Source organism: Haliotis asinina, chromosome 1 (assembly GCF_037392515.1).
Source record: "Haliotis asinina isolate JCU_RB_2024 chromosome 1, JCU_Hal_asi_v2, whole genome shotgun sequence".
Classification (NCBI taxonomy): domain Eukaryota; kingdom Metazoa; phylum Mollusca; class Gastropoda; order Lepetellida; family Haliotidae; genus Haliotis; species Haliotis asinina.
This window is the reverse complement of record NC_090280.1, coordinates 52,036,392-52,161,549: the sequence shown is the minus strand read 5'-3', so window position 1 is coordinate 52,161,549 and position 125,158 is coordinate 52,036,392. Positions and strand designations below refer to the sequence as shown.

General features: G+C 40.5%; 5 protein-coding genes across 9 annotated transcripts; 3 read left to right on the top strand and 2 right to left on the bottom strand.

The window, feature by feature from the left end:
• Positions 1-7,179: 7,179 nt before the first annotated feature.
• Positions 7,180-17,191, bottom strand: LOC137293624 (developmentally-regulated GTP-binding protein 1). Of its 2 annotated transcripts, XM_067824286.1 has the most exons (10): positions 16,901-17,191; positions 15,891-16,056; positions 15,537-15,667; positions 14,793-14,862; positions 13,427-13,596; positions 12,307-12,492; positions 11,309-11,421; positions 10,561-10,683; positions 8,810-8,905; positions 7,180-8,194 (listed from the first exon to the last, which is right to left on the bottom strand). In XM_067824286.1, the coding sequence occupies exons 1-10, from the start codon at positions 16,940-16,942 to the stop codon at positions 8,188-8,190; spliced, it is 1,104 nt and encodes a 367-aa protein (XP_067680387.1). In that variant the 5' UTR covers positions 16,943-17,191; the 3' UTR covers positions 7,180-8,187. The 2 variants fall into 2 exon arrangements, with proteins under 2 accessions (XP_067680387.1, XP_067680395.1); XM_067824294.1 differs by lacking the exon at positions 7,180-8,194 and having other exon boundaries at positions 8,806-8,905; positions 16,901-17,041.
• Positions 17,192-17,247: 56 nt separating this feature from the next.
• LOC137293595 (eukaryotic translation initiation factor 4E transporter-like) lies at positions 17,248-58,473 on the top strand. 2 transcript variants are annotated; one of them, XM_067824242.1, is made up of 23 exons: positions 17,248-17,456; positions 22,013-22,124; positions 35,646-35,719; positions 35,988-36,142; positions 41,508-41,661; positions 42,661-42,847; positions 43,138-43,165; positions 43,904-44,104; positions 44,490-44,635; positions 44,806-44,965; positions 45,784-46,005; positions 46,324-46,955; positions 48,449-48,568; positions 49,394-49,769; positions 50,151-50,257; positions 50,803-50,954; positions 51,119-51,194; positions 51,535-51,634; positions 52,150-52,313; positions 52,817-52,991; positions 53,651-54,049; positions 54,367-54,618; positions 54,996-58,473. In XM_067824242.1, exons 2-23 carry the CDS (start codon positions 22,014-22,016, stop codon positions 55,226-55,228), a joined length of 4,224 nt encoding a protein of 1,407 aa, XP_067680343.1. In that variant the 5' UTR covers positions 17,248-17,456; position 22,013; the 3' UTR covers positions 55,229-58,473. The 2 variants fall into 2 exon arrangements, with proteins under 2 accessions (XP_067680343.1, XP_067680336.1); XM_067824235.1 differs by having other exon boundaries at positions 53,645-54,049.
• A 172-nt stretch (positions 58,474-58,645) lies between these two features.
• LOC137293608 (mucin-3A-like) lies at positions 58,646-86,364 on the bottom strand. Of its 3 annotated transcripts, none has more exons than XM_067824254.1 (21): positions 86,179-86,364; positions 83,928-84,079; positions 83,381-83,490; positions 81,884-82,021; positions 79,444-79,545; positions 78,810-78,862; positions 75,391-75,449; positions 74,902-75,001; positions 74,675-74,760; positions 71,295-71,490; positions 68,590-68,717; positions 67,945-68,131; positions 66,948-67,063; positions 66,285-66,535; positions 65,199-66,016; positions 64,860-64,970; positions 64,162-64,279; positions 63,228-63,332; positions 62,419-62,619; positions 59,776-59,922; positions 58,646-59,147 (listed from the first exon to the last, which is right to left on the bottom strand). In XM_067824254.1, exons 1-21 carry the CDS (start codon positions 86,246-86,248, stop codon positions 58,925-58,927), a joined length of 3,471 nt encoding a protein of 1,156 aa, XP_067680355.1. In that variant the 5' UTR covers positions 86,249-86,364; the 3' UTR covers positions 58,646-58,924. The 3 variants fall into 3 exon arrangements, with proteins under 3 accessions (XP_067680355.1, XP_067680373.1, XP_067680364.1); XM_067824272.1 differs by having other exon boundaries at positions 68,590-68,639; XM_067824263.1 differs by having other exon boundaries at positions 74,675-74,745; positions 86,179-86,333.
• Positions 86,365-89,830: 3,466 nt separating this feature from the next.
• Positions 89,831-115,872, top strand: LOC137280367 (pre-piRNA 3'-exonuclease trimmer-like). Its single transcript, XM_067811879.1, has 22 exons — positions 89,831-90,075; positions 92,609-92,660; positions 94,097-94,170; positions 95,498-95,534; positions 96,429-96,504; positions 96,924-96,971; positions 98,423-98,517; positions 100,147-100,247; positions 102,554-102,642; positions 105,140-105,216; positions 105,959-106,019; positions 106,383-106,452; positions 106,965-107,050; positions 107,904-107,968; positions 108,754-108,821; positions 109,383-109,436; positions 111,304-111,346; positions 112,457-112,556; positions 112,964-113,053; positions 113,322-113,410; positions 114,045-114,143; positions 115,059-115,872. Exons 1-22 carry the CDS (start codon positions 89,997-89,999, stop codon positions 115,123-115,125), a joined length of 1,620 nt encoding a protein of 539 aa, XP_067667980.1. The 5' UTR covers positions 89,831-89,996; the 3' UTR covers positions 115,126-115,872.
• Positions 115,873-118,921: 3,049 nt separating this feature from the next.
• LOC137280350 (uncharacterized) lies at positions 118,922-124,547 on the top strand. The gene is made up of 6 exons (XM_067811878.1): positions 118,922-119,048; positions 119,952-120,105; positions 120,410-120,526; positions 121,076-121,225; positions 122,983-123,099; positions 124,385-124,547. The coding sequence occupies exons 1-6, from the start codon at positions 119,025-119,027 to the stop codon at positions 124,396-124,398; spliced, it is 576 nt and encodes a 191-aa protein (XP_067667979.1). The 5' UTR covers positions 118,922-119,024; the 3' UTR covers positions 124,399-124,547.
• The last annotated feature ends 611 nt before the right edge of the window (positions 124,548-125,158 follow it).

Below are 125,158 nucleotides of genomic sequence, written 5' to 3'. Positions count from 1 at the left end.
AGTCTAAGCTAGTACACATGTCTCATTCTTCATTAGTTCATATGAATTAGTTCATAAACTCGTATTCCAGCCAAGGCCTACATCGAGCACACCATAGTATAGTGCGAAGTCGTCTAATTATATGCTGGACTAATTCTTCATGTTCTCAACTTTTAGAATACCAAACAAAGTCAATCACAAATTATTACAAACTCAAACTTTTGGATGATGAACATCAGTTGAAAGGTACTGGAGAAGTTTTCAGCCTTTGTAGGCTTTCAGCGTGAACACGAGAGACCAGGTATATCACTGTCCACAGCTAGTACAAGAATATATATACGACTAAAGGGATGAGGTGGTGAGACTCGCTGACTTGGTTGACACGTGTTGACACCAATTGCTGAAGCTGTTGATCACTGGATTATCTGGTTTAGACTCGATTATTCACATACCGCATAGCTGGAATATTGCCGAGACCATGTCGCGTTAAACAACCAACCAGCCAAGCAACCATTAACAATTTATGGCTTAGCGTCCACATGCTCTCGGTATACTGGTTTTCACCCATTTTAGCTGGATTTGTCTTTCTAATTTGTGAGTAATTGGGTGGCTATGGTATTTCTTTGTCTATGTATACATGTATTTCATTACTATCTATGTAATAAGGGCTGTTATACAACGAACAGGTCAAAGCGCACCGGAAGTTCTCGTCGAAATCTAACCACTGCTTCCGACAAAGTGACAAAATGCTATCAGTGTAACAACTTATAACAGGGAAACATTATTTAAAGACTTATGAAACTCGCATCGGGTCTTTGATTGGCTTTTAATGCATTCAACAACGTCACTGAATCAGTATGACACACTAAAGAGAATTCAGGTTAAAATGGGAATCTGATAGAAGGCTTTGCGTATAGAATTTAAGTTAGTTCCCATCACAAGTCACCCTGACGCTGAATATCTGACACGCACCATGCTCTAATAGGTATGTGTGAGGCTGCGCCTATGGAGTGATGTAACGTTCTGCATCCATATGCTACAGTCCTGATCGCTTGACATTTCGCCACCATCTTCTACCGTGTTTCTGTTGGTGGGGAACGCGATAACATTACGCATTCCTTGCGCTGTCTTGAAGTCGTTACCACTTCTTGAGTTACACACCCTACACATGCTACACGCTACACATTGAGTCTGGGTATCATGGAAACTCGGGGTGCCTACACGGCGTATTCTGGGTGCTATGGAAACTCGGGGTTCCAATACGGCGCTGCCTGGTGCAATGGAAACACGAGGTACCTAAACAGAGCAGTCTTGTGCCATGGAAACAAAGGGTGCCTACACATCGCAGTCTGGTGCCATGGAAACACAGGGTGAGTACACAGCACAGCCCGGAGCCTTGGAAACACGGAGAACCTACACAGCGCAGTCTGGTGCCATGGAAACTCCGGGTACCTGCACAGTGCAGTCTGGTGCCATGGAAACACGGGGTGCTTACACAGTGCAATCTGGGGTCATGGAAACAAGGTGTGCCTACATCGTGCTGCCCTGTGCCATGGAAACACGAGGTACCTAAATGGCGGTGTATTGAATCCATGGAAACACGTGTTACCTACATAGTGAAGTTCCTACATCCAGGAAACCACGAAGTGTCTACACAGTTCAGTCAGGTGTCATGGAAACATGGGGTTCCTACATGGTGCTGACTGGTGCCATGGAAACACGGGGTACCTACATAGTGCTGTCTGGTGCCATGGAACCATGGAGCACCTACACAGAGGAATGTTGGTCCCATGTGAGCACTTGAGACCCTGTCGCTTAATATACCTCTGTTTCTCGTGCTTAAATTTCCAACCTCCTTGAACGCTTCTTTCGTCACATTAGAACGCGCCATCTTAATGATGTAGGGATGCCATGTTGATATATCTGTTGTTTAACTAATAAAGACAACGATCTGTAATCTCGTCTGGACCAGACACTCCCGTGACTAACATCATGAACATCGATCTACGTAACAGGATGCCAGAAACGTCACAGTTTTACACGCTAGGTTCAAAACAACCATGACACCCGCATCATCAGCTTTAATGGTTTGTTTCATATTTGCTCTGCATCGAAACACGGCTGCATCCTTTCTTGTACCAGATATATCAGTTCTACAACATTTGCTTATCTCTGACAAATACATAAATAAAATCAACAAAACCGTAGTATTACTTCATGAGAAAACTTCTCCTTTTCTTCTATATGGAGAGAGGAGGCATGGGCCTAGATTTTCGAAGTTCCTTTAGAACTAGGAGTTGTAGTTCATTGTGAATGTATGGCACTTACAACCATCTGAACACAAGGGGAGCTTCGAAAATCTAGCTCCTGGTGACTGCAAGTGTGGAGACGCTACTGCTACGCCAGCGGTAGTGACACGACGGCATGGACGGTGATCTGAATATGAAACGGATGAGGATGTCTCTGGTGTTCTTCATTTCTGAATCAGGTGGTTAAACAAGTGGAAATGGCTGATGCTTACTGCAGCCGATGCAAGACCATCGACAAACCTGAAGCTTACACTTCATGACCAAGTTCCCTTGGCTCGACTTCCCAAGCCGTTTCATATTCACATCTGGTGCCCATGGCAACATCTAATTCTTGCCTTAATAACCTACCGCCAAGTTTCACAAACAGATTATCAAAGAGGAAATCTATCATTTCATGTACGTTCTCTCACTACACTTCATACGCCATTTGCTTTTAGTTTTGACAAACTGTCCTGAACTGAGATACGCAACTATACATGACTAATAATCAAACAACATCAGCCTTTATGAAAATGCTCCATATTCTTGTTATATGCTTGGAACACCGCGTTTCGCTATTAAAATGGTAACAGCAACGTATTTTCTATGATTTAAACAAAAACAAAACTCGAAACTTGGTAATAAAATACTTGCAGCAGAAAGGAATGGGCAAAAACGTGTTACCAACAATGCCTGGAAGTATGGTCACCAAGACTACACAACCAATCTGATTGTCACACAGTTGTTATACTGTGATGGTACGAACCACACCATCAGTACCTGGAGTGGCAAGGCTCACACTGGAGGTCAAGCGTGAGAGTCTCAGTATCGGTATCCTCTGCCATTGCTCATAGAAGGCAGGTGTCCTTCAGTCAATACGACACTGTCAGTCATTGGTTGCCAGACTCGAATATTTACAGACACGGCTTGTGGAGCTGAAATATTATTGTGAACCATAGATTGTGTTATAGTTTGAAAATCGTGCTTAAGGTCACCGGTCTATCTGGTCCAGACTCGATTATTCATAGTCAGGAATGAATATTGCATTCTACGTGTCATCCTGACCTAGCAGAGAAGACAATGTGTGCTCATGCCTTCACTCACTGCCTTTTCGGATCCAGAATCGACTATTTATAAACTGTCGTCACAAACTATGGGATTAAGCAGCATTCACTCACACATGTACTTCATGTAACTATGGTGGACTTCAGTGCATGCAGCCACCACTCACTGTGAGGGTCAGGTCACAGCTGCACTTTGAAGATAACAGTACCCAAGTTTAGGAATATCTCGTTAATTTCATTAGGCAATCAACAAATGGAAAATGGCACCGTGGTATCTCTTCCGCTCATCATGAATGTCTTGGCGTTGCTAAGGTAGATGGGCTGTATGAACTGGAATGGTGGCCCCGCTCTGTAGTTTTTAACAGAGAGCTGTTGTTGGCATGTATTTTAATCGCCGGTTATATTTGAACCTGTGAACCTAATGAATTGAACTTGAAATACTGCTCCTGCACGTTTTTACTCTTTCGATTCGTGCTGCTTTAGAATCCCATTTCTAGTGTCACCACCACCTTAATATTGCTCGAATATTTCTAAAAGCGGCATAAAACTAAACTCACTCACTCAGTGCAACACATGCCTGCTTGTAGTTACTTTCCCGTCCCACACCCATTGTAACCACTTAATCGAAACTCGACCAGCACTTTCCCGCCAAAAAGTCCGTATTCCTGTGATTCGATATATACTAGAAAGTCGCCCTGAGCGCCATACATTGTATCCATGTGGGGAATCGAATCTGGGTCTTCGGTGTGACGAACCAACGTTTTAACCACTAACCGCCCCTTGAGGATCAGAGGATATTAATACAGCTGACTGAGTTGAAGTCAACACTTTTGCCATTGTCATGTAGAGCAGTTTGTTACTCACTGTCTGTATGGACAGGTCTAAACATGTAACTGGTGCATGGATCTCCCCTCTACTTTCAAGTTAGGTGTATAAATTAGTGGAACTGGTTGTTTTGTATTGTATTGCAATGCCATAACAGATCACCCACACACCATGTCTTTCATTACACTTTTGGCTTTGATTTTGCCAGTTTGTGCAAATCTTCCAAATCATATTATATTGGCGCCCATCAGGATGCCTACCTGTTGCCTGGTTGAACCCACACGTTATCAAAGAGGAGGTCTAAAGCATTTCTCATATATTTCTCAGTAAACTTCCGATGACACGTGCTTTCATGTTTGGCAAACTGCCAAACAGTTGAAAACAGGTATGTAACTGTATCCCTAAAAACCATGTGACACGTGTTCCAGGAATAAAGGAATGTAGTTTTTACCTGACGTTTGTTCATGTAAAAATATTCCCATAGATTTTGTTACAATCAAAATGTGTAAAGAACATGTTTTCCAAATTTTATGGCCCCAGGGTAGAATAGGCCTTCAGCAACCCATGCTTGCCATGAAAGGCGACGAACGGGATCAGGTGGTCAGACTCGCTGTCCATGTTGACACATGTCATCGATTCCCAATTGCGCAGATCGATGCTCATGTCGTTGATCACTGGACTGTCTGGTCCAGACTCGATTATTTACAGAGCGACGTCACTTTGCTGGAATATTGCTGAGTGCAGCGTTAAACAACCCCCACCCCACCCCCCACCCACCCGAAAAAAAACCCCAAAACAATTCACGTGAAACAGGTGTTTTTTAGAATTCTTTTGACAGGTATATGTATGTATGTATGTATGTATGTATGTATGTATGTATGTATGTATGTATGTATGTATGTATGTATGTATGTATGTATGTATGTATGTATGTATCTAAATCTGTCGACGGTGTAGGTTTGGCACCACTACAAAGATCTAATGAAGATAAATTCCTTCAGTTAACTCTTTGACAGGATGCACTTTCTGAAGGTGTTCTCTTCTCTCAGCAAACAAGGGATTTTCCTCGGTATCACTTGATAAACACGATTAACATTTCACGGAATATTTACATTTGAAAATTCCAAACATGACAGCTGAAGAATGTCAGGAATTACAAACTTGTCTTGTTACCGACAGTGGCAACATTGTTTGATATCAAAGCTAACGTTTTCATCAAGTTCATTAAGTATGTTGTGGTTGTGAATGAGGGTGAGACTGTGGGTTGTTGAGGGTGGTTGTGGTTGTGGTTGTGAATGTGATACCCGCTGATTGATGAGGGTGGTTGTGAATGAGGTACCCACTGTGGGTTGTTGTGGGTGTGAATATGATACCCATTGTGGATTGTTGTGGGTGTGAATGTGAGTTGTGGTGGTTTAACGTTAGGTTGTTTTCGTGTGACTGTCCGTAGTTGTCATGTGATGTGGTGGTTGTTAGTGTGAATGTGTGTTGTGGATGAGAATGTAGTGCTGTTATCTCCGGTGTCCGAGATTGTTCCCCTTCTACACGGATGGTATCCCCTTGTACACGTGTCCGCATCGACAACCTCTATGTGCAGCAGATTTACAGGGCATTGGTGATACTATCCAACAAGAAACAACCAATCCATACTGCCTTATATGTTTCTTCCCCGGAAAGCTTTCAAACAGCCCTTAGGCACTGTACCTCAATGAAACATAAAGTTATTAACATAAGTTATTTTACACTCATGACAAAGCGAAGGTTCCCTCAATGTTACAGATGTTCACAAAGCCAAAGATTTATGAAAAATCATTACCTCTGTCAGGTAATTCCAACACTGGTAACATGCCCGAAAAGTTTCAACTCCCTGGTTGTGTGGTTTCTGCGGTGTCTCCAGATGGCGCATCTAGCATCAATGGTGAGCAGACAATCCGTCAGGGGCTTGTTTCACGAAGCAACCTTTCCAAGGGTAACGTTAACTCCCATTCTTTAACACTGCACTCAGGTTCCCTTAGTAGCTTACGATCACTTTAATGCTTTGTAAAGGTTGGCCTAGGCCATTAATAATGGGTATGAGTTAGAGTGCCATGAAGATATCTTCAGCTCCGCAGGTCCTGCTCAAGCAACATTGCTGATAGACAGAGTTAATCAGTCCCAAATACTTCCGTCTGTCTGAAGACTTCTGGTTTTCCAGTAACTTGAAATATATCTGACAGTATCTGTTGGATTGTTTTCGGTTGCTTTACAATACACATTTTAATTATGACATTATATTCTTTCCAGCAAGTTAAACAAGTAACTTGAAATACTTTGGTCAAAAAGGTGTAAAATTTGAAGTGAGTTTAGTTTTACGCCGCACTCAGCAATATTCCAGCTATATGGAGGTGGTTTGTAAATAATCGAGTTCGGACCAGACAGTCCAGTGATCAACAACATGAGCATCGATCTGCGCAATTGGGAATCGATGACACGTGTCAACAGAGATCGCGAGTCTGACCACCTGATCCATTAGTCGCCTTTTATGGCATGCATGGGTTGCTGAAGGTCTATTCTACCCTGGGACCATAAAATGTGGAAAACATGTTCTTTGTTTAATTTACACATTTTGATTGTAACAAAATCTGTGGGAATATTTGCTCAACCAATCATTTCAACACATTTGAATGGACTTTCAAATTTGGGGTTCATCTTTCATATCTATATGAGGGAGAGGTGAAAAGCAAGGTTACGTTCTTAAACTTAATAAAATGTCCGTCAAATTTTTCCATTAAAAACTTTTCAATCATTTCATGGATGTCTTTTTTCAGATTTTGAGAAATGGTTTTCTTTACAGAAAAGAGGCAACACAAGTTTGCTACAAGTCTTGTATTTTTGTCAAGAGTAATAAATATTAATTGTTGTTTGGATGTCATGGTCATGAATACACCACTCAGAGGCATTATACTAACTCTGTGCTGATGCCTCTGCCACCATGGGGGCGGTCTGAATCTCAAAAAGAGACACAAAATAAAACAAAATATTACTTGACAAATATGGACAACTTGAATCACTGCCCAGTTTATTTACACAAGATTTCCACCTATCACCTGAAAGAATCATCAACACTTTTAAGTACAGTACAGAAATGTTGTCTTGCAAACACAAAGTTATTATTGTTGGCTTGTTTACCATGGACACCAGAGAGACCATTCCACCTGATAATCCCCAGTTGGGACATGTCTCTGGTTGCCCATGTCAACATCTGTGACAAGCTTTCAGTGGAACTCTTCACCAAACTTCAGAAAGAAACAGAAAACAGTTCAACAGTCTTCTTATGATCTTGAAACACTTGTAGACCAATAGTTTATATAAATATATCACCTTCTCACAGAAGATTTGTTATTCTGATAGGATACCACCCTGTGTGTAGATCTGAACACCTCTTGATTGAAGGTCACATCAGGTGAACGTTCTAGTAAGACACTTAGAATCAGGTTTTCTAGTTTTCAGACCATGTCTGTTTGTTTCTAGTTTTAGCCACAATATATTAATATGAAAAATATGCCCAATTCTAATACAGCAGAGTAAATATTTCACACATTATGACATTTCCATTTTGTGGCATCTGTTCCTGAAAGGATGCGGCACTGAAGGCATAGTTCAGTTTTTGTTTCGAGTTCTTTTTGGGGGTTAACATAGATATTTTCAGATATGAAGTGAAAGAGGAAAGAAGCTGAACTACTTTAGAAAGCTACATCGGATTGGTTGAAAACACATACACACACTTTTGTCTGCCAGGCCAAAGTTCACTTGGGATTCCAATTTAAAGGCCTCAGATCTCCACACAGGTGGGTTACGAACAGAGGAAAACATCTCATCCTTTCCTAAGGCAAAAGTCATCCTTGTAAGATGATGTCCTGTGGCTGCTTGTTATCATCCTCTTCAACAGTCCATGAAGTTATACAAATGTGTGGACATATTTTCAACACTAGAGGATGAATATTTTCGTGACCAAGGGATGCAGTCCAACAAGTGCAGTCGACAGATTCTTTTCATACCCTGAAAAAAAAGACAATAAATTACCATTAGCTCAACATGTGATCATACCTATACTGAGTGTGCATGTGAGTGAGTGAGTGAGTGAGTGAGTGAGTGAGTGAGTGTGGTTTTATGCCACTATTGGCAATACTCCAGGAATATCATGGTGGAAACACCAGAAATTAGCTTCACACATTGCATGATGGGTGGACCCTTAACAAACATTTCCCTAATCTGGGCTATGAAAGTCATGTCCAAGTTAAAATAGCTATGATTAACATTATTATAATATTACATCAACATGCAACAAGCCCAGTATCAGGTCAGATGCTTAGTCTTATGTAAGTATACTGAACGTGTTGAAAATAATGAATATGATGTTAAGTCACTTTGGTGCAAAAATGACGTTGCCCCATTTTACCTGCCATCAAGTCTGGGATCATTGTCTCTTGTTTTTCCCCATCAGACAAATGATCTTTAAATATACTTAGTTCTGCATAATTACTCGCAGTCCCATTTCCCGTAACCAACTCTCATTTTGTGCAACTTTTTCCCCTGATGTGGAAGACAGCTGTGACGAGCCTGGGATGTCTCTATTAACACCATAAGCACATTACGACATCCTCAGCTACTTACTTCTTCACCACCTGGACAACGTCCTCGTCATTTAGCACATGCTCCTTACCAACCTTCTGGGGCTGATGCCGAGCTGAGGATCCCCACACGAGGGCGCTGAGGAGAGACGAGGAAAGTGCTGCCTAGAATGCATGAAACTATGTACATGTGGCACACTCTTGGAGCCCCAACCCCATCTGTTAGCAAAGGTGCAACAGTCAAACTCTTGTGTACAAATCTAATTAACATGTGAGCTGTAATCCACCAAAAAGCCATTTCCTCTGGATGATGTTTTCAGACATTGGTGTAGTCTATTGGTATTTTATGACTACTTCATTTGTTATACTGAAATGAATAGACAGATTACAAGTGACTGTCTAATTTGATTAGCTCACCAAGTCATTGTTTCCTAACTGAAAACTATTACGCCAAAACCACTACGAGACTACTAGTTCCTGAATGGCTAAGAAGACAGTGTGAGGGGCTTATGCTGGCTCAAGGCGCAGGTCAATGTCACTTGTCTTGCACTGCTGTCTCCATGTTTAGGGGCAGTGAGTGTGAGCAATGTAGTTGTACACCGGCGTGACAAGCGACTGCAGTTTCAAGTTATTATCATTAACGTACTCATTGTCAACCGATTTCAACACAATGTCCCGTTATTCAAACAACACTGAGACTATTTCTTATATATCAGATTCTTTTAGTTATGAACGCAAGACTTAAGTTATATTTTGTCTTCTGTTCCTATGGTCATGAATAATAATTCAACAATTCTACCCACCATACCCATGATGTGTCATGAAGCCTCTTGTTCTGCTATTGATATAGCCCTCTTATTAACTACAGCCCTTTAGTGTACATGCACTAACATGAGTTACAAGTCAGTCCCCTTCCTAAGCTCATCTGCAGTCTGCTGACAGGCAATGACTTGCTTTGCTGGTCACATTTCATATTGAACACCTCTTTTGTTGTATTTGAAACTTGTTCCTTCTCAAGTTGTGACAAGAAAACAACAACAGGGATTACGTCTGCAATGTCACATTGTCACAAAGATTGTGGAGCAGACAATATTTGTAATCTGTTCTTTCTCATCCTGTGCCTGATGGAGCCGTGTTGAACAATGAACTATTTATCCAAACACGTGTATCATTAAACTGGGAAGAATTGCCTCCCTTTTACCCGGAATATGTAAGTACGAACAGATTTCAAAGGTAACACATCCTGATGTTTGTTTGCTGAAGTATTATTTTATCTGGGGACTACCAAAACTTAAAGGAAGTTAATCAACATTCATTTTCTACCAGTCTAAGGGTCATATTAAGGATTCTTGATTAAAACAATTTGTGAGCTCATACATGTCGATATCATACATTGTGTACTGATGCTCTTATGGAAAAAATGCTTCAGCTTCAGATGCCATGAGAGTGAGCGCGTTACGTTTTATGCCACACTCAGCAATATTCCAGCTATATGGTGGTGTCCGTAGATAATCGAGTCTAGACCTGACAATCCAGTGATGAACAGCCTGAGCATCAATCTGTGAACCTGGGAACTAATGATATGAGTCAACCAAGTCAGTGAACCTGACCACCTGATCTTGATAGTTGCCTCTTACGACAAACATGGATTACTAAAGGCCAACTCTGACAGAAACATGTCATCTTATTCCAGTGACAATGCTCATATCAATCACTGGATTGTCTGGTCAAGATTTCTGACAGGCTACAAACATTCCTGAAAATGAAAGAATAAGCAAATTCTGGACTACTTACTATTTAAATTCTTTCATGATGCTTCTATGGATCTTGTTGCAAAAGTCTTCCACGGTACTCTTTCCCTGCTTCAAGACAACGGGCGAGCTGTAGTCAGGAAGCTGGCCTTTTGGTTTCGTGTATCTGAAAACATCAAACTTTATTTTACTCTCGCATAAACACTTACATTGGAAGTTCATATATCAATCAAACACAAAACATAGAAATATAAAAATAAGTCACTCACAATCTTTGTCAACAATAAAACACCTCTCTGGAAATATTACAAGAGAACCCCTAAGGATCCAGGGTTAGTTTGTCTATTGATCTTAAGCAACCCATGCTTGTTGTTAGACCTGAGTAACGGCATCCGGAGGTCAGACTAGCTGACTTGGGAGATACATGTCATTATATCCCACGATGCTCATAGATTGACGCTAATGCTCAACTATTTACAGACCACAATGCCAAACAGCTGGAATATTGTTGAGCGCAGCATCAAACAACAAAAAACAAACATAAATGTTTCAAATATACAGTGAAAATAGAAACAGAATAGCACTTAAAAGTAAAAAAAGTGGTGGAACATAATTGAATGTGGCGGCCATTTTGAAATCTAAGATGATTGTCAGGGGTGATGGGAAATATTGGAAACTCGGAGTGGTTTAAAAATAGGTGTACTGTTGCTAATCTCCAATATCATTGAATGAAAATACATTATATGATGGACTAATTAGTCCTTTGACTATGTACTTGACTGTGTACTCACATTCTGACCAGCTGTAGGTAGTTCCACATTTTCTCCAGGAGGTCATCGAAGTTCCATTTATGATGTGCTGAGATAGGTACACAATGGGGGACCTTGTAGATGATGTCAAGCTCCTGGAGAGGAGAATAACAAAATGACCATGACAAGTGGATGTGCACTGTTTCTGGGGTCACAAACCTTTCAATCATAATCTTGACTTGAAAGAAACAAATATATTTATTTTTAGGAAAAAAATTCTGAAAAAAACTTTCAGAGTTGACATGATGTTTTGATTATGATTAGTGTTTCACTGAGTATTTTATGTTGATTAGTTTTCGAGGTAGACTGCAATTCATCAGTCCACTTTTCAGCCAGACTATAGCAGTACAATTCTATACAATATCCAGCAGTAGATGCATCCTTTTCACTGATAAGTAATTGGGGGTGAAACAGTATGATCTTACCATGGAGTGAAATGTATTTTGGTACAAGGCCTTCAGTTTGGTCCGTTTCAGTTTTTGGAGTTTGGCCATTCTTTTAACGCAGCACTCAAACATATTGCAGCTATGGCAGTCTGTAAATAATCGAGTCTGGACTAGGCAATCCAGTGCTTATGAGCATGAGCACCATCTATGCAATTGAGATATGATGACACGTGACCAACCAATCTCGTTAGACACCAACTCGTGAAGGTCCGGGTTAGAATTGATCTTCAGTAAGCATGCTTGTCGTAAGAGGTGACTAATGGGATCGCATGGTCAGGCTCTCTGACACAGCTGATATATGTCATTGGTTCACAATTGCCCAGATCGATGCTCATGCTGTTCACTGATCACTGGATTGTCTGGTCCAGACTTGACTATTTACAGACAGCCACCATATAGCTGGAATACTACTGAATACAGCCTAAAATTAAACTCGCTCACTCACATTAGACGCCTCTTACGAATAGCATGGGTTACTGAAGACTAATTCTAATGTCGTAAAGACATAGTTATAGCGACATCCAGTGAACTTACCTCTATAGATATTTGGTCAATCTTGTTCAACAGGTAGATGCAGGGTATATACACCCTGTTTCCCTCTATGACATCGATCAGGTCCTCTGCCGTGGCGTCGTAGCGGAGCGTAATATCAGCATTATGGATCTTGTATTCACTCAGGATAGTTTTCACCAGATCTACATCTAGTTCCGACTGCCCAACCTGGTGGCAGAATAAGGGGAGATAATATAGTCAATAGTGACACAAGCACGCCTCAAAAATATGGCGAAAATGTGGTTCATCAGTCATATTACAGGAAAATTTGTGAGAACTTACACATATACTCATGGGAACAAATAAAGGAGTGAATGTCTTCCTTCATGCTTTTTGTGATTTTCACCCATAGTGCATTACAAAGTATGAGAAGAAACCCGGCAAAGAACTTAGGAACACTTCTGCTTTCATGAGTTTGCTTATTCGTTTCCACTTCTGCCTTGAACGGTTAAAGTTAAAGCACAATGATGCTGTTCTGAAATCACATTTCTACTACCAATGAAAGATTATATCAGCACATTCAGCTGACTGATCAAGTGACATTCCAAGATTGCATTGTGGGAATGTAAACATTGCAAACATTACCATGTCGCTTGAACATTTTGAGTCGAACTATGAGACATGTCATCCGTTCGAAAACATAAACGTAATGTTTCCACACTGATGTCAGCTGAGTGACACAACTGCAAACCAAGAAACGGGATGCAACAGAGTAGTTTACTGTGGGAGGCAGCACGAGGTGATGGCAACATGCATCATGACATTGGCTACATTGTGACGCAATGCAAACATGTTCACTTACAAGGGGCAGACTATAATTGCACAATGACGTCAACACATTGTGATATAATGCAAAAAGTGCACATTATCATCTGATAAAGTACTGTCAGCGCCTTTGATCTTTCACTGACGAATTCAGATTAACATGTTAGTCCCTCCATGCCTGAAAAAATTCCTGTAGCTTTCGCTTAGTTGTGTTGTTCCAGTCCTACTCTACAACATATGCCTTCTCTGTGCCTACTCCACATTATTCTACGTCTGCTTCATGATCACTCATGCCTTCTCTATGGACAATGACAATTAATGGTCTCTGCCTACACACCGTGCTGGTAAGATTAAGTCCTCCTTTTTCCTTCTTCCTGAACACTATATTTGGTGGCGATTTATTTAACCGAATTCCGAAGCCTTCCAGTTCTCTCTCAATTATCTTCTTGTGTTGCAGAGGTTTTAGAACATCGAGGACAATAAATATGAGCCCACATGTTCTTGCAACTGAAAATAAAAAATAAATAAAATTATTATGCCGCATTCACTCCATAACAATTTATGTTATGTTTATAATGCAATGTATTTTTTGTTGTTGTTTTGTTTGCTTTTGTTTGTTTAAAGCAACTCTCAGCAATACTCAAGCAATATGGCTGACTTCTTTTAAAATGTCTGGACCAGGCACTCCAGTGGTCATCAGCATGAGCATCGATATAAAAACTTGGGATACAAAGAGTCAGCGAGCCTTAACATAGATTAACTATAGTTATAGCACTAAGTTTGCTGAGTACAGTAACACCTTGGGCTTCAAGCAAGAAAAGTCAAGAGGACAACCACTAGTCTACCCTCCACTAGCCTACCCATCACTAGGCACCCTCTACTAGCCTACCCATCACTTGCCTACCTCCACTGGCCTACCTACCACTAGCTACCTTCCACTAACATACCCACCACTAGCCAGCTTCCACTATCTTACCCAACACAGGTCAGTATCCACTAGCCCACCCTCCACCAGCATCCCAGGGCAAACCAGCCTTCCCTAGCCTACCCACCACTAGCCAGCTTCCACTAGCCTATCCATCACTAACCAGCTTCTACTAGCCTACCTCAAATATCCTCCGATAAAATATCCACCACTAGCCAACCTCCTCTAGCCAGCTACCACTAGTCTACTCACCAGTAGTAAGCATCTACTACTATACCCAGCACTAGCCTGCTTCCACTAGCCTACCCATCACAAGCCCACCTAAACTAGCCTACCCAGAACTAGCCTACCTAAATTAGTCTACCCACCACTAGCCAACCTCTGCTAGCCTCCCCATCAGTAGCCCACCTAAACTAGCCTACCCACCACTAGCCAGCCTCTCATGGCCTACCCACCACTAGCCAACGTCGACTAACCTACCCACCACTGGCCAGCCTCCACTAGCTTACCTACCACTATCTTCCCATCAACAGCCAGCATCCACTTGTTGACCCACCAATAGTCAGCTTCCATTAGCCTACCCACCACTGGCCAGCCTCCACTAGCCTACCTACCACTATCTTCCCCATCAACAGCCAGCATCCACTTGTTGACCCACCAATAGTCAGCTTCCATTAGCCTACTCACCACCAGCCAGCATCCACCAACTGAACCACCACTAGCCAGCATCCAATATGTCATGTACACAATGAGAACCACAGAGCCACAGAAGTCTCACCTGCAATGACTTGCTTGCCTCTACCTTTGCCATCCTTGGCACCTTCAATAATACCGGGCAGATCCAGCAGCTGTGGAGGTGGAGACCAGTGTCAAACATTACAAGAGTGACATAGAATGTGTGACACATGAGAGGTGTGATATAGTGTGTGACACATGATGGATGTGATATAGTGTGTAACACATAAAGGGTGTTATATACAGTGTGTGACACATGAGGAGTGTGATAAATAGTGTGAGTGAGTGAGTGAGTGAGTGAGAGAGTTTAGTTTTACGATGCACTCAGCAATATTCCAGCTGGCGGAGGTCTGTCAATAATCGAGTCTGGACCAGACAATCCAGTGATCAATGGCATGAGCATCGATTTGTGTAATTGGGAACTGATGACATGTGTTGACCAAGTCAGCGAGTCTGACCACCTGATCCTGTTAGTTGCCTCTTACGACAAGCACAGTCACCTTTTATGGCAAGCATGGGTTGCTGAAGGCCTATTCTACCCCGGGACCTTTACAGGCCCTAAATAGTGTGTGACACGTGAAGGGTGATATACAGTCTGTGACACATGAGGTGTGTGGTATACAGTATGTGAGACACGTGAATTCTGTGAAACACAGTGTGTGACACAAGTGGGGTGTGATAAATAGTGTGTGACACATGAAGGGAGTTGTTATACGGTATGTGACAAGTAAGTTATGTGAAACACGTAATGAGTGTGATATACAGAGTGTGACACATGAAGACTCACCTGTACTTTAGCTCCCTTGTAACGGATGACCCCTGGTACTGTTGTGAGGGTTGTGAACTCATAAGCTGCCACCTCAGAGTATACGCCTGCCAGGTTGCTAAGCAATGTTGACTTGCCCACGGATGGAAATCCTGAAAAAAAAAATTAAAATATCATTAAATAATTAAAGTACCATTAATTTAGTGATAATGTGGGTATAAAATAAGCTGTTTCAATCAATGAACCCATCAGTATGAATGTTTCACACATAAAATTCAACAAAACAGTGAGTGTGGTTTCATGCTGATCAATTCCATGCCATGGCTCACAATACAATAGATCAAGCTAAGACAGACGAACTCTCAGCAAACATACCAACAAACCCAATTCTAGCATCTCCTGTTTTGGCAACATCGAATCCTTCCCCTGCTGCACCCCCTCCTCCCTTCGGTTCAATAAGTTCTCGTCGTAATTTAGCCAAGCGGGCCTTGAGAAGACCAAGATGACCAGAAGTGGCCTTATTTTTCTGGGTACGGGCCATCTGGGAAAGAGAAAACAGAGTTAAAATGAAGTTAAACACTGTGTCATGATGAAGGGACCTAAGTCAGTACTTCTGAGTTATTGTTGGGTTGATGTAACTGAAGCAAATATATATAGCGAAACAATATGATGAGGCTACATTTTTGCACCAAGTCAAGCATATGGTTTCCAGTCAAGCATATGGTTTCTAAAATGATTGTTCACCACAGTTTTCTAAACATATGTTGATGTTTATATGATTATCAATGATTTTGATATTTTATAGACCACTCGAAACTTGGTCACCAATTCGTTCCAGCCTCATATCAGTATTTACAGAACTCTTAAAATACATGAGTGAGATGACTTCTCATCACATAAACATTATCCAGCTACTGGGACTGCTGAAGCAGTATGAATGACAGTTGGATAGACACAACACAGCCGGCAGCTATCTGAATAAGTAATGTAACACATCTGTTACATTCTTGCTTAGATTTGATGTGTACTGACAAACTACAGGCATCATAGTATATTGTAAACTCATGTAAAACGTTTAATAACGTTTTGAATAACATGTCTGCATGAAACCGACTATCCCTTGGGAAAGAAACAGTCCTATTTGAGGATAGTTATGATATGCCACTAATCATTGATGTTTTGAGATCGTCAAAAATCTATAGTTGGAACGCCACTTTAGGTAAGAAAATAGAGTGGCTGAAATAATCGGTTTGTGAAGCAGATGCGTGTGTGTTTTTTTATTTGTTTTCAAGCTGTCAATTCAGCTTTAGAAGAAACAACCAGAATGTCAGTTGGGTTTGAACATTTGTAGATGTAGTCGCATGAAACACAAATAAACAATTTACCTCAGCTTCGATTTCGGCGATTCTTTGTAAAATACCGCTCATTTTATTCTTTTAAAGTGGTCAACACTATCTATTTCAGTTATATTTCGCTAAAATATCACTCCACGTGATGAATATGGCGAACCGTGACCCGGAAGTTGTAATACTTGTTCCGGAAGTTGAGATAGGTTAGAAGTCATTTGAAATTTTATCGAATAATGAATTACAGGGTTCATGAGCTGCTTGGTATGGTTGTGCACACTGATCAAAGTATATTTACACTGCACAGGTGGACTAAACGTGACATTAAGGGTCTACACTTATGCAAATACATTTTTTTCCTAATCTTAACGGTTTGCGCATGCGCTAAATCCGGGCTTGTTGAAACATCTGAATGTTGTTCAAAACTGGGAGCTTTCGTTCTATCGTCTTTAAAATGTCTATTTAATCATTCTTTAGCTTTCCAAGTGTTTGTTTGTATAGTATTTCGACTTTTCATGCAATCATTTCTTCATTTGATCTAGTCAAAGTAACTTGTGGCCGGCAGTAATCCCGAACATCAGTAGCAAGACGTGAGGTAGGAAACTCGGTCTAAAATATTTTTGTTTTTGTGCAGTTGATGTCATGAATTAACAAATGTAGCAGCGAATTATCAAATATTGCACCACCAATCGTGGTTTTTTTGGCCCGATAATTTCATGTTATTTATTAAGGTATAGGTTTCAATGCATGTTACTGAATTTGAATATCTTAGCCTGAAAATAGACAGCGTTTTGATGGTGATTGAGTCAGCAGCATAATTGGTCACTTTTGACATGTTGTTTTGGTCTGTATAGCTGCATGTTTAGTTTGCCATAGTTGCGTGTTTGTTGACCGCGATTGATATTTTGGGAAACAAGTAGCCTAATTTTGAGGAATATTGTCGTGAAGTCTTTTCTTCACTTGGACATTTTGTACATGTTTGCACTTTTGCTTCAAGGCCAGAGTATTGTGTGTGTTTGTCACAAAGAAGGCTGTGGCAGAATCGTATAAAAGATTATTTTGAAAGATTTTAATAAAATATTAGTTTTAACTCTATCATTGTTAAGCTGTGAAAGAAATTTATATCCAACATGTATAAATCATAAATTAAATACCCAGATCATAGTATATTTCCAGACTCTCAATAATCATTTTTTTTTCATTTTACTTCTGCTGTTTGGCTCTAGTAATTAATAGTAACTTGTCAGTATTTTTGTGTACTCTTCGCCAAGTTATCATTTCTTTCTGGCAAGATGCGGAACATAACCTGCTTCTTTCGCCTCTTGTGCGTTCCACAAGTTATTTATTCATATGTGTATGACATTGTTTTGGCTTGACACTCAGGGAAGTATGCATAACAGAATGTTTATGTTGTGTTACCCAGATATGTTTTAAATATTATTACCAGACACTTGCCAAAATTCGATTAAGAGACCATTCATTTGTTGGATTCAAACTCTGAAAATCTGATTTGTTGCTGAATATTTGAAAGAAGCGGCTCTATAGGGTTTTCTGGCTGTTGTTGCACCATTTTAGATGATACTGAAGGGAGCCAACAGAGATATACTTTTGAATGATGTATAGTATAGAGTCTTGCCTGTGGTTGAGCTCTGTTAAACATAGCACAGTTAAAAAAAACCTCATTGGTTGCAGGATCTTATCAACATTTTTGAAGTGATTAAAATTTAGCTCAAAGTCAAGGGGTCATTGTCCTAACCAGTATGTTACAAGATACAGATTTAGGGGTCTTAAGGTCAAATGTTTAAAGACAAGACCTTACTCAAGGACTTCTGATTTCTTGACACCTTTGATGAATATTGGATTGTTTATGGAAATCAAGCTATTCAAGTTAATTAACATACCAGTAATGCTAATACATGTGAGTGTCGGCTGTCATCATGCCACTGAATATAGTGAAAGAAGTAATTTTGCCATGTCTGTTGCTGTCAAGTCCATCCCTTCTGAATAAATATACTGCCAGTCTGCACCATGATAATGTGGATTATTTCAATTAGTTTGGCTTATTGTACATGGTTATTTAACGAAATATGTTTACTCCAGAATATTCAGAACCTTGGTGATATTTAAACAGAAAGTATGCAGTATTCCCAATAGAGAATAAAAATAGGAAAACAAAAAAAGATGTTTGAATTTTTGTGCTGTGACTATTGAAAGAAGAATGTTTTTAATGCTGATAATGATGTGTCATATTATTAAATGTTTATTTTATCATTATCTGGCTCTCTGGAATCAATTGTAGAATCTAGGACAGAGTTGGTATATAGTGGCTGAAATAAATGAGGTCTAATGGTTTACCTTTCATTGCATGTCATGGATTAGGTTATCAAGTCATTTCCATAATAAAATGCCTGAGTTCGGAATTGGTTAGAATCTCTCTAACTGGTTCATTCCAACCAAACAATCATTGAAAGTAATTGGTTTGCATAGTTTATTAATTTTATTTATGTTTGTTAATGCTCAAAATATAAAGAAAATATGCAGTTCTTTTCTTTTTTTTTTTTTAGCAAACTACACAAAATGCATTTATAAGTTTCACATCTTGACAGAATGACAATTATGTTAGAAACATAGATCTACTGGAGTCTTCAAGATAAATCAATCATGACCAGGATCGACCCTGAAGTGCTTATGGAAAGTAACAGACAAAACCAACCTTGTGAAAAATATTATTAATGTAATTTGTGTTCCAAAATTTTTGTGTTTGATTATGAGAAAACATGATTGATTGCTTGGCCATTTAGTTAATGCGACCAATCTTTCGATTATTTCCGTTAGTCAGACCACCTCTATAAAATACTTTACTGATACTATAATGACAGTGAAACTGTTAAGTGTTATGCAGTTGTTAAGTCCTGTTAATAGGAGCTGGCATGTAACTTTGCTTCCTCATTGCTTTGTCTGATTATTTTCCTTGGCTGCATGCAGATCGTAATGTTCAATAATCAAATCAAAAAGAAAACATATGTTGTGTTACTTTGTAAACATTAGACAATATGCCTTGGAGAAAATTAAGGTGACATTTCAAGGCTTATTTGTACTGGTTCATATTCATCAGTTGTTGGATCAATTGTTTCGGCTTCCTATAGTGCATTTGACTCAAAAGCGGACAGATGAATTGCAATTTATCTTGAAAACTAATAAACATAAAATACTCAATGAAACACTGATCATAACTGAAATATCATACCAGCTCTGTGAGGTTTTTGCAGATATTTTATGCTAAAAATAAAAAATTTGTTTAACAAACTATCATAAAAATATTGACAAAGTTCACTGTTTGTTACGAGGGAGGAGTGCAGAGAAAGGGACAGCCAGGTGTTCGAGAAGCACAAGTGGTGACAGTTTTTGATTCATTAACCTGTGTTATGCTGTCTCCATGCTTTCTCGCACACCTGGCTGTCCGTTTCTATACACTCTTCCCTTGTAACAAACAGTGAACTGTGTCAATATTTTTATTATAGTTTGTCAAACAACTATTTTTTAGGTTAAAAAATCTGTCAAAACCTCACAGAGTTGGTATGGTGTTTTAATTATGATCAGCTTTTCATTGAATATAGTTTATGTTTATTAGTTTTCGAGTCCGCTTTTGAGCCAAATGGACTATAGCATTGTAGATCAAAGGGATCCATAATCATTACCTAAATATCATTTGGTATCCATGTATGTAGAAGTAACTTTGAGCAAAAAAGCCCCACAGGTTTTTAAAACAATCAACATATTTCACATCACTAGTGAATCGTGAAATATTTATGCATGTACTGTGCATGCATTTATGCACTGTATTATAAAACAGTGCCTGAACACAATTGAGAAGCAGCCCATGAATAAAGGTGTAACTTTGTAATTTGTGTGATTAAATTAAACTGTGTAACATAGCAACAGTCTATTTACCAAGTTTTTGATGCCATAATTTTCATATTTGTTGTTATCAATCTCCTTAGCCAGCTCTGTTTGCTGATTGTATGCAGAAATTTGATTAATATTCACTTAAATCCATTTGTGATTTGTGATATTTTATTTACTAAGCTTTTGCTGATTTGTAGAGTGTAGGATTCATTGTGACTGCAAAAGCTCACCGAAGGCCATGTTGAAATACTATCAAGTCACTTGCTCGGATTATATAAAATTTCATGTAAGTCATAAGACACACTTGCTTGTTTAATAATTTCTATATATAAGCCAAACTATCCTACCTGGTTTTGATGATATAAACGCTTAAGCTCCCAAAATATGGCAATGTAGCTACCAGGTACCTTATCAGGGATTTACCTTGAGTCTAGTGTTTGAGGGTCCATAGGACTCATAATCAGAATTTTTAGGGGTCCTGGACTAGAAAATGGACACTTAAATATTACTATAACTACTGTCATTGTATTGTGTATCATAATGTTCATGTTCATTGTTACTGTAATTAAACAGCAAATGACACCATAATCCAGCTAGTAGCAAACTCAGTGAGAACTTATTGTTACTCGATTGGAATTTTCACAAAAAATATTTGGACTTTTTCTGCATCCTTGTGGACATGCTGCAACCATTATCAATTTTTGTGAGTCTAGGACGCAGGTATTCACGTCATGTACATCCTTGCTGATCCAGAGGGTTGTAGCACAACACTATTCATAAACCCATGACAAAAGTATATTGCTCAGGTAGTTGCTAAGGTTACCAATGATTTATGGACTTGAATCCTTGCTCCCTATTGCAATACAGTTTATTTATTTGTTTGCTTAAAAAAAGCTTGAATTTGTCAATAAGTTTTTCTGGAGGCAGGTGACCTGCAAGATGCTTGGTTCACAAGTTATGACTTGCAGTGACCAGTTAATCTATACTTGCTTACAAATGTAATGCAGTTAGATTTATCGTTTGTTTCAAATTTGACAGTATTAAAATATAGTTACAAGTGTATAGCAGGCACATGATGTGCAAAACTTCATAAATATTACATTTTGAAAATAGATCCTGAATGAAAAATATGAACTGAAACTTTGGTAGAAATATCGATGGTTACAAGTTTGTGGATGATGTCGTCAACACCTGTATGGAATGGTAGTGTTTCAGTTAAAGATGTTTGAAATTGTATATTTTCAGTATGGATAAAGGCAAGCCTCGACCTGGCAGTGGTGATGAGGATGATGGAATTGAGCAGGCACCTGTCAGGGCTGATACCCCAGGACCGCTGCCTCAATTTCAATATTCACGGGTAAGCAGAATTGTCAGCTCATAGTGTAAATATTTCACATTATCATAATTCATTCATGTATTGGTAAGAAAGGGATCTGTCATTATGGGTTTGGTTTTCAGATTCAGCAAATAATGATCCTGGCTTTGTTGGTACCATGCCCATTTTTCTTGGGGTTATACCATCAAGCAGGGAAATTTCTGTTTACTGTCACTTTGGGCAATAAGCAATTTTTCACATGCTTTAGATGATGTGCCATCGTACAGTGTAAATACAGTCAAACCCCGTTGTGTCGAACTCGTCGGGTCCAAGGGGAATGTTCGACTTATCCGAGTGTTCGACACATCCGTCAGCATTGAAAAGACCAAGAACCAATACGACCACAGTGCTTAACACGTCGTTATTTTGCAGTAGGATACACATACCAATAATATATCTTTGCAATAAACGTTTACGGCAGTATTGATCTTTAAATTGCAACATGTACAAATGTAAATCAATTCAATCACTTTATTCGTCATGGCAAATAAATATGCATACAAAAAGATAAGAACAAGAATATTCTTTTTCAGAAGAAGTCCTCCTTGGGGTACATATATAGCATTAAAATGTCCATTTAAAATGCCTACGACAGTTGTAACAATATTGAATAAATATTTTACAAAACAAAAACTCGTTTTTGTCTTGTGAGACCACCCCTACAGGGCCCCCACCCGGGCCCCTTAACAGCCAAGAGCAGGTAACTCTCGCCGTGTACCTCATACCTCACTTTTCATGCTGTCGTCTTTGAGGACAGTCGTCCATCAGCAAGCTCTCATACTTAGAGAACCTACGAATTGAAGAGAAATGAGTGAGAAAGCTACGAAAACCGTATGTATGGTTCCTTTTTAACGCACGGGCGGTATTAGGAATGCATATTTCACTCTTTTTCATTCATGAAATGTTGTAACTTTCCGTGGCTACCGTGGTCTTCAGTCATGTGGCTGACAAGATGGCGGGCGGCACGTACCTGGTGGTTATTTCTTCTGCCTATTCTTTTAGGTGGTTTTAAATACAAACCGGATATTTGTATGGTTTTTTACCTTTCTTTTCCATGGTAAAGAAATCCTTATATGCTATTGTATGTTTTCATAAATAGCTTTCTTATTATTTAACGGTTAAATATCGCCAGTGCGTATTATTGTTTCTGTTAAATACTCATGTGTTTGTTGGATTAACGGGCCTTGCTATTAATCATAGCACGGTTCGGTTTTTTCCAGTTCAAGGTGTGTGCTACTTGTAACGCAAAACTCCCCCCGAGGGATAAGCATATTCTGTGCCTGCGTTGCTTGGCGGAGGAAGCTCACGACGAGCAAGGATGCGCCGTATGTCAGGACTTTTCCCCCAGGGCTCAAAAATCCCGTCATGCAGACTTGATCTTTTATAGATCTTTGATCCAGGCGGGGGGGGATATTTGGGCTCAGGAGCCGCCTTCAAAAAAAGCTAAAAAAGATATTAAGAAGGCGTCTTCGGCGTCAGTCTCGGGGGGGGATACGGCAAAACCAGCGAAGGGTACTTCGGTTCCACCTCCAGCGGTGGCTTCTACCTCCGCAGCACCTCCCACTGAACCCTCGCAACCGTTAACATTTGATTTACTTTCGTCTTTGTTACAGCAGCAAATGGCGTCGGTGCATACCCTGATTTCGGATGCGATGTCCGGTCTCCGTCAGGAGATCGGCGTTCGTCCGGAGTCGGGTGTGTATCCGGCTTCGGCTTCCATGGGACTCCCCAGCCACGCCTCTGGCGCCGGTGTGGGGACTTCCATTAGGGGTGCGCAGGAACCGACTTTAGAGTCGGTTGCCAGCCACTCCGAGGTTGCCAGTGTTGGTCATGGGACCATGCCTATGTTGGGAGCGTTGCCGGCGATCCGCCACCCAGACTCAGTCTCGGGCGTCGGGTCTATGGCGTCGGGCCGCTCGGCTCTGCTCGGGCCTCTCTCTCTTTCGGATGTTCCCTCGACCGATCCCCCGGAGCTATCCTTAGATGACAGATCTGAGGTGTCACTCATGGGGGATCGCGCCGAGGAGATAATGGAGGAGGGGGAGGACCGGGGTGGGCCGAGTGAGTTTTCGTTTTCGCTCGGCGCCTCGCTGAGGCAGGTACGGGAGCGTATTGCTTCTGTCCTGCCGCAGGTCGTGGTTGCTTCGGCGACACCTGACCCCGAGGAATTCCGACTGCCGGGTGAGGCTTTTGCCCCAGCCAAGGTGGTGGATTCTCGGTTGCGCATCCTCCCTTCTATTTTGTCAGAAGTGATTAACCCTCTTTTAACGGGAGCGCGGTCACGCTTCGATTTGCCGGAGCTAGACCGACGTTACCTGATGGGTGATCTTGACTTGTATAACCCTCCAGTGGTCGACGACTGTATCTATGCATCGGTCGCCCTGGGGGGTTCCTCTGGCAGCTCCTTAGCTTCGGCTAAGCAAGGACGCCGCCTGCCTCCGTTCACCTCTAACGTTACTGCCCTCAAATCGGCTTATAGGTCGTTTGAGGAGCAGTACCGAAATGCAGCTCAATGCCTTAAGGTCACAATACACGCCGCATATACTTCGGTATTGCAGCGTCGGCTTGTTGACGGCGGCGGTGTTGAGGAGGAGTGTGTTTCCCCTACGCTCGCTCAACAGCTTACGGAGGTGCAGTCACATCTGGCGCGGGACTCGATCAGGTCCTCGGCGTGTCAGATGATGTCTGCAGTTATGGGCCTCCGTAGACTGTGGCTGTCCGTGGCACGGTATTCGCCGGCCACTCAACAAGCGCTACTTTCACTGCCATTCCGGATGGGATCTACTCTCTTCCCGGGAGCGGCATCAGTAGTCCGGGAGGCCGCGGAGGCTGTGTCTACATTCAAGGAGTCTAAACCCTTGTTAGAACAGCCTCACACTTCTCGTGCGCGTCCCCCGGTGCTTTCCTCCGCTTATCCTTCGGCTCCGGCCAAGGACTCTGCTAAGTGGGCACAGCCCTTGCAGGCGCGGAAGGGTAAGGGTAAGGGTAGGGGCAAGGGCAAGGCTGCGGCGCCCCAGCATCCTTTTCCGAGGAAAGGGAAGTCGGCCCCGGCTTCCCAGTAAGTCATCCTCCGGAGCCCTTGCAAGTGATCCCGAATCAAGCAGTCGGAGCACTGCCGACGTCGGGCATTCATTGCCTTCTGCCAAACCTTCCTGTGGGTGGCCGCCTTTCCCACTTCCTGTCGGATTGGGAAAAGGTAACCTCCAACCCCTGGGTCCTATCCACACTCAGGGACGGCCACTTACCACTATGGAAGAGAGACCCGCCTCCCTTTTCCGGAATTCGGCGCACTCCTGTGCCGGTAGTTCCGGAGAAAGCCGAGGTTCTCCGCGCCGAGGTTCAGTCTTTACTGGACAAGGCGGCCATCGAGGTGGTTCCAGGGGGCCAGGAACAAGAGGGATTTTACTCCACTTATTTCCTGGTCACCAAAAAGGACGGAGGGTTCAGACCGATTCTCAATCTCAAACGGCTGAACACTATGCTGCAGGTACCGTCATTCAAGATGGAGACACTACGGTCAGTGATCTCATCTGTAGAAAGAGGCGACTGGCTTACGTCCATCGACCTCAAGGATGCGTACCTGCATGTTCCGATGCATCCCGAGTTCAGGAAGTACCTGCGGTTCTCCTTCGACGGGGTATGCTATCAGTTTCGGGTGCTTCCCTTCGGCATCGCTACGGCTCCGAGGGTATTCACCAAGCTTATGTTAATCCCAGCGCAAGTGGCCAGGTCACAGGGCAGGTGTTGTCACCCGTACCTGGACGATTGGCTTATACGAGCACTTGCCGCTCACTTGAGTCGAGACGCAACATTCGTCATAATGTGTATTCTCACCAGGTTGGGCTGGATTATCAATCTCAAGAAGTCAGACCTAGTTCCTACACAGGATCTGATCTTCTTAGGCGCACGGTTCGACACAGCGAGAGGCATAGTCTCCCTGTCGCCGGATCGGATCTCCAAAGTTCAGAGAGTTGTTATGCAATTCCTCGAGTCCCCCTCGGCTTCGGCTCGGGTTTGGCTCCAGTTGCTAGGCAACATGGCAGCGACGGTGGACGTTGTTTGGAGGGCGCGGTTGAGGATGCGACCCATTCAGTACGCCTTGGCGCGAATGTGGTCCCACGGCAGGAGTTACGAGATGATTCTCCTCACTCCGGAGTGGCTCCTTCCTCATTTACGGTGGTGGACAGTGGTAGGGAATCTATCCAGGGGGTTACCCCTGGACGCTCCCTCACCAACCCTTTCAATTCAGACGGACGCTTCCCTCACAGGGTGGGGTGGCGTGCTGGGCGCCCATTCAGTTTCGGGCCTATGGTTACGGCACGAAACGCGCCTGCACATCAATGTGCTCGAATTGAGAGCTGTCCGGCTAGTGTTCCAACACTTTCGGGAGACGGTTCGAGGCTGTGTGGTACGTCTAGAGATGGACAACCAGACGGCAATGACCTATATCCTGAAACAGGGCGGTACGGTTTCTCCGTCCCTCCTAGAGGAGGCGTGGCACTTTCTACAGTGGTGCGACCGGTTCAATGTTCGGGTGTGTCCCGTGTATCTCCCCGGGGTGGACAATGTTCGAGCAGACGCGCTCTCTCGACGTGTCCTAGCTCCTCACGAGTGGATGTTGCATCGGGAGATATTCGGGATTATCTCCCGGTTGTTCGGATCGTTCCAGGTGGTTCTGTTTGCCTCTGGGGGGACGAACCAGATTCCGGTGTTTTGTTCTCGGATACCGGATCCGAGAGCCATCGCTCAGGACGCTTTCCAGCTCGATTGGACGGACAGGGTATTGTGGGCGTTCCCACCTCTGCCGCTGATTCCCAGGGTCCTCTCGCAGCTTGCCACCCAACCAGCTCGACTGTTAGTGCTTCTTGCTCCTCTTTGGTCGTCTCAAAGCTGGTTTCCGGTAATGATGAGGTTTCTGGCATTGCCTCCTGTCCTTTTACCCTTTCGACCGGACTTACTATCCCAGAACGGAGCGCCGCACCCGAATCTCAGTATTCAGTGGGTGGCCTGGCCACTGTCAGGAATCGCCTCCAAGCGAGCGGAATTTCTGCACCAGTTGCAGACACAATTCTGGCTTCGCGGAGGGATTCGACAAACGTTCAATATGAGGATAGATGGGCCTGTTATGCGCGCTGGTGTGTCAACAGGGGGATTCTTGATCCCTTTTCTTCAACTCTAGTTGAAGTACTGGAATTTTTGCAGTCCCGGTTAGAGTCAGGCCTAGCCGCCTCTACTATCCGGGGCTATTCCACGGCCATTTCGGCATTCCATATTCCTGTTGACGGTGCTCTCTTGGGGCAGCACCCTCTTGTTCAGCGTTTTTTAGCGGGTGTGGATAGGATCCGTCCGACTGTCCGGCGGATTAGTCCCCCGTGGGACTTGTCAGTCGTTCTTGACTGGTTGTCCGGTCCTCTTTTTCACGAGCTATCGTCTCTTTCTCTCCAGCTGTTAACGTGGAGGGCTGCCTTTCTTGTGGCGGTAACGTCTGGCAGGCGGGTAGGTGACATTCATGCAATGTCAGCGGATCCTGCTTTGACCGTCTTTCACAAAGACGGGTCAGTATTAGACTGCCGGATTCTTACCGTCCTAAGATCGCAGGCGCTTTTCATGTTACAGCGCCTATCGAGCTCCCTAAGCTCATGCAGCCTCCCTCGCCCGGTACCTCTCTTCGACGTGCTCACGTCTTAGATGTCCGTAAGACCCTTAGGGCTTATATCAAACGAACTGCTGATATCCGAAAAGATAACCAGTTGTTTTGTTGTTATGGCGGGGGAAGAGCTGGTCTGCCGGCGAACAAGCAAACCATATCTAGGTGGCTTGTCTCTGCCATTTGTATGGCATATACTCATAAAGGGTTACCTATCCCTAATGGGTTAAAGGCTCATTCTGTTAGGGCAGTGGCTACGTCACAGGCTTATGCCGCGGCTCTGCCCATTGAGGAGATCTGCTCTGCGGCTATTTGGAGCCGACCGAGCACGTTTATCCGTCACTACCAACTGGACAAACATTCACGGGAACGTGCTCGGTTTGGCCATACAGTTCTCACCAGTGGGCAGAGTCGTGATTCCCCTAGCTGAATGAGCGTCTGAGATCTCGACTTTGTTTATCATGAAATGTTCCTGGTGGTGGGTTTTCACGAAACATTTCTTGTTATATTGGTGACGGATATCCCCTGGTGGTGGTGTTTTTATATATATATATATATATATAAACAACAAAAACACAAAGAGAAACTACCTCTAGACGGTTTTTTCACTATTAGCGTCGACATACGCTCATATTTACCCTTGCACTGTTATTCCCGGCACTACTTCGCTGGTTTGGGGGAATATTTACAGTGAATGGCATGAGGTGTGGTCATATGTCCATCACCTTTGCTGGGTTATTGTCGATTGGCTCTTTAGGCCCTATGTTGCCACGCCCCCGCCTGATTGACATCAGCGGCTTGGTGATTGGGTAAGTGTATTCTATCTCTCGCAGCTTCGGCAGTGTATGAGAGTGTGTGTAGGGTACACATCAGCAGACAGAATGCCGCTCCCGACTCGTTGGGAGTCTGTCTTATGCTATATATGTACCCCAAGGAGGACTTCTTCTGAAAAAGAATTATACAAACCTGTAGAGGTTATGAATTCTTTGAAGAATGTCCTCCTTGGGGTACGGCCACCCGCCTCCCCACATTCTGTCTGACAATCTCAGCATGAAAAGTGAGGTATGAGGTACACGGCGAGAGTTACCTGCTCTTGGCTGTTAAGGGGCCCGGGTGGGGGCCCTGTAGGGGTGGTCTCACAAGACAAAAACGAGTTTTTGTTTTGTAAAATATTTATTCAATATTGTTACAACTGTCGTAGGCATTTTTAAATGGACATTTTAATGCTATATATGTACCCCAAGGAGGACATTCTTCAAAGAATTCATAACCTCTACAGGTTTGTATAAATTTAACAAACTCACAAGCGATCCCATTTAGTTGACAGCACTAATTCATTTTCAGTCAGTATAAAAAGTTGTATAGTTCATACAAACGGAATCGGAATGTACATACGCGTACATGTGGGGAATTTATCTCTTTAAAAAAATCCGAAATTACAGTCTGTTTGGTGTTCGGGCATGGCATCACAGCAGAATTGCTCAAAAAAGTTTCTTAATGTATTAAGCATTTTTAATCCATGTATATGCCAAATTCAGTTGCAATTTCTGCTTTGGATTTTCCACCCGACTCCACAGCTATGACAGCCTCATATTTTGTCTCTATTGTCTTCACAGATAATTTTCGCTTTTTAGGTGTAACATGCGATCCAGTTATCCCCCCGGGCTGATCGGGTTCTTCGCTGAATTGCTCTGCCATGTTACTAACCGTACTGGTTAAAAAAATTGATCCTACACCTTAAATACTAAACCAAAAACAAAACATCAATTTAGATAATCCAACTCCGTTTTCCTCACTTCTCATTTTGTATTTTCAAGGAAATCACATGACCGCTAACATAGACTGTCACATGACAACAACATGCGCCATTGTTTGTTTAGAGATATCCTGTCGGTCCGTGATCAATGTGTCACTGGTAACAACTTAATTATGGTTAATTGTTTGAGTAAAGTTCAGTTGGTAAGTGTGCTGACAGTGTGTGTATAGATGCGTAGTTAAACATGTCACTTGATTGTTGAGTCCGTTAATCGTTACTTTTAATCTTTAGGTAGCACGTTTATGAGGATGACTTCCGATTGCGCGACTGAAGTTTTCAGTTGCAACAACCAGCTTTGACAGTTCGAGACAAAAGGGTAAATTTGTACTTGTTAGAGCCTTTGGGGACCCTAAAATGAGTTCGACACAACCGGGAATTCGACACATCTAGTTCGACACATCAGGGTAAAAATAATGATAAATATAAGGAAATCGGCAGGGACCGAGATGTCAGTTCGACACATCCGAGAATTCGTCTCAACCGAGTTCGAGACAATGGGGTTCGACTGTACTGTTTGAATGGGAGTTTCCAGTCCTACTCAGTGACACAGTATCTTCCAGTTTACACTTGTGCATAAATTTACATATGTGCATGTGCATGTAGAAGAGAGAATAGATAGTGCTTCTAAACCTTCACACTGATAAAATGAATCCAGGTAATGATTTCTTCAGTGCCCATTAGAATGAATAGAGAACTTTCAATGCACATGGATTTCAGTCATCTACATGCTTAGGTTGTCTGAGTTAAAATGTCGGATGACAACAGAAATTGTTGATTATGACATGTACAGCAATAACCGCAAAGGGAGACTGTCAGATGAAGCGATATGTAATCAACTCAGTGTTAGTTACCACTATCATATATTTGGTCATTCTCTTCCTGCAGAGGTTATTTAAATCATATCTTTCTATGTAACCCCTGCCCTAATACAGCCATATTTTTTGGTTCTCATACAGTTCCCTGGTGCAAAAAACTGCAACATGAATTATCTCCCTTCTTTCTATCCAAATAGAACATGTGTTACATAGATTTAGATTCAATAGTTATTTGATCAATATGAGAAAGATTCAGTATTTTATATTTAACCGAAAATCAGAAACTAACAATAGTAAGTGTGACCACAAATATCCCTCTTCTGCTGATGACTTGTGTTGATGTGACGCACATGACATTTAAGAACTAGCTTGTTCATTGTCAGTGGGGGAGATGGAGACGCCATTGATCTGCTATTACATGACTGAGTTTTGCCTAGAAGAAACATTTGTGCATCATGCAGGGGAAGAGGTCCTAGTTTTGCCAAAGCTTACAGACATTACCAAGACTTTGCCAATGATACCTTTTGATACACCGTTGGTGATTGCACAACTAAATCTGATTGCAACTAATCACGAATCTTGAAAGCTCGCACCATGAAAGGGCTGTATTAGAACAGTGATTACATGGAAAGATATGACTTAAAGGGGCACAGATGCGGAGCAATTTCCGTGGACTGGTGTAAACTTCTGTTTTTCTCCCGTGAGTACCCGGATGATATTCCACAATTCGTGACTGGTTTGTGACCTCTGCTGCGCACTCCGTATGGGCAGTTGAGAGTTTAATTATTGACAAATCAACTAAGGTGAAGTCATTTTTACTTCATTACAAATGTATAATGAAAACAGATGAAACACTTTGAAGGTTAATCATCTGACAGTGGTACAAAGGGTAAAAAACTATTGGGACGGAGAAATAACGAAGCCAATGCATGTCTCTCTATTTTTTCTCATAACCCTAATTAGTTTATTGTAATATGTGTATGATTTTGAAAATTAATAAAAGAACAAATGGTCTGCTTATACTTACAGTAAATTTGTAACATGACAGCAACATTTATACATTGTATACATTGCCAATGTGGACCCTATTTCACTCACATATGTGATCTAGTGTGTGTTTTCTGTTATATAGATTCTGCTCTGTGTCGTGTGTCTTACAACAGTCTAATTTGCGAAAAAGCAACACATCGTTTTACGTCGTTCACATTGGTGAAAACCTGATAAACCTCTCGTTGGTCACCCATGATAGCACACCTGGCAACTAATTGTGCTAAGTAATTTAGTTAACCAATAATGAGCAGTCAATCAATCAACGCAATGGTGGTTAATTCTGAAGGGAGGATGATGTTTTTACACTTGCACTTTACGACAAGGTGTAGTCAGTATAGATTAGTACATCCACACACACTGCCTTTTGACAAATCCGCTGTAGAAGATAAAAGTAATTAATCAATCAATGTGTTATAGGTTAATCCTTTGATCGATGTTTGTTTTTGTAGCTCAGCTGATAAACCCTCCTGCATCACTTACATGCACATATTACATAACATACAAAACATTTGCCACTGCAGACCTTAATTTATAATGTTGAGTATTTACTCCAGACAGGAGAAATGCCAAATGGGAACCTTTGTTGAGTAACCTAAGTGATGGTACTACTAATTATGCCTGTTATAAATTCATTAACTGACCATCCAGAGAATGATGACAAATAACATGTGTAGGTTTACACCATCAAATGTGAGTTACAGCAAGGAAGATGTAATCTCTGTGTCGCATGCAGCCTGAAAACACTTAAAACTGTTTTGAGGATACCAACAGAACTTCGTTACATAAGGAATACATACAGGCATTTGCTGTGTACTTGGGTAAATAGGTGTACTAAGTTTTTTTTTTACGTAAGAACATTTTCAGGTTTCTCTACCAAAGGCAAAGTCATCGTTTTTAGTTTACGAATTCAAATAAATCAACTGTGTGTTTTTATTATCATAAATAATAAACCAGGGTAGCTACCATAGCTACCAAAATTTACGTATGATATTTGCTATCACAGCTGAACCAACACTCAAAACTGTTTAACTGAACCAACACTCAAAACTATCTAAATATAAAGCTTCGCAATCTTTCAGACTGAAACAAATGGCTTGCTACGTGTCTGTAGACATCATATTTTCACACAACATGATTAAATATCGAGGTTAAAAACACAGAAATAGGATCAAATTGGATCAGTCACTATACCATCCAAGCACCAAAAAAACACTACACAGCTGGGATATTTTGTTACGATCAGGCAAGAAATACCATGGATATTTTTAAATAATGGCATATGATGGGCATCCAGCCTCCTGACTGTTTAGGTGAAGGGAGGGAGGGAGGTGGGAGAACTGACCAACTTGGAGTTTGGTTTCGTAATTAGACTGTTAGCGAGAAACATTATTCGCTCCGCTTCAGTGCCCCTTTAAGTGACTTGTGGGAAGAGAATGACACTTGGTGGGGATTAAAATTAGTGCTGGAACTATTGATCAGTCTCGCATGAGTCAGTGATTATAGTCGAGTTCAAGGGACAGCTGTTATTACTAGATGATGAAACGTTGAATAATCCTTCAGAAAGTATGTTTCTAATTGTTATGTTTGTGAAAAGACTGGTACAACTGCAGTGTAAACAACATACTCTGAACTGGAAGTCTATGCTTGTCGTAAAAGGCAACTAATGGGATCGGGTTGTCATGCTCGCTGACTTGGTTGACACATGTCATCGGTTCCCAGAACTGCAGTATATTGCCTTTGGTTTGGTATACCAGAAATGCAGTCCCAAAATAGATTATTTTCGGATTTCATACCATGATATGTATCTAGTCATAACATGACAATTTTGTTCATTCAGAATAACAGATCGTGATTATTTTTTCCATGTTATTAAACAATGTAAGGTTTGTCTCATGTCATTTTTTTCACGTTTTGATCACATCTCATATGCTGAGCAGAAACCTACCAAACCAAAGGCCTTGAAACCGCAATACATATGATACTGTGGTAAGAGCATACCATTTCACCCCTAGGTTGTGGTGGGGCTTACAAAGGATTACTGAGATCTGATCATTGATCTGCATGTTGTGACCATTAATCAGACCTAGTTAAAATAGCATGATTTAATTGTCCCACAGAGAATATGTAATCATTAGGATATTTATTCTGTACATTTAAATATACTTTTATTATAGATCTAGATATTTGATGTCCTTTGTAGAGTTGTTAGTGGCTTAAATGTATTTGTGATGCATAAGCTTTGAAATCAATGTTTTGTATTTTGCAATTTTTACCCATAACATATGCTGATAATGCAGACTAGCAAGTTTCAGTATTTTCTAAGAATGAAACAATAGCTAGTGTGTGACCTGAAAGAGCCTGATTACATTGTGCCTTCAAGACATCTCCCTCATCACTGATCACAGCATAAAACACTGGTTTGTCGCCGTCACAACACGGTTATTTAGTTTGGCCATCGTATGTTCATTTTAGCATAAAAAACCACTAAGTCTTGCAAGCTTTCACTTAATGTTCCTGTCTGAAGTTCTGGTGTGAATATTTTATGTCTTTATTGTTTTACACATGTATTTTGACCAATTTTATTTGCTTTAATATACCCCTGCTACGAAGTAATTGGGGTATTTAGCGTTCATTCCGTCCATCCTTCTGTCTGTCCTGAAATTTTGTCTGGAGCATATCTCTTAAAGTTTACATTCTAGGTTCACCAACCTTCACACATGTTAATTATTACCCATATAGTCCGTCTGGCTCAAAAGCAGACCGATGAATGGCAATCTAGCTTGAAAACTAATAAACATAACACATTCAATGAAATGCTGATCATCAGAACATCATGCCACTCTGTGTGTTTTTTGCACACAGATGCACAACACTTAAGTTTTACTCTCATTATAGTATCAGTAGAGTATTTTATAGAGGTGGTCTTCCATGGAAACATGATGGTGCAAAATATGTTTGATGGTTACCTGGCCACAGCATATCACTGAAACTACATCATGACCAGAGTTATGCCATGTGCTTTTTGTTTTCAAAATATGATAATTCAAAGAGTGATGTTAAATTTTCACTTTTCATGTTCTTTCTTTGTGTCATATACCAATATGTGGTTTATTCTCTGTATGGAGATTTGTTGTTTACTTGATGTTATGTGATGTAACATATGATTTATTTTCTGTATCCACATGTTTTGTTTATGTCCATAAGTAAAAATATAGTTCTGATTGATTCTAAATAATTTTTTCATTTCATATATGCAAATAAATATGCACATGAGAAAACTATTTTCTAACATCCATATAAAGTTTAGAAGAGTGAAGGAGATCCTTATCACATGATATATCAATATCAGTCATTTCCATGTCCCAAAGTTGGAAGCAGGATGTGTGAGCAGTGTTCACTTCCACTCTTGTTTGAAAATGTTGTAAGGGGCAAGTTCACATATTGACTGAGAATGACAACAGTGATTGTTTCCAGGTAATTTAAAATTTTAACACAATTCAGACAAATTTGTAGTTCCTGGAGATGTTGCTAAATTAAGTAATATTGTCTGTAGACATGAAATTGGGGTCATTGTCCCCATACTGATATTTTTTAAGACATATAGTACTAGATATACTAAATATTAATTTTCACGGATTCACAAAATAATCACAATTACATTTTTATTCTATATTGCCAGATTTCAAACAATGACTTGTTATTCATCAAGTTTGTATGACCCATGAGACCTTTATTAGTATTTGCCTTTGCTATCTGGCTGCATTCAAATTGGTTTGAAGTATAATGATGTTTTAAAAAACTAATCATGGCCTTTCAAGATTATCTCCCTTGGTTTCTAGAGGTGCCCATCTGTAAATTTGCCCAAGATCTTGAACTCTCTAGCAAAAAATTCACTGGGACAGGCTGAAAAGAGTGATAATCAGACATGTATTAATATTAACAATTATTGAAAATTGTCATCAGTCTTTTGATGAATGAAATAAGGTTTCATTTTGCCTGTGTCCCAATACACAAAATTATTTTGTTTTTCGTGTTCAGTCACCATTCATCAGTGAATTTATTTCATAACTTCCAGACTCTTTCAACGTTTTTGCATCAACATTTTTTATCTTATTTACTTCTTGAAAATTCTTTTGATACTCAATCATAATTAACATTTGATTATTTTTCTGCAGGAGAAGTTGATGGAGTTGGCCGAAACTTTCGGAGCCAGATTGAGACCAAAGTGCTTACTGAAGACGTTTGACAAGTAAGTCTGATATGTTTTCAAGGCTTATAATGGTACATTCACTCACTATGTTTGTACAAAGCTGGTGTCGTGTGCAAAATTAATAGAACTATTATTCCATTAAAGGTGCAAATTAATCCAGATTGAGTGTAATATTTTTTAAGCAGATAAAGTGAACTTGTTCCATTGAAAATGTTGCATTTTTTAATATCTCATTAAAAATGATCTGCTTTTCATAATACTTGGTTTGTTATTTGCAAATGTTGGGTAATGTGGCTTATGTTTTCAGTGCTGATGGCTTGTGGGACCCTGAAAAGTGGTCTCGCTCTTTTGGTGGTTACTCAACAGGGTCGAGGGAGAATTCACCCTTGACTATAGACCCCAGGGACAGGAAGAAACAAATTGATTTGGACAGAGAACAGCTTATGAGAAGGAGGCCCTCAGGTTGGTCAATGTTGCTTGAACGTTGAAATGGTTTACATGCATTATATAACAACAATATCGATCTGTGTAACAATATCAATTTGTTTCAGATTAACGTTTGTTACATGCTTCATCATTACAGCCTTGTTGATAATCCCCATTGACTTATATTACATGTATTTTGGTGAAATCAGAAGGTTCTTTGCATGTGCAGCACTTTCTGAAATCATGCTCTTCATAGAAAATAACTGGTGTGTATTTATCCCCTACAACCCATTTTGCCTTTTGGTTGTTTTGGATTTCTGCATTTCCATGACAACAAGTTTGAAGTTGACTGAAATAGTTGTTGATTCTGTCTGCCAGGGCAGAATTTTAAAACCTTTAGCACATACATAGTATTGGTGGTGAACTTTTTTCAAAAATATTTTTTTGGGGCGGTGGGGTAGCCTAGTGGTTAAAGCGTTTGCTTGTCATGCCAAAGACCCGGGTTCGATTCTCCACATGGGTACAATGTGTGAGGCCCATTTTCTGGTGTCCCCCGAGGTGATGTCGCTGGAATATTGCTAAAAGCGGCGTAAAACTCACTCACTCATAAACTACCCACAATGGTCTTCACTAACCCATGCTTGTCATAAGAGACCACTAATGGGATTGGATTGTCAGACTTGCTGATTGGTTCACACATGTCATCGGTTCCCAATTAATCAGATCAGTGCTTATGCTGTTGATCACTGGATTGTGTGGTCAAGACTGGATTAATTACAGACCACTTGTATTGCTGGATTGTTGCTGAGTGTGGCATAAACTTAGCAAAAAGAAACGAGTAATAAACTCAAACTCTTGTGAAAGAAATTTGATTTCGTCTGACAAACATTTAACCTTTAGTCTGCCGGATGCATTTCAGCATAAGGTACTGTAAAGAGGGTTGTTGGTGTGAAAACAGTTGGGGTGTCATTGCATTAAGAACAACTGAATCAATATTTTGACTCTTGACAGTTGATAGAAAAATTACTCATTATTATTCATAAATATGTAGCATTGTGGTTCAGATGTTCATCTGTTACTCTTAAGACCTGGGTTTGATTCGTTGCATAGACACAATGTGCGAATTACATTCAAGTAATATTGCTGGAATATTGCTAAAAGCAGTGTAAAACCTTACTCACTCTCTCACACTTATGAGGTTGGGCGGATTGCCAGTGTCAAGTCAGACCTCGTCTTGAAGTATCCGATGTTTCTTAGTGGTGATGTAAGTTTGAGGATGAGACTCATACAGCAAGCTTGGGCATAGCTAGGGTCCCACTCAAAAAGAGCTTCAAGAAGTTTCTCAAGACACCAAAGTGGTTGATTACTCATCCATGATGAACACACTTCCAGTGTCTCTGCAAAGGGCTCCCAATGGAGACGCCTGTCTCTCAGTCCAAATATATACTTCTTTCTCTGATTGGGTTGGTGCTCTGGGTGACCTGCAGTCTCTGGATAACAAAGTCACTGTGTTTGAGCCTGCACCCAGACATTTGAATTATGTTTACAGCTGGACATTCTCACTCAGAACAGGACATCACACCCGAATCCCTGAGATTTACTGAGTGATTTGACCTGTGTTGGGTCTAACTTCCAGACATGTGGAATTCCTGCTGCACAGGTGGATGGGTGGATATGTGGGGTGTGCAGATAGGAGGATTTCACCATTCCTTTTCTGCAGATTTTGTTTGGGTAATGGAGTTACTTTAACACATTTTGGAAGAGAGCTTTATAGAAAATGAAAGGGTTCCAAATGGGTACCAGTTTGTTCATCTGTTTGGTGGTGGGAAGACATGAAAATTTGCTAGCAAGAACACTTTGTCTCGTTGGCTTGTTTCCGTAATTTATTGAGTGGCAATACTATGGTATTCCTTCCCCTGAGTGGTTGAAAGTACATTTGGTGAGGGCAGCTGCCGCTTCAAAATCACTGCTTTACGAAGAGATCTGTTGTGCTGTTCTTTGGAGCTGGCCGAGCACCTTTATTCGCTGTTTCCTATTTGCCATACATTCTAAGGATCATGTTCAGTTATGCTTTTTGGTTCTCTCCAGTGGAGAGTGACCAAATGAGTAACTGTCCCGATTCACAAAGCTCTCGTAAGCCTAAGATCTAACTTTTCTCATAGCATTCGTAGCTCCCTTTGCTACAGTATAGGGGGTACAATGGTTACGAGAAAACTTATGAGATGTTTTGTGAAACCAGGACCTTGTCGTTGGTCTTGATTCTGTGTTCAATGTCTGTGTGTGTAAATTACTATGCTGTATAACCGTACAGTCCATTTGGGTAAGATTTAGTTTGCGTGTACGTAAGTCCCTTAAGCCCTCTAGTCCTAAAAGCAGGAGAAGGCAGGACAGGTTATGAATGCAATAACAATTGATATGCTATTAACATGGAAATGGGTACGACAGTAGGTTATCAGATATGCTCTTTTTGCATTGCGTCACAATGACATCATTGCGCCTTTCTAGTCTGCCTCTTCAAAATTGAACACTTTTGCATTATGTCACAATGAAACTGATGTCATGGTGTATGTCATTTGTCATTGCCCTGTACAGCCTGTTGCAGTAAACTGCTCCTTTGTAATTTGTATCCCAGTTCTTGGTTTGCTCTTGTGTCACTCAGCTAAGATCACTGGTGGAAACATTATGTTTTCTGACAGATGAAGCGTCTCATAGTTCAACTCACAATTTTCAAGTGAAACGGGAACATAAGCAGTGTTGACATTCCCACAATGCAGTCATGAAATGTCGCTCAACTAGTCAACTTCATCTGTATGTACAAATTTAAATTGTGTTGGTAGTGGAAATGTGATATTCATATTGTCCCATATGGTTTACCACTGTCCTTCTGCTTTAATTATAATAGTTCAGGGCAAAACTATACTTTATTAGAAAACACATTGGGTAGAGTGAACTACATTTCCTAATTAAAATGCACTCAGTCTGTTTGTCCATGCACATTTGTCTTTTCTGGTGTAGTACTCTAAAACCATTCAATATTTCATAACTGGACTTCACACATGGATAGATCTGGTGGTGTACTGGTGCCTTTTGGAAGTTTCGGAATTCTGAATAAAATGTTTTGTCATTTCCATAGCCACAAGTTTGACTTTGACTGAAATTGTGGTATTGCTCTTTTCGGAAGCAGAACTCTAAAACTGTTCACTATTTCATCACTAAACATGGCATATGGATAGGTTTAATGGTGTACTGGTGCCTTGTAGTAGTTTAGGAATTCTGAATAAAAATATTTTTGGCGTTTCTATGGCAACAAGTTTGACTTCGACTAAAATTTGTTGTAGTGCTCCTTTACAGAGCAGAACTTTAAAACCGTTCTCTATTTCTTCCCCAAACTTGGCACATGGATAGATCTGGTGGTGTACTGGTGCCTTTTGGTGGGTTTGGTGTTTTGATGGCAACAACTTATTATCCCCTTCAACAATGAAGTTGCAGGTGATAGGATATAGAAACAAGTTCCATCTCTCTGTATGACAGTGTGTCCATCATACTTTGTCTGAAGCATATCTTCTAAACTATTCATGATAGCCTGACCAAGCCTAACCTTGGTACACATGTCAAACATGATCCATAGATGTGCCCTTTTGGGGGTAGACCCAGGTAGAAATTTTAGTTTTTGTAGTTTCCAGGGAAACATGACTTAGGCTGTGACTATCACTGATGATGAGGATGTCATCTTGGCTGGAGCAGATGTCCTGTACTACACATGCTGGCTTCATCAAACTTGTACACATGTCAAGCATGATCCCTAGATGTGCCTTTTGGGGTTGAGACCCAGAATTTTACTTTTTGAGGTTTCCATGGAAACATGACTTGGGCTGTGGCTTTGAGGATGTCAACTTGTATGAAGCAGATCTCCCAAACTTTAACTTTATCTAACTTGGTACACATGTTCATCCCTAGATGTGTCTTTGGGGATTACACCAGTGTGTGAATTTTGTTTTTTAGCGGTTTCAGTGACAACAGTTTTGACTGAAATTGGAGGTTGTGCTCTTTTGTGGAGCAGACCTTTAAAACTGGTCACTGTTTCTTCACTGAACCTGGCACATAGATAGATCTGGTTCTATACTGGTGTCCTTTGGTACGTTTGGATTTCTGAATAAAGTTGTTGTTTTTTGTTTTTTTTGTTGTGTGCGTGCGTGCGTGCGTGCGTGCGTGCGTGCGTGCGTGCGTGCGTGCGTGCGTGCGTGCGTGCGTTTTTCTCCATGGCAAGTTCGACCTCAATTGAAATTGGTTCTTGTGCTCTTTCCTGTAGCTGAACTTTAAAACCAGTCAGTTTCTTCATCACAGCTGGCACATAGACAGGTCTGGTTGTATACAGTGTCTTTTGGTAGGTTTGGATTTCTGAATAAAATATTTTTTGTGTTTCCATGGCAGCAAATTCGACTGAATTTGGTGGTAGTGCTCTTTTGTGGAGCAAAACTGTAAAACCTTATAATACTCTCCTTCCACTCTGCCATATGTACACCCAAACATTGATGTATTGTAGTCATAATTAGTAGACATATTCAGAAAGAGTATGTTGCTGGTGTAGGAGACATTGATGACATTGTCTTCATGTTACCTTGGCCATTGTTTGACCCCTGATCCTGACTCGTGTCCTCGCCTGATGGGTGTAGTGTGTCATGTGATCGGGTGTGATTTTAATCTGTTTATCGATTGAGGAATTCCACATGAAATGGGTTTCATTTTGGCAGACACAATGTCACTCCCAACCCCATTCTTTGGAGTTGGCCTTATGCTTAAGTGTACTTAAAGGAGGACCTCCTCTGAAGAAGAATTGGTTGAGATATCTTTATTTAGAAAGCTGAGCATATATGCATTCCATATGTATTTCAAATGATACATTGATTCTACATGGTTAATAGTTATATCAAATCACTCATTCATAGATGCCAGCCTCTACGATAAAATCGTAGTTACTGTGGATTTTAGCCTCAAATTTTTACGTTAGAAGTCCTATGAATATTGAAGAAAATTCCTTCAAGTTTGAATATGTAGACAAAAATCTGTATTTGAAATACACTGAAGAGATGTAGTACTGATCATTGGGAAATCTGCTTTACGAGGTATTTCAAATTAAAGCTTTACTCTTGATTAGTGTCATTATCTTTCTCTGCATATATCATGATTATTAGAATTTAATTGACTACTAATTTTACTGTCAAACTACTTTTTTTTTTTACTTATGATCCTTGAAACTACTACTTGCAGCACTTTGAGGTTGGCTTGTCTGATCATTGTTTTGTGGTTTTAGAATTAGGGAGAAGTGACAGGTAAGGCAGCAACAAATATCCTAACATACAAGGTGCCTGAATAATACTGTATAGTTGTATTGTTTGTTTAGATCCCCGAGAGAGACTCAAGGAGGAACGAGATGGAATTGTGTTGAGTCCTCAGCGGAGGAGCTTTGGTACAGGATGTCATGTGAGTCAGACATCCTCCCTAGGGAGACAAGTGAGCTGTCCTGCAGATTTCAAGGATGGAGGAGATCGAGACAGGTGTGTTGGCTATTTCTGTTGGCAGAACTGCAGTAATCACTTTTCATGAACAGTTACTCATGATATACCTCCCATTGGAGTCAGTGGTGTTAAAATAGGTCAAAAGAATCTGTAGTCAGGAATTTGCCCTTTTTTAATTGCATAGTACAATGAGGTATGGAACCTTGCACAGAATACCAATCACCATTCTCTTCCCACAGTGGTTACTTGTCGCATCTTTCTACATAACCTCTGTTCTAATACAACCCTTTTGTGGTGCGAGTATTCAAGACTCGTGATTGGAGGCAATCAGATTTAGTAGTGCAATCAGCGACCTTGTTTCAAAAGTGATTGTTTGCAAGATCTCGGTATTTTCTGGATGCATTGTGAAAACTAGATTCTCTGCCCGAGGGCGATACTCAAATGTTTCTTCTGGACAGAACTCAGTCATGTCATATTTGTTTCTCCACATTGCTTGCATTAGTCAAATTGAATCTAAGTCGATGTAACACATGTTCTGATTGGACAGACAAAATGGAGTGAAATTTGCTGCCATTTTTTGCCGCTAGTGGATTTTATAAGAACCTGGAAATATGGCAGTATCAGAACAGAGGTTTGTAGGAAGATATGACAAGTAACCTCTGTGGGAAGAGAATTACCAATCACTGGTTACTTCTTGTGATTATTGACAGCCCCGGTGATTACAGCTGGAATGTTGAATAACCAAAGCCAAAAGATCTAGGGAAACGTCAATATTTTGTTTAGAACAACTGATTCGTTTAATCATGCTGATTTTTTTACCTATGGGTATATTTTGAAAATTTCCCCTTCGTATACTTCGTATTACTTCCAAAACCTGAATGTATTGGCAATTACTGAAACCTATCTTAGCACACATTTTGAAGTTTGCAGTTTTAATCTTCTTGGACTGTTGTTCTAGTAGTCACATTTTGACTATTTGTGTTTGTTTCACTTCTTGAGCAAAGAAGTTTGCAGATGTAGAATATGATCGTGTTTCAGGGACAGACGAGAAAGGAGAATTGGGAGTGGACGGATCACTATAGACCGTGATCAAGGACGTGAGAGGGAGTACCGTGGTGTCAGGGACCGTTATGATAGAGATGATCGACGAGGGACTGGCAATTCTACAGAAAGAACGTTTGAGAGGAGTGACCGCTATCACAGCAGCTCCTATGACAATAACAGAGTAAATATTACTTATTACCCTAAGTAATTTCCTGGTGGTTTTGAGGGCATATTTCTTATTAAAAGTCAGTTAAAGGACATTTTGTAGCTGGCATTGTAAGTCATTTTTCTGTATAAGGAGTCAACTTATTTCAAATTTTGTTAATTATTCCATTTGTTGGTAATTTGTTCCTTTTCACTGAAAATTGGTCTTGGTTTTTCAAAAACTTACATGTTGTGTCTGGCTCCTTTGTTGAGTTTTAGGTTTTTGAGAGAAGACAAAGTTTACAACAGACTCTGCTTTCTTTTCAGTCCAACTACAACAGATTTTCAAGAGACAGTAAGTAGTTTATTCTCAGTTGAGTTGTTCTTCCTCAATTACTGATCTAGAGTGTAACCTAGAGGTTATTCTCGCATCACATTGATGGCTGGTGACGCTACCAGATGTAACTAGTAATGTCTTCAACATAAAAAATTCAGAATTTGAAATGCCAGGACTAGGTCAGATGTCACAGAAAGCAACAAACTGACTACATATTAAAGGGATGTGATATGCTAACATGCCAACTGATGTAATAGATGTAGCAGTGCTGTAATGTTATTTAACTGTTGTTTGGTTTCTGGTGTATGTCTTCAAATGCTAAAACACACCAGATAGTGTTGGAATATTGCTACATCTTCTGTTGAACAATGCTGAATCACTGACTCTCACAAATGTAGATCATGTTACTTCTGTTCTGGTCCTTGCTCCAGGACAGGATAAACACACAAGCTATTCTTTATGCTCAGGTTTGTAAAAGGATCATGTGACCACTGCAGAAAAAAAACTTTGTCTCTTAGTCTCTTTTGGTTTGACTGCCTTAAAAATATATATACACTTATCTGGATTCTTGTTCAGAATACATCAATCCCCTGTGGTCACAGATTGATGGAACAACATATGGAACTCAGATGTGATCATTTTAAAGTTCTTCTCCTATGTTGCCTTGTGTAGTCAATCCATTGGTGCCATGAACTGGTCATGTATATGCTGCAGACAAGACAATATACTACTGCTAGGGATTACCTTTCTTATCAGACCGAGGAAATAGAAGAGGAAGGTTTGTAGAGGAAGAAGAACCAGAATGGTTCTCTGCTGGCCCCACCAGTCAGTCTGACACCATTGAACTACGAGGCTTTGAGAAGGAACCAGAGGAAGACACGGGGCATGGAGAAGGGTTAATCATTGAGGAGGAAGAGTGTGGGGATGAAGCACCTGCTGAGTCTAATGACAAAACAGGTATGATGTGACCAAGAACAGTGTATCTATTCCATCATTACTCCACCCATGACATGTTAATCCCGAATCATTTTAGTCAAGACTAATAAGTTCACTTATTGCGATTAACAAGGCGTTACTGTATAAGATGGAAAATAATCTGTCACCTATACTGAACAGCAAAAGAAACACAAGTTTCGAAAAATGAAATTTCATAAATGTAATTGTTCATATTTGTTATTTAAAAACTTGACAAAAACTAGAGTTGCATGTCTTCTGCTGTTCAGTATGTGTGTTTTTACATTTTTTGCTGTCTTTATTTGATGGCAACACACCAACCATACATACACATCACACATGATACTTTTGAAGATAATTCTGTAATTCATTCTTGTAATTTTTTCAGGTATCAGTGTTGGTGATAGAAATGGAAGCCTAGAGACAAACGAATCGAGTTCACCTGAAGTGAACCACGAAACTCGGCCCTCACCATCAAACTCTGCACTCTTTGACTTTAATGACTTCTTTAAAGTTAACAGCAGTCTACTGTTGGTAAGTATAATAAACATGCTTCATTACTTTTCTGTCATGACGTTTGCTGTAATATGATGTAATGAAAAGAGGTGTTTTATTTTGCAACATATGAAAAAGAATGAGTGAAGGTAACTAAAGTAATGTAGATGGTCTGTTAATCAAGTTTTATAAAATACATTACTTTTCAGGATGAACAAACAGTCGAGCAGGATGTAAATGCCCAAGGCAGCCGATTTAGCCAGTGGTTCCAACAGCAACAACAGCAACAACAGCAACAACTTGTTCACGGCCACAGCAAGGACAACAGTCGCAGGTCATCAATCAATGAGGAGTTCAATTACTTGAATGGTAAGACTTCATTGTTTGTGTTATAGAGATTCATATGCATGTTCTCATTAGATATAAGTAAAGGTACTATAGGTCCAGTTTCACAATGTTATAGAAAATTTGGCAAACATTTCAGAATTTGTAAAAATTGACAGACTTGTTTTAAAGAATTAGATTTTGTAGTGCAAAAAGACTCCCATTTTTCAACAACATGAAGAAGTATGGCAAAATATCAGCCATGAATTTGCTTATGTTTGTAGATGGACTACAAATCTTTCAAATTGCTAGAATGAAATAGGGATTCTTGACATTTTAAAGATTTTTCTCTATATTTCCAATTTGCCCAAAACTTCCCATATCATGACTTGTCCTTTAACAAAAATAACTGTTTTTTTTGTTTTTTTTCACATTTTTATTTTTAGTCCCTTGAGGGTATGAGGTAGAATGGGCCTTCAGCAACCCATGCTTGCCATATAATGCGACTGCTTGTCGTAAGAGGCAACTAATGGGATTGGGTGGTCAGACTTGTATGACAAGTTTCATCGGTGCCCACTTGAGCAGATCGATGCTCGTGCTGTTGATCACTAGACTGTCAGGTCCAGGCTCAATTATTTACATTAGCTGGAATATTGCTGAGTGCAGCGTAAAACTGAACTCATGCACTCTTTTATTCATATTTATTTTTATTTCAACCTACATTGTCCTTGTTGACATCATTAGCAAGGCTGTGCCATAAATTAGCACCTTTTCTAAAATTTCTTCTAAGTGATTGTGCTTAATCATTTACATGTGAAGACTTTTTACTTTTGTGAGTGAAATTTATGTGTATGTGTTTACAGACATCATTGATGGATCGCGAAGCCCAGTGATACCATCGCCACCACCAGCCCCCACCCACATATATGATGGGAAGCCAGGCAATTTCTACCAGCAGTACCCCATGACCATGGAAGAGAAACAAGCACACTTGGAAGCAATGAATCAGAGGAAGAATAGTCCCAGTAATCCTCTTCTCAATGCCCTCTTCATGAACAGTGGACACCTGGAAAAGTCTAATACTTGTAAGTCCTGCACTGAATAGCTTGATGTTGTGTCTTATCGAAATTGTTTAGTAACTTTACAGTATACCAGTGGATTGTTTCTGGATTTGGCTAATAGGTCATTTGTTTATGGGAGAGAAGCAGTGCATATTTGATGCAGGTGTTGTATTCTTGTCATGAATACGCTTCATAAAATGTTGTACAGCTGAAGTTTGGATTCATGGCCAGGGATATTAGTGGGGCTACTCCAACTTGCTTAACCTTTTTCATTTCTTCCTGTCTGTTTTTAATCTTCTTGTGTTGATTGCTTATCAAATGGTGCCTTACTATCTATTTCAGCTGTAAACAGTGGTAACTTCAGCACCCAGGATGCTGAAGCTCAGCTGAAAGCTATGCTGTTTCGGGGCCGTGATTCCAACTCCTCCAGTGGAACTGCCAGTCCAGCTATTATGAGTGGACCTTCACGTAAAGTGAAGACATTGGCAGAACTTGAGGCAGACTTCCATCAAGGCAGTCCCACGCATCATATGAGCCCTATACAACACCAGAACCACCAACAGCAACAGCAGCAGCAGCAGCCACAAACCCACCAGCATCAACAACATCCACAGCAACATCTACAGCAACAGCACCCGCAACACCCACAGCAACATCTTCAGCAGCATCCACAAGTACAACAGCACCCACATGTACAGCAACACCCACAGCACATACAGCAACATCTCCCTCAACAACATCCTCAGCATGACCATCATCAACATCAGGCACCGCAAGAGACAAAGACTAGTGACGATGGGGATTTGACAGCGTTCAACAAACTCCTGAGTATGATGCAAGCTGGAGCAGCAGCTGCAGTCGGACAGCATCACCTGCAGCAACAGCAGCAGCAGCAACAACAACAGCAGCAACAGCAGCAGCAGCATCAGGTGCCACCACCACCACCACAACAGGAGGCATCTAAGCACGTTCAGGTCTGTCTCAGTTTAGCTTCTGTGACACAGGGCTGTAGGGGTTCCTATCATAGGAGGGCAACAACAATAAATACAGATATTTTCCATGATCAAGTTACGAGGATGGCGGTGGTTGAGTTTGTGAGTCAGCATGGTGTACTTGTGGGCTCTAGCTTGTCTGTTCCAGGCTTAGTGAATCTGTTGAGGAGGCAGTGATGTATCTGAGATGCTGCTGACAGAAGCATGTCCCACTGAGTCAGTCAAATGTCTGTGTCAAGCGAATTGTCCATGTGAATTTTTACTTATCTACTGGAAATGGTGGTGAAATATGGCATACAGCAGTCCTGAAGTTAGCTTGTGTGACGTTTAATATGAATTACACATAGATAGAGCATAGATAGAAATCACATATTTAGATTACAATATCAAATCAAAAAGGTTGAATGAATTAATGCAAAGTTGCATTCAACCGGCTCTCATGCTCTCTCATCGATGAAGGTCTGGGTTAGAATATTGATCTTCAGTAACCCATGTTTGTCATTAGATGCAACTAATAGAATCGGGTGGTCAGGCTCACTAACTTGGTAGACACATGTCATTGGTTTCTAGTTGCGCAGATTAAGACTCATGCTGTTGATCACTAGATTGTTACGTCCAGACTCAATTATTTACAGACTGAGTGTGGTGTAAAACTACACCACTCACTTGTGCCCACTACCGACCCAAACATTATTTCAAGCGAACCCCATAGAGTTCTGTCTCTTGGAATGCCCTTTAAGAATATCCTGTACACAACTTCTAATTGAAATCAGTTGGCCAAAGACTGACAACACTGACTGCAACAGCTTTCGTGTTCTCTGGAGCTATTTTTCTTAAAGTTTCAATTATCAATTTCAGGCAATTCATAAGCGCAAATGACTCTTTAGTTGCATCAATGATAAGCTAAAATGTGTACATGTGCCCCAGTGTATATAATATAGGCCAAAATATTGTCAAAAATAAAAATGCCTTTATACATATTTGATTGAATGAAGAAATGGATTTGATATGAATTATTAGCACTTTGGCGATAGTGTCAAAGTAATTTGGTTTCAAAGGCAATTCTTTTGATTGACGTAATTCAGCCAGCTGCTTTTGTTTCTAGACTTCATTATTGACAAGGCCTAGTTCACCAAATGTGATTTGTGGCCTAAACTTTACCCATGATGATCTGGGGTAGAATTTGTCTTCAGGAACATGCTTGTCGTAAGTGGCCACTAAAGGGATCAGGAGGTCAGGCACATGTCATCGTATGCCAACTGCGTAGATCGATGCTCACACTGTTAATCACTTGATTGTCTGGACCAGACTCATTTATTTACAGACTGCTGCCATGTAGCTGGAATATTGCGTAGTGCAGTACAAAACAAGAGATTAGCTTAAGCACAACTGGATATCCTTTTCATAATTCTTTTCAGCATTACAAGAGAATGGTTACCTTTTTTTCACTATTATATTGTGGCTATGTATGACAGATGGGTGGTCAAATGATGATGACCCCTGATGGACGCTCAATGTCCCCACTTCAACAACAGCTTCACAATCTCCAGCTGCATAATAACAATAATGACTTCCTGCAGGTGAGGAGAGCAGCGGTTAGTAATGGTTTACTCACTTTTCTTACAGCCCACACATTTGTTAGTCCTTTGTTTTATAGATAGTATAATCATAAGAATTTGAAGAATTTCGAATTGGTAAATATTTTTAGTTTACTTGTTTAAGTGTGTGAAAAGAAAATTGTGAAGTGAAAATGTATTCAGAAATAGTTCAAAGAGTAAGGAAGATTCTGAATGAATGTCCTGTAAAGGTTTTTGAATTTTATTTTGCTTGCTAAGTTCCAAAAATCTGTAAACAAAGCACAAGCAAAAGTGTGGTCTTTGGTTGATAATACGGTGTACCCCCCCATTACCACCAGTGGAAGAATGCTGGTCGTGGATGAGTCAGTGATGTTCCCAATGAACACATCCAGAAAAACATCCTGTCAGTACTACAGTGTAATGTATCTATTTGTGTGCAAATAGCCAGCAACAATGGTCTGAAAGGTGGGAATTCCAGGTTAAAGGAATGCAGTGAGGATTGTTTGGCGTATAAGTATGTTTGAAAATGTAAATAAACCAAAGACAATGGGAGTTCACTGTGTTTGAAGTTTACGTTTTGTTATTTGAAACCAAAAATGTTCAAAGCCATTCTGTTCTTGAGCGTCTTTTGCTCTGTACTGTTCGTGTTTCAAGAGTTCAGTTTGTTTTGTTTTTACCCTCTTTGTATGTAAGCAAGTATCATGTTTCACCCATACACTGCTCATCAATAATAAGTCAAATCATCTTCTTCCAAAATATATCCAGATTGGTAAATTACTAAATTATTTTGAAGGTGTTAGTCGTTTTCATATTTATTGATGTTTTGATACCTGTTTCTTTCAGGCTTTGATGAGGAACAAAGAGCAACAGCTCCACATCCAACAACAAACTCTTCAACAGATGCAGCAGCGTCAGCCTGCACCTCAGCCACCCCAAACCCACACACAACCCCAGCAACCTCCTCAACCAATGATCCCACCCCCTCAACCCCAGACACCTCGGGCTATAACTCAAGACCCCATACTTAACTTCATCCAACAGAATCCCACCATCATCACAAAGCCTCCTTCTCCCTCCCCAACTATCCCCACCCTCATGACTAACCCCTCCACACCGCGTGTTGTCTCTCCTGCTCCACAGTCTCTACCCCCCAGCCTGATGCCCAAGCAGGTGCAGACACCACAGCAGATTTCAGGAGCAAAGATTCCATCACCCATCAGTAAGTTATTCTTGGTCTAGTCGCCTTCTACCCATGAAGGTCTGGGTAAGAATATTGGCCTCCAGTAACCCATGCTTGTGAAATGATTCGACTTATGGGAGAGGGTGGTAGGTTCAGTGACTTGGTTCCCAATTGTGCATATCGATGCTAATGCTGTTAATCACAGGCCTGTGTTATATTGTACTGTAATTAGTTACAGTCACATTGAACTTCTGCCAATGTGCATAAAGATAGAATATTCAGATGTATTTCTTGATGGTTAAATATACACCATTTGTTTTGAACTTAAAAAGTCATCAAAGTGACTCTTGTTAGGTTCTAAGTTATTTATTGTTCACATAAGAACTCAGCTGGAAATTTCACTGAATGTTTCTATTGCAGTGTTTAGTCAACAGCCACCAATGCACCTGAGTGCTCCATCACCAATCCACCCCGCACAACTCGCCCGATCTCTTGCTAGTCATCCTCTAACAGCGAATACTCTAACTGTAAGTCTAATTTACTTGCCTGTGTTGACTGTTCAGATACAGTTCTTCTAATCAAGGCATAAAATTCTTTGAAGTTAGGCTGTCAGCAGTAGCTCAACAGGAGCTGATGGCCATTTACAACTTATTTTTCCAGGTAAATACATTTAATTGGTAATTTTAATCTGTGTACAGTGCCTAATAGTGTTAAAGAAAACATGTAAGCCTAGTCATATTTTATATTTTCATTAAAAATATTCGTTATATCCTGTTCATTCAGTGGAGGCAATATGATGTATTTCACTTTTCTCTTGAAAATATGCATCCCCCACAATGTTGTAAAGTGACCTCTGCATGTATTGTATGTTTCATCCAAGATGGTGAACATTTCCAAGTGTACGTGTGTAATTACAAACAGGTGTATAACAAACTTGTTGTTCTGGCCTCTTGTTGTTGATAGTAACCATGTTCTACTAATTATTTATTTGAATTTGGCGCATCAAATACATTGTATGGTTTTTCATGACAGTTTGAAGATTGTCATCACATATCTGATTGTGATGTTGTAGACGGCCTCAGCCAACATTCGTCCCCAGAGTGTTGCTCGTGTACCAAGCCCCCAGGAACTGATAGCTCACACTCAGGCAATCATGCAGTCTGCGCTCATCAAGAAACAGTTGGAAGATCAGAAGGAGCGATTCCTCAAGAAGCAACAGGAGAGGTATGGGCATCATCCCATTACAGACTGAGAAACTGCCTTTACATGATAGTCCTTCTGAGAATGTTTGGAAGATATGAATTAAATAGAGCATGAAATTGAAGACTTCTTAAATATTTTACTTAATGTAGAGACAGATGATGAATGTATCGACTGCACTGTTTCAGAGCCCGTTCTCCCAACCAGAACAGAGCCAATCCTTCTCCCATGCCGACCACACCTACTGCTGTGAATCAGGGCAAAGTAAGTGAAAACAGCTTGAATAATTTCTGAATGAATTGTCTGAAAATGCAGTTTGTTATGCTGTTTTGTTTGACATCATTATTCACAACAGCCTTATGCTACAATCCCTTCTAGCACACATGATGAAAGTGTAAAGTGTCAGCCTCCCAAGAAGTAGGTATATGACTACTAAGAAACGTGTTACAAACAGTTGCTCCTACAGTATTTGTATTCTCTTACCTTAAGTTTTGACATTTATTCAGATTTATCCTCTTTTCTCCTACCATATTTGTAGAAATCTGCCCAAATGCAGACATGATTTGTTTTGTGACAGTATATTTCTTATTCTGTTTATTTCCAGTCCACCATGTCTGCAGCGTTTACCCCGACATCTGTCATCAGGAAGATGCACTCAGATCGAGCCAGTGAGAAGGAGAAGGGCACAAAAGACCTTGACCATGGTGATCCTTTCTTCCCCAGTTTTGTTTTAAGATAACTTCTGTACACATAAGAAAAACTAGTTTTGCTTTGTTTTAATTTTGGAGCTTGTATGTGGTTTACAAATAATATTTGTTACAGTTTTGTACAAAATGTGTTTTCTGACATATTACCTTGCACGCCCAAATATTGATATTTCAGCAAATGGATACAGTTGGGAAATATGTGTGTCTCTTATTCATTGACATTTTTATTGAAATATTGTTGAGGTAATGATTATCTACTAAATATATACATCCTTCATATGAGAGGGTCACAGGCACTGACTTAAATACACAAGGCTTGGCAAACTAGTGATGATACATTTGAATATCAGATTCACACTTACATTTCTCCTTGTCCTATGTCCTTCACCACCAGTGTCGAAGACCATCAGTTTGAGCTTTCCTCCCACATCAAGCCAGCATGCTGTGATGTAACCAGAATACTACTCATTGTGACAGTAGAAGAAATAACTCAGCTTTCCTTCATTTTCCAGATGACCTGGATGGGAGTCCCACAGATGGAGCTAATGACTCCCACTCATCTGACAAGTATCACTCTGATGAACGTGCTAGACAAGATGCAGAAGAGATTGCTTCTCTGCCAGGAATTGACTTTAATGCTGAACCCAACCAGCCCATGACTAGTCTTGAAGAAAAGGTAACCATCACACGATTCTGGACAAGATCTGTGATGTCAGTAGTCATAAGAGTTAAACTTGTTCTATGTTCCTCCCCAAACCAGCATCAATGCTATAGGATGTGGATGTGTGATAGGATTTCCTCATCCTATGTGGAGGTTGTAGCACAGTTAACTATCAGTCGTCACAAGGGACGACTGATGGCATTGTTTGTGCCTTTCATCAAAGTGTTGTCATAATTTTAAAAGAATCAAAGACCTCACAAAAATATGAAAACAAATAGAGTAGTGCTAGAAAGTGTGATTCTTTTACACTTTCGCTGTTACATTCTGATTCACCTCAATCACCTCTATCCTTCTTCGCATTGTCAGTCTCTGGAATTTCTGGTTTAGACTAGAAATTATTCTCAGACTGACGTCATGAAGCAGGAATATTGCTGAATGCTGCATACGACAGTATTCAAAACATACATGCTTGTGTATATATTGACAAATGTATTGTCGAATGTTGCTGTTCTGTGTAGCTGAAATTGGCTGGTATCAGTGGTCAGTCTGGCAACAAGTCAACCCCGATCCTGGGTCAAGGAGACAAGTCATCACGCCCCGTGGTCGGTCAGGGAATGATGCAGGGCAGTGTTCCCATACAAGTCCAGACAGTGGCTAACTCAACACCAGTCCCAGGCAGGCCCATTGTGAAAGGTGAGACTCAACCCTAAATGTCTGAGTTGTCCCCAGACATCTGGCAGTAGGTATCCAAATAAACTATTGACTTAAAAAAATTTTATGTTGTTTTCTCCCCATGACGTCAGTGCATGAAGACCATGCTTGTAGTAGCTCATTCATGGTCTCAATTAGATGCACATATGGCATTAGTCAAGATTTAGATCAAAATGTGTGTAAGTGCCTTAAGTGGTTTTGTCCATTGTAAGAGGAAACAAAGAAAAAACAAAACAGCAAAAAAGATACAGTGGAAGCTGTCTAAACCGGCACTCGTTGGAACTGAAGAAATAGTCCTGTTTAGACAATGTGCTGGACTGTAGAGCTGATGATAAATGTACAAGATATGGATGGGACTGAGATTTTATGCCAGTGTTGACAACTTGCTGGATTGGACAAATGCTGTTTTGACAGCTTCCACTGTGTATCTTTTTTTGTTGTTTTGTTTCTTTATATATAAGCAACAAAGTAAAGTTTTAGACATAATGCAGCCAATTTTGTCTCAGCACTGCTGGTAGATGACAGAATTGTTTCTTATTAACAAATATTTGAAATAATGTAATCTATTATTATGAGAGTCTAGACTATGTCCATTGTTGTGCAATATCACCTTCAACATAATATTGCTTGCCTAGGAACAGTTTTACCCCAGACACCTGCCAGTACACCCAGTCAGTTCCGCCCACTCACAGGAGGCCCAGGGGCTGCATCCACACCTGTCCGACCCGCTGATGGTGGTCAGAGGGCAATTGTGGGGTCGTCAAACCTAGCCGCTTTGGACATGGCCAAGGTGCTGGAGCAGCAACAGCGAATACAGCAACAGCAATCGGCAGCAGCAGCTGCAGCAGCACGCCAGGTTGTGAACACCCCATTAGCTGGACGCCCAGTTGGTGTCGGCTCAAACGCTCCTTTCGGTATCCCCATCACAGGACGCATGCCAGTACAGTCTAACGTGGCCCCACCCAATGTACATGCTGCAGGTGCAGCCAATGCACTGCTCATGCAGCAGATGATGCAGCAGAGTACAGCAGCTGCAAGAGGTATGTCACAGTTAGGCAGCATGTGTTGAGTGTATGGGAGGAGTAGTCTTATTCTCCTTGCCGACACGACATGAGAGGAACTCCCTTTAGAAAAAAGCAAATGTTTCTATTCATCACATCAGTGTACAGCAGAACAGACAATTTGGACTGTCAGGAAAATTGTGATGTGTAAATGATGAGATAAAATGAGATCTAACATTGAGTTTAAGTTTATTGCACTTATGCAGTTTTGGTATGGTACATGTTTAGATGAATTTCATCATATTGGTGTGTTTGTTTTGTGTGAAATTCACTCTGCTCTTGTCTATCTCCCAAAGGCCTGAACTTAAACCCACTGAGCCAGATCAACCAACTGAATCAGCTAGCCGCCATCCAGCAGGCCCAGCAGCGAATGGTGGACCCCCGTCTTCAGGGTGTGCGCTACCCCGGTATTGTCCCCCAGATCGTAAATCCACGCAGCACTGCTGGTACAAACATGGGTCTCGGGGTAACTGGCAACCCTGCCATCAACGCTGTCTTAGGAAGAGCCCTGTCCCCACAGATCCTACCTGGAGGGGGCCAGAAACTAAGTGAGTTCATATCTGCTTAATCAAACATTATGATGAACAGTGATATAGATTACTAGCATGAAACAAATATTACACTTTCAATTTGTGTTTGAGAAGCTTGACAATGGTATTTGAATCTGTTGTTGAATGTTGCACTCGCAAAATGAGTGTTGTTTTCTATTAAGTTTAGGAATATTGTATGTCACAACTTCTGAAATGTCTCTCAAAAAGATTATGTTTTGAAGCATTTATGACAAAGCGTGGATCAGTAAATCCAATCAATTTCAGTATGAGACAGAAACTGAACATTCCTGTTGACAATGATAATTATGTCCAAACAATTTTCTGTCTTAATAAGAGTATGGCTTTGCTAAATCGCATTTCCTTAAATATTTCAGGTGTGAATGGCCCCCTATCTCCCAACCTGTCATGTACAAGTCCAGCCCAGTTCATCACCAGTCAAGCGGCTCTCAATGGCAACAACAACATAACCAAGACATCCACTGCATCAGACCCCAACATTCTCAAGTGGTTCAGCTCGGACGTCCTTAAGAATCACATGCCGACCATGCCCCCTCTCCCAACCCAAGGACAGAAAGTCCTGACCCTGGATGACTTGGAGGGAACCTAGCTCACCTGTTCTGTGTTAAACTTTGCTTTGTTATCTTCCATGTGAGTTTGGCTTGGGCCAGGCCACCTGTGACTATTCAAGGAGGCACCTGTAAATTGTTTTGTCGTTTGATTTGTCATTTGTAAAAAAAAATGTAATATGACTTTTCTGTTACTCTTATTTATTATGTTGAGTGATGAGCATCACCTGTAAATAGATACGATGTACTTTCAGTTGGTTTCTTCAGTTCGTTTTCTGCTGGTGTGATGATGGTGTTTTGTTTCCTGTAAGGACATGAAGAAGGTTTTTTGTGAATGTGAGGTATAGTTATATCTGGATATTGTATGAGGTTTGCCACAAGTTACTTTGGTCACATCAATGTCATCATTAGTGAAATGTTCATCTGGTTACTCTCATCTTTCTCATTGCTCTTTGTTCCATGTTAATTTAAGTTTCAGTGTTAGATTTTTGCTACTCAGTGTATGTGTGCATGTTTGTGCCAGAAGAGGTTTCTCCTGGATTGCGGTTTGAAAGGGTATATGGAATGTTTTTTCCCAGTTTCAATGTTTAACATCTTCATTGTCTATTGTGTATGTGTTTGAATTTCTCTGTGTAAATATATATACATATGTAAATCTGTTCTGTGTAGTGACGACTTTGTCAGCGTTCATGTTGAGAGTGGTGACCTTTTTGTGTCCTTGACCATGTTGTGTTTGATGTAGATGTTTGTGTGATCTGTGCCCTGGTTACGTGGTATATTTTGTTTATGTTGAAACTTGGTGCCCCAGAGTTTTGTGGTAATTTCAGTCTTACAAATGTTTTTGACATATTCACTTCCGATTTTGTTTAGTATTTATCGTCAGATCATTTACATCAGTGTGCTATTGTTATGTGTCATTGTAGCCCGTTAGTTCATTCCAACTCTTTGTTTTACACAAACACTGCTTTTTTTCCTTGTATATTGGTGCAAATTTGAAACTTCTATCTGCTTGACTTTGCCCTAGTGCTGTTGAGTCTGTACATATGTGACACTGCCATGTGAATACACGCTTCTCTTACTTAGGCATAGTGCTGGCTGGTTGTAGTGTGTGGGTGACATTCATTAGCAAGTCTAGACAGGACCATGATGAATGACTGACTGACTGCCCTATACTGAGTGACATGGAGAGAGAACGAGAGAGTGGACATATATTTTTGTATAAATGATGGTAAGGGTGGATTTTCTTGGAAGCTCCTTGAGGGCAGTTGTACCTATTTTCAGAGAAATTTATTTGGCTTGAGTGGAAAGGTCAGTGCTCCCAGTGCTTGGACCTTCTGCAGGTAGATTCTGCATCGGCAAAAATAAACTGACTTGGCCAAAGAAACAGGTGTATATTATGTGCTTAAGTATTGTGAGAACAGTGTTGGACATGACGTAGAAGTTTACTTGTGTATCTTCTTTCTACCTGCACCAGTCTTGTGTTAAGTTATCACACACATTTGTGAATAGAACTTGATCTTATCTATTGTGTCTGTGTATATACTTCCTTCCCGCCAACTGCTAGAAGGTCCAGATGGAGTGTTCCTCTTGAATAGGAGCAACCGTATTCCAAAGATTACTTACCGCATGTCCACCTGACTTGGTAGTGTATTAGGTGTGGGGAAGGATGGATGCTCCTTGTTTGAAGGAGACCACATGACCAGATCAAATTAACAATATTAAAAAGAGTCATTTTGTTCTTGGCATATCAATCATTCTTCTCATAAAATGTTCGTCTTCAAATCATATCGTTCGTCGTGAACAATTCTTGCTCGTACTTTTTTTTGGTAAAAGCAGCATCCAATGTTATTTCTTTGTCATGACATTGTTACAATTAATGTTCCACTACTGCACCGCCTATAGTAGGTTGTTGTGCCAGGTGGGATAGAATAAACTATTACTTCATTTCCTGGCCATACAACAGCATTTTTGCGCCTACAGTTGTCCAGTTGTAGTTACTGGTAGCATCTGCTCCATCATTTACTGTTACTTTCTTTGTAACTAGCTTTTGGAAAACAGATTTGCCTGATTCTCTTTTGTTGACATTGGTTATGATACCTGAACACTCTTTCTAGTGACAAACTTTTCAAAGATAAAATAACTGTTTCGAGTTTATTTTAAAAAAAAATAATTTTTTTTATATATTCAGCTTTCATTTTATTTTGATTTCCAAATATGTATTTTGAAGTTATATTCTTGCCACTGTTGGTTAAGTTGAAATTTATTCTAGTGTACACTTATGTCTCCCGGTGAATATTGAATTGATCAATTTTTAAGTTATTCGTTTCTTTTTCTTCCTTCCAACAATGAACTTGTCCGCTGATTTTCCTTAGCTGTAACCTCTGCTGTAAAATGTTTCATGGCTTACTGAACTTTTGGCAAGGCACGTGCTACTTTGTATGAGAGTATATTTTCCAGATTCCCGCGCAGTGCATCGACTATTTTCCAAATCAATTTGATCAGGACACTGGGCAAATGATTTGTGATCCCATATACATGTAGTTTATCTGCCAGTGACAGGTTTCTGTTTTCCAAAAGTCTTCATCAGTATTAATTGTTTTGTGGGCCACCTATATACGTAGATGTTGGCGTGCCTGCAGTAGCTGCTGATGCTGCAACTGTAGGCGTGTGGCCATTGTTGTCAATGTTCTAGCCGTCTCTTGAACTGAGTGTTCCAAAGATAATTCCACAGTGCTCAAGCTTGGCTGGTAGTCAATTTCAAAATATGTGGCCCTTTCAAAATTAGTTTTCTGCAAGCTTTGATAAGGGAACTAACAGAAGATTAAATTTGAAGGTGTACATGTTCCCACCTACCTCGTGATTTGTAAATTTCCTGTAGATTTCTTCAAGATTATCTAGAATTATTTTTCTTTTCTCTGTTGTCTTGTAATGATTCCATTGCAGTTTCTCTACCAGTCTTTGCCTGAGCACTATGGTAAAGAAGTTAAAACAAGCACTTAAATATTCTCTCAACAGTACTTTTCCACACACACAATGTTAGTTGAGCTAACATGGACATTTTTGACGTGTATTAGGATCTGTGGATACTGAAGTGAGCAATGATTACTCCAATGTGAAGAGTTTATTTATGTGCTTACTCTGTCATTTCTTTTCTCATTGTACATGATATTGTTACTGTCCTTGAGAAAAGAATTGAGAATGTAATGTTTGGAGGAGCCTTTCTCTGTAAAGAGACTGGCTTCGACAAAAACACCCAAAAAGATAAATAAAAATGATGAAATAATAACTCCTGTTCTGTGAAATTTTAATAAAAAAAATGGATACATAAAGATGGATACCTTCTTCTATAATTTTTCCGAGAAGTTAAATTACAAGTTGTAATTGTACCCAGGATTACTCAGTAGATTAAGAACCCTAGAGATGAGATATTTGGATGAAAAAGAAAACTAGCAATGGTATGTAAAAATAAAATAATTTATTACAAAGAGATGATAAAGATGCAATGAAATGCAAGAACATCAATATACAATACATACTACATGTAAATTTACATTTATCTTCAAATGTGACGCAACTGTTTTTCACAACCTTTTGAAAACAAATCTATACCTATTGAATCTCAAATAATTGACAAAAATAGGATTATCTTGAACTGGCATGGTGAGTAACACCAAAAGCATGGACGGACATGTTAAAATAAATCATTTTCGAAAAATCTAACAAAGTCTCCCTCAAAATCAGAACCAAGGGCGGGTAATCATGAAGTAGCCAGTGATGAAGAAGACTGCCACTAGTGAGAAGGCAAGCGTGTACATGGGTGGGTCTGCTCCATAGCTCTTGGTGATAGGGTATAACAGCTCCGTCCAGCATGCATCATATTTACACACAGTCTGTTCAAAGTCCTCATAATATCGGGCACATGTGTCAGTAGTGCATGATGGATCTTTGGAAGTATAGAATCTGTAAACAAAGAATGTCTTGCTTCAATATTTTGAAATGGGAAAAAATGTTATAAATGTAAGGTACTGAATCTGCAAACAATCACCAAGCAGTGATACCAAAATAAAGCCAGTTGTTCACATCTGTGTTGACATATTTGTTTCAAAAATGCTTCACCAAGTAGATTAATCTCAGTTAAAATATAAGTAATGTGATTTCTGGTATTCTCCACTATTTGGAGTGGGTTCAAGCCAGCTTTCTGCAGGATAGCACATCCACTCAGCGTTTGAAGGAAGTACTAGTACTGCTAAATTTTTAACAAATGCTAAATGAAACAAAACTACAGATGCTGTAGATGCTCAGATGCAAACTGAGGATCATAGACAAGATGAATTCTGAATAAAGCCAACTGACACAGGATCCTTATATGACTAAGGGAGGTAACCAATAGTTCTGATGACCTTTGCAGAGTCACACCATAGAACTTTTGAACTGGATGTCAGTGAAATATTCCAGCAATAGCATGGTGGGGACACCAGAAGTGGACTTCACACATTGTACTCGTGCAGAATCGAACATGTGTCTTCAGTGTGACGATCTTAATGCCCTAGTTGAACAGCAATGCTGATATACTGTCAAGGCTACATACTTGATTCTTGGTTCTGGCACCGAGGCTGGAACCTTGACAAAGGTGACTGAGCTGGTCAGAGTAAATGTCTGCACATACTGACTACTGTTCTCACAGCGGGCTGACTTCGCTCCACTGCACTGCATCCTCCAGTGTGACTTGGTGTAGCTGTAACAAACATACAATTTCAGACTCGAACCACCTCAAGTTCTGGACTTAAGATTTTCAAAGCTCTCGTGTTAAGATGGTCGTAGTGAGGGAGCAAGTGAGTTGAGTTTTACTCCACGCGCAGCAATATTCAAGCCATTTGGACACAGTCTGTAAATAAGTCTGGACCAGACAATCAACTGATGAACTACGTGAGTATCAATCTGCACGATCCGGTCTCAATAACATGTGTCAAATAAGTCAGCGAGCCTGATCACCCTGATCAATCTGATTAGTTGCCTCTTACGACAAGCATATTCGCTTTTTGTGGCAAGCATGGGTTGCTGAAGACCTATTCTACCCCAATATTCACGGGTCTATGAAGGGCCATACGTTAACAATAACTTGTGACAATACTAGCTCAAAGAGAGCTTTGAACGTCTAGCAACTTCTGATTTCAACTTTCATATAGGATCCTTTTCAAAGAAGTTTTCAAACCCTACTGCAAATGTTGTCTTGTAACATCATGGGAATATCTTTACTAGTGTTTTCTCACAATGAAGACAATATGAATATACTTGTATTTGAAATATTTCAGCATCATGGTCTGTGTCTGACACAAAAAAATATTTCTTATGCAAACCTTCCATTACATAATAGTTTTAATTTTAACATCAAGAAAACTGAACACCACTGGTGATGATAATGTCATAAAGACATTATGTCAATTTATGACACTAGTTTTAGTGAGCTGACAAGTTATCAGGACTTGGCAGCTGACTGCTTCCAGAATTCACTGACACTTTGGCCTGACTTGCCACCTCCTGGACTCATCACAGACTCACTGACATCCTGGACCAATTTTACCACCTCCTGGACTCATCACAGATTCACTGACACCCTGGCCAGACTTACCGATGTCTGGACTCATCACAGACTCACTGACACCTTGGCCCGACTTACCACCGCCTGGACTCATCACAGACTCACCGACATCCTGGACCAACTTACCACCCTAGACGCAGTACAGATTCACTGACACCCTGGCCCGACTCACCACCTCCAGGACTCGCCACAGGCTCACTGACACCCTGGACCAACTTGCCACCCTGGACTCAGCACATTCTACGTGACTATCCCCCTGGACTGACTCATCACCTCCTGGACTCATCACAGACTCACTGACATCCTGGACCAATTTTACCACCTCCTGGACTCATCACAGATTCACTGACACCCTGGCCAGACTTACCGATGTCTGGACTCATCACAGACTCACTGACACCTTGGCCCGACTTACCACCGCCTGGACTCATCACAGACTCACCGACATCCTGGACCAACTTACCACCCTAGACGCAGTACAGATTCACTGACACCCTGGCCCGACTCACCACCTCCAGGACTCGCCACAGGCTCACTGACACCCTGGACCAACTTGCCACCCTGGACTCAGCACATTCTACGTGACTATCCCCCTGGACTGACTCATCACCTCCTGGACTCAGCGGAACTCACTGACTATCCCCCTGGACCAACTAACCAACTCCTGGACTCAGCAAAGACTCAGAAGCCTCTCTGTATCATGACAACAGCACTTCTTTACCACGACAAGAAAAGTTCCTCTATACCATGACCACAGAAGTACATTGTAACATGACATCAAAGCCCTCTGTACCATGACAACAGAAGCCTGAGTGTACCATGACAACAGAAGCACATCTAACCCATGACAACAAATGTCTCTGTACCGTGACATCTGTCACATAACCAGAGCACCAGATAAGCTTTGGAAAATGTGGGTATGATACCCATACATTTGAAACTGAGTATTTCAGATTTCAAGAGGGTATACTTTTTCATACCCACAATTGTTATTTCAAATAACAACTTTAAGTGGTGTAACATTATTGTATTTAATAAGAGACATAAGACAAAATCCTCAGGGTTAACTAATAATGATAAATTATAGCTAACAACTAATATCGCTTTATCCACTTGTTCTGAAAGAAATAACATGTGCCTTTGTCTACATCTGTTTTCATGCCACAAACAACTAATGTTACAAGTTCACCATCAATTGAAGCTGATTGTCTATAAATTTATCTAGCATTCCTCTAATGAAATCGTTTTGTATTCGTAGCATTCAGAATATATACTTAATTTTGCGTGTTTAAGCCTTTGACCACATTTGCTTGGCATTATCAGCTGTTTACAGGACATGTAGAAAGAAAACAGTGATTTGACTGGACACTATCTACAGATGGACCAATCATTATAGGGCTGACAAGCCATGTCTGTTATTCTGTGTGGGGCATCTAAATTTCGTTTAGAATTATTCCAGATTCTTTTAATCACGAAAATTTGGAGATGGAAAAACTTACTTCATTTTGAGTAGCTTGAATTAATACAAGACACAATATGATTTTCATTTAGTGGGTAACTTTTCTAAAGCTGCTTATCTGGAGCTCTGCACATCTGATCCCACCTCCCACAACAGAAGACAAAGCATTCTACCTGACTCGAGCTCCGACCACCTCTCTGATTGTGTAGTTATTGACCTGTCCAGTGTCACCATACAGAACCACCAGATTGACTCCACTGGTGATGTTGGCACAGACCCCTCTCACATTGTCTACTGGCAGGTACACATCATCGGTGGTGTTGTCTGGCACTGTGCTGTTGTCAACTGTTGTCTCGTTCAGGATGGGCAGGTCTCTGGCAAGTCAAGAGATAGTTCATCATAAGGAGTTACACAACGATGGGAAGGTAGCACAGCTTTTGCCTTCAGGCACATCATCCACAGCAAAAATAAATTTTAAAAATTTGCATATTCTTCACAGTACCTAGGACTGGATATTGCTGAAATTTTCTTATTGCGATATATTGCGATATGTGTTGCCAATCACATCGGGCGAACTGGTTCATTGAAAGTGTACCACAGCATATCACATTGTGAAGTTCCAATTGCAATATATTAGTTAACTGGTCACCTACCCCTATTCTTTACTATGCCTAAGGGTACCACTCTGAAATTGAAAACTATAGGCTCTTGCAATACTTTTGCCCATGTGTATACTTGTAAACATTGCAATTCTCACCAGTAACCAAAGTGGGTCATTAATGGCTCTACCAGACTGAGTAGCAAGATTTGGTCAGTTAATGTAATATCATCATTCCTTCACTGCATGGGTTATTGCTTCAGTACCAATCACTGTATCGTCCAGTCCAGGCTCAACTATTTATATGACTGCTGTCAATAGTTGCAATGTTGCTGAATGTGGCTTTCAAGAAAACTCATTCCTCAGATGATAACACTGACTCACCTGAGAACTGTTACCCACATTGTTGAGTCAAAGGGGTCATTGTAACCTTGACGACCAATCAAATCAGACGGCATCAAGACACTGAGATGATTCAGGACCAACTGTCTACAAAAAATAACATGCTTGGTGAAAGATCCAGGTTAGAACTAATCTTCAGCGACTTATGCTTGTTGTAAAAGTGACTGATAAGTGGTCAAGCTTGCTGACTTGGTTGACACATGTCATTGTATCCAAATTGTGTAGATCGGTGTTCCTGATGTTGAGAACTGTCTGGTCCAAACTCTATTATTTACAGACTACTGCCATATACGTGTAGCTGGAATATTGTTGACCGCAGTGTTAAACAACAAAGCAACCAAGAGCTAAACCTGAGTGGTTCATTCATAGTTCAATGCTGAGCTGTAGGCCAATCATAACATTATCCTTCTTGCTAATGTTGCTATACCCTTGAAAATATGGGTTAGAATTCGCCTTCAGCATTTCATTCTTGTCATAAATATTGATGCTCATGAATTAGGTCACTGGATCGTCTGGTCCAGACTATTATTTGCAGACAGCTGACATATAACTGGAATATTGCTGAGTGCAAGGTTAAACAACAGAAAACAACCTTTGCTCCTTGAGAGCTGAAGAGGTAAGAATGAGTGTTGCAAATACAATATACACATTTTCCACTGTATGTCAAACTGCTGTTTGATCATCAATAACTGGTAAATGGAGCAAAAAGGTTTTTTTCATGGCCACCATGACACTTACATCAGGTAGTGGTTCAATTCAATCACTTCAGTATGGATCAGGAGTTAAAAATGCAAATCAATCACCTTAGCAAACATAAATCATTTGTTATTTGATATAAACATGTAAGGCTGCGTGAAAGACTTGATACAAGTTACTGGTCAGAGCTTTTAGTTTATGACATAGAAGTGACTTTTACTGGAGATCTGAGCAGTTGTTGATTTGGTCAATGTTGAGTCTCAGGTCACAGCTGGTCAGTATGTCCTCGCCAAAGGTCAGAGGTCGTCGAGTTGCCGAGTAGCACAGGCCATCGACACCTGCATGTGAAAGTGAATCCTCATGAACAATAAACTTCAACGAAACAGCTGTAGACAGCAGATGGGACATTCTGAGAAGTGCAGTAGCAACAGTTTCTTTGTCATGTCACAAGTGGTGAGTCACATCATGAGTTTGGGCTATGATCTCCATGAATTATGTCTAAACTATATGGACAGGTGCCCTCTAGAGAACAGAGCATAGAATTCAGATGGTCACTGGATTTTGTTTAAAGCACACAAACTGCCTCCATTGTCTTGTTGAAAGAGCATCTTCCTATTGCCTGAATGGTCACAGATATGGGACAGAACTGATCTTCAGTAACCCATGCTTGTCGTAAGAAGTGTCTAAACTGGATCAGGTAGTCAGAATTGCTCCCTTGGTTGACATGTCATCATTTGCCAACTGGATAGATTGAAACATTTATGTTGATCATGGCATTGTCTGGCCCAGAATCAATTATTCACAGACTGAAAGCAGCTTTAAACAACAAACAAAACTCTAGATGGTCAATGGCTTTATCCCTGGCCAAATCATACATATGCATGTTAAAAGAATTGTTGTTACAAAGATGCTACCCACCTGTTTGAAACACAGACATCTGTCTGCTGGTGTTCCGGTCAACGTACAGAAGGCTGGACGAAGCATCGTTGACTGGACACCCACTCATTAACGGTTTACCATAGTCGTATCCTGAAAACACAATAGTGAGTGAGTGAGTTAGTGGTTGGTTGGTTGGTTGGGTGAGTGAGTGAGTGAATGAGTGAGTGTCTGTGTATAAATGAGTGAGACAGTGTGTGTGTGTGTGTGTGTGGATGTGGGGTGGAGTGAGCGAGTGAGAGTGTTATCCAAACTTGACCATTTAAGCAACATTTTTTAAGATAGAACTATTTACTGAAACGATTTTGACTAAATTATCACCTGGTTTTCCAGATCGGTCAAAGATCCCAGTTTGGTTTTCGTAGTTGTCAGAGCTGTCACTCTGGATGGCCATTTCATGCATAAATTTCACATCAAAACTCTGTGTCAGACTCGGTGGGTTGACGCCCAACGTAATCGGTGCCAAAATAACTGTGGCATTCAGATTAATGATTCGTTGACCAGACCAGGTGAAACTGTAGCGAACATCCACAACCACATTGTTGCAAACATTTGATGCAAGTGACGGAATCGGAGGTCGACTATAACCATCATCCCATGAGCAACGCGGAGGAAGTGACGTCACAGTCTCCTGACCTTCATTATACTGCAAGCAAGCAGGTTCACTACAAGGCAAGCTGCAGTTTTCTGTGTTCAGTTCTTGTTGAAAGGTCCATGACACCGTGGGACTGACCAAATCGCTGTATTTTACAGATGATTTTACATAGCTTGTATCACTAACATCACAGTAGTAGCTGACGTATGTATTGCCAATAGTTCCACCGTAGGTCTCAAGAATTCGATATGCCTCCGGACATGGAGGGTGAGACATGGATGTCATCTCTGCGTACATCCTGGCACTGAGCATTGAGTCTGCTGTGCACATGCTGCGGACATTGTTGTGCACACAGTCAGATGATCTGTCCTGCAGGAACCGGACTGGCACGACGTTGAGGCAAGTCCCTCCCATGGACCTTGCTGGCAGTGTGAGCACCCCCCTGGGGGAGGAGGGAAGGTCACCCCTTCTGGTCCTGATGCTGGCACCTTCCTTGTACCCAACTAAGCCCGAATTAGGGTCTGTGAATCGACGCTCTGTCTCCCTGCAACAAAAACATCTTGTCAAGGAGTGAATTCCTTAAAGTGAATCGATGCTCTGTCTCCCTGCAACAAAAACATCTTGTCAAGGAGTGAATTCCTTAAAGAATTTCAAAATTTGAGATACAAAGTTAGACTGTAATTATGACTGTGGGGAGATGAAAGACATCAATCAAAATAGGAAAATTTATTCAGTAAGTCTAGAAACAACAAAGAACAATAAAGATTCAGAGTTGGGCTAGTGAATAACCAGAGGGCGTCAGTCGATTGTACCTATAGGAGTATGTAGTCGTTTGCTCTGACAGCCGGGTGTTGAAGGCTGTGTCTGTCTTCACTGCTGCTGTGTTGCCATAGAATAGCCCCAGTAGGGCATTAGTCTCGAACTCCACACACATCATTGGGAACCAGTCTTCTTTGAAGGTATGGTTAGAGTAACAGCTGCGAAATGGTGTCACAGAGCCTTGGCCTCCGTATGGACCTGGCAGACAGTAGCTGAATGTCTTTCGCCTGTCAGCTGTGCAGTCCTGTAAAGCAAAATGTTTTCATGCACCGTTAATCACTTTGAAAATAATGTACGTAGGAAAAGTATATTGTACTCTGCTGAAAACAATTGTATGTATTATGAATACTTATTTCAGTATTACTTAGTCTACTGAAACTTAGATGGGCAGTAATAACTGAGTCTGGACCAGACAAACCTGTAATTGCTATTGTCACTCCATGACGTAGGGTATGTTGCGACTTAAAGTCACTGAACCATCTTGGTGCCATTCCTCTAAACAATCGTAGTGATAAGATGATGTAACTTCCGTACTTCAACATAGACTTACGACAGCCATAGCACAATGACTGCATTGTGGAACAGGCCTCTAATCTGTTTACCTAGTTGTATACTGGATGACAAGACTGCTGAGTAAACAGGGAATGCTGACTTACCGCATCACAGCAGCAGTTGATGTCACAGATGGAGTAGGTCAGGTCACAAGGACACGGTGCCACTTCCACAAAGCTGGGGTTCTGTATCACCCTCTCCGAGTCCACACTGCCTGACGCTGAAACATCCATTGATATTATCAACTACTTTCTCTCTGAACCCTACACACAAAACACTGGAAATACCAGGAAGAATTAAATACTCTTGTCTTCATTGAGCGACCACCATCTTCTACATTCTCACATCTACTGATGCTATAATCACTTGTCATTATCTATTAGACCTCAGTAACCTAAAAACAAGAAAAAGACATAGTCATCAATATTCCCATTCCCCTACCAGTGCTGTGTTCCTATTTTGATAACTATTCCTTCTCCCTACAAATAGCAATGCATAAGCTGTTAAATGAGAAACTCTATTCCCAAATGGAATCTGTGAACTAAGACAAGAAACGCATAACAAGGGCAATAACTCTGTAACAAAATGTAACACAGTTTCCATTTTTAAACTCCATGAAAGCATTCATGTCCTTAAAATATACACCAAATCTGGATTCCCTATCTACAACAATTTATAAGAAAATCTGTCCCTACTGGGAATGCCTAGCACCAAGTCAAGAAACACATGCAAAGGGCCATAACTCTGTAATGAATAGTAGCACAGTTTCTGTTTTTGAATACATTGTGTTGAAATTCTCTCTGAAAAGCTTATGAGGTGCACTAAAGTTTACAGCCACATGACATCTCATCCTAATGTGTACCCATTTATTGTTAATGGACAGATGCTTACGTCAAGCATAACTTGTCTGTTCAGAGACTCCATATGTAACATATTGGGTTGGAAAAGATGCCAAAGATTCTGGGATCAAACCAATGACTACTGGATGCTAGAATTGCACAACATAATGCTTTGAATGCAGTCCATTTTCTGGAATTTGCAAATGTGCGATTGCATGAAAGACAATAACAAAATGTTGACAATGATGTACTTGGTGCTTACATGGTCCCCCGGTGCAGTTGGTGCAGAAGTCAGGGGTGAGGTCATTTGCTGTCAGCATAGCTGCTGCCATTCCTGTGTACTTTGGTGTACTGTCCCTCACACAACAAGTCAGTACAACCAACTCTGTCACCGGGGCAATAACCGCCCGCGCACGTCGGACAGTCACTGTTTTGTATGTCTGACCTTTCTGGAACAGAATGAGATGAGATGAGATGAGATGAGATGAGATGAGATGAGATGAGATGAGATGAGTGAGTGAGATGAATGAGTGAGATGAATGAGTGAGTGAGATGAGTGAGTGAGTGAGTGAGTGAGTGAGTGAGTGAGTGAGTGAGTGAGTGAGTGAGTGAGTGAGTGAGTGAGTGAGATGAGTGAGTGAGTGAGTGTAAGAAATATTCCAGTATGTAAATAATCTGCATGAGAAACAGAAACATTAGTCTTGAAATCAATGAAGTAAAACACATTATCTGCAAGGTCATAACTGTACAGCAGATGAAGGATTTTGATAAAATCTCACTGAATAAATACATATGTAATATGTCATGCCAAAAATCCAAGCATCTCGGTAAAAACAATATTTTCATGGTGTTCTTCACCATGAAAGTTACATAAGCTGCAAACCGTTCAAAACCACTTTTTCCTTACTTTTGTAAAAGTGAATGAGGATTCATCTGGTCTCCAAGGTGATGACAGGTCTACAGGGATGGGTGTAGTAATTGGCAAGGATGGTGTGGTTGTAGTTGCATTTGGGTCGGTGGTGGAGTTGTCAGTGGCTGCAAGTATAGCATTTAGGGCAATGTCACTAGCATGGCAGAGCAAACTAACACATGACACCACACATCACTGGATACCACAGTCTGACTTGTATGTTCCCCAGGGAGTTGAGAATGATAACTGGTAGAATACGGATTCACTGGTCAGGGATAAACCAAACTGCATGTGAGCAGCTACCAATACCTGGAAATTGTGGCAAATAATTATATTAGTAATAAGGCTTAAAATTGGTTGGTAGGTTGGTACATTGCTGAATGCAACACTCAGCAATATTCCAGCTATATGGCGGTGGTCTGTGAATAATTGAGTCTGGACCTGGCAATCCAATGAGCGATCAAGAGCATGAGCATCATTCTGTGCAAATCAGGTATGATGACATGAGGCAACCAATCAGCGAGCCTGACCAATAGTCAACTCTTACAACAAGTATGGGTTGCTGAAGATTAATTCTAATCTGATCTTCACAGGTCAATAAGGCCTACAAGTTAACATGCACGCACTGTTTGGAGAAAAAATGCTTCAGTGTTTGACCCATGTTTGTTTGTTTGTTTGCTGACACAGCAATATTCCAGCTATTGCACAGCAACTGAGTCTGGACCAGACCTGCCTGTGGTCGATATTGAAAACAAATCATTCATGCTATTATTGCACACACAATCAAGCAAGTCACAAATCATGTCTGTCAGGACTCATCAAAAACAGAATTTAGAATAACACAATACTTAATTGTTCAGCCTTAGAAACCAGTTCCACTGAAGTGTGCACCAGGAAACTAACTATTTTAAGTCTACAACTCTCAGTAGTCCAGTCTGAAATGATACACTCAAGTGTGAACCAGGAAACTAACTATTTTAAGTCTACAACTCTCAGTAGTCCAGTCTGAAATGATACACTCAAGTGTGAACCAGGAAACTAACTATTTTAAGTCTACAACACTCAGTAGTCCAGTCTGAAATGATACACTCAAGTGTGAACCAGGAAACTAGCTATTTTAAGTCTACAACTCTCAGTAGTCCAGTCTGAAATGATACACTCAAGTGTGAACCAGGAAACTAGCTATTTTAAGTCTACAACTCTCAGTAGTCCAGTCTGAAATGATACACTCAAGTGTGAATCAGGAAACTTACTATTGTAAGTCTACAACACTCAGTAGTCTAATCTGAAATGAAGTCACATGGCTGTCTGATTATCTTGGACTCAAAACATACCTTCATGCCCTACTGCCTGTAAAACCATCAATAACAGTTTTGTCAAATTTGGCATTTTTTTCCCTTTAAGAAAATAATTTTTTTCTACATCACCATTTGAAAAGTTGAATGTTATTCTCAGACAGATGCTTGACTGAATGGATGGGCAAATAATTACAAGAGTCATCAGAAGATGACAAATTCCCCATCCTCCACAACAAATTTGAATGAACAAATCATCTGACAGTTACTTAAGTCCAACTCGATTTTTTGGACTAGGTCAAAAATGTTTCCAGTAAAATAAGAAAATATAGAATGACAAAAATCTTTAAATAGCAAAAGGCACTGCTTCAGGTTCTGTTTGAAATATTTACAAACTTTTGCTGAAAAAAATTGAAAAGTTTTCGAGTGAACACCAAAAATAAAATTATTATGGACAAGAGAGGTATTAACTCTGAAGCATATGTGTGTAGTTGGTCTAGTGCTGCCAACACAACAATGACTAAGTCCAACATGACACAGTAAAACATTTGCCACTTCATCTCACAGGGGGGTGACTAGTGTAAAGTATTCACACATGCACACACTCTGTGATGATTCTTCAACTGAGAGATGAAAACAGACACTTACACTCACATACAGTTTGATGATAAGGAGATTTAATCTAACAACACATCTAGTATTTCAAAATGATTTGATGAGCAACAGGTGAAATGACAACAAACATGCTACAGTTGATAAGGCTAACGTCTATTTATCACCATCTTGTAACTCTTACCAATTGTTTGTTTCCAGGGTGGGCAAGATAGGAAAAAATAAAAGAAAAATAATAAATGATTGCAAAAATCGTGGACATGAATCAGTCATGGCCTCCAATATAATAACAGTGGTGTAACAAATGTTAGTGAATACGTTTTCAATACTGACACTTTTTCATTGACATTTTTTCAGTTGTATCACAAATAATGTTCATTACTTACACATTAAACCATAAGGATGACCCTACATCATGCACTGAGTCGTGACACAACTAGCTATTCACAACATGCATTGTAAACAACTAACAATGAGTTTATTGTCAGTATGCAGAATTATACTGACAGAAAATAATTTTGAAGCATTATACATTTTTAAGTCAGAGTAATCACACAGATAGGTTTATTTTGATTCAGTAGGTTCTTAATTCATGATTTATGTATTTCTTTGTTTGTATGTGGTTCCCATAATAAAAACATTTAACTGACAGATACTGATACAAAGCGACGTATCATATGAACCTGTGGCACCAAGGACACATTCACAGCTGATTTGTTAAATTATAAACAACAGATAACCACTCATCATGAAGATATGGTATTATTTCAGATAAGAGAAAGAAAAGATACTGACTTGGAGGACTTGTTGCTGGCGTTGTAGTCGGTGGTGATGTAGCTACAGGCGTGGTTGTGGCGTTCACTGTAGTGAAGTTGCACAGAGGTGTCTGAATTAACTGAAGGGCTTGGGTCATGCTGTCTGCCACAACAGCCTGACACTCAAAACTGATGCCATTGTCGACTGATACACCCGCATCTAGCACCAATATACCCTAGAAGTAAAGGCAACATATTAGTATCTGAACATTCTGCAGGTTAAGACCTCAGTCTAAGTAAACTTATCCTCAGTACATTTCGTTACACTCCACTACTGAGTCTAACAAAACCTTATGGGAGGTCGAGTCAGATAACCTTTGAGATTGACCAAACAGAATACAGTTTACCAAATTGCGAAAGTGCACATTCCCACATACCTTTTGAACTTTTTATCTTTAAAACATTTGTACCTGAACAATTCTGAATGCTATTTAGTGTACGCTCGCTTCCGGGTGATTGCACACCATGACAACAGTGAGTAAACAGTCACTGAAAATGGTGTTTTGGGCTATATTCAAGGATGTCATCTTGCGGAAATATTAGCTAATGGTAACCATGTCAACAGAAACCCCAAAGCGTATACACCGCAGGTCAAATAGTTGTGTTATATGTGGATTTTTGTTTGTGGAGAGATCAGTGTCAGTAGCTGTTGTCCAATTAGTTAAATATATTTAACCGTCCCGCGTTTGATTGGGCAGTCATTGGTCGCTCAAAGGTTACCTGACGCGATCTTCTACTAGGTTTTGTTAGACTCAGTGGTGGAGTGTAACGAAATACACCGAGACTAAGTTTACTTAAACTGGTAAAGACCTTGAATAAGAAGACAATCAGGTACTGTGCACAATGACTCTGGTACTTCACAGAGAGACAATCACTAGATATTGATACTTCACAGGGAGACAACCATGGGGTACTGATACTTCACAGTGAGACAATCATGGGGTACTGATACTTCACTGTGAGACAATCATAGGGTACTGATACTTCACAGCAAGACAATCATGGGGTACTGATACTTCACAGCAAGACAATCATGATGTACTGACACTTCACAAGGAGACAATAATGGGGTACTGATACTTCACTGTTAGACAATCATAGGGTACTGATACTTCACAGCAAGACAATCATGGGGTACTGATACTTCACAGGGAGACAACCATGGGGTACTGATACTTCACAGTGAGACAATCATGGGGTACTGATACTTCACAAGGAGACAATCATAGGGTACTGATACTTCACAGCAAGACAATCATGGGGTACTGATACTTCACAGCAAGACAATCATGATGTACTGACACTTCACAAGGAGACAATAATGGGGTACTGATACTTCACTGTGAGACAATCATAGGGTACTGATACTTCACAGCAAGACAATCATGGGGTACTGATACTTCACAGCAAGACAACCATGGGGTACTGATACTTCACAGCAAGACAATCATGGGGTACTGATACTTCACAGCAAGACAATCATGATGTACTGACACTTCACAAGGAGACAATAATGGGGTACTGATACTTCACTGTGAGACAATCATAGGGTACTGATACTTCACAGCAAGACAATCATGGGGTACTGATACTTCACAGCAAGACAACCATGGGGTACTGATACTTCACAGCAAGACAATCATGGGGTACTGATACTTCACTGTGAGACAATCATAGGGTACTGATACTTCACAGCAAGACAATCATGATGTACTGACACTTCACAGCAAGACAATCATGATGTACTGACACTTCACAAGGAGACAATAATGGGGTACTGATACTTCACTGTTAGACAATCATAGGGTACTGATACTTCACAGCAAGACAATCATGGGGTACTGATACTTCACAGGGAGACAACCATGGGGTACTGATACTTCACAGTGAGACAATCATGGGGTACTGATACTTCACTGTGAGACAATCATAGGGTGCTGATACTTCACAGCAAGACAATCATGGGGTACTGATACTTCACAGCAAGACAATCATGATGTACTGACACTTCACAAGGAGACAATAATGGGGTACTGATACTTCACTGTTAGACAATCATAGGGTACTGATACTTCACAGCAAGACAATCATGGGGTACTGATACTTCACAGCAAGACAATCATGGGGTACTGATACTTCACAGCAAGACAACCATGGGGTACTGATACTTCACAGTGAGACAATCATGGGGTACTGATACTTCACAAGGAGACAATCATAGGGTACTGATACTTCACAGCAAGACAATCATGGGGTACTGATACTTCACAGCAAGACAATCATGATGTACTGACACTTCACAAGGAGACAATAATGGGGTACTGATACTTCACTGTGAGACAATCATAGGGTACTGATACTTCACAGCAAGACAATCATGGGGTACTGATACTTCACAGCAAGACAATCATGATGTACTGACACTTCACAAGGAGACAATAATGGGGTACTGATACTTCACTGTTAGACAATCATAGGGTACTGATACTTCACAGCAAGACAATCATAGGGTACTGATACTTCACAGCGAGATAATCATGATGTACTGACACTTCACAAGGAGACAATAATGGGGTACTGACACCTCACAGTGAGACAATAATGGGGTACTGATACTTCACATGGAAACAATCATAGGGTACTGACACTTCACTGCGAGAAAATCATAGGGTACTGACACTTCACAGCGAGACAATCATAGGGTACTGACACTTCATGACACTTCACACGGAGACTGTAATGGGGTAATGGCAAATACACAAGCAAGCAAGGACATTATGGTGTAAAAGACATAACAGACTACAAAACACCACATAAGCCAAGCGGAGAAATACATTCCACAACCGAAGTAAAACACAAAGTAGCCATATTTTTTTTCACCCATGCATAAAAGGGAAAAGGGTTATAAATAGCATACCTACCAGATACAAACAACTCTAATAGTGAGAAAGCGTCAGTAGGTAACAACTTAGCAAAACAAAAAAACATGTGACTTGCAAGACACTTGAAATAAAAGTGAATGTTTGAGATACAGTGTGCTTGTGTGGGAGGGGAGATCATGTCACTTCCATTCCTGTACATTCGTGGATACAACAGGTAGCCAGCCATTCCAGAGAATGGTGAATCAATGACTGTATGCTCTCTTTTAAGCTGAGCTTGAGGTAACATGCATAAGACCAAAAGCAAGGTAAGTTAAAAATGTTATAAATAATCAGGTAAAAATTTAGGCAACACTTATTGATGTGTATTGATATCTACTGCCAGAGGTAGAAATCACCAGGGAAAAGATGTGGAATTCCAACCTGTTTTGACCAACAGGCCTTGGAAACATGAAAGGCCAGTCCCTGTAGTGGTAGCTACCTTGAATGAGCTGGAGTAAGCTGGGGTGATGACCGGGAGAAGGCTGACCGTCCCGACACTCTGAGAGAACACTGTTGAAGTGGTATCTGTCAACAGATCATTAATGCGTGAAGGCATATGCTAACATCTACTTTAAAAATGTTTCAAATGAAATTGCAAAATATTGCTAAAATATTACACGGATGCTTAAAAAACTCCTGACTTTAATTGTCCCCATGCTGTCTCACCTGCAGATGTAGTGGTGAGATACTGGTTGCCCCCACCCTGGGAGTTGGCAGTGCACATGACTTGAGAGAAAGGTCCTTGTGATGTGATCTGGTACAGAGCCTAGAAACATACATGCCACACCATAAGTATAGTTTTTATGGCAAGTGAGTTAGTCTATACAAAAAATGTTAGATGCTTAACTCGCATTATAGAATATGCTTTTTGATGTACAGGGGATCTTTTCTGGGTTACATCTTCCTCTCAAGACCTAAGACATTGTACTCCAGCATAAAAAAAGATGTAGTCCAGAAAAAATGATCTCTGCACAACAAAACTGTTGTAAAATACCATGCAATTCCAATGTATCAAGGTCTGTAGTGATACAACATGTAGTCCAGTAGTAATGCAACTCTTGTACTTCAACACCGTTAAACTGGACAGCACTGTTCATAAATAGCAAATACCTGGAGGAACAGTTGGACAAGAAAATGTGGTACACAACTACTTACAGTCTTTTTACTTTCATTGATATCCACTGTAACCTGTGGTATTGTCACATTCAGGCCACCTGCAAACAAAATGTTGGACATGTAGCAACTGGCACGCATCAAAATCAATAATTTCATACGTGGAATCCTGCATATCATTGCAATGACAACAGCATAAATTATCACAGAGTGAAGGACGTGACTATGTTTGAGGAAAATAAACAGGCATCGAGTTCAGCCTAGGTTATGTGAATCCTGACAGGTGGAGCAAGTCATGGAAATATATTTCTCTGGGTGACAGATCTCCTTTAATAAGGAATACCCAAAAGCTGGCATTTCCATACTGTTCACATTTTCAGTATCTTAATTCAGTTCCAAACTGTAACAAAAGAGATTGGTTTAGGTTTACACCTCTAGTACTTCAAGACGAGAAGGAGGGCCATTGCTTCTGCATATACAGATATCTGACTCACACTCTATTGCAAGGTAAACCCTGTGCCAATATCCACCCGAGTAGTAAGCAAGCATACATATAAACATTCTGACTCACATTACATTGCAAGGTAGATCGTCAGCCAACATGTACGGGTATGACCAATCACATGATGTGAATGATGCTCTGAGTGAGTGCTGAGGTTTCCTTTGAAACTTAAGATCAATCATATTTGTTGATCCCTGATCACTTTCTAGACAGACTCCACGGTGTAGTGGACAAAGCATGTGCATGGAGAGCGGAGGTCAGTCGTTCGATCCTCAGTAATAGGGCACTTGTTCTTACCCAGCCTGAACCTCAGCAATATGGGACAGGAACCAGGACTGCTTCGTCCAGTCAGTGCACTCTGAGTGAGGTATCCATGTTAAACTACAGAATAGTATCTTGCACACAATACAACTATACAGAACAGCAAAAGAAACACAACTGTTGTATTGTCAACTTTTAAATGGAAGACATAAACATGAAAGTTTACTTATGAGATTTCATTATTGAGATGACATGTGTTTCTTCATCTGTTCGGTATATATTCCAGTTTAGTAAAGTGGGCACAGAGATGACTATTCAAGTGCAAACATGTGCAAGTGAGGAATTCACACTTCACCTGATGACTTCTAAACTCAAAGTCTGATATTTGAACAACTTCCGAACTAGACACAGGCTCTCCAGACTGGCTCTCAGTCATGTTCTGTCATTACTATATATACTGCTCTTAATCATGTTCTGTCATTACTATATATACTGCTCTTAATCATGTTCTGTCATAACTATATATACTGCTCTTAATCATGTTCTGTCATTACTATATATACTGCTCTTAATCATGTTCTGTCATTACTATATATACTGCTCTTAATCATGTTCTGTCATTACTATATATACTGCTCTTAATCATGTTCTGTCATTACTATATATACTGCTCTTAATCATGTTCTGTCATTACTATACACCTGGAAATTAATCAAGCAACACCCCAATTTTTTCTATTGGAGCAACTTTGAAGTGTTCTGACAATCAAAATATGCCGGGTTGATATAGTTTGACACTTTTTTATTCAACAGACGATCTCTGACAAACAACTTAAAGGGAAAAAGTATCAAGACTTTGCTTTATTGCAACGAAATCCAAATTCTTAAAACTGTCTTAAATTCATGAAAAAATGGACACAATTTACTATTCATCCACAGACGTTGTTGTCAGGTGTATTAACACAAATGTCACATGGAAAGAAAGAACAGTCATCTGAGAGTCTGCACACCGACTTTCATCAATATCTAGTGTGTCCTCCCTGCGCACGCACCACCGATTCCAGACGCCTCCTCATTCCTTGGATGAGTCTCCGGATCTGATTCTGGGGGATCCTGTTCCACTCCTCATGCAGGGCAGCCGTCAATTCGTTGAGATTATGGACTGGTGGGTCTCTCTGCCTCACACGACGGCCAATAAAGTCCCACAAATGTTCAATGGGGTTGAGGTCAGGGCTCATGGCAGGCCATGGAATTCTGTCAATTGCATTTTGCCGCAAAAAATCATTTACAGCATGCGCCCTGTGAGGTCTAGCATTGTCGTCCATAAATATGGGTCTCGTTGCCAGAGGATGGTTCTCAAAATGAGGTACCACAGCCCTGTCAAGAACCTCCTGTTGGTAACGAACACCGTTAAGGTTGCCACGGATGGTAATGATATCCAACTTGCAGTTCATGGAAATGCACCCCCATACCATAACGGAACCTCCCCCAAAGGCCACAGTCTCCTGGATGTTCCGTGGAGCCATTGCTGTGTTCCTCTGCCTCCAGACCCGAGTACGACCGTCCACCATGTGCAGCAAGAACCGGCTCTCATCTGAGAAATGGACCTTCCTCCAAGAGGCAATGTTCCAGTGCAAACGGTCATTACACCAGGCCAGTCGGGCTGCCTTATGGGCTGGAGACAGTCTGGGTCGCTTGATTGGCCTCCTTGCCCGGTATCCTGCAGCTTTCAGACGATTCCGAACAGTCCTGTTCGAGATGGGTCTCCCTGGAAGCCACTCCTGTCTCAACCGAGAGCTCGAGTCGAAGGACCTGCGCCGTACAAGTCTCAGTAAAGCTCTGTCCTCCCGGACTGTGGTCTTCCTGGGTCTTCCTGGTCTAGGCAGGTCTTTAACTTCATTAGTGGCCCGGTATTGTTTCAAAAGTTTTGAAATTATGGAATGATGTCGTCCGATTTGAGTCCCGATTTGTCTTAGAGACATACCAGCATTCCTCATGCCGATTATTTGCCAACGAGTGGCCTCTGATAATTTCCTACGTGCCATGACATTGAAATGAATGAAAAACCGAATGCAATCGACAACCTGCGCTTGTAAACACCCCAGGGAAAAAGTGCATTTTTCGAAAGTTGAGGTTAAAGCAATGCACGTGCGCTGTGCAAGCTTCACGCGCGTCATATCAACCCATGAAAAGCTCATGCTGTATGTCAATACATCAAAATTGAATAATCAATCATCAAAATTACTTCGTTAAACTTTGTTAAGTTTTTATGTGTCTTTGAATTTGGTGTTGCTTAATTAATTTCCATATGTATATATATACTGCTCTTAATCATGTCCTGTCATTACTATATATACTGCTCTTAATCATGTTCTGTCATTACTATATATACTGCTCTTAATCATGTTCTGTCATTACTATATATACTGCTCTTAATCATGTTCTGTCATTACTATATATACTGCTCTTAATCATATCCTGTCATTACTATATATACTGCTCTCAGTCATGTTCTGTCATTACTATATATACTGCTCTTAATCATATTCTGTCATTACAATATATACATTCCTCCTAATCATATTCCGTCATTCACCTGATGAAGAGGCAAGATGTAGCCCAGAAATGTAGTGTTGCAAATATTAAAGAAGTTGTAAATCCATTCCCTTCGTTGTCATGGAGACACGTTACCAACTCACCATATACAGTTATCCGACAAGTGATGTTTACTGGATTGTCCATGACCACCTCACTGAAATCAGGGGGAATCAGACATATAGACAATACCTGGATCATGTCATACACTTACATCAAATGAAGTATTCTCACTGAGTCAGCAATTATTTAGACACCACAGCCATATAGCTAGAATATTGTGTGTGTGTGGAGTGGGGGGGGGGGGGGGGAGAAGGCTAAACAACAACCAAACCAAACCAATCTTTGCAACATGATATTTTGGGGGCTTAATTCTAAAAAAAATTGAAGATCATATGATGAAAGATTAAGTTTGCTTCCCTCCACCTGACAATATAACAGAATCTTTGCGGAAAATATCCTCATACTACTCTAAGCAAATTTTAGAATTCAAATTGCTAACTATATCACATTTCTTTGCTGTTTGCTGGTTTCACATTTTGCTCTTATACAGACTGATTCCTGGTTTATAGCCGGACCACTGCAAACACATGAACATCGGCATGAACATATGTCAGCAAATAAAATGGCAGTTATGACAAAAATCAATTTCGTTAGTTGGTCGATGGTGATTTTCTTGCATCAGCTTGGGAAGAAATAACAATTTGCATAACAATCAAATATAAAATGCACCTGTACCTGAGAGCAAGACTGAATGTAGATTCCAGAGTGTTGTCATTAGGGACTGTGACCACATCCTCACAGAAACTCACAATTGGCGCTGGGCGGACTGTAAGCAATCTGTCAATCAAAGCATAGCATGAAAAATGTCAGTCCAAAATTACAAACCAAAAGCCAAGAACTTACATTTGCTTGTTCAGTGTAATCGACATTGTCAAGCAGCTGTTTTTGCCATGCTGTAAATTGCATACTCTAAACATGAAAATTTGTCTTTACTTTTCCTCCTCAAGCCCTTGTTCCTTGGAGCTATTAGTCTGAAGCCATAGCCTAGTCAACCACAGGCAAACTGTAGCGCAAATGGGGTTGTGCAGCATAGAGAATATGACAAGTCTTCTTGTATGTGAGCGAAGCGAGCAAAGGTTGACAACATACTTCCCTCGCTTCGGGTGAACAAGAGTCATCAGAAGATGACATATCCCTCCAGCCCCACATATTTGCGAGGACAAATCATGTGACGGTTGCTTAATCTCTTTGTTTTGCAGAAAAATATTGAATGGTTTTTGGCTACTGCTCCGAAAACGAAGCTGATCCCTCCATTTTGAGAAGTCCAAAGTCCAAAACGTTTCCATTGAGACCAAGAAAATAAGAAATCACAAAAACCTGTAAATACCAAAAGGCACCACTTTGGGGTCTGCCACAAATATCTACTAAGTTTTACTGACAGATATTAAGAAGTTTTTGAGTTCTGCTCCGGAAACGAAACACATCTCTCACTTTTGAAACTAAGTCTGAAACGTTTCTATGGAAAACAAGAAAATATGAAATCCCCAAAACCTGTAGAGAGCAAAAGGCACCACTTTAGGTTCTGATTGATATATGTACCAAGTTTTGCAGGAAAATATTTAATGGTTTTTGAGTTCTGCTCCGGAAACGAAGCCCATCCCTCCAATTTGAGACAATGTCCGAAACGTTTCCATGGAAACAGTGAAAATAATACATCACAAAAATCTGTAGATACCAAAAGGCACAACTTCAGGTTCTGACTGATATATATACCAAGTTTTGCAGAAAAATAATATCGGTTTTTGAGTTCGGCTCCGGAAACGAAACACACCTCTCACTTTTGAGACTATGTCTGAAACGTTTCTATGGAAACCGAGAAAATAAGAAAACAAAAAAACCTGTAAATGGCAAAAGGCACCACTTTAGGTTCTGATTCATATATCTACCAAGTTTTGCAGAAAAATATTGAACGGTTTTTGAGTTCTGCTCCGGAAGACGAAGCCCACCCCACCATTAGACTAACACCAAAATGTTCCATGGAAAAACAAAATAAATAAAAATGCCAAAAATCTATACATAGCAAAAGGCACAACCATAGGTTGAGATTAATATATCTATCACGTTTGGTCGAAAAATATTGAACGGTTTCTGAGTTATGCTCATGAAACTAAATGAAGGACAGATGGACAGACAGATGAGGTGCTGACTGTATCCCCCTGGCATGTAATGTAGTATTTTTCATCTCAAAATAAAATATTGCCACCATCAAAGGTACACTCTCATTTCCTCACTTGGTTGTGCTCTCACATTTCTCATCCCATGTTTAATAATTACTCATGTGAAATATGTTTTATTCAACATTTTAAATGCCATTGGTGGTATTCATATTGATCTTCAACTTCATTACCCGTGCCAACTTTCGGTTGAACGGAGTGACGGAACAAGAATAAGCAGAAATTAAAAAGAAATACCATATTGCCTAGTATTTTACCATGAACCTGTTGGAGTTAATTTGTCTTAGCTGTTGTCACTATTGATAGAATTTTCGTAACATTTATTCTACATAAAAACACTGGCATAATGGGCAAATGAAGAAGGGAAGGTAACTGTAAGTATTCCATATGGAATAATACCCTCATGTTCCTTCACACTGTTGAACCAGAAGCTGGAAGGGGGAATGGAGGCGAAGAACGGTGTGATATACCAGGAGTTGCTCTTAAAATGTTGAATAAAAACATTTCACGTGAGTAATTGTTCAACATTGGGCTGGAAATGTGAGAGCACAGCCAAGTGAACAAAAGGGTGTATACCTTTGATGGTGGTGATATTTTATTTTGACATGAAAAATATTTTCGATGTACGAAGATTGATCATTTTCTCTATGCTGCGCAACCAACTTGTGCTACAGTTTGCCTGTGAGTCAACAATGGGTGAAATATCACCTGTCTACTAACAACTGCCTTGTAATTTACAAAATTTACATACATGCTACAAAGTAAACAGTAGCTGTCAGATACGGGAGATACCATTTGGGTTAGATCAGTGATATATGAACACCCTCCAATAAAAGGTTAATGCTGCTCTGCACGTTTCAGAGTTTTAAACTCTTAACAATTCTGTTCAATGTTCATGATAACTATAGACATTTGGTTCTGTTGTGACAGTCAGTACATACACAGGGGAGCTGAGAGAAGTGGAGGGACAGAACTGTGGCTGGGGGGGAGTGGCGCCAGTCGTTGTGTTGGCGGGGCAGGCCAGGCCCCTAGAAGTGCCAAAACATCGGATATCCACACTCCGTCCTGCTCGTGTCAAACTGCAATATCAAACATACAGTATTACAGTGGGTGGGTGGGTGAGTGGGTGAGTGGGTGAGTGGGTGAGTGAGTGAGTGAGTGAGTGAGTGAGTGAGTGAGTGAGTGAGTGAGTGAGTGAGTGGGGAACACCAGAAATGAGCTTTGCACATTGCTCCCAAATATGGAATCAAACCCAGGTCTCTGACATGGCAACGTAACATTGAATCCACTCTCAATGCTATTCCACTTATGTCAAACCATCTTAATACGGTGCAGGTCCAGCATGTTGATATCTATCGTGAGAACCACCAGAATGGTTATCGTGACCAACTTGGAAACATTATCAGGGCATACCAGTATAAACAGTAATAATACCGTGTCCATTTATACAGCGCCACAGTCCACACCAGGTATGCTTACAGTGCTATAGAATGAAATCAAAGCATATTAGTACCCCAAATAACCCAAGGTGCCTGTAAGGCACTAGAGGGTTATAGGAACATGACTTATCCCACCACTTGCTTGGTGAACAGAAGCAATTTGGCAACAAACCCACTTGCCTTAAGTGAGACTACATGTATGACATGTGCCTCGTTGTATGGCAGGACTGAAGTCCCATTACTGCTCAGGTGTAAAACTGTCACATACAGTCACCCATCCAAGGGTGACCATGTTTGGCAGATTGTCTCCCAGGAGTTTCTAGGACTTTAGTCCTGCCCCACAAAAAAAGCACGTCTTCATTACCAACAGGATGAAACTTCTGGCAAGACCAAGGGAGACAACTCTGAACTGTAGGACCATAAACTCCAAAGTCATTCATTCAGTTGTTTGCTGTTTCAATAAAACTATGAGTTGGGGAGTTACATCCTGCAGATTTTAGTGGTATGCATCAGCAAAAGGGAAAGGTTATCTCCCCTGGAATTTGTCATTCTCTTTCAGTTTTGTGATGGTAGTCAAGTAAATGGTTTTGTGTATCATGTTTATGGTGCTTGTGCCAGCAATGACTGGGGCTGTAATGTTGCTTGATGGTGTTTCTCTGAGTTTTTCCATACAGAAATAAAGCTTCCGTATCAGCACTGTTTTCTTTGTCTTGGCTGAACTGCCATTAAAAGGGGTATGGTGTAGACAGGCACAGAAACACACTCGAGTAAATTTCAGGATTCAAAGCCATGAAAAGTAGATTCTGGCACTGCACAGTGAGCTAAAATGTCAACCTTAAAAAAATTGTGAAATCATTGGTTGCTTACAAAGAATGAACCATTGCAGCCATGATCACCAAGACAAATGTATCAGTCACATCATTCCTTTGACTCAGAAATAAAACGTATTTGTAATCAGTCCACTGTGACAAAACAAACAGTAATCACATGGTGACTTACGTAAAGGAGATAGAACTGGAAATAGGGTTTCCTGGTGAGAAGCTTAGGGGGTTGAAAGTAACAGATGTATAGCCAAGTCTGTCATCACTAGCTTCGCAGGTGATGTCAACCTGAAAAATGTGGGTGAGTATAGTTTGACACTGCTTTTAGCATATATTCCCGTGATATTCCAGCAATATCACAATGGTAGAACACTAGAAATGGGCTTGACATGAACATATCCTGGGAATTTATCTTGGGTGTTTGGCGGGACAGGTAAAAACTTTAACCAGTGGGCGTCCCCACTGCCCCTTCCTGAAACATGTACTCTTAAGTATTAAAGCAGCTGGGTTAACAGTCAATTACCTATGAAATCAGGTAAATCCTCCCAAATGCATATTTTGACAAAATACTGATTGTTTTCATATCCAAATAAATCTGACTTTTGAGAAACCCTTGAGCAGAAGCATGTTATTTACGTCCTCAAATTTACCACTTATTTATTTCACCCAAATGACATATTAGAAAACAATCACATGCTTCAAGATAAGAGGAATGAAAAACCTACTGTATCTCTCAGTGCAACAGGTGTGGAAGGGTCCGCAAGATCAGTTATTTGGATGTAGATTGGTAGCGACTGTGGTCCTTGGTTGGTATTGAAAGAATATGTTGTTGTATTTGTAGAACCTGTTGAATCTCCTATGTGAACTGTACCAATTTCTGAAAAAAAGAAAGATCAGGTGCACAATATTATTGATGAGAGATCAGTTTTTCAACTTCAAATGTCTTAAAATATTAAAGCATTAATGAAATTATACAGACAAGATTGCATGATAAGTTGTATACATAATAATATACTAAAGACATTGTCATCAGTAAAGTATCCTGCCCCTCTTTTAATTTCATTGTTTCAATCTGTGGGCCAGATCTATTATTTAGCAGTTAGCAGATAGGACTTGGGGACTGAATCATAATTTTATATTTATTGTATTACCAGATACTGTTGAAAGATCATGATGAGTGTATTTTGGTTATGACATTACTGTCAGATGTGCTGTGATCTGGTGGACACTGGGACAGGATGTCACAGTCCAGACTTCTTGACAATACTAGAAACTCTGTCATCTCATCGTATTTGGAGACCATACCTGATTATGATGACTTTGCCCCACATGATTAACTAAACTGATGAAAGAAAACATTTTCCATTGCCTTTCACAATTTCTGATTAAAACGAACGGTGGTTTATCAAAGTCATGGATTGTTGTGAAAACAGTAAGCACTTTGAGTTGGACTAATAAATTACTGTGCTTGTCTCCTATTTGTTTCTGTCAACAATTTATCATGTGCTGTTTATTTGGATATGGTGCTGTCAATTGATAACCACTGTTTTCTTAATAAGAAAGACAAACTGTTAATCAGCCTTCTGAGTAACTTTTAGCATTATATTCCTGCAATGTCACAGCTGAGGACACAAGGAATGGGCTCCACATATTGAACCCATCTCTTTGGCATGATGAGTGAACGCTTTAACTACTTGGCTACCCCCAACATCCTAACATTCTAGGAGTTGATGAGTCAATAATGAAAAAATTAAGGTATTTCAAAACTTTGTGAGTGGTTAATAATGATAAAAGAATAAAGCAAAATAATACTCATTGCCATAATAATGTCACCTAGATCTGTACAAAGACTTTCTACACATACAGTGACATTAGTACACTCAGATTTATATCTGGTATCATTTTAAAGGCACAATGTCACACAACACTTCTCTTAAGAAAATAATCCATTTTTCTCATTAATCCTAACCATGAGCCCTCTGAGAATCTACCATATAATTTATTCGAAAAGATGTTACATATTTAGATTACAATAATAAAATAGAAAGTTTGAATGAATTACTACAACGTTACATGAAATGGAGTCTCGCACACTCTAAGGGCCTAACATTACTTCAAGTGAACCCCATAGAGTTATATCCCTTGGAGTTTTCTTTACAAATGTCCTACGCACAATTTGTGATTGAAACTAATTTGGAAAACACTGACAACACTGCATGCAACAGCTTTTGACGTATAGAGGGAGCAATTGTTACATTCTATACCTGGCAAGTGTTTTCTGTTTGGAAGCTGTCTGCTTTATAGTTTCAGTTATCGATTTCACGTAAGTTGTAAAATAAATAAGTCTATAAATGTATCAACAGGAAGCTAAAGAGACTGTATATGCCTCATTTTATGTATACTATTGGCCAAAATATTATCGAAAATGTGTGACATTGTACCTGTAATAGCTTCTTATATCTATTGCCAAGTCAGAGGAAAAAACATCAGGAATAATTGTTGCTGCAAAGTGATCATTGGCCACAACAGTTCGGTGTAAGGATTATATTAACAGTATCAATTTTCCTTTTAAAGTCTATGTGGTCATATTTAGTATGAAATGTGTACGTCATTTGAAACAGTAGGATTGAAATTTATATGTATATCATGTCACAGTTGTTGCATCAAGTGATAATTTCCACAATAACTATTAATTACTGCAGTGGTGTTGATTTTTGTAGACGCCTGAATTTTAGCATGTCTAGACATGATTCTGGGAGAGAAATAATGTAAGGTTTTTGACTGACAAAACTGTTTAGCAGATCAAACACTTATCAATGTGACTTCATAAACATTTACGAAATATATTACTTTCACATATGAGACAACAGAAAAGCACAAAAATGTCTGAGAGACAAAAGTCGTGCAGGTGCTTGTTTCAAAGTTATGACTTATGTTTACAAGCATGCACATTTCTATAAGAAGGAGCAAACGCACCTTGGCATGAACATTTGTCAGCAAATAAAATGGCGGCTAGGACAAAAATCAGTTTCGTTAGTGGATCCATGGTAATTTTCTTGCATATTACACATTATTGATGAAGAACTAAGCTCATGTATCCCAACACCCAGAAGGAATTCTTAAACTTTCCGCCATTGTTTACGCGTTCCTAAGAGACGATGTAAAACGCTAGGTGATTGGTTGATCGCATTATTTTTACGGTTGTCGTGAACTTACACTTATTAATACATTCACTTTGTTATAATCATCATATGAAGAAAGACGAGACTATTGAGTTCATAAATTCCCTGGGATATGTTTCTCTCTCACAACCTGACACATAACACAAAAGACATAAAACGACAAAGCTCATCGGCTACAAGATACCGGACTAATCCAATATTATTCAATTCACAATTGTATTCACAATTTTCACCCGAAGTGGCAAAGAATAGCTCAGAAACGTTGTGACATACAATAAAGAAAAAGCTGCCTTTGCCTTTTACTAGCTGTTTTGTTTTAAAATACTTTTTTATAAATGGCGGCTGCCATCTGCACGACCCCTCGGTGAACACCTGGTGTCATCACTGACCTTCAGTGATCCATGCATCAATTTTAGTGGAGAAGCATGTGTAATGAGGAAGACACATTATCATATCCCCATAAATTAACCCGTTTATGCATATTCATATCCCCGTCGTTCCTTTTTGGGACGGGTACTTCCAAAAAACATTTCTCTCCAATTGTTCAAGATAGAAACTTGCAGCATAGACGTGAATGAAGCTGAGTAAATTTGTTTTTTTTTATAGTGTGGTTGAACAATTCACATTACTTGTTCAGTTTAAGCTCTTTATGCACGGGCACATCCAGTTGCAAGACAGGCCCCCTGCCAGTTGGGCGATCTGTGACGTTCGATGATGTTTTTTTTTACTGGTCCCTATTTTAGCTATGTAAGTTCATTAGCATGTGTTTAAAACTTTCGTTGTTCAATTAGAAAAATAAAATTATAGGGGTTTGCATTTTCCCACTAATGTACCGTTTCAAAAATGGGACAATAAATGATAAATGAACTTAAATTAGGTAATATGTTAATTTAAAGGGGCACTGATGCGGAGCGAATAATGCTTCTCGCCAACGGTCTAATTACGAAAGCAGACCGCAAATTGGTCAGCGCCCACTCCTTCGACCGTGACGGACAAAGGAACTGGGCTCCTGTCCATATTAGCGAAATTTCTTCACTTCAGTCAGGAGGCCGGATGCCCATCACATGCCATTTGTTTAAAAATATCCATGGTATTCCTTGTCTGATCGTAACCATATATCCCAGCAGTGTAGTTCTTTTCGGATGCTTGGATGGTATACTTACTGATCCAATTTGATCCTATTTCTGTGTTTTTAACCTCGATATTTAATCATGTTACATGAAAATATGATGTCTACAGGCACGTAGCAAGCCATTTGTTTCAGTACGGAAGATTGCAAAGCTTTATAGTTAGGTAGTTTTGAGTGTTGGTTCAGCTGTGATAGCAAATAGCATACGTAAATTTTGGTAGCTATGGTAGCTACAATGGTTTATTATTTATGATAATAAAACACACAGTTGATTTATTTGAATTCGTAAACAAAAAAACGATGACCTTGGCTTTGGTAGAGAAATCTGAAAATTGTCTTACGTAAAAAACACCTTATTTCACTTATTTACCAAAGTACACAGCAAATGCCTGTGTGTATTCCTTATGTAACGAAATTCCGTCGGTATCCTCAAAACAGTTTCGGCCCATAAGTGTTTTCAGGCTGCATGCGACACAGAGATTACATCTTCCTTGCTGTAACTCGCGTTTGATGGTGTAAACCTACACGTGTTATTTGTCATCATTCTCTGGATGGTCAATTCATGAATTTATAGCAGGTATAATTAGTAGCAACACCACTCGGTTACTCAACAAAGGTTCCCATTTGGCATTTCTCCTGTCTGGAGTAAATACTCAACATTATAAATTAAGGTCTGTAATGGCAAATGTATTGTATGTTATGTAATATGTGCATGTAAGTGATGCAAGAGGGTCTATCAGCTGAGTTACAAAAACAAACATCGATCAAAGGATTAACCGATAACACACTGATTGATTAATTACTTTTATCTTCTAGCGGATTTGTCAAAAGGCAGTGTGTGTAGATGACTACACCCTGTCGTAAAGTGTGAGTGCAAAAACAACATCCTCCCTTCAAAGAATTAACCACCCTTGCGTTGATTGATTGATTGCTCAATATTGGTCAATTAAATTACTTAGAATAGTGGACATCATACAATTAGTTGCCAGGTGTGCTATCTTGGGAGACCAATGAGAGGTTTATCTAGTTTTCACCAACGAAAGACGTGAAACGATGTGTTACTTTTTCGCAAATGAGACAGTTGTAAGACACGCGACACAGAGCAGGATTATTTACCAGCTGCAGATGAATGGAATACGATTTCTTTTACGTGGATATTGATGGATACATTCCTGAACAAGGTAGTAGCCTGACACTGTTGTTATAAAATTAGTCTGTTTTACATTCATTATTTGCATTTTGTTTTAATTTATTTGTTGTAGCATTCAGCAGAATCTGTATGACAGAAAACACACACTAGATCGCGTATGTGTGTGAAATAGGATCCACATTGGCAATCTATACAATGTATAAATGTTGCTGTTATGTTAGAAATTTACTATGAGTATAAGCAAATCGTGTGTTCTTTTATTTATTTTCAGAATCATACAAATATGACAATAAACTAATTAGGGTTATGAGACAAAATATAGAGACGTACATTGGCTTCGTTATTTTTCCGTCCTAATAGTTTTTTACCATTTCTACCACTGGCAGATGATTAACCTTCAAAGTGTTTCATTTGTTTTCATAATACATTTGTAATGAAGTACAAATGACTTCACCTCAGTTGATCTGTCTATAATTAAACTATCGATTGCGCTTACGGACTGCGCAGCAGAGGTCACGAACCAGTCACGAATTCTGGGATATCATCCGGGTACTCACGGGAAAAAAACAATAACAAAAGTTTACACCAGTCCACGGAAATTGCTCCGCATCAGTGCCCCTTTAAGTTTAGGTGGTGGGAGATCAACCTCTTAAATCTTAAAATTGACTCTTCTAAATTAAACGCTTTCATATGCACCTATGTGTATTAACAAATTATGGAAAAAAATACCCATTAAAGGGAGGCACTTTTGCACACAAAAAGTAGTTACTGCGGGGATACTATAATAGAGACTATCCCTGGTTATTGGCAAAACATACCCGGCTTAGGTATAAAGTTTGCCAATTATCCGTCCTGGCCGGTCGGACAGGCAAGCTTTTCGAACGCTGGTCTAATGTTACAATCAACGGTAACATCAAAACCCTGTGGATTGGTGCCCACTTTACCAAATGTATTACCATCTATGTTTGAAATATTTACATGTTTAACAATAACGTCAGTTACAAAATTTATTGTTGTGGGTACGACGGCAGGGGTAGGTGAGAGACAGTGTCAAAAAGTTGTACCAATCTCTGATTGTGCTGTAATCTTTTCGCAAGTGTGATTTTTGTCATCATTCTAAATGTTTGAATCGGATCTTCACATATGTACATGTGTGATGAAATAGAATAGTCCGGATTTTAAATTTGTGCATTTGTCCAATCAAAAGCATTGTTACAAAACAGCACTTACGCCCTCTGTACTCTGGTCGCTGTACTCTGTAAACTGTAAACATGTGCTAGTTACTCAGACCAGTTCAGATCTCTGTGAGAAATCAGTCAGATTTATATACAAAATGTGTGAAGTGACGAAAAGCAACTTAGAAAATTATCTACCTCTTATAGAAAAATCTGCAAAGCAAGCAGATTTCATTGGTATGTGATTCCTGCACTATGTAGGTGTTTTCCTGACAAAACAGCACATGAAATATACAGTCCCTGTTACACAAACAGAAAATATAAATCAAAGCAATAAATCTGGGAAAGAGTTCCGCCTGTACCCCTCTCATTTTACATAGAATATTTCCACCTTCCCCTATGTAATATTCCAACACTGAAATAAGTTCATTGATTGTTTTTTGTTTTTTTTTATATACCTGTTCTAGTTTATTGAATGTATATTTAAGTTTAAGCATGCATGTCAGTTTGTAATTTTGGCTTTTGATTGGGGTGGGGTGTACGGGCGGAACTATTAACCAAATGGGAATAAACTTATGTTTACACGGTTACTCAAGCAATAAGGAATTACAGTCGAACCCCGTTTACCCGGACCCCACATATCCGGAAACCCTGCCTTCCGGACGATTTTTATGTGAAGCGAAACTGATGTTCATTAATTGTACTTGCTTAACCGGACCCCGCGCTTCCGGACCCGGACGACGAATTTTCAAACCATTCCCATACATTTCCATTGAAGGAGAGATCTGTGCAATGTGCATGTGTATGTGTAAAAGACATTTTTTATATGTAAATGTCCTTGCCAGGAACCGTTATGACTTAGGCAATGGCAATATATTAGACAGGTTCATTATTACAAAATCATTGGTCATTGCAATGATTTTATGATTCTGCAATAGTTAAGGTGATATCTAACTAAACTCACTTACATCCGCCACCTGCTGGATGAAATAAAAAGTACTCTGTACTCATGGTCATATAAAATAGAAGGTACTTAAAATCATGCTTAAAATATAAGACACTATACTCATGGCGAAAACATATACATGGCCTTATACTTATGATTAAGATGGAAGGTACAAGGCTTATGGTTAGAATATATGGCACTATACTCATGGTTAAAAAATATAAGGCAAAACTGTATCATGATTAAATATACTGAACCACAAAAGAAACATCACCCTACATATAATTTTGCCAGATAGGTTTCATGTTAATTTTAATTATTTTGTCACTATATGTGTGCAGCAAAACCTGGTTCGTAGCCAGTGTTCAAGAAAATTTGGTTTCAGATTTTGTATTTGATACAAAAACATCTCGTCAAAACGCAGTTACTGAAGTAATGATGGGAAGAGGTTTTTGTATGTGTTTCATGAAAATGACAATGCACGAGCATCCCAAGGTATCATTCCTTATAAGAAGAGCAACTGACCATGCAACGAATCATTCACCATTTGACAGTAGCGACATGTCATGATTATCAGTGGAACAGAGACCAAGCTTTAGGAAGACTGAATGCTGGCCAGACTGCAAGACATGTTACAAATCAATTTTCTGTTAATGTTCAAACAATATTCCACCTGCTGCAACCAGTCCAAGCTACTGGAAGCATTGTGGTATTGTTGAGGCAAAATCGGCAGATGGTCCATCAACACGTGCAAAATCGTTTAGCTAGCTCAACAGAAAGTGCATGGACAACCACTGGCAGAGACCAATCAGTGCAGACACAGTGCAGAGGCATCTGAGGCAGAGAAGCGTCAGATGTCACAGGCCTTACCGGGGTCCGATCCTCACTCTTCAACATCGATGTGCTCATCTCCATTGGGTCACACATCATCAGAATTGGTGTCACTGAGAGTGGCGGACTGCAGTCTTCTCCGACAAAAGCCAGCATTGCATCTTGACGGCTGATGGCAGAGTGAGAGCATGGCGAAGACGCGGGGAGCATTGTGCATATGATTCTGTCTTGGAAAGAGACGTGGGGAGGTCTGAGCATGATGGTGTGGGGTGCTATTGCTCTCAGTCACAAACTAGGCCCTATTGTGTTCCAGAATATCTGCCTGCTACATTGATCAACACGGGATACAAACTCTTCAATGGCCTCCACACTTAAACCTGATAGAACACTTGTGGGACAAGATTCATATGAAGCTCAATGATGTGCGACCAAGGCTGACAACTGAAGGTGAACTCTCTCAGGTGTATCACCAAGTCTAGGCACAAGTTCCTGTGACCTTCATCAACCATCTCATCCACTCTATGTACAGACGATGCAACGCTGTTGTCAAGAGGCCATGCATGTTGTTGACTTTCCAATCACACTTTCATGCCACCTGTCATCATTTTGACTTGCAATAAAAAAATTGTCTGAAATTTGTCTTGAAGTATTGATGATCAGACACATTGATTCTTAAATCTTTCCGACAATTATTATGTTCTTTACATGTGTTTGAATTAAACTGATTACCAATTTTAAAAAGGGAGTGACTTTTTTTTGGTGGTTCAGTGTATAAGGCATTTTACTCATAAGACACTATAATCTTGGTTAAAATAAAAGGCATAATACTCATGGTTAAAATACAAGGGATTATAATTATTAAGATATAACACACTATACTTAAGAAAATATCTTACCATGTCAATATATGAAACTTAAAGGCTTGTAAGAAATGACAGCTGTGACATGCACTTGCTAGTATTAGTATGTGATCATTTATGTCTTCTTCTTCAGCTATAGACACAGAATTCACAGGCTTGACAGTGAATGACAGCCTGAAATACAGGTATGTAAACATTTCATGATCAGAACTTGAACACAAGTGACAGGAATGATCAGGACAAGCAAACTGATGATAAAAAATGTTTCAGATGTCTCTTTCTGTTTTTCCCTCATCTTCCATCACTGAATCTGTACAAGTCTCCTTTGTCTATGATCTTTAGTGGACAGTTTACCCTTGGATGAATTCCTAGCTTCTGTTTGTTCATTGTCAATGGTTTCCCTTGTTTGGAGCCCACCATTGTTAGGTTACCACTGATGCTGATTCACTTATCTAGACAGACAGACCATATAGTATATTTATGTGTCATGTGAATGTACATGTAAAAAGTGGCAGTGATGAAACAACATAGAAAAATACAAACACCTGGCCAGATGGACAGTGAGACACACTAGGTAATATTGGAATAAAATATGTAAAAGGTAAGATTAAATCATAAAAGGAGTATAGCTATCTGCTTTTTAGTCTTTCATGCACCTTATGAAGGAGTAGGAAGGTATACCAAAGGCTTCATTTCCCTCAAAATAAAGAAGTTGACATTCAGTGTGTTTACATTCCCTTTTGCTGAAAAATTGCTGATATAATTTTTAATTTAAAATAAATCTTACATTAACCATTTGTTGCCATGCAATTACATGCCTCATGTGCATTACACCTTTGACTGCTTATCAACCCTGCTTGCATGACCAAGTTCTGGATTAGTTTGTAAGTAATCCTTATGAGTGTGCCTTACAAACACTAGTTTTTGTTTGTGTTTTGATGTGTTGAATATACATGTAGCCATAACCTAAATACATAACTTTCCAATAACTGTTAACAGATAAGTTTCAGTGAAGGGTGAACAATGTATATCGTTTCACTGTTGCTTGATTCCTTACAGTTTATTAAGTGTTTTTAATGGCTCTAATAAGCTCTCCCTTTTGGCAACAATTTTGGAATTACTTGTAATGATAATAATAAGGGCATTTGTAATGTGCTGAATTCTACATCAAGAAGGGGCATGCTCAAAGTGCTGCAATCTTATTATTATTACCCAGGATAACCCAAGATAACTGTCAGAGGCTAGAAAGATTAATAGTCACTTGACTTATGCCTCTGGGTACCCATTTTCTGTTCGGTGAACAGTGGCCATTTTGAAAAAAATCACTTGCCTAAGGTGATACCACATGTCTCATGTGCTTCATTATGGGGCAGAGCTGAAATCCTCTCAGGAGTCAAGCTGCCAAACACAGTCACCCATCCAAGGACTGTCCGTGTCCAAAGTTGCTTAACGTCACCTGATAGTGACTTGAGCTTGCTGCACAGGGCCACAGACAAGCTTTTTTGTAGTGCAAAGTTATAATTCTTATGAATAATTCAGTAGTTGAATTTCATTTCTGGATGATCTTAGTGCATGGCTGTTTCAGCTTGTTTGAATGTTTCAGCTTGTTTGAATGTTTCAGCTTGTTTGACAGTGGTGAAGACAGATACAAGAAATTAAGATGTAGCATCTCCCAGTTCAGTGTGTGTCAGATAGGTAAGTACACAATACCTATAGAGACAAGGATAGACATGGTGCCTTATATACCTTCTGATTTTACACACCTGTCTCTTAAAAAGCGCCCCCTTCATTGTCATAGTTATTGCTTGCTCTTATCATTACAGCGTGAATCTACTAGAATAACACTTATTTTTTTAATATATATTTTTGATTGTAACAAATACACCCAGTTAGATTTAAAAGGAGTCCAGAGGAAACCAGAGATTCAGAACCTGGGGAAATCTAGACTCGCTTCATATATGGCTTAAGCATTGCACTGAGGGCTGGCTTCATGGAAAACAAAATGGTTAAGGGACTGTGAGACAGGCTATGGATCTACTTGTGGGTAAATTGTAGGTACAACTCACGCCTCCATAATATTCTGCAAAAGTCTGATGCTCATTTGGCACCAGCCTCGCCACATGCTACAGCACATTGTATGTTATGAAAACTCAAGGAAATACTTTTACACCCCTCGTCCCCGAATCCCGTACTTTCACTGGTAACTGGACCAATAAACCAAAGCTTGAATAAGTGCACTACAGTGGAATACACAAGAAAGTTTGTTTCTGGTGTGCCTCTACAGCAGGGTGTGGAATCTATCATGAATAGATGACATCCTTACATTGTCAGCTTGCTGAAGGGGTTAACCTCTTGTCATGAGGACAGGGCATCTGACCTTAGATTAGAATGCCAGTGGGACTTGGCAATTTTATTCCACCACATCTACATGTGCAAACTGGCATCTGATTGATTCAAAATTTGTTAACATATATTTGCACAGTCCTAGGTACAAGTGCAACTAGATTCATCACTGTAGTGATGTCCTAGGTACAAGTGCAACTAGATTCATCACTGTAGTGATGTCCTAGGTACAAGTGCAACTAGATTCATCACTGTAGTGATGTCCTAGGTACAAGTGCAACTAGATTCATCACTGTAGTGATGTCCTAGGTACAAGTGCAACTAGATTCATCACTGTAGTGATGTCCTAGGTACAAGTGCAACTAGATTCATCACTGTAGTGATGCATCTGGAACTGAATTAATGATGATGATGATGATGTCAAAACAACACTCCTGCCCATGTACTGATTCATAGAAAAGGCAGAATTGATTGTCAAAAAGTAATTGATTTTCAAACAGAAACCAGTTGACAGCTAAAACATAGAAAACAATTAAGTATTGCAACACGTGACATAGCATGACTCGATGATCGTGATATTTATCAGTGCACAAGGTGGGCGTATCATGATATGTAATGTTGTGTGATCTAGTTGTAACATGTTTGTATCATGTTGTATGCATCTGTTTTCATGTTGCAGGTGTGTCAGCCTTTGTGAAGCAGGACACAGAGAATAGGTGAGAATGTCAGGCAGTGATAGTTCATGTAAGTTGTTACAGGGGCACATGAGGTAGCAGGGGAACACAGGGTACAAGTGGTCACAGGGCGCACATGGTACCAGGGTATACATGGTATCAGGGGACACATGGTATCAGGGGCACAAGGTATCAGGGTGTACAGGGTATAAGGGGACACAGGATATCATGGGACACAGGGTATCAGGGGGCACATGGTGTAAGGGGCACAGGATATCAGGGGATACAGGGTATAAGGGGGCACAAGGTACCATGGACACATGGTATCAGGGGACAGGAGGTATCAGGGAACACAGGGTACCAGGTTTCACAGGGTATCAGGTAAAATTGTATCAGGGGCACAGGGTACCAGGGGGCAAAGGGTACCAAGGAACACAGGGTATCAGTGGACACAGGGTATATTGGGTAATGCATGGTATTGTTGGACACAGGGTATCAGCATACACAAGTTACCAGGGGACACTGTGGTACTTGGAACACAGGGTACACAGAGTACCTGGGAATATCACCTGGCATCTAATCTTTCGAACTTGAATATGATCACTCTCTGCATGTAAGTATTTATGGGAAATGCCATTGAGTTGTTGAAGATATTTCATATACCACGCATTTTTAATTTGTACTTAAAAGGTAGTAAAAAATTTGTGTTGTGTGTTGGTAAATACTAAATTTCTAAAGTTTCTTAAGAACTGTTGCTATTTTGCTAAACTGTTTTATAATGTTGAGATGTGAATGGCTCACATGGCCAGTAGCTGCATTCGTTGGGACCTGATGCAATCATCTGTGGACGAGTTGTCTCCATGTTGCTAGATAGATAGCCCAATAATGTGACACTGATTACACTGAAATTAATGTGTCATGTTTTGTTCCTGCTAGGTACTCTGTTCGCACTTTTAACTTCCACCTGTTTCCTCGCTCCTTTGGGCCTCATGACCCTCGCATCCTGATCCAAGTAAGACCATTTACCAGTGTGCACAGAGTAGCTGCACCTTCATGGTGCTTTCCATTCTGTTCATGGTGCAGAACCTATACACATTCTATATCTCTGCAACCACATCTGTGATGCTGACATGATATTGCCAGCATCTGCCTTTTGGGCATGATTCTATCAATATTATCTGTGCTTTAAATGTATTTAAACTATTGTAAAATCCTTAATATGAATCACTTGCGAAGGTGTGGGTCAGAATTAGTCTTCACGCAACCAATCCTTGTGGCTCTTGAACATCAGAGATAGAATTGGTCTTCAGCAGCCCATGCTTGTCGTAAGAGGTGACTAACGGGATCAGGAGTTCGGGCCGCTGACTTGGTTGACACATGTCATTCTATACATCTTAGCTACCATTGCTAAGTCATGCTTTCTGTTTTCAGACATCATCTGTTGAATTTTTATGCCGTTACAACTTTGACTTTCAAGAGGTGAGTGTTACTGCTTTCCATGTGTACATGTGTGTCATGTCACATTGGTCATACATAGAGATGGTGTATCTGTCATATCACATTGGTCATACATAGAGATGGTGTATCTGTCATGTCACATTGGTCATACATAGAGATGGTGCCTGTGTCATGTCACATTGGTCATATATAGAGATGGTGTATCTGTCATGTCACATTGGTCATACATAGAGATGGTGTATCTGTCATATCACATTGGTCATACATAGAGATGGTGTATCTGTCATATCACATTGGTCATACATAGAGATGGTGTATCTGTCATGTCACATTGGTCATACATAGAGATGGTGCCTGTGTCATGTCACATTGGTCATATATAGAGATGGTGTATCTGTCATGTCACATTGGTCATACATAGAGATGGTGTATCTGTCATATCACATTGGTCATACATAGAGATGGTGTATCTGTCATATCACATTGGTCATATATAGAGATGGTGTATCTGTCATATCACATTGGTCATACATAGAGATGGTGTATCTGTCATATCACATTGGACATATATAGAGATGGTGTATCTGTCATGTCACATTGGTCATACATAGAGATGGTGTATCTGTCATATCACATTGGTCATACATAGAGATGGTGTATCTGTCATATCACATTGGTCATAGATAGAGATGGTATATATGTCATATCACAGTGGTCATACATAGAGATGGCGTATATGTCATATCACACTGGTCATACATAGAGATATCATATCACACTAGTCATACATAGAGATGGTGTATATGTCATATCACACTGGTCATACATAGAGATGGTGCCTGTGTCATATCACATTGGTCATACATAGAGATTGTGTATCTGTCATATCACAGTGGTAATTCATAGAGATGGTGTATATGTCATATCACAGTGGTGATTCATAGAGATGGTGTATATGTCATATCATAGTGGTCATGTATAGAGATATCATATCACACTAGTCATACGTAGAGATGGTGTATCTGTCATCACAGTGGTGATTCATAGAGATGGTGTATATGTCATATCACACTAGTCATACTTAAAGATGGTTTATGTGTCATATCACACTAGTCATACACAGAGAGGGTGTATTTGTAATGTCACACTGGTCATATTCAAGGTTCTGTAGTATTTTGTCCGCCACCACCGCCACCACCACCACCACCACCATTGTGTTGTGTATTTCCCCTGGCTCATGTACAAAGTTTTATAGTGTTGTGTGTTTTCCCAGCTGTTGTTCAAGGTTGTATAATGTTGTATGTTTCCCCCAGCTCATGTAAGTGGTTTTATTGTGTTGTGTATTTCCCCCAGCTCATGTACAGAGTTGTATATCGATGTGTGTTTTCCCAGCTGTTGTTCAAGGTTGTATAATGTTGTATATTTCCTCCAGCTGATGTAAGTGGTTGTATCGTGTTGTTTGTTTCCCTCAGCTGATGTACAAGGGTATATCATTCCTGAATGGCCCCCAGGAGGACATGATCAGAGAACATCTCAACACAAAGTTGCTGTTCCAGGGGCTCAATAGGTATGTATCGTCATCATACTCCGCTGGACTCGGGGAGTCATAACTTACGAGTTATGCTTAGGATAAAACACGACTCCAAGGTTATAGTTGGGAAAGTAAACCTGAGACTGGAGGCTGGAGAGAAAGGGCGTAGCTTACTTTCCCAACCATAACAGAGGAGGTATGCTTTATTTATAATGTAAACCATCAAATATGGATAAGTAGATGATCACGTGATGAGCATAACAAAACCCGGTAACTGAAGTGCTAGTAAAATAGATTTATTGATAATTACTATAAATAACCCTGACATCTTTGTTGGCTTGGGGGCTGTGAGGTAGAGCATCCGACTTGAAAACAGATAGGTGCAGTTCCATTCTGCCCTAGTAAACATTTGTACTTTAGAATTGATCTTTGGCGATAATTTTCATTGATTTCAAACACTCCCATAACATTTGAATGTTGAAGTTAATGTGGAATTAGGAAAAAATTAAAACCAGGTAAGAGGTTCTACCTTCAAAAAGTAAAACTAGGAAACAGGTCTTACTGACAAAAAATATAACCAGGGAGCAAACAAAAGCCTCAAATGTGGTTATTCTGGGAAAAGAAGACATGCCTGTTGCAATTTTATGTGTTTCACTGAACAGTAATTCAGTAATCTCTTAGTTACCTTTGCTTGATGAGCAGGGTGATTTTATGATGATGTGTTATTTATATAAAGCACATATCCACACAACTAGCACATGATCAAGGCACTTAAGTATGCCCTTGATGTCTTTTTTTTCTGGCAGTCTCTTTAACCAACTCAACTCCTGAGGGAGTATTCAGCTCTTGCAGTCTGGTAGGTGCAACAAGTTATCTCACAGCCTTGTCCTCACAAGGTACTAATTTGCAGTGTGGTGAACTAAGACACATAGCCACAGTATTTTGTCCAGTGATACTGCACGTTACCATACCCATAACTAAGTGTCTGCATGTGTTTGTGTGTCCACCATCGGATAAGTGCACAGTGTTGTGTACTGTACTCTAGGAATTGCGATAACACTGAAAGTACCTGCAAGTAATGTTAGCTCCAATGTTTTTTGTCACAGGTGGGGATTGATCTCGGCACCTTTCACTTACTATGGCGGGTGCCTTAGACAGGTCACCCACCTTGCTTCTCCCATCCCGCCCCCAGGGTGTGGATTCATCCCACAGATAACATCCTTACTTTGTCAGCTTGCTCACGAGGTTTAACTCTTAGTAATGTGAACAAGGCAACTTTCGACAGGAAGGTCGGTGGTTCAAATCCCAGCATGGGACTAGAGTATCTTATGACTGCTACATTGGCTATACTCATGCTATAGGTTAACCACTTTGGTGCTGAAAAAAAATAGAATATAGTCAGGGCAAAATAAAACTGACATTTGGGATATTGGTGAGGCACACAGCACAATGTGGCACGTTAGACAGCAAAGCCACCTGTGTCAGTGTCCACATTTGCTAAAATGAACTCTCAAGAAAGGTGAAGGACTCTGACAAACCCAAGACTACAATCAGCTCCAGTCTGTAATCTTGTAAAGTGAGCAGTGGTACATATCTGTAATTTGTTCTTATTTTTACTAATATACCTTCCCGTAACAATAACCTCATGTGACTTTGCTTATCCAGGGAAGTGGATGAAAAAGTTATACAACAACTGTGTTCACACGTGGCAGAGAAGTTTGTCACAGCAAAGGAGGGAGACACATTTATGGTCAACAGAACTGAAGGTGAGCAGGGAGGACTTATTGTTTAGAAATTGACAAACGTTTGGATGATTATTCATTAGAAATTGATATGTACTGTTATGTAAGGAGGGAGTAAGACATAATTGTTTAGAAACTGAAGTGGATGAGAGATGAGAGATGAGGGGTCATTGTTTCTTAATCAGCCTGAGAAGGGAGATCTAATTGTTTAGAAACTGATGTAATTAGGGTCATTGTTTAGAAACTGAAGTGGATGAGAGATGAGGGGTCATTGTTTCTTAATCAGCCTGAGAAGGGAGATCTAATTGTTTAGAAACTGATGTAATTAGGGTCATTGTTTAGAAACTGAAGTGGATGAGAGATGAAGGGTCATTGTTTCTTAATCAGCCTGAGAAGGGAGATCTAATTGTTTAGAAACTGATGTAATTTGGGTCATTGTTTAGAAACTGAAGTGGATGAGAGATGAGAGATGAGGGGTCATTGTTTCTTAATCAGCCTGAGAAGGGAGATCTAATTGTTTAGAAACTGATGTAATTTGGGATGAGGGATCATTGTTTAGAAACTGAAGTGGATGAGAGATGAGGGGTCATTGTTTCTTAATCAGCCTGAGAAGGGAGATCTAATTGTTTAGAAACTGATGTAATTTGGGATGAGGGATCATTGTTTAGAAACTGAAGTGGATGAGAGATGAGGGGTCATTGTTTCTTAATCAGCCTGAGAAGGGAGATCTAATTGTTTAGAAACTGATGTAATTTGGGATGAGGGATCATTGTTTGGAAACTGAAGTGGATGAGAGATGAGGGGTCATTGTTTCTTAATCAGCCTGAGAAGGGAGATCTAATTGTTTAGAAACTGATGTAATTTGGGATGAGGGATCATTGTTTAGAAACTGAAGTGGATGAGAGATGAGAGATGAGGGGTCATTGTTTCTTAATCAGCCTGAGAAGGGAGATCTAGTTGTTTAGAAACTGATGTAATTTGGGATGAGGGATCATTGTTTAGAAACTGAAGTGGATGAGAGATGAGAGATGAGGGGTCATTGTTTCTTAATCAGCCTGAGAAGGGAGATCTAATTGTTTAGAAACTGATGTAATTTGGGTCATTGTTTAGAAACTGAAGTGGATGAGAGATGAGGGGTCATTGTTTCTTAATCAGCCTGAGAAGGGAGATCTAGTTGTTTAGAAACTGATGTAATTTGGGATGAGGGATCATTGTTTAGAAACTGAAGTGGATGAGAGATGAGGGGTCATTGTTTCTTAATCAGCCTGAGAAGGGAGATCTAATTGTTTAGAAACTGATGTAATTTGGGATGAGGGATCATTGTTTAGAAACTGAAGTGGATGAGAGATGAGGGGTCATTGTTTCTTAATCAGCCTGAGAAGGGAGATCTAGTTGTTTAGAAACTGATGTAATTTGGGATGAGGGATCATTGTTTAGAAACTGAAGTGGATGAGAGATGAGGGGTCATTGTTTCTTAATCAGCCTGAGAAGGGAGATCTAATTGTTTAGAAACTGATGTAATTTGGGATGAGGGATCATTGTTTAGAGAAACTGAAGTGGATGAGAGATGAGAGATGAGGGGTCATTGTTTCTTAATCAGCCTGAGAAGGGAGATCTAATTGTTTAGAAACTGATGTAATTTGGGATGAGGGATCATTGTTTAGAAACTGAAGTGGATGAGAGATGAGAGATGAGGGGTCATTGTTTCTTAATCAGCCTGAGAAGGGAGATCTAATTGTTTAGAAAAAGAGGGACTCTGTGTTCTTCTCGATGAGGGATCATTGTTTCTTAATCAGCCTGAGAAGGGAGATGTTATTGTTTAAAAAACAGAGGGACTCTGTGTTCTTCTCGATATTATAATTATTTTACAGACTGCCGCCATATAACTGAAATGCTGAGATTTACTTAAAACTAAGCTGACTCTTTTGAGTTTAGAATGTGCAAATATCACCAATCTCATTGAACATATATGAGTTCAGAATAACAGGAAGTGCAGTCCTTTGCCACGAGCGAATTGATGGGAGTGACTTTCCCAATGCAGCATGAAAATGTGGGCATTTTCCATACATGGCATGACATTTTCATAATTTGTTGAATATAACTTGTATTTGTTTTAACATAGGTAAAGCAATAGTTCATGTTGTAAAATGTATCCTCCGTAAACCTGCAATACCAGGATCTTAAGACTCGTTTGTTTTGAGAAGCATTTTTGGAGTTGCGAGCAAGTACTAGACATACTGTTCATACTGAAACCAGCCATAAACTTATGTTTGAACCATGTTTTGTCACTTAAGCTGAACAAGACAGGCCCACTGTGTTTTTTTTTACAGAGATCCAGACAATCAGTGATTATGTTCTACACAACGAGATCCGAAACCGCTTCCCATCAGTGTGGACGTCCACCGACCACCTTGGTAATGTATGTACCATGTTATGACTTGTCCATATTGAAACACAGAGGAAAACCATGAAATTGGTATGCACTGAAGTAAAGTCTGTAATCAGTAAACAATGATTCATATCTGAAAACTCTAGCACTCTTTCTTTAAATCTGGGTTAGTCTTTTTGGCTGACAGGAATGTTTTTTCTGGCAGCTATACCAAACCACACTAGATAGGAAACAAGGAAAAAAAGACCTTGAAATGCCTCTTGTAAGTTTTACATGTCAGCCAGCCTCCTAAAATATGCACTGTTGTTACTCTTTTCATCTGAGGTAGCCAACTTGTTTACAAGGGCAGATAACTCTCCTTCCTGCGAAAACCATTCTTAGAAGTTGTCCTCTTTGGTGACTGTTGTCCAGCTACAGCCATGCTGTTATGTGATAATGTTTTATCTGTAGTTCAATCATCTGCAGCTACTGACAGTTACTACAAATATATTATTTGCAGTTTCTATAGCAGCAAAAGCTTTTCCAGTGTATGAAGACTGAAGTGTAGTGGTGGATAAATTGGGCTTGTGCCTCTAAATGTTATGAGGAGATAAACTCACACGCAAAAGAAACGCAAGTTTGACATGTAGCATCACTGTATTTCTTTTTCAACAGTTAAGTATACAAATACGAGTGGAGTCAGATGTACAGAAATTTGAGCAAACACAGTTCATTGGTATCCATACTCAATAAGGTCTTTACAATTTATGTCAGCAATTGCATTTTCCGATTTCGATCATTGTGCCCACCATTAGCATTGATCACTGCCACACATCTCCTGTACATAGAGTTGATCAGACGATTTGTGAAGGCCCTTGGGATCATTCAGCACACTTCCAGTACAGCTGTATGCAGGTCATCAGCAGTTGCAGGCGCTGGTTGCACTTGGTGGAGACGCCTCTGAATCTCATCCCACAAGTGCTCGATGGGGTTAAGGTCAGGGCTAAGGGCCGGCCATTGCATGACGTTTATGTTGTGCTGTTGAAGAAAGGCCATGGTAAGTCTTGCAACATGCGGACGAGCATTATCTTGCTGGAAAATGTGATTCCGATGTCGGGCAAAAAATGGAGCAACATGAGGTCTGATGACTTGGTCAATGTAACGCTGTGCTGTGATGCTGCGTCCTCGACCTTGACCCACATTCTGGAAGCACATTGGTCCAAGCCTAGCATTAAGTCCAATTCCGGCCCAAATCATGACACTAGGACCACCCCATGCATCCCTTTCCAACACGTTTCGGTCAGCAAAACGCTCTCATTGATGTCTCCAAACCCTGACCCGTCCATCTGCATGTGACACACAAAAGCGACTCTCATCAGAGAAGATGACACGTCTCCACTCACGCTGACGCCAATTTTGATGACCCTGTGCCCATTGAAGTCGTGCTTGTCTATGGTGTGGTCGGAGTATTGGACGACATGCTGGTCGGCGACATCGTAGGTTGGTGGCGCGCAGCCGTCGGATAACGGTGTCACGGCTGATACGTCGGTTATGTGTCCCGACAGTATCCCGAGCAGTTTGGCTTGCTGTTAAGAAAAGATCACGCTGGTGTTGCCGTGTCATGAGACGATCTTGCCTAGGGGTCGTGACCCTTGGTCGGCCGCTTCGTTGACGGTCATTGGTTGACTGTGTTGTGTTATAGCGATGCTGGAGACGGTAGATTGTCGTTATGTTGACGTTAAAGTGCCGAGCAATGTGTTGGACAGACTCTCCAGCGTGTAAATGTCCGATAGCCTGATTCCTCTCATGTTGGTTTAGTCGCGGCATTGTTGAACAATGAAGGATATGCCAAAGTTCTTGGCGGTTTTTATACCCACTACGGGTAGTGAAAAATCGTGCATATTCAATTCCACGTGGGAAGTTTGCATCATGTCCACATCTTCATTTGAGTGGTGCATTTTGGCGATTCGTTTTCGTCTTGTTGTGATCACATTGATCTTATAAAATGATACAGAAAATGTTCCAAGCATCGCCAAGCATCACTATGTACCGAAGGTATTATGAAATTAGGGGTCCAAATTTGGTTCTTCAGTTCAGATAGAAACTTGCGTTTCTTTTGCATGTGAGTATAGTAATGTAGGTGATGTTGTAACTGGTGGTGGGGGTGTTGATGGAGAAGTTGTCTAATGTCACATGGTCTTATTCCTGTGTCAAGTGTTCGAAGACTGTACAGTTGTTGATGTAGCAGTTTGTAGTGGAGGTGTAGATGTATGAGAACTGGCATGCAGGTCAACTGGTCATTTGTAAGTGTCCAGTACTTGAAGACAGTGGTGATGTTGATGTAGCAGTTTGTGGTGGAGGTGTAGATGTATGAGAACTGGCATGCAGGTCAACTGGTCATTTGTAAGTGTCCAGTACTTGAAGACAGTGGTGATGTTGATGTAGCAGTTTGTGGTGGAGGTGTAGATGTATGAGAACTGGCATGCAGGTCAACTGGTCATTTGTAAGTGTCCAGTACTTGAAGACAGTGGTGATGTTGATGTTACAGTTTGTGGTGGAGGTGGTGACGTCAGAGAGGCGACGCCAACTGGAAGAGGACCGTCAGGAGAGTCAAGACCAGCAGCAGTAGGTGGTGTGGTCACACTCCCTGATGTTCATGTACATGTTGGGGCAGTGGGGTGGTCGAGCAGTTCTAATGTTTGTTCATCAAAGACCCAGGTTTGATTCCCCACATTTCTGGTGTATCCCTCTGACATTGCTGGGATGTTGCTGGGATGTTGCTAAAAGCGGCTTAAAAACTCACTAAAACACACACACGCACCCACACACCACAAGTAATTGTTGGATATTTCCATATTATTACATAGTGTAAGTATCTGGAATTTCTCCCCATATTAAAATTTGGATGGGATATTTTGTATTTCAACGGGTAAAAATTCCCAATTGCTGCCCAAAGTGATCTCTGCAATCAAAGACTTAGTGTTTGATTTTGCAGTTTGACATGAGTATGGCTCATTTGCTCACTCACTTATGCATGTCACTGCCGAGCTGGCTTGAACAATGGTAGACAGCACACAAGATTTGTCTTTGTAGTATGATATATTAGGCATAAAAATTGTGTTTAAGATGTCTTTTGTGTGATTAATGCATTTTTATGCTATTTTTGGTATGACATAACACAAGTGTAGTAATCTTGTGTTACCAGAATTGGGATTCACAGACTGAACCCATGTGGGGAATCAAAACAAGGTCATCAGCATTGCACGGGAATGCTTCAACAACTAACCATTCACCCGTCATGTCATTTTTCTGGAGATTAATTTTGTTCATTTTCATGTATTGTGGTTAAATGAAACCTTTGTTTCAGATTGTTAAACTCCCTTCTTGGATTTACCAGAGTCTTCAGGATCTTGACTGAATGCAAAAAGGTAAATCATGAAAAACATGGAATTGGTTAATGCAGATTAAAAATACTAGAAAAGTATAATTTTGACCGAGAATATTGTACTTTCTGTGCCTTATATTGCCCCTTAACTACCTGTGTACAGTAACAAATGATTGGGCAGAGTTATCTCCCTTAGATGTCCCAGGATGTCTTGGTCATTGGTTTGTATCCTAGCCCTTTTTGTGAGTAAGTTTAGTTGCATGTCAGCACATTCGGGTATCATTCTTGTAGATCAATAACAATAGTGTCACCTTCCATCCATTCAAATTGTCATAGCAGGCCATGAGTGAACTTTTGTTGAAAGTAGTGTTGTCCTCCCTCACTCAGTCTGACCTTCTATTTGCAGCCTCTGATAGGACACAACATGTTGATGGACCTGATGTTCATGTATGACAAGTTCTTCCAGCCCTTACCATGTGAGTGTGTAACTGCAATGTAACAATGCAGAGATTGTCAAAACCAAGAACACTTCTCAGACAAATTAGGAAAGAAATTTTCTTTGTTCATAATTGGGATTTTTTTATGGTTCATATTTTCCTAAATTCAGAGGTAATTTGACATTCAAATCAATGTAATGTTCGATTGCAATATTCTGAAATAGAGCATTAAAGCCTCTTCTCCTGTTTTGGCCCCTGTAATCAGAGTACTACATGTCACCTGCATGTACAGTGTGTGAAGCACCTTTATGGTGTCCCCTGCTGTGTTATCACTCGCTTGCTCACTGACTGACTGACTGACTGACTGACTCAATCACTTACTTGCTCACTCACTGTTAGTATAGCAGCATGAATGGAGATGCTTATTGCCACCTGCACATCTTACTGACATCTGCTGCAGGCTCTGAGTATTTGCCTCTTAGGTTGTGGGAAAGATGTTGGATATTTCAATGCATCAGCAGAAACATTCAGTGAAACATTGTACATTTCAGGCAAATATCAAGATTTCAAGAACAGCTTACATCAGCTGTTTCCTATCATCTATGACACTAAACATATGGCCTTCTCTTTGAGAAAGGTAAGAGAGGTCATCCTCTGTTTTTGTGTGTTTTCACAGCTCTCCAACATGCATCGAACAAGTTAACCAACCTCATCAACCTGTTAGGTAACCAGCTGTTGCTATTAGAATGGGTTGCTGAACACCTGGATATTGGTCCATCCATAAGACTGAAGAGTGTGTGACGGTTCTTTTTGCATGGGCGTTTGGTTTACGCTCCACTCAGCAAAACTCCAGCTACATGGAGCCTTTTTTGTTTGCATTAACAGAATATTGCTAAACATGGCATAAAACCACACCAACCCACTCATTCTGTATATTAACTTGTCACTGCCAGTATGATGTGAGCAGTGTTTGGCTGTACTGAGTGAGAGGTTGAGTATTGTTTGGCTCCCTGGTGAGATACAACACACTGTGTGGTCAGATCAGAACGGTGCCTAACACATTGTACTGATCTTAAGAGTAGAACCCAGTATCTTCAGTGCAATGATTCAACACTATAACCACTGCACTATCCAGGGGACTATGCTTACTAGTTCCATGTGACAACACTGATACAGTTGTGACCTCTTGTAAGCTTTCGAGGACGTTTGTATTGTTTGTTGTTTAACACTGCGCTCTGCAGTATTCCAACTATAAGATGGTGCTGTGTAAATGAGCAAGTCTGGGCCAGACAGTCCAGTGATCAACAACATGAGCATCGATTTATGCAACTGAGATATGATGATATGTGTCAACTGAGTCCGACCACCCAATGCTGTCAGTTGCCTCTTACAACAAGCATGGGCTGCTGAAGATCAATACTGGCCGCAATCTTCACAGACTGCAGGTTACAGGGAAGCGGTTAGCATTATTGAACTTCTGTTTGTTTCAGGAATTGGAAGACAAAACATTAGTGGAGTCAACATCCCTCCAACGCCTGTACTCATCATTAGACAGGTAAAACATACTCTACTCATCATTAGACAGGTAAAACATACTCTACTCATCATTAGACAGGTAAAACATACTCTACTCATCATTAGACAGGTAAAACATACTCTACTCATCATTAGACAGGTAAAACATACTCTACTCATCATTAGACAGGTAAAACATACTCTACTCATCATTAGACAGGTAAAACATACTCTACTCATCATTAGACAGGTAAAACATGCTATATATATGTAGTTAGTATGGTGTGGAATGTGTAGTAATATGTTACCGATCTGATTGAGTGAATACCAGTGTGATTAATTTGATAATTGATGTGACCTATTTGGTGATCATTATGATTCATTTGGTGATCAACATGACTGATTTGGTGACCAGTGGAATTGATTTAATGACTTATGTGATCAGTTTTGTGTCTTGGTGGTGTAATATGTTCCTGATGTAGTAGCTGAGTAGCAGCTTACTGCTTTGTAACATGTCTTATAATGATTGCACACTGTCATTTAGAAAGTGGACAGATGTAACTTATGTTATATTTGGGATTACACTTTCTTAGTAAAGTACAGATTCTCCTACCATCCAGGATTCGAACCCACACCCTCAGAGGCAGGCACTTAGTTGCCAGCCCACAAAGTGAGCCTCTTAACCTGATCAGCCACTGCAACTTCCACTTGTCCATTATATGTTCTATGTTGATTGAGATGACACTCTTGATCAGTTAATGGATTACAGACAATGGACAGTGTCTGAACTTGTTTCTCTGTAATGTATGTGTTTGTTTCCAAAAGCACCCAGGGCAAGCAAAAGGTTCTCTTCTCTCCTGAGATACAACATGGTGCTGGATATGATCGATATCGTAAGTGGACTTGCTGTTTAGCTGAGGCAACATCCATACTACGTTAACTGTGCCAAACACACTCCATACTACTGTCTGAGGTCAGACACCTGCAGTGCTTACGCTCCATACTACTGTCTGAGGTCAGACACCTGCTCTGCTTACACTCCATACCACTCTGAGGTCAGACACCTGCAGTGCTTACGCTCCATACTACTGAGTTCAGACACCTGCAGTGCTTATGCTCCATACCACTGTCTGAGGTCAGACACCTGCAGTTCTTATCCTTCATACCACTGTCTGAGTTCAGACACCTGCAGTGCTTACGCTCCATACTACTGTCTGAGGTCAGACACCTGCAGTGCTTATGCTCCATACCACTGTTTGAGGTCAAACACCTGCAGTGCTTACACCCCATATCACTGTCTGAGGTCAGACATGTACAGTGCTTACATTGCATGCTCTTTGTTTGAGGTAGACTGACAGGGAATGGGATATTGCCACAATGGAAATTGTTCCAGAAGTACAGACAATAGAATGCATTCTGTTTCTGTCAACTGATGTGTGATGTTCTATTTGCAGGAGGACAGTTTGTACCCCACGAAGCAGGGTTTGATGCATACCAGTGTGGATATGGTGAGTTGGACATAGATCGGTATTAACTCACCTTGTCCAATGTGAATATGGTGAGTTGGAAATAGATTAGTATTAGGGTACTTTGTCCAGTGCGGATATGGTGAGTTGGACAAAGATCGGTATTAGCTCACCTTGTCCAATGTGAATATGGTGAGTTGGACATAGATCAGTATCAGTTCACTTTGCCCAGTGTGGATATGGTGAGTTGGACATAGATTAGTATTAGCTCACCTTGTCCAATGTGAATATGGTGAGTTGGTCATGGATCGGTATTAGCTCACCTTGTCCAGTGTGGATATGGTGAGTTGGACATAGATCGGTATCAGTTCACTTTGCCCAGTGCGGATATGGTGAGTTTGACATAGATTAGTATTAGCTCACCTTGTCCAGTGTGAATATGGTGAGCTGGTCATGGATCGGTATTAGTTCACCTTGTCCAATGTGGATATGGTGAGTTGGACATAGATCGGTATTAGCTCACCTTGTACAATATGAATATGGTGAGTTGGAAATAGATTAGTATTAGGGCACTTTGTCCAGTGCGGATATGGTGAGTTGGACATAGATTAGTATTAGCTCACCTTGTCCAATGTGAATATGGTGAGCTGGTCATGGATCTGTATTAGCTCACCTTGTCCAATGTGAATATGGTGAGTTGGACATAGATCAATAGATCAGTGTTACTTCACTTTGCCCAGTGTGGATATGGTGAGTTTGACATTCATTAGTATTAGCTCACCTTGTCCAATGTGAATATGGTGAGTTGGTCATGGATCAGTGTAAGCTCACCTTGTGAAATATGGATATGGTGAGTTGGACATAGATAAGATCATGGTGAGTTGAGCATTACTGCATTTCTTAGCTCACCTTGACCTATGTGGAAAATTGTAAAGAGAAGAGTGTTAGATGGTTTGCCTAACCAAGACTTGATTACTTTATGCACATCATTCATTAATTTGAAATAAAGGTGTGATAGCTTAGTGATTTAAGTGTTTGCTTGTCACACTGAAGACCTGGGTTCGATTGTCCATATGGGTTAAATCTGTGAAGCACATTCAAATGTCCCTGGCTTGTTGTTGTTGGAATATGACACAAAACTATGCTCATGCAGGGGTTCAAAAATATGTTGAAGAGCCACTTGGCACAGGGCAAGTGACTTCAAGAAAGTAACTTGTCCTGACTAATTTCCCACTTGCCCTGATTTTATGACACAATGCGTGATGTTAATGTTTAGTGGACTATTTATCGAAGAGTGATAATTTCACTCTCTACTACCTCTACTTTATAATTATTGTCATGCTTGCCATAAAAGGCGACTCAGCTTGTCGTAAGAGGCGACTAACGGGATCGGGTGGTCAGGCTCGCTGACTTGGTTGACGCGTGTCATCGGTTCCCAATTGTGCAGATTGATGCTCATGTTGTTGATCACTGGATTGTCTGGTCCAGACTCGATTATTTACAGACCGCCGCCATATAGCTGTAATATTGCTGAGTGCGGCGTAAAACTAAACTCACTCACTCACTCACTCACTCATTATAATTATTGTAAACTTTAATAGCTTCATTATGAGCAGATATTAAATTAATTCCAAGATTATTTGCAATTTCAAACCATAAGTGGAAATTATCTAGTAGTCCATGGACAAGTAAGATTCCATTATTTGATTGCCCGAAATGAAAACTGACTTGTCCTGGGCGTCGGGTGATGGGATTTTTTAACCCCTGTCATGCACTACTCCACAGTGAACTGTTACCAAAGGTGTGTGCTGATATGAGTGCTCAAAATTAACGTTGATGCTTACGCTCAAAGCCGACTGAAAGTGCAAATGTTGGCTGATAGTGTCTCTATGTTTTGTTGTTGTTTCAGTGTTTCTGAGATTGGCACACATTATAACTCTGAAAGATGTCAGGTGAGATGGCAAGCTAGTTTGAAATGGATATCTACTTGTAAATCCATACCTTGATGAATATAGGCATTATTTAAAGGTTTCTTTTGTAAAGTGTATGTATATGTTCTGTTATGTATACATTCAGTTGACCTTGTTAAGATTGCAGAGAATGGCAGGAGGATCATCAAGATCAGATCATGAGTAGCCAACTAATCGATCAAGTACCTTCATTACTCTTATTGGAGCAGTGGGGTAGCCTAGTGGTTAAAGCATTTGCTCATCATGCCGAAGGTCTTGGTTCCATTCCCCACATTAGTACAGTTGGCCATGATATTGCTGGAATATTGCGAAAAGCAGTGTGAAGCCTAACTCACTCGCTTGCTCACTTATTACTTACCGTAACTGACACACTCAGCATCCTATGGACGTCTGGGATAGATAAGGTTCCCAGTAACTCATACATGTCAGGTGACATGGCTTATTGCAGTCTATTGAACTTTGATTGTGCAGAATGTCCACTGTATGTACAGGTCACATGAGACACTGCTGGAATATTGCTGAGTGTGGTAATTCACAAGAAGCCAAGCTACTCATCCAGTATATCGCCTTTTAACTACTGAGCAGGGACTGGTTTAAGAGACTCATATTATCAATCACTGGTTTGTATGATCCAGACAACTAACAGGTCATATAGATGGAATACCCTGGACTGAATATAGTGTTAAACAACAAAGATCAGTGTTGGGAAGAATGGCACATCTGTCATAAGCGTCAAAAAACTTGTGCCTGAATGAGACATCTAAATTATCTTTGACTGCTGTAAGTTTTAAAAGTCTTGTTTGTTTTCTGTTACTGACTATTATAAGAAGCTTGAGTGTATGTATTAATCACAATTTGACCTACATTCATTCTTTAAAATTGGTGTCGGAGTGTAGATGCAGTTCAGTTTTATGCCACTTTTAGCAATATTCCAGCAATATCACTTCATAGTACCCATGTGCAGAATTGAACCTGGGTCTTCAATGAGATGAGGAGATGTTTTAACCACCAGGCTGTCCCACCACCAATCTGAATGAGATATGCATGAAATACTTGTACTTAATCATTGTATTTGTTTCTTTCTGTACGCAGATCTACTGAGGCAGAGCCATGTTCGTTCATGCAGTACATCCTGGCCTTGAAGGGTAACCTCAACAATGTCAACCTGATCCGAGCTGCTCAGCCACACATTGTTAGTTTATAACTTGGTAATGTAGAAAGAGTGAGCTTAATTTTACGCTGCTTTTAGCAATATTCCAGCAGCCACGGCAGAGAATCAAACCCAGGTCTTCAGTGTGACGAGCGACCGCTTTAACCATTAGGCTGCCCCATCGCCCTGGTGATATTGATGAACACACACAGATTTGCAATTGCTTGAGGCAGCCATTACGCTATGTCACCACCCCTGGTAATCTAGAAATCTTTAGCACTAAATTAGTAAGTGACATGACACAATGCTTAATAGCTCCCCCCAGTACATTACCTCTACTATATAACGTTATTTCCTTTACAGAAGCAAATTATGTATCATGTCTTGTTTGAGTGTGGTATGATGATTCCAGTACTGTTTATAGTACAACACTTGGGTTTATGTTATAGAGGCTGGACGCAGCTGATCCTCCGTCTAGGAACCCAGACTTGCTGTATGTCAAATCACGAAAGATTGGTCACAGCCTTAGTGCAGAGCAGGTGATAATTCAAGGAATAGATCTGTTGTAGATGTTCTATGTGTTGAAGCATTTTGTATTTTTCAGTCAAATAATTATTTCTTTAATCCATTAAAGTTTAACAAATTTTGAAGGAAATTTCAGAAGATCAAACACATTCATGGTTTTGCTACATTTCTCTGAATAATATTAAAGTGGTTGATTCTGTTCTGTATACACCATCAATCTTTGCACATCTGTACTTTTAGGAGTGAGTTACTTTAACAATTATTGTCCTTCCTCTATTTCAGCTGGCACAGTGGTTTTCACCCTATGGGTCTGTGGACGTGAGGTTGATGAGTGCACAGCGTGGGCTTGTTGCTGCGGGAAACTACAGATGGTGAGTATAGATTACACACCATGGGTGATTGCCACAGGACACTACAGATGGTGAGTAAAGATTACACAGCCTGGGTTTTTGCCACGGGAAACTACAGATGGTGAGGAAAGATCACACAGCATGGGTGGTTGCCATGAGAAACTACACATGGTGAGTAGAGATCATACAGCATGGGTGGTTGCCATGGGAAACTACAGATGGTGAGTAAAGATCACACAGCATGGGTGGTTGCGGGATGGTGAGTAAAAGTCACAGCATGGGTGGTTGCAGGATGGTGAGTAAAGATCACACAGCATGGGTGGTTGCCACGGAATATTGCAGATGGTGAGTAAAGATCACACTGCATGGGTGGTTACCACGGGAAACAACAGATGGGAGTAAAGATCACAGAATGAGTGGTTGCAGGATGGTGACCAAAGATCTCTCTGCATGGGTGGTTACCACAGGAAACTACAGATGCAATTGGTGAGAAAAGGTCACATTGTATGGGTGGTTGCCAGAAGAGTATTTACTGTGGACTAGTTGCCACTATCCTCCTTTCACTACTCTGCTGATTTTTATACTCCGGCTTACATATGTCCATGTTTCTCTTTTGCTGCTTTAAGGACAACAAACACAACCATATATGTTTCAGTGCTAAGGATATCCTGGAGAATTTCAAAAAGCATGACAAGATCAGAGTTTGTTACTACAGTGTGTGGAGACATTCTCCAGTAGTCAGAAGAGCATTGTGGTGAGTTCCTGCTGAGACGTCAATGAAACTTAGTCACAGGTGGTGAAGCAGTATACTAGAGAGCTAGGGAGGTTCTAAGCTTCTTCAAGAATATTCCAGCTTGATTTGTAATGTAATCAATCATAAGTTGTTATATTTGTTTCTGTGTTAAGTAATTTGGCAATCAGCTCTGTTCTAGAGGGGTAGTGGGCTGGTTCACATGTAATTAAAGCATTCACTCGTCACCATACACCCCGGGTATATGACAGATTGATCTGTAAAACAAGAAATAAAATTGGTCTGGCCTTATAGGTTGTGGCAAACTTAAGTTGCACTCCATAATAAGTGACTTAATAAACAGCAGCCTCTGACCTTTAAGCATCACAGTGTTTGGTCTACAAGACTCTACAAACATGTTGACTTGTGTATATGTTTACTATTGGGAACAGAGTCACATTACTTGCACTGATGCAGCTTCAACATAGCAAAGTCAGTACCTGTATTGGCAAGGCCCTGTCAACAGTGTGAGTGGTGACGGGGCAGCCAGGTGGTTAAAGTGTCAACTCATCATGCCTAACACCGCCCCACAAGGGTGCAGTGCAAGACACCCATTTCCGATATACCCTGCCATGATATTGCTGAAAAGTACATCAAACTAAACTCACTCTCTCACCCAGAGTATGTGGTCAGAGGCTGTGTTGTGTTGGAACCCAAAAGTGGGCCTATCTCATACACACTAAACATCATGCGAACAAGAAATATACTGAGGGAAACAATTAAGGGAACACCACAACAATGGCATAGTTCCTTTCTTCATTCTTGGATTTCTTCCCTCAGTGCTATTGAAAGCTGGTAACGAAACTGTATTATGTTATAGTAATTCTTGAATTTTCCTTTGTTACTCTTAGTATATAATGAACAGTAATTTTGTTGCAGGACTAGTGTTGTGGTGTCAGGGGGCATCTGCTTGTGGGTGCTGTACTCCAGCAGCAGGAAGACATGATGAAGGAACATCAATCACAAGGATGATAGTATTGCTGACACGGATGAGGCTGAGCACCCCTGCCCTGAATGGATTGCCTGTTGAATGATTCAATAGTTGTTTCATTGCAGGACTGCCTAATACTTCATCTCAAAACCCTGGGTTGATGCAATATTAAAGTGAAGTTTTTGGAAGTAACAGGTCATTATATGTATGTAAAGATTTTCTCTCAAAATATGAAAAGTAATGATTTGACACATTATTTGTGGAACCTATTTACATGTATTGGTATGGAGCAGAGCAACAGTAGAAGAAAATACAACAAAGTTTATGCCTTGAGAGGCTAGTCAGCTAACAACCTTAACCCAAAGGATCAAAGACAATGAAAGACTTGTGTGCAGCCCAGATTCAAATGTTATATAAATATCGAATTATCAAAATTAGTATTAAAGTTACTGACACAAGAGGCTGTTACATCTGTCTGCCAGGTGTAAAGGAAATGTTGGCAACTGTGAGCAAGTTTAAATTATGCATTGCATTTGTAAAATTAAGATGACTGGTGACATAAATTGAGGGTATAACTTGGAACACAGTACATTATTAGATTTTCTGGAAATCAGCTTGGAAAATAGCAAAGCTGTAGGCATTTGATTAATTGTTGTAGATTGATCGAATTCCCCAATAGGAATAGTCTTGAAATAATTTCGCTGGCATGAGATGCCCGTATGTGCAAAGGTGGATCAGCAATAAATAATATAGGATACAAAACAGAATTTCCTTCCTACATATATTAGTCAACAAACTGACGCGAGGCTGACTGTTTTACAGTGAAGGGTGATGGAGTGTGCGTGTTTATCTTTCTATATGCACATTACTGCAGTATTTACGTGTACAGAGAAACGAATATCCACAACAGACGATACGAAAAGCCAACATAATCTACGAAGAATGCAAACTAGTGATCCGGTGGTAGCAAAAATTGCCATGCGGTCAAATTGACAAATTCGCTGACAACGCTTTTCACCTTTTCTCAGTAAATATTTTTTGGCGGAATCACATCAGACTAAGAGATAATTCATGGGTCATGACTTGCACGATGGTGCATGCCTCCCCTCACATTCGCCTTTAATCATCACGTGTGATGCCATAAGCAACCTGGTTGTGGAGCCGCCATGACGCTATTCGGATTGAAAACTAATGGTCACCGACGCGTTCGTTTTGCCGCCTTAAGACAGTCAATGAATGCATGTCTCAGTTTAAAACCATCGTCATTACAGCTGAACATGGCATTTCAACAATCAGTTTAAGAAGGAGATGCATGCTTTGTGGATTAGGTGGGTGTATGCAGAGAACATGTGTACGTGTGCTCAGAGAGAGAGAGACAGACAAGGAGAAAGGACAGGAAATGATCCGACAACCGGCATTCACGTAATGTCGTTAAAGAGAGTTGTAAATAAAAACTAAAGCAACGCAAATATATAAAGTGAACAACTTAATCTATACGATGCGTATACAAGAAGTAGTAGTTACGCATTCTAAGAAAACATTATGTTTGATATTTGCCATTGAAGTGCCGGACTGTATTACGACAACTGGATTGAAACTGGTTTCGAAGCAAAAGTACGTGAACGCTTCCCCATCGGAAACCAACTCTGCCCGTGTTACACGTCGCACCTGCGGTGGAGCGCCGTTTCAAGCCGTTTTCCAATTTTTCAAGAAATTAAAGATACCTGTGTTCTATTTAAAGATATCAGTACTGTGTTTAGGACGTTAGATATTTGAATGTATCATTGTTGATTGACTGATTATTTCCAAACCATAATTACTGATATCTTAAAACGTTACCGAGATATTAAGAACATATTTCGTGATATCTCTAGATATATATCATTAAAACAATTACGACCATAGTGTAAAATTGTAGTAGAAATTAATTCAAGATATCTTCGAATAAATTTACGATTAATTTTCAATAAACTTGCATAATCCACAGACGCATTACTGATATCATTAATGTATGTATCTCCAATTCAAAGATATCTTCAATCACCTCATTCATAATTTTGAAGATATCCTTAAATCAGTTATTGACAGTAAGAGGAGAGAACGACAAAAACTAACTTGATCAGTTCGAGATATTATACACAGAGTGTGAATGAAATGACATATACATTTTTCGTAAGCATAGGCTCCTAGTGCATGGAAATATGACATGGAACTCATCCTCTATAGCGCCACTAGTACAATTAGAACTGGTCAAATCATTTTTAGATTCTGTAGAAATACCATGCCCTTGCTTGCATGTCATGTTCATACAGAAATCTTGAAGATTAATTCTTAATTTACCTAAAGCTCTTATCAAAGATTTATCATGGAAATTGTAAATACACAGTTCCGGTTACTGCAATTAATTATGAGAGACATGATATTCTGAATATTTTTAAGTACTGATGGACACAGACCACTCTTGAATGAACATATGCAACAGACGCTGTTTGAAAAGAGATATTCAACAGTCTTCATTGCCAACTCCTTGGGCAAGCCATACACTGGAGTGAGTGAGTTCAGGTTTACGCCGCACTCAGCAATATTCCAGCGATATGGCGGCGGTCTGGAAATAATCGAGTCTGGACCAGTCAATCCAGTGACCAACAACATGATCATCGATCTGCGTAATTGGGAACCGATGACGTGTCAACCAAATCAGCAAGCCTGACCATCCGCCTCTTACGACAAGCATAGTCGCCTTTTATGGCAAGGATGGGCTGCTGAAGGCCTGTTCAACCCCGGGACCTTCACGGGTCCCATACACAGGAAAATCTAGTAGAAAAGAGTAATAGTCTAACATTAGACACCCAGTTAACTTTACCCCATCATCTTGTGATTTAAAAAACAGAAAACACTGCTTAGGGTACCCTAAACAATACATTATTACCAACTTTATCCAAGAATTAACTGCTCTTATTCTGCTGAACACAAACATACCACAATGTTGTGGATGTTAACTTCTTCTTTATTGTTTACATAATAGGTAATTTTATTTTGACCTGTGGTCGGTTGGTTTGTTGTTTAACGCCACAGTCGGCAATATTCCTGACAGTCCGACCCCTTAATCTCTTACGGCAAACACGGGTTGCTGAAGATCAGTTCAAACCCAGATCTTCACGGAGGACAACATGGGTTACTGAAGACCAATTCTAACCCGGATCTTCACGAGAGATTTCAATTCTGATCTCCTTTAGGGGTATACAATCCAAGCTACGTCTCATGTATCTGTCGTATTGCCATCTCACCATTTCCGCCGCCTTCTGACTGTCGGGTGATTAGAAGCATATTTCGAACAACGCTACTTACTTCAGGCGACACTTGCAACAACGTGAGGCACAAAGGAGTCAAGTTTGCACCGGCTACCCATCCCTCTATTTTTAGTTTCAGCGTGCCCCATGTCTTCTCTCAGCGTCCCCTCTATCTACCATCAGTGTCCCCTTTGCTCTCAGCGTGGCCTCCATCTACCCTCAGCCATCTCAATCTACCCTTAGCGTCCCCTCTATCTACCCTCAGCGTTCCCTCCATCTACCCCAACGTCCCCTCTATCTACCCTCAGCATACTTTCAGATCTACCATCAGAGTCCCCTCTATTTCCCCTCAGAGTTCAATCTTTCTACCTTCACAGTCTCATCACAGGTTAGCAAAGTGCAGTTTCTTAAGAGAGTAACTAAGGTCAGAACACTATACGTGTTCACTGTATTCGTTCAGCTTTCTAGCTTGTATCAGTATGTCCTGGATTTAGGTCTCCCACTGGTCTGACGTTTGTGAGAAGCACCATGTTGGTCTAAGATAAGGACACACCCGAGTTATCGGCCCTGAAACCGAAACAGACAATCAGGTTTCTTTCATTTCATCACAACCTCGGACAAAGCATGTTACTCTTCGTTGGACTCATGGTAAATCTGTTTTTAAACTTAATTTGTATTTCTTATGACACCACTGTCAGTAGGACCAGAAGCCGATCAAATTCAGGACTATAGGTTGAGGGCGTTGATCCTTTCTCAGTAACAGGCTTTTTAGAATGTTCTGTTGATGTATGTTCAAAATATTCCAAACGTAATTCCCAGAGAATGTGACACTTTGTGATTACGGTCTTGTATCCAATAATCTACTTTATCAGGTGATTTGTTTAATCAGTGTATTTCTCTATCTGGCATACTTTTGAATGGTTTGGAAGTAGATTAGAAAATATATTTATGGTACCATGGGCCGGTTTGCGATAAGCGAGCTAGAAACTATATCTACATATGTCGACATTTCTGATTCCACTTGCAAGTCAGTGGAGACATTTCCAATTTACACTTCCCATTCAGATAACTAGGTGAATCTACTTATCGATCAGACCCGTGAAGGTCCCGGGGTAGAATAGGCCTTCAGCAACCCATGCTTGCCATAAAAGGCGACTCAGCTTGTCGTAAGAGGCGACTAACAGGATCGGGTGGTCAGGCTCGCTGACTTGGTTGACGCATGTCATCGGTTCCCAATTGCGCAGATCGATGCTCCTGTTGTTGATCACTGGATGGTCTGGTCCAGACTCGATTATTTACAGACCGCCGCCATATAGCTGTAATATTGCTGAGTGCGGCGTAAAACTAAACTCACTCACTCACTTATCGATCATTCCTCCACCTCCCAGTGATGTAATGTACACGCACGCACTCACGCACGAGTTATTGATACGACTCAAAGTGCTCACCGTGCCATGATTTAAACCTGCCGGACAGAAAAGTATGTTTCATTTTAAACACATTGGTTAAAATCGTGTTGTAATACTCTGACCGATGAGTTACCTCCCGTAGATTGTGGGCGTGGCCGAGGCTTCTGTGGGCACGGCCTGCATGTCTGAGAGCGACTGTGGGCAGGATGAGTGCTGTCTCGCTATTGTTCCCATGAAGGGGAAACGTGCGACATCGGGACAATGCCAGCTAAAAGGGACAGAGGCGTCCAAGTCGCGTGAGTACAGACGCTTGCCAAAACACAGTCACAACATTTTGTTTTCTTGAGCAGCAGCAGCAGCAGTAACAACAACGACAACAAAACATGAAAGAAAGATTTCATGACGTCATTATTAGGATATATACAATGCAAATGCCATACTGTTGGTACTAACTGACAGTGGTGTTGATTTGTCTCAGACTGCTATAGATGTATAGATACCATACTGTTGGTAGCAAATGTGGGTGAGATTTGTCTCAGACTGTTATAGATGTGTAGATACCATAGTGTTGGTATCAACTGTGGGTTGGATCTGTTCCAGGATGCTACGTGGAGAACCGCTTTTACAACAATGGAGTTTACACCAACAAGTGTCCATGTGCTGCAGGACAGAAGTGCGAGTCACTGGGGTTCATGGAGATCCCCCAAGGAACCGTCGGTACGGACACTCCTTGGAATTTGGTATCCCATTTGTCATGGTGTCGATCACCGATCTTTAGGCTGAGAGAGAGAGAGAGAGAGAGAGAGAGAGAGAGAGAGAGAGAGAGAGAGAGAGAGAGCCGTGTGTTAGTGCAGGTGCACTACTCACGAACGGCGACTGAATTTGCTTAAAGGGTTACGAGCGTTACACCCGGACCAGTGTACTCTCACATACCCTTCCCTCCTCGGGGCAGTGGGGTAGCCTGGTAGTTAAACCGTTCGTTCATCACGCTAAAAACCCGAGTTCGATTCCCCACATGGGTACAATGTGTGAAGCAAATGTCTGGTGTTCCCCGCCGAGATATTGCCAGAATATTGCTAAGAGCGGCCTAAACCCATACTGACCTACCTTATCCCCACGTCCCCTTGTACTTCGAGCACCAAGACAGCAACTCACCCTTCTGTTCCGCCACTGATTAGGATGGAATAAGTAAATACCTCATCTTGAAATTCCTCACATCGACCTAACCAGTAAAATAATCAAAGCAAGGCATGCAATTTGCTACAGGTGCCTGTCGCCAGGCTACGGCCCCCAAGGCGTGTCAGAGCGGTGCGGACTGTGGCCCGAACGAGTGCTGCAGATCCAGAATAAGGCCGCTTGGCAAGAGGCAGCTCGGGGGTGGTGGAGTGTGCGAACCCCTCGGAACCACCGGCACTAGTGAGTACCGCGATCAATATCGAAAGTTGAGATCGATAATCAGTAATTAATCACATGGAAAAAAACTTGTAAAACTGAGAGAAAAGCACAAGAAAGATTGACCGAGTGTATTTCCATCCATAACCTCACTTCAATGAAAATACCAAATATGTATAACAATCTTGACGTACGTTTGACTGATGGGAAACCACTTTGTCAAAATGGCGTGTTTACTGACACTGACGAAGGAAACTTTCGTTTGTTTCAAGCAATGTATATGCATTATTGTGACATGTAAATGGATACGAAACATATTGACGATCTGCTGGTTGATATTTTTTTTATTGTTTTTTGGTTGCTATTGTGACCAATGGAAATAGACAGAAATGAGGAAAATTACCACCGTCGGTGTACGTGGGCTTTACGTCAATCATGGCGTCACGCTTCGGGAAACTGTAACATGTTGTGATGAATGTATCATTGGAATTCTCTTATTTTGTTTGACTATCGCATGCATGTTCTAAAACTAATGATCATGTATATGCAATAAAGGTTGGCGAACGGATGCACAGTGTGAAATCTGAGGTTGGGTCCGTTTACATTTCAAACAAGTGGCCCTTTTCCAGTGTGGTATCTGATATATTTCATTAGATTTCACTGAGACATTTGGTTTTGGTGGCAAGGACCATTTGTCGTTTTATTTTTGACTATATGAAGAATTCAGGGATTCGTGTAAGGAAGATGGTGTGGAATTATACAGTTGATACAGTGATACTGTATGGTGTTTTGCGGGAATGAATTGGCAAACATTCACTGATAGCAGTTAAGCTTGAGGTAGTGCAAAACGTTTAGTTTTGGTGTGAAAGAAGCTATTGTTCGAAAGGCGACCCACTCCGGTTGATTGTTAAAACATTTTGGTTACACGTAGTTTTTCAAACTGCCACGACATCACAGTGTGGAACTGACCACATGGCCAGCCGATGGCCAGGCAACAGGTGGATTAAAACAGTAGCCGAGCTGCGCATTGAGATTAAAGAACCACACCCATACCTGCACCACCTGAAAATTTAACGGGCCTAATAAGTTCTAACGCCATTCGTTTATCAGTCGGGCACCAATGATGTCATTTCCAAGGGACGTAAGCCATGGTGTGTTTTTGATGGTCAATTAGGAAGCTTTGAACTGATATAAGGCTAAAAATAAATTAACAGCTTCTGATATCTGTACCGTTTTGGCTATTAAACTACTTGACAAACACTTTATAGGATGAAAAAGTGTGAAACAAAAGGGTTCATTTTCGCATACACTTGCCGTTCAGTACGGACGTTATGTACCCAGTTCAGTTGTTTACATTAGAACATTTCTAAATAAACGAATGATGAGACTAGCAAATCGAAAACATTAATACAAAATATTATATACAAAATACTAAAAATAAAATACTGTTTAGTAATATTGATGTCTCATATTTCTCGTCTTTATCCTTGGTTGTCATGCATTTAGGAACGGAATTGCATCACTTGGTGCTTTGCTATATTCTGGATCACTCGTTTCTCAGCTAGATTATGAAACATTGTGATGTTTTGTGCCTGGTTGTTCAAGATAACTGTTTTCGTCTAGTCCGCCAGGAGAGCGAAGGTCGCAGGTTCGATCAACGGCCGCGTCATAGGTGCTCGGTTTTAATAATGTCACATGAGCGAAATATTGTTACGTACGACATTAGCCCCGTTTCACCTCACCTCACCTCACCTCACCCCACCTCACCTGTTCTTGTCTAGGCTGCCTGGCTATGTACGCGTCAGGAAAACCCAAAAATATGGCCTTTACCTGTCCGTGCAAGTCTGGCATGACGTGTTCCCCCAACGGACAGATGGACATCCCGTTAGGAGCAATGGGTACAGTATATGGCTACCAATTATTTTGTTTCATGTTCACACCGAACTCACCAACGATACCATAGTTACATCACGGCGGCCTGTAAATATACACATGCACAAAAGTTACGCGCCACCCACTATTTTTGTGATCTGCTACTTTGGATACTCAGTGGTAACTATCATGACGAGATCTATGTCTGTCATTGACATCATTGGTTTGATTACGTTTGGCAACTGAACGGGTGATGATGCTGTGACGACGACCCATTTGCCCTGCAATGGCCCTGCATGGCATGCCAGCATTTTTCATGCCTATCACCTGCCATCTTTTAGCGGTAGTTAACTTTCTCCTCACCATGACTGATTTTCTAACTCTAAAGTGAAAGGAAGAATCTCACAACAGACCGGCGAAACCAAGTGTGTGAAACTAGAGTTTCAGTATTCAGAAATGGAGTTGCATGTGCAGAACGTTTTCCTTGTCATATCTTGAAAATCTTAGGTTCAAGAATCTATGGATGGCTAATTCAGTCATAAACATTTATAGTTTGTATTTCTGATCTTCAGTGGTGAAATGAAGACACTATGAAAATAGTGGCGCTTAACTTTTGTGCATGTGTATATAACCGCGTATGGACCAGAAATATCTCTGACTGATGTAGTGAGCAACGAACCACGTTGTCAGTGTACGGTGACATCGCTCAAACGTACCGCCGAAACCGAACCCGATCACCCGATGAAACCCGATCCCGATCCGTGAAGATCTGGGTTAGAATTGGTCCTATGCTTGTCTCCCTGAAGATCCGGGTTGGGACTGGTCTTCAGTAACCCATGCTCGTCTCAGGTGAAGATTCGGGTTGGAATTGGCTCTCAGTAATCCATGCTTGTCTCCCTTTAAGATCCGGGTTAGAACTGATCATCAGTAACCCATGCTTGTCGTTACGATAAGAGGCGACTAATGGGATTGGAGGGTTAGGTTCGCCGGCTTGGTTGACATGACATATCTCAAATGCTCATGCTGTTGATCACTGAAATATGTCTGCTCCAGACTCTGTTGTTTACAGACTGACGCAGTATAACGTGAATATGGTGAGTGCGGCGTAAAACAACCAGCAGTCACTCAGTCATCCTTATCATTACTGACTAGTCAGTGTATGTTGTTTTATAGCCTCGGCCGCACAAACCAGTGGCTGATAGCACGGACCCACTCCGCTTTGGAGTGTGATGATACTCAATTAGATAGGTATTCTCACTTACTGTCACACATATGCATACTGATTTTAACATCAATCTGTTACTTTTTCAGGTACCTGCAAGTGAAATGACCGCAACAAATAAACATTTTTAAGTCCCCGCCGTTTGCTTTAATGTGTCTCGGGTCGGTAGGGTAGCCTAGTGGTTAAAGCACTTAATAGTCACGCTGATGATCTGGGTTTGATTCCCCAAATGAGTAAAATGTCTGAAGACCATTACTGGTGTTCCTCTTCGTGATATTCGTGGAATATTGCTGAAAGCAGCTTAAAACCCATATCACTCACTCGCTTATAATTTATTTCACATTAGGAATCCCACCGTTAACTGTTAGCGTGGAAACAATTCCTCGTTATGACACAAAAGTACCAAAGGTTTGCATAAAGAGCACCATTCAAGGAGCATCGAATGCCCTCGGTGTATAACGAACAGATCATCTGCACGGAGAACGAGGGTCCGGGGCTCACTCCTTGTCTGTTAAAATGCAATAAAAGTGTCAATGATTGGAACCTTGGTTAGCGCTCAGAGGTTTGGGGGTAAAAACTGATCTGCACGGAGACAGGATACTCTGTATCAGTGTATAATTGATTCCACTTGTCTTACACACAGGTGTGAGCTACACCCTCTTCGTGCTATTGCAGTGATCGAGACTCCATCACTTGTCTTACACACTGATGTAAGCTACTCCCTCTTCGTGCTATTGCAGAGCACAAGACTCAGTCACTTGTCTTACACACTGATGTGAGGTACACCCTCTTCGTGCTATTGCAGTGCACGAGACTCCATCACTTGTCTTACACACTGATGTGAGGTACACCCTCTTCGTGCT

What these genes read in the sequence shown, in the direction of transcription:
- LOC137293624 (XM_067824286.1), bottom strand. Translation starts at nt 16,942, where the DNA reads ATGAGCGGTATTTTACAAAGAATCGCCGAAATCGAAGCTGAG. An exon ending in TCGCCGAAATCGAAGCTGAG is followed by an intron (nt 16,057 to 16,900) that starts GTAAATTGTTTA and finishes TCTCTTTCCCAG; the next exon opens with ATGGCCCGTACCCAGAAAAA. An exon ending in GACTTAATCTTACCAGCACG is followed by an intron (nt 12,493 to 13,426) that starts GTGTGTAGGCAG and finishes TTCTGCCACCAG; the next exon opens with GTTGGGCAGTCGGAACTAGA.
- LOC137293595 (XM_067824235.1), top strand. Translation starts at nt 22,014, where the DNA reads ATGGATAAAGGCAAGCCTCGACCTGGCAGTGGTGATGAGGATGATGGA. An exon ending in CCTGGAAAAGTCTAATACTT is followed by an intron (nt 46,006 to 46,323) that starts GTAAGTCCTGCA and finishes TATCTATTTCAG; the next exon opens with CTGTAAACAGTGGTAACTTC. An exon ending in CTGCTGTGAATCAGGGCAAA is followed by an intron (nt 51,195 to 51,534) that starts GTAAGTGAAAAC and finishes GTTTATTTCCAG; the next exon opens with TCCACCATGTCTGCAGCGTT.
- LOC137293608 (XM_067824254.1), bottom strand. Translation starts at nt 86,248, where the DNA reads ATGGATCCACTAACGAAACTGATTTTTGTCCTAGCCGCCATTTTATTT. An exon ending in TTGTCGGATAACTGTATATG is followed by an intron (nt 75,450 to 78,809) that starts GTGAGTTGGTAA and finishes TTTTGTTTGCAG; the next exon opens with GTGGCCTGAATGTGACAATA. An exon ending in AACAACTGCTCAGATCTCCA is followed by an intron (nt 63,333 to 64,161) that starts GTAAAAGTCACT and finishes TATTTTTTGTAG; the next exon opens with ACAGTTGGTCCTGAATCATC.
- LOC137280367 (XM_067811879.1), top strand. Translation starts at nt 89,997, where the DNA reads ATGTGTGAAGTGACGAAAAGCAACTTAGAAAATTATCTACCTCTTATA. An exon ending in AAGCAGGACACAGAGAATAG is followed by an intron (nt 95,535 to 96,428) that starts GTGAGAATGTCA and finishes TGTTCCTGCTAG; the next exon opens with GTACTCTGTTCGCACTTTTA. An exon ending in GTTCTTCCAGCCCTTACCAT is followed by an intron (nt 106,453 to 106,964) that starts GTGAGTGTGTAA and finishes TGTACATTTCAG; the next exon opens with GCAAATATCAAGATTTCAAG.
- LOC137280350 (XM_067811878.1), top strand. Translation starts at nt 119,025, where the DNA reads ATGTTACTCTTCGTTGGACTCATG. An exon ending in TACTCTTCGTTGGACTCATG is followed by an intron (nt 119,049 to 119,951) that starts GTAAATCTGTTT and finishes TACCTCCCGTAG; the next exon opens with ATTGTGGGCGTGGCCGAGGC. An exon ending in CCTCGGAACCACCGGCACTA is followed by an intron (nt 121,226 to 122,982) that starts GTGAGTACCGCG and finishes GTTCTTGTCTAG; the next exon opens with GCTGCCTGGCTATGTACGCG.